This window comes from Hyperolius riggenbachi, chromosome 1, assembly GCF_040937935.1.
Source record: "Hyperolius riggenbachi isolate aHypRig1 chromosome 1, aHypRig1.pri, whole genome shotgun sequence".
Lineage (NCBI taxonomy): Eukaryota > Metazoa > Chordata > Amphibia > Anura > Hyperoliidae > Hyperolius > Hyperolius riggenbachi.
Window position 1 is genome coordinate 417,761,651 of NC_090646.1, and position 132,139 is coordinate 417,893,789.

General features: G+C 44.6%; 2 protein-coding genes across 3 annotated transcripts in view; both read left to right on the plus strand.

Moving 5' to 3' along the window:
• LOC137518509 (annexin A1-like) overlaps window positions 1-4,534 on the plus strand; it is a 51,343-nt gene extending 46,809 nt beyond the window's left edge. The window contains 3 exon segments of the mRNA XM_068236471.1: window positions 1,555-1,613; window positions 2,214-2,336; window positions 4,311-4,534. Coding sequence (XP_068092572.1) covers window positions 1,555-1,613; window positions 2,214-2,336; window positions 4,311-4,373 — 245 coding nt within the window. The 3' untranslated portion in view covers window positions 4,374-4,534.
• Window positions 4,535-20,359: 15,825 nt separating this feature from the next.
• On the plus strand, window positions 20,360-118,018 carry LOC137518513 (annexin A1-like). Of its 2 annotated transcripts, XM_068236485.1 has the most exons (14): window positions 20,360-20,448; window positions 36,919-37,013; window positions 53,021-53,100; window positions 66,871-66,958; window positions 72,712-72,806; window positions 80,602-80,715; window positions 80,834-80,924; window positions 93,741-93,820; window positions 96,166-96,222; window positions 97,859-97,952; window positions 103,301-103,396; window positions 111,533-111,591; window positions 114,802-114,924; window positions 117,722-118,018. In XM_068236485.1, exons 1-14 carry the CDS (start codon window positions 20,375-20,377, stop codon window positions 117,776-117,778), a joined length of 1,203 nt encoding a protein of 400 aa, XP_068092586.1. In that variant the 5' UTR covers window positions 20,360-20,374; the 3' UTR covers window positions 117,779-118,018. The 2 variants fall into 2 exon arrangements, with proteins under 2 accessions (XP_068092586.1, XP_068092595.1); XM_068236494.1 differs by lacking the exon at window positions 36,919-37,013 and having other exon boundaries at window positions 20,430-20,448.
• The last annotated feature ends 14,121 nt before the right edge of the window (window positions 118,019-132,139 follow it).

A 132,139-nucleotide genomic window follows, 5' to 3' on the forward strand; every position in this document is an offset into this window, starting at 1 on the left:
TAGCATACATTGTACACTAATTGAATTTTTGCTCAGTAGGGACATCTTGTGGCCAAATGGCAAAACGCACCTACTGACTTTGTGGAATACAAATGATTTATGTCAAGAGGGCATATAATTAATAATGGGCTAAAAATTAGTGATGGATGTAAAACTTAAAAAATGCACCTTATTTCCGAATAAAATATTGTCCCCATACATTACACTAGGGGTATAATTTTAACATTGCATTAACTGGGCCAAATGTGTGGATTTTATGGTGGCATGAATTATAAACTGTAATGACTGAAAACTGAATTTTTTTTTTTTCCATTTTTATTATTCCCATTATAATGCATTTAGAATAAAATAATTCTTAGCATAATTTACCACCCAAAGAAAGCCTAATTGGTGGTGGGAAAAGTATAGATCATTCTGCTGTGATAGTTGTTGGTGAATGAAAGGGAGAAGCGCTGACAGGTGAAAATTCCTCTCGTCCATAAGGTGAAAAATCCCCGCGGGCTGAAATGGTGAATGAATAGATTGTATTTGTTTCCAGGTGAAAGGGTTCACTTCCTGACTTGACATCAGGAAGAAAACACAACCACTCTGCAAAAGCCCTTAGAAATGCGCTTTATACAAAATTGAAGCGCGCAGGGAGGGGAAAAAAATTGTGCAGAACCCTGGAAATCTATGCTGCAAAAGGGCAGCACGGCTCAATTCTGCATTCAGTTTTTGAAAACCGGAGCATGGACCACAGATTGCGATCTGCAATCATATGTAGTGTGGACCGAGCCTAAATCCCTGTGCTGCAGTCATCAAGGATACCTTGCAGGCATCGGGCTCTCCGTGTTTTTTTTTTTTTTTTTTTTTAAAGTTGTTTCCCGCTATCCAGATAGAGCAGTGGCGAGCAGCTTCCTGCTTCGGGAAGGAGGGAGGGGGGTTTTCACCTGACCAGTCTGTGTGATCACGCTGGAAGAGATTGTTGGCGCAACACATTAGTGCGCGCAACTCACCGGTCAGGTGACCCGCGACCAGGAAGCTGCTCTGGCTACTCACGAGCGACTGGTCGCAAAAAGCTACAAGGAAAATACTGCAAGCTTTGCCAGCACAGTGCAATATCCCCGGATGACTGCAGCACATGGTAAAGCCAGTAGCCACTACAGTACCAATATTTTATACAATGTTCTGTTTTGTCTCATACCTGTGCAAAGGGGTTGGTATACAGGTGTGGGCCAGGTGGATGGAGGAGGCATGTTTTGTGGAGGTGGTGGGAATTTGTATTTGATGTGCATAGAAAAAGGGGTAGTCTTATACAGAGTATATCCCAAACTTGTTGGGGGGGGGGGGGTCATCTTATACACAAATATACCGTACTGAAATTTTTAGTTTGGAGGGTAGTCCTCGTGGGATTATGCTCACATAGATCATACAATTGAATGTACCTGACTGTAAACTTAAATTCAGAACGTGACCAAAGTAACAAACCCATGCATGTTTGTTTTTGTTTTTTTTTAGTTAATTACCTGTAGACTATACATTTTCAAAAGCTAATTTAAAAATTTCATATTGCAGTGAAGGTTGCATCGTGCAAACCAGCTTATTTTGCTGAAAGATTCTACTTGGCAATGAAGGTATGTTTCATTCCTTATTGTAGCAGTTACTAGATATTGAGGTAAAGCTTTAAATCATACACATACGATCAGTCCTCAAGTATACTTGTCAAAGGCATTTGCACTGGCAAAAGGAAAGCTAGTTTAAAAAGAAAAATGGGGAGAAGTTTCCATGTTTGTCGGAGAGCTGCTTTATTTTGGGCATACGTGAACAGCTGACAGACATGGATAAAACTTTAACATTTTATTTGGCACTAGTCTACTTTACAGGACCCAGCAGGAAACCTAGAACTGTCCAATCGCAGCAACCTCTTACAGTGAAAAATGACGTGATTGGCCAATTGGTGTGGGCATAGTTAACCAAAACCTATTGGAAACCTAGCTGTTTGGAAGGGGGCTAGCCACTCAATAATGTTGGCTGAATTTCCCTATGAGGTTTCCTGCTTGGTCCCCTAAAGTAGACTGTGTCAAATTCATAAAAAGGTGCTAATCTTTTAATTTCACTTTTGGTGAGAGTTTGATAACTTCTGGGCAATTGGTCACATATTGGGAGGGCACCACCAACTTTAGTCTTATGGCAATCTATGTACAATATAGCTGATGTAAAAAATGCATTTCTAGGGATCTGGGACCAGACATAAGGACCTGATCAGACTTCTTGTATCTCGTTGTGAAAAGGACCTCAACGAAATAAAGTTTCATTACAAAAGATTGTATGGAAAATCCCTACGCCAAGCAATTATGGTTGGTATATCTTGCTGTGTCTTTAATAATGTGCTGTTCTCTTGGATGGTCTAGTTCAAGGGCTTAGAGGAACTTCAGCCTAAACTAACATGCTGTCAGTAAGTTTAGTTATGTTAACTAAAATAGATAGGTAATCTCTTACCCACCCTGTTTTTTAAAAAAGGCAAATGTTTGCTTTCATGAGGGTACCCATCTTTTTGGTTGAAAGGTGACTGAGCATGAGACACAGCTCCAACTGTCCTGTCATGTTCACCCCTCCCAGCTGCGTGCCCTAGGCAACAAGAACATTTCAAATCCCACAAATCCCATGCACAGCATCAGGGGAATAATGCCCAGGCAGATTTCTTTGATGGGGCAGAGCTTAGCTTCTGTGCAGCTAAAAATGAGGCTTGGGTAAAACCATTCTGATGCTGTGAAACTGTTAAACTCCAAGCCTTTTCAGTGCTGCCGGGTAGATTTTTGGTCTGGAGGTTCACTTTAAGTGGAATACAATGTACAACTTTTTTGGCTTACACTTTCTGTAATATATCTAATAAACTAGGGAATTTCTGGTTATCGGTTGTAAAAACTCACCCCTAGTGCCTGCAATGTGGGGGGAGGGGAGGTAGAGGTATGCAAGCAATGTTTTCATATCCCTGTACTAGTGAAGAGAAAGGCATGTCCCATAGTGCCTGTTACTGAAGCATTAGAGAATCAGGTGACTTGTGTTTGTGAAGAGACGATACTACTAATGGTTAGGCAGAGTAAGCATGCACCCAACCAGGGCCGGCCATGGGTGGCTCTACACTTGGGCACGGGTGGGCCTGGGTCCCACACTCCTCCAGCACTCACACTTTCTGTATCTCCAGAATGTAGGCATAGTCTGGGCTGCGTCATGCTCTACCCTCCCAGCACCATAGAATCCACTCGCCCACTGCCTGCTTTGTCATTCAGAAGGCAGACAAGTCTCTACAAGTCTGTTCTAGGCTCTGCTCCCTGTGCTGTAGCCATGCCATTGTTGCGCTCAGTCCCCTAGTACCATAGCTCTGTAAAGGAGCTGCTGCTGGAGCCCTGATCCCTCCCACCTACCAATCGGCACACTGATTCTTCTGTGCAAGTCTGTGCTGATTGGTCAGAACAAGACTAGTTTGCAAAAGCATTCATACGCACTGGCTCTCTAGTCTTGAGCTCAGCATTATGTTGAGGAATTGAGCACAGGAAAAGATCAGTTGTAACCTTTAGGTAAGATCTGCTTGTTGCAATGTCATTTTATTTTGAGAATACTGTAAAAAGCTCTGTTAGTGTGCAATCGCCAAGTTGCGCGCATGTGTTGACCCAAAGACATATCTCCTTGATGGTGCTCCCAGTTTCATGTAGTGTGCAAAAGAGTGCTTCCAGCTATGGGAGCGAGGTCAAGGAGGCACGCTGCTGGGACAGCACATGCGTAGCTGTGTGTGACTTGGCTGACTGGCACACTAATGGGGCTTTTTACAGGTTAGTAGGGAGGTGGCAGTGCACGGGGGACACAGAGCATGAGTATTTATGGGGCATGAGGACATCTGTAGATGCAAATGCTGATCTACAGGGGCTGCTCTTTAGACCCAGTCTATACATGCGCCTCCATCTTTGTGCCACAGATGAAAGCAGTTTAAAGAAGCCGCAGGGATGTCAGAGTTCCTGGCTGATGCAGTGTGTGCCAGAAGATGTTATTTAATGGGCTAAATCTCCTGACATGCACTGCAGTGGCCGGGGATGCGCCACATCAGTGCGGCTGCTTCAAAGGGCAACATCTGCAGCACATGATGATGCATAATAGACTTACATGCATGGATGCAGGCAATTTAATCCCTGTAACTAAACACCATTTACCAATGTCCCTTAGGGCCCTTTCACACTGTCTTGCTGTCAGTTATGACACACCACACAAGTATAGCTGTACATTGCGATGTAGAGGCAAGTACTATCAAAACAGCTAACCCATAACTTTATTTGCAGGAAGAGAAATTAAAAGGGGATTATGAAACTATTATGCTCTGCCTCTGTGGACCTGACAACTGATCAACTTCATTCACAACGCTACAGGAGACTGCAATATACTTGTTTAGTGGAAAGTTCTACATTTTTTAGACTTGCTACTATAGAAGATCGATTTCCAACCTACCATAAATGTGTGTGCAACTATAAAAATGATGCATCCAATAAATGAAATTTGTATATAACCCCTTGGAGCGCTCTTCTGTTGTGTTTTTTCCCTGTTGCAAGTGCACTTGTAACATGTAAACTAAGTTCTTGATGAGCTGCTTACAAATTGCATTAGATTTGCATGCAATCCAGATTATATGTGTATTAAAGATAGACAAATCCTGAGTTGGGCCCAATTCCAAACTACAAACATTTGAAGTAATTTTGTATGCATAGCCGAATTTCTAGCATTTCATTGACTATCTTACTTAGGACAATGGATTCTAACCTCAAATCTGACTTAAAGGATACCTTACATAGTTACATAGTTATTTTGGTTGAGAAGACATACGTCCATGGAGTTCAACCAGAGAACAAAGTACAACACCAGCCTGCTCACTCGCATATCCCTGTTGATCCAGAGGAAGGCGAAAAACCCTTACAAGGCATGGTCTAATTAGCCCCAAAAGGGAAAAAAAAAATTCCTTCCCGACTCCAGATGGCAATCAGATAAAATCACTGGATCAACATCATTAGGCATTACCTAGTAATTGTAGCCATGGATGTCTTTCAACACAAGGAAAGCATCTAAGCCCCTTTAAATGCAATAGTTACATAGTTAAATGCAATAGTTACATGGAGCTGACAAATGTAAAAAAAAATTGGGGGGGGAGAGGAAGGGAAGGCATTTGTAGTATGTTCTCAGCTCCCCTGTTGTCAGTTTTTAACCTCCCTAGCAGTATGGACAAGCCTGGCTTGTCCAGCAAAAAGATGCTGAAAATGGTATGGGCGAGTCGGGCTCCTCCATGCAGCCGGGGAGCTTTCTAGCTGAAGGTTATATTTTTAAGATTTTCGTGACAGTTTCTCTTTAAGAATGAACTTATCCAATAACAGTTGCTTTTACCTACTTTTTTTGTTTTTAAATCTTTGTGGCAAGATAGTAAAACAGCCTGTTACAAGATCACATCTTTACAAATACAGCCACTTTTTATAAAACAGCACTGTCTACACATCAGTCCTTTGCAACAAACAGGGGCGTAGGAATAGGCCCTGCAGCCCCTGCGCCCGCGGGGGGGCCCGCCCCCCCCCTGGGGCCCGCTTGGGGCCGTTTTGTGGGTGCTGGAGGGGTGGCAGCATGAGGGGAAAGCCTTGCCCACAGTCGGCGGGGAGAGGGGTAGTTCCCCCCTCTCCCTCACCTCGGGGCTCTCCCCTCTATGCTCCCCTCCAGCTCGTAAGTGTCTGTGGGGCTGTGGTGGGCAGCGAGCGGCGGGCAGATACATACCTGCTTCCGTGCGTTCCATCGGAGACTTCTCCCTCTAGCGGCTGACGTCACTTCCGGAAGTGACGTCAGCCGCTAGAGGGAGAAGTCTCCAATGGAACGCACGGAAGCAGGTATGTATCTGCCCGCCGCTCGCTGCCCACCACAGCCCCACATTACTGCTGCCCTCATTACGATTTTCAGGTGTCTGCTGCCCTCATTACGATTTTCAGGTGTCTGCTGCCCACATTACGATTTTCAGGTGTCTGCTGCCCTCATTACGATTTTCTGGTGTCTGCTGCCCTCATTACGATTTTCAGGTGTCTGCTGCCCACATTACGATTTTCAGGTGTCTGCTGCCCTCATTACGATTTTCAGGTGTCTGCTGCCCACATTACGATTTTCAGGTGTCTGCTGCCCACATTACGATTTTCAGGTGTCTGCTGCCCACATTACGATTTTCAGGTGTCTGCTGCCCACATTACGATTTTCAGGTGTCTGCTGCCCTCATTACGATTTTCAGGTGTCTGCTGCCCTCATTACGATTTTCAGGTGTCTGCTGCCCTCATTACGATTTTCAGGTGTCTGCTGCCCACATTGTGATTTTCAGGTGTCTGCTGCCCACATTACGATTTTCTGGTGTCTGCTGCCCTCATTACGATTTTCTGGTGTCTGCTGCCCTCATTACGATTTTCTGGTGTCTGCTGCCCACATTACGATTTTCAGGTGTCTGCTGCCCACATTACGATTTTCAGGTGTCTGCTGCCCTCATTACGATTTTCAGGTGTCTGCTGCCCACATTGTGATTTTCAGGTGTCTGCTGCCCACATTACGATTTTCTGGTGTCTGCTGCCCTCATTACGATTTTCAGGTGTCTGCTGCCCACATTACGATTTTCAGGTGTCTGCTGCCCACATTACGATTTTCAGGTGTCTGCTGCCCACATTACGATTTTCAGGTGTCTGCTGCCCTCATTACGATTTTCTGGTGTCTGCTGCCCTCATTACGATTTTCAGGTGTCTGCTGCCCACATTACGATTTTCAGGTGTCTGCTGCCCTCATTACGATTTTCAGGTGTCTGCTGCCCACATTACGATTTTCAGGTGTCTGCTGCCCACATTACGATTTTCAGGTGTCTGCTGCCCTCATTACGATTTTCAGGTGTCTGCTGCCCTCATTACGATTTTCAGGTGTCTGCTGCCCACATTGTGATTTTCAGGTGTCTGCTGCCCACATTACGATTTTCTGGTGTCTGCTGCCCTCATTACGATTTTCTGGTGTCTGCTGCCCTCATTACGATTTTCTGGTGTCTGCTGCCCTCATTACGATTTTCTGGTGTCTGCTGCCCACATTACGATTTTCAGGTGTCTGCTGCCCACATTACGATTTTCAGGTGTCTGCTGCCCTCATTACGATTTTCAGGTGTCTGCTGCCCACATTGTGATTTTCAGGTGTCTGCTGCCCACATTACGATTTTCTGGTGTCTGCTGCCCTCATTACGATTTTCTGGTGTCTGCTGCCCACATTACGATTTTCAGGTGTCTGCTGCCCACATTACGATTTTCAGGTGTCTGCTGCCCTCATTACGATTTTCAGGTGTCTGCTGCCCACATTGTGATTTTCAGGTGTCTGCTGCCCACATTACGATTTTCTGGTGTCTGCTGCCCTCATTACGATTTTCAGGTGTCTGCTGCCCACATTACGATTTTCAGGTGTCTGCTGCCCACATTACGATTTTCAGGTGTCTGCTGCCCTCATTACGATTTTCTGGTGTCTGCTGCCCTCATTACGATTTTCAGGTGTCTGCTGCCCACATTACGATTTTCAGGTGTCTGCTGCCCTCATTACGATTTTCAGGTGTCTGCTGCCCACATTACGATTTTCAGGTGTCTGCTGCCCACATTACGATTTTCAGGTGTCTGCTGCCCTCATTACGATTTTCAGGTGTCTGCTGCCCTCATTACGATTTTCAGGTGTCTGCTGCCCACATTGTGATTTTCAGGTGTCTGCTGCCCACATTACGATTTTCTGGTGTCTGCTGCCCTCATTACGATTTTCTGGTGTCTGCTGCCCTCATTACGATTTTCTGGTGTCTGCTGCCCACATTACGATTTTCTGGTGTCTGCTGCCCACATTACGATTTTCAGGTGTCTGCTGCCCTCATTACGATTTTCAGGTGTCTGCTGCCCACATTGTGATTTTCAGGTGTCTGCTGCCCACATTACGATTTTCTGGTGTCTGCTGCCCTCATTACGATTTTCAGGTGTCTGCTGCCCACATTACGATTTTCAGGTGTCTGCTGCCCTCATTACGATTTTCAGGTGTCTGCTGCCCTCATTACGATTTTCAGGTGTCTGCTGCCCACATTGTGATTTTCAGGTGTCTGCTGCCCACATTACGATTTTCTGGTGTCTGCTGCCCTCATTACGATTTTCTGGTGTCTGCTGCCCTCATTACGATTTTCTGGTGTCTGCTGCCCACATTACGATTTTCAGGTGTCTGCTGCCCACATTACGATTTTCAGGTGTCTGCTGCCCTCATTACGATTTTCAGGTGTCTGCTGCCCTCATTACGATTTTCAGGTGTCTGCTGCCCACATTGTGATTTTCAGGTGTCTGCTGCCCACATTACGATTTTCTGGTGTCTGCTGCCCTCATTACGATTTTCTGGTGTCTGCTGCCCTCATTATGATTTTCTGGTGTCTGCTGCCCACATTACGATTTTCAGGTGTCTGCTGCCCACATTACGATTTTCAGGTGTCTGCTGCCCTCATTACGATTTTCAGGTGTCTGCTGCCCTCATTACGATTTTCAGGTGTCTGCTGCCCACATTACGATTTTCAGGTGTCTGCTGCCCACATTGCGATTTTCAGGTGTCTGCTGCCCACATTGCGATTTTCTGGTGTCTGCTGCCCACATTACGATTTTCTGGTGTATGCTGCCCACATTAGGATTTTCTGGTGACTGCTGCCCACATTGCGATTTTCTGGTGACTGCTGCCCACATTGCGATTTTCTGGTGACTGCTGCCCACATTGCGATTTTCTGGTGACTGCTGCCCACATTAGGATTTTCTGGTGTCTGCTGCCCACATTACGACATTCTGGTGACTGACTGCTGCCCACATTAGGATTTTCTGGTGACTGCTGCCCACATTACGATATTCTGGTGACTGCTGCCCACATTAGGATTTTCTGGTGACTGATGCCCACATTGCAATTTTCTGGTGACTGCTGCCCAGATGGCGATTTTCTGGTGACTGCTGCCCACATTGCGATTTTCTGGCCCACATTACGATTTTCTGGTGAACACTGCCCAAGTTACGATTGTCTGGTGAATGCTGTCCATGTTACAATTTTCTGGTGAACTCTGCCCACATTACGATTTTCTGTCCCACATTACGATATTCTGGTGAACGCTGCCCACATTACGATTGTCTGGTAAATGCTGCCCACATTACGATTGTCTGGTAAATGCTGCCCACGTTACAATTTTCTGGTGACTGCTGCTCACGTTACTATTTTCTGGTGACTGGTGCCCACATTACGATTTTCTGGTGAACTCTGCCCACATTATGATTTTCTAAAGGCCCACATTACGATTTTCTGGTGAACTCTGCCCACATTACGATTTTCTGGCCCACATTACGATTGTCTGGTAAAATGCTGCCCACTTTACAATTAATTTACAGTGAAACGCTGCCCCATTACGATTATTTGGCACCTATGGGGGGGGCCCCATCCAAATATTCGCAGGGGGGCCCAGTGATTTCTAGTTACGCCCCTGGCAACAAAGTATAGCTAACATTTTAAACCATGGTCATGAAACTTGTGCTGCAAGAATAAAGAAGAAAAGTAGAATAGTATTAAAATCAAAATCAAACTTGCCATATATGATTGTACAGTATCACACTCCACTGCCTTCACTACTCTTCCCAGACCTCCAGCTGGTTGTCTAGAGAAGTTATAATAGAGTGCCCTGTAAACGTGTGATTTCTTGTATCCTATGTGGGTCACATTCCCAACCCCATTTAAAATGCACAGAACATTTTATATCTCCTATTTTATTTTCTCCTGGCGGACTCAAAGCGCCAGAGCTGCAACCACTAGGATGCGCTCTTTAGGCAATAGCAGTGTTAGGGAGACTTGCCCAAGATCTACTGAATAGGTGCAGGCTTACTGAACAGGCAGAGCCGAGATTTGAACCCAGGTCGCCTGTGTCAGAGGCAGAGCCCTTAACCATTACACTTTCCAGCCAGCCTTTAGGGTTTTCGGTTTGGCCAGGAGTTAGCGTACGTAACTTCATATTTAACCACCCTGGCGTTAAAATCACCAGGGTGGCGTGCAGACATTTTTTTTTTTTTCTCTGAATCACTGTAGCTAACAAAGTTAACTACATGATTCACCACTAGAGGGCGCATCTGCCAATCTAGTCTAAACGCCTCCGGGTTTTACAGCAAGCAGAAAATCCTGTTGTAAATGGGATTTTCTGCTTGGCTTCCCTCGTCGCCATGGTGACGATTGGGATGACAGCATAGTCATCCACGTCGGGGTGTCCGATCCAGCCCCATAGAGCAGCCTGGCACTGATTGGCCAGGCTGTGCAAGGGGTCTGGGTGGGATCGTACCCCACACGCCAAGTGCTAGCTGCGTGTATTAAAAAAAATTATCAAAATCGGCCCACAGGGGCCGGAGATGTCCACTGCGGCGGTAATGGACGAGCTGAGCTCATTACCGCTAAGGTGGTTAAAGTTCACATTCACTATCTGAATTTCTGGTAAAGTGGGACAGTGAGTCTTTCCAATGCCTTGATATAGCGATCTTTGTGGCCAGTAAAATATTGGCAATCAGTACTCTGTACTGGGCAGGTATAATGTCCAGGCCTAAATTCAAGAGCTAGGCCTGGGTCCATAGCAGGCATGGGCAAACTTGGCCCTCCAGCTGTTAAGGAACTACAAGTCCCTCAATGCATTGCAGGAGTCTGACAGCCAGTCATGACTCATAAAGGCAAATGCATTGTGGAACTTGTAGTTCCGTAACAGCTGGAGGGCCGAGTTTGCCCATGCCTGGTCCATAGTGATCCTTATACCCAGTGAGTCTTATAAACTTATTAAAAAGCTTTGGGCACAATGTTTTCAAAGGACAGCTCCACGACACATGTAACAATGTTCCTGCTTTGAAGCAATTCCTCCAGCATCTATCAGCATGAGGCAGATATTAATGCGTTTCCTTAGGGTGAGATACCATCTCATCAAGTTTTTGAAAGAGTTCTCTATGGTTAACACAATATGACAACCTGAGAAGATGTATTGATTGCGACCATTGATTTTGTAAGATCTTGATTATTTTGCTGGTGACAGGAAATGTGGGCGCATGAGGCAAGTGGACAAAAAGGGCGCCTCCATTCACTCCCATAATTAGCGTTTGATGGGCACCGATCTGGAAAAAAGGGCGTCCGGAGATTTAACATTTTCAAACTGCGTTGTGGGGATTTAAAGAGAACCAGAGACGAAGCACCCTCATGTATGTTATTACATTTATCAGTGGGAACATGACAGTAAACACCTACCCTGCTTTTAGTTTCATTGTTATCTGCTTAATTAGTCTATTAGCAGCTGTGATAAGAATCCACCGACTATTCAGTCGAGGTTTGACCTGGAATCATTATAGCTGAGTCACTCTTCTGTGAAGTGTTTTCAAGCCCAAGCCTTCCCCTCTCCTGGCTTAGATTTCCTGCTTTGCATACTGAGAGCTGTGATGACTGGGAGGGGCTGCTCTGCTGAGAGAGAAGCTCTGTGGCTGCAATATGATCCCTGTGTGCTCTGTGTGCACTAGATACTGATAATAACGGCAGTTTCATTCCTATGAGACAGTTCCTACAGACAGTACATCATACCAAAATGAAAGCACACAGCAGCCTTTCTCATATAGCCTAGATAGCAGCCTAGTCTCATATAGCCTAGACAGCACATCCAGAACAACTCATATAACCCGGAAGGAGAAGGGATATGAGCTGGCGGCCATATTTGATTTTTCCTGGAGCAATAATGGATAAAAAACACTAAAGGCACACGAGCGGCAAAATTATCAGGTAGAGCATTTATTCTTTACAAGCTATCAACTGATATGTTTATTTTGTGTGAAACGTTCATCTCTGGTTCCCTTTAAGTTTACAATATGTGCCTGTGACGACTAACGTTTACAGAAAAACTACTAAACCTATTTATTGTATTTAACTAAAACGTTGTTTAAAATCTTATCACTTACTGGTACTGATCACTTTATTATGTGAATAAGGTTTTACAAAGGGTTTTTTTTTTTTTTTTAGTTAGGCACCACTGGGGGGAGGGGGGGGATTTGGGGTCTTGGGGTTAGGGATAGGAAGGGTTCTGTGTGAGAATAGGGTTAGGTTTAGTTGTAGTAAAAGGTTAGTGATATTTACTAATGTTTTACAACAGTTATTACGAACATACTCATATATTTTTTTTCATCATTAACAATATTTTCAGGTTTTATTACATGAAGAAACAATAAATGGTTATTGACAATATTATACAATTAGAATTGTACATACACTAAAGTTTGTTAAAAAAAATTATTATAAGTTTCACTTTTAAAACGGAGACTATTATCATTTTCACAATTTGCGATTTTAATACACCTTAAAGAGAACCCGAGGTGGGATTTAATTATGCTAGTGGGGCACAGAGGCTGGTTGTGCACACTAACACCAGCCTCTGTTGCCCCATGGTGTGCCTCCAAGACCCCCCTGCACGCCGCTATACCCCTCACAGTGCTGGCGACACGCAGCGTGTCGCCAGCACAATGTTTACCTCTGCCTGTCTGTTACCACCGCTCCTCCGTATCAGCGCTACCTGCCCGCGTCCCTTCCGCTGATTGGAGGGAAGTGACGTGGGCGGGTAGCGCCGATACAGAGGAGGCGGGGGAGTGGCGCTAACAGAAAGGCAGAGGTAAACATTGTGCTGGCAACACGCTGCGTGTCGCCAGCACTGCGAGGGGTATAGCGGCGTGCAGGGGGGTCTTGGAGGCACACCATGGGGCAACAGAGGCTGGTGTTAGTGTGCACAACCAGCCTCTGTGCCCCACTAGCATAATTAAATCCCACCTCGGGTTCTCTACAATAAGGTTTTACAAATTAAACATTTAAAAACGAAATACACTATTTTTATAAACGCTATTACCGCTTACCTCTTATCACGCGCTTTTTTTTCCCCTGCCCCCACCCCGCCCCAACGCCCTTTTTGCCTACTTTTTGAGGGTTTCATGGAGTGTATGGACAGTACAAAGGAAGACATGCCATTGGCTCAGTTGTAATGTGACAGACATGCCATATATATTCTTGCTTGTGTATCGATGTTACTTGTATTTCCGGTCAAAATTTAAATGTTTGCTTGTCTTGCAAAGTGTTCTTAAAGGATAAATGAGGCAAAAGTGTAATTGCATCTTTACTTGGGGCTGCTTCAAGCCCCTAGCACATGTGGAACTTCAGGCCTGGCCAGATCCATGCCAGTGTTTAGGATGGACTGAAAAAGAGGAATGTTCTACCTGATGGACCACACCTTTCCTGATTCAGACCCATCAATTTGAGCTGTAGCAATTTGTGAGGACCTTGGCCCTCGTGGGACCGGTTTGACATCCTTGCCCTAGAAGTATGTGTCCTTTGCAGCACTTCCACAAGCACAGTTTCCTGGTTCCCCCTCCATAGCGCCTGCGCAGAACTGTCTTGTGAACCCAAGTGGCAATTACAGGAATAGCTGGAGACTCGGTGACTATGGAACTGCAGTGTGACAGATAAATGCAAGAAGCCCCAGGTAAGTAAAGCTGTATTTATACTTTGACCTCATGTATCCTGTAAACAAAGTTACACTCAATCCAAGGTTTTACTGTCCTTATCCATCATTTGAATCCAGATGAGGAAAACTGGGTTGCATTTTGCCTCCACCATTGTGCTGTCGAGTCTATAATCCTGTCGCTATCCTTGGCATTTTCCTCTTGTACTTCTTGATCAGTCCTGCTGGTATTAACCATAGTGGATTTAACTTTAAAGGATACCTGAAGTGAGAGGAGCAGGGAGCCTATCATATTTTTCTTTTCAACAGAAAAGTATGATTTCATTTTTCAGCATGACCTGACACCTGTTCACAGTGCCAAAACCACTGGTAAATGGTTTACTGACCATGGTATTACTGTGCTCAATTGGCCTGCCAACTCTCCTGACCTGAACCCCATAGAGCAAAGCTACCCAACCCTGTCCTCAAGGCCCACCAACAGTACATGTTTTGCAGAAAACCACAAACATGCACAGGTAGGGTAATTAGTGTCTCAGCAGAGCTGATTATCTACCTCTGTGGATTGCCACAAAACATGCACTGTTGGTGGGCCTTAAGGACAGGGTTGGGGAACACTGAGAATCTGTGGGATATTGTGAAGAGAAAGTTGAGACGCAAGACCCAACACTCTGGATGAGCTTAAGGCCGCTATCGAAGCATCCTGAGCCTCCATAACACCTGAGCAGTGCCACAGGCTGATTGCCTCCATGCCACGCTGCATTGAAGCAGTCATTTCTGCAAAAGGACCGACCAAGTATTGAGTGCATAACTGAACATAATTATTTGAAGGTTTACTTTTTGTTTTAAAAACCCTTTTCTTTTATTGGTTGGATGAAATATACTAATTTTTTGAGATAGGAATGTTGGGTTTTCATGAGCTGTATGGCAAAATTATCAATATTAAAACAATAAAATGCTTGAACTACTTCAGTTGTGTGTAATGAATTTAAAATATATAAGTCTAATGTTTATCAGTACATTACAGAAAATAATGAACTTTATCACAATATGCTAATTTTTTGAGAAGATCCTGTATATACCCCCAGCTCAGCTGAGATCTTTTGGTGTGAGGCAGCCATTTGTCACTGTAGATGGGAAAGCAGACTGTTGTTTGTACAAATATTCTATTGGTCTTCATTTAATCCCAGCTCTGTCAATATTTGGTCAGATCACTTACCGCTCACACCATTGGCAGTACATCTGCCAAGAATGCACACTGTTGCACATATACCTATACTCATTGCTCTAGGTTTGAGGGCCAGCTACACCCCACTCACTGCGCGCAGCTACCAGTGGTGGGTGGGGGGGGGGGGGGGGGTGAGCAATGACACCTGCCTAGACAATGAAAAAACTATTAGGTTGTTTACATTTTTATTTTTAATTGATTAACCACTTCACCACTGAGGGGTTTTACCCCCTGACCACCAGAGCAATTTTCACCTTTCAGTGCTCCTTCCATTCATTCGTCTATAACTTTCTTATTACTTATCGCAATGAAATGAACTATATCTTGTTTTTTTCGCCACCAATTAGGCTTTCTTTAGGTGGGACATTATGCCAAGAATTATTTTTTTCTAAATGTGTTTTAATGGGAAAATAGGAAAAATGTGGGGAAAAAAATAATTATTTTTCAGTTTTCGGCCATTATAGTTTTTAAATAATGCATGCTACTGTAATTAAAACCCATGAAACGTATTTGCCCTTTTGTCCCGGTTATAAAACCATTTAAATTATGTTCCTATCACAATGTTTGGCGCCAATATTTTATTTGGAAATAAAGGTGCATTTCAGTTTTGCGTCCATCCCTAATTACAAGCCCATAGTTTATAAAGTAACAGTGTTATACCCTCTTGACATAAATATTTAAAAAGTTCAGTCCCTAAGGTAACTATTTATTTATGTATTTTTTTTAATTGTAAATTTTTTAATTTTTTTTTAATTACAAAAAAAAAAAAATGGGGAGTGTGGGAGGTAATGAGTTAATTTTATGTGTAAAAGTCATTTATTTGTATGTGAAAAATGTGTAGGGTGTAGTTTACTATTTGGCCACAAGATGGCCACAGTAACTTTTTGTTTTAATGCGACCTCCAAGCTTCCTTCCGGAAGCTTGGAGGAAGAATAAGGAGGCTGGACACGTGAGTTTTTTCTCACAATGATCGCGCTGCCCATAGGAGAGCAGCTGATCATTGCGGGGCTTAGATCAACGAACGGGAATGGATTTTCTCGTTCATTGATCTCTGGGCGAGCGGGCGGCGGCGTGTTTACTAGCGGCGGGCGGCGTGTTTACGAGCGGGAGCGCGGGCAGCGTCGGGAACGCGGAAAGTACGTGTTTCTCCGTCCCTGGTTTTTAAAGGATGGAAAAAGGGGCGGAGAAATACGTACGCGCGGGGGTAAAGTGGTTAAAGTATACAGTCTACACTTACCACCACTCCTGTACCATTTAGGAACCTTGAGCCAATATTGACTTCTGTGTGGCACATCCCAAGAATACACTAGTTAGTAAGTTGGTTTCCCCCAAAACAAGCACATAGTGAAAACAGATTGACAAAAGAAATACAGAGAGCCCAATATAGTGTAGTATGCAAAACAAGGGGTTGGGAATGAGGTATATACATTATATACTCACAAACTTGGGTTACCGCCTAGGTAACCACTATATAGGCAGGTGAGGAGATTATACCTGTCCTCACTTAAAAGTTGCTCTCTGTAGATGAGGAAAGATGGGGCTCAACCCCTCCACCAGGGGTGGATATTGATAATGTAAGAGTGAGCAGAGGTGCCAGCAGGATAAAAGGTTCTAAAAGGCTTAAAATCCCTCAGGAGGTGGTGGTGGACTCTCCTCCCCGAAGCAGACAAGATACCGTCAGTTTTGACAACAGGTTTATTAATATACTCCAAAACAAAAAGTGCAGCGCGCTTCATGGGTATGTTTCCGCTTCCTCAGGCAATAAACATAGGAGTACACTGTAAAGACAGACAGATAGCGTGTCCTTAGACCAATGTATATGTGTGCTGAAGATTTTTGGTGTATAGTTATGTTAATGTGAATAATGGGTAAACAATGCTGTGGTTAGAGGTATATTGGGAGAGGGGGTGAGGGGCTGTGCGGGGATTGTTATAAGAGTAAAAATCGTAGTGAAAAGAAGTGGGGTTTGGGGAGAAAATAAGGGTGGCAAAACACAATTCAATCAAATGTAGTCAAATGCAGTAAACCAGACTCACCAGTATAGTCTCAAGGTCACGAATAGTACCGGTGAGTCTGGAGATCAAGGTTTATATACCGAAGAGTATATGGGTGGACCAATTGCATGGTTCATAAGGGGTGGGGGTTGTGTGATGGGCAGGTAATGTGTTTCTATGGGTGGGGAGGAGGCAAGCTGGGGGGCGTGTTTGTGGGCCAATAGGAGCAGGGGACAGGTTATGTAACCTATCTTTGGCTAATAGCAAGAGGGGATGTGGTTGTATAACTTCGGGGAACAGAAAATAAATGTGTACAAAGTGTATCTATTCAGAGGCTGAAAAGAGTACTGGTTAAGGGCACTGCATTTGGCACAGGAGACCAGGGTTTGAATCCTGGCTAGGGTCAGTACCTATTTAGTAAGGAGTTTAAGGCAAGACTCCCTAATATTGCTGGGTGGCCTCCTGAGCACGTCCCAGTGGCTGCAGTTCCTGAGCACTTTGAGTCCAAAAGGAAAAAGCGCTGTACAAATGTTCGGATTATTAGATGTACAGGATACATGTTGCTGCCCCAAGTGGTTATTTTTTAGACTTTTTGGGGAAAGAAAGTATAGATAACAAATCATTCATTCTAACAGACATTTAGGCCTGGTGCACACCAGAGGAGTTTTTCTGAGCGTTTTGAGTTTTTAAATCTGCTGCTAATGTTATCCTATGTGTCTGTGCACACTGGAGCAATGAGGTTTTGTAAAAAACCCCATAGCATTACATTGGGAAGAGCTTTTAGAGGTTTCAAAAGCTCTTCCCAATGTAATGCTATGGTTTTTTTTTTTTACAAAACCTCATTGCTCCAGTGTGCACAGACACATAGGATAACATTAGCAGCAGATTTAAAAACTCAAAACGCTCAGAAAAACTCCTCTGGTGTGCACCAGGCCAAAGTGCATATTGGTGCAACTTTGCGCCCTAAAAGACTGTAGGCATAAAGGACATAATTAATCGTTGACATACAAAGATATAATAGTCTACATATAAAAAATATGGTATAGTATAATATAGGACATATGAAATCGTTGTAAAAGTATGTACAAGTATAAAAAGAAAATATATATGGTTTCAATGAGGGTTATCCAGCATAGGTCTGGATTGCTATTGTGTATCGTAGCGAAGTGTCGTGATACCCTGTGCAGTGGGTATTTATTGAGGATGTTGCGTTTATGTTGACCGATTCTGCATCTTGCTAATTGGGCGGTTCTGCCCACATACTAAAGTTGGCAGGGGCAGGTGATGATGTAAATGACAAATTTCGATTCACAGGTGATGGTGTTCTTTATTAGATAGGTTAATTCTGTAATTTTAGATCGAAAAGTGTTGGTAGGGGTAATAAACTTGCAGGCTTGGCATCTTCAGTGGTTGCAGGCCGAGAAACCTGGTGAGTCGGTTGATGGACTGGGGTTGATGTAGTGGGTGTCGGAGCGTAAACGACTGGGGGCCAGAATGTTGCGAAGGTTGGGTGCTCGTCGGTAAGTGATGGCTGGTGTGGTGGGAATAATGGAACGGAGGTGTGGATCCTGTAGGAGGATTTCCAATCTATTGAGGATTTTTTGTATATTCTGGTGTTGCGCACTGTATTTTGTAATTGATCTTGGTACGGGTTCTGTGTTCTTGGTATTAATCGTATTCGTGGGATTTTTTTATTGCTTTGGCTTTGACTAGCATCTTTAAGTAGTTTCTTGGGGTATTTACGATCGAGAAATTTTTAGGTTAGGATATTGGACTGGCTGTGGTAAACTTGGGTATTGGTGCAGTTTCTGTAAATTCTTCTATATTGGCTGTAAGGTGTATTTTTGGTCCAAGGGCGGTGGTGGAAACTGTGGTAGTGGATGTAATTGTTGGCATCAACGGGTTTGAAATAGGTTTAGGTTTTGATTTGACCTGTGTCTATGAATGTTAGGTCTAGAAATTCTATGGAGGTGGGATCATGGTGTGATGTAAATTGTAGACCCGCTGGGTTGGCGTTGAGGAAATCTATGAAACTGGGGATGGTGGTTATGTCTCCTTTCCAAATGAAAATCAAATCCTCTATGTAACGTTTGTAAAAGAGAATGTTATGGGAGAATGGATTTTGAGTTGTTCAAGATAACCCATGGCCAAATTTGGTTAGGAGGGGGAGAACGAGCTTCCCATCGAAACTCCGCTCGTCTGACGATAGATATGGTCTTGGAAGGTGAAAATGTTATTGAGTATAAATTCTGTGCATTGTGTAATAAAGGTTTGTTGTAATGGTGGCATGGGGGATTGGACACTGAGGAAATGTTGTAAAGCAGTAAGACCAAAGGTGTGTGGGATGTTTGTGTAAAGAGATGTGACGTCGCATGTGAGCCAGAAGTAGTCTGGCTGCCAGGTAATGGGCTGTAGGAGATCTATGAGGTGTTTGGAGTCTTTGAGAAATGAAGGCAATGCTTGTACGTGTGTTTGTAAGTGTGTGTCAACAAACCGGGATAGGTTACTAGTGACTGAGTCGATACCAGAAATTATGGGTCTACCTGGTGGTTTACTGATGTTTTTATGAATTTTGGGAAGATAATAAAAATGGGGTTTTCGGATGGTGATTAATTTTAAAATTCCTTTTATTTTTTTGTGATGATGTTGAGGTAGGCGGTGTTAATAAAACTCTTGAGTCACCCAAAAGGCGATAGGCTTCATCGATGTAGTCTGATTTGTTGAGAATGACAATCCCTCACCCTTTATCGGCTGATTTTGTAACTATTTCTGTTTTTTTTTGTAGGCCCTTCAATGCAGTTTTTTCTATTTTTGTAAGGTTGGTGGTGGTATTACCCCTACCAACACTTTTCGATCTAAAATTACAGAATTAACCTATCCAATAAAGAACACCATCACCTTTGAATCTAAATTTGTAATTTACATCCCCTGCCCCTGCCAACTTTAGTATGTGGGCAGAACCACCTAATTGGCAAGATGCAGAATCGGTCAACATAAACGCAACATCCTCAATAAATACCCACTGCACAGCGTATCACGACACTTCGCTACGATACACAATAGCAATCCAGACCTATGCTGGATAACCCTCATTGAAACCATACCACAAAACTGTTCGAATTCCTTTGACCTGCTAAAAAAAAAGTGAGATGTTCTGCATACAGATGTTGAGAACCCTAGCTCCAGAAGGTCTCAACCAGTGGCGTATTTTGAGGGGTGCAGGCATGGCTGGTGCCATGGACGCCATTGCACCCATGGGCGCCATGCCTGCCCCCGTTCTGTGCAGCCCGCAATCTCCTTATTGCCGCCTCAGATCAGCAGCGCTGTCCCCGCTGCCTTCCTGTCAGACACTGAGACGCATCATTGGTGTGCGTTGGGAGCAGGGGACGCACCACTTTTACCTGCAGAGAGGGGGGAAGTAGTAACAAGCTGCTACTTGATAAATTAAATATACTCTTAGATCAGGCTGGAGCCTGATCTACATTTCCTCCTGCCCGGAATAACAGCTTTAGCTCTGCACACTGCTGAGCTGTTTACACAGACAGAGGAACTGGAGGAATGTGAGCCCGTCCAGCTCCCCCCTCCCTCGGGAAAATGAGGACGTCGGGAGAAGTGGAGAGAGAGAAACAAACACACGTGCACAGGAGACAGCGTGCTGTGAGATGGAGGTGCTTATTTTATGTATGCATTGTGTGTGGAAATGGTTGCTTGTATGTGTGTGCTGATGCATTGATCTGGCTGCTTGTGTGTGCCGATGCATGGATCCGTGTGTGAAAGGCTGCTTGTATATGTATGTGCTGATGCATGGATCTGGCTGCTTGTATGTGTGTGCTGATGCATGGATCTGGCTGCTTGTATGTGTGTGCCGATGCATGGATCTGGCTGCTTGTATGTGTGTGCCGATGCATGGATCTGGCTGCTTGTATGTGTGTGCCGATGCATGGATCTGGCCGCTTGTATGTGTGTGCCGATGCATGGATCTGGCTGCTTGTATGTGTGTGCCGATGCATGGATCTGGCTGCTTGTATATGTGTGCTGATGCATTGATCTGGCTGCTTGTATGTGTGTGCTGATGCATGGATCCGGCTGCTTGTATGTGTGTGCTGATGCATGGATCCATGTGTGAATGGCTGCTTGTATGTGTGTGCTGATGCATGGATCCCTGTGTGAATGGCTGCTTGTATGTGTGTGCATGTATATGGATCCGTGCATAAATTGCTTCTTGTATGTGTGTGCTGTATGTGTGGTGTATCTGACTATGCGTAGTATAAATGTATGGTGTGTGTATGTATGTATGTGTGTAAATGTATGTGTGTCTTTGTGATGTGCATGCACACAAATTATATATATTTACATAGGTATATAAATATATATAATTTGTGTACATGCACATCACAAAACTAATATACATAGTCTGTATATAGAGATGTTTCCCCCTTTATGGGGCCCTTCCCTCCTCCCTTGTATCCAGTGTTGCATCCCTCCTTTACCCCCATATAGCATGGCTAATAACCCCCATCCTCCCCTACAGTAGAAAAGTTTGGTTAATATACAGTAATCACAGAGGTGGGCTCCCATGTGCCTGTATTGATAGCAACCTGGCTGCAGTGTGTGCTGATCTCTGCAACCCCAGTATGTACTGTATAAGCTGTTACTATTTACCTGTATTGATCGTAAATGAGCTGCAGTGTCTGCTGATCTCTGCTACCCCCAGTGTGTACAGTATAAGGTATAACTTAAACAGACAACCATGAATGTGAGAAAGAATGCTGCTTTTACTGGGGAAGGGGGCTCTGACCATGTGTGTGTGTGTGTGTGGGGGGGGGGGGGGGGGGCGCAATTTCAGTGTTTGCCACAGGTGTGTGCTGATGCATGGATCCGTGTGTGAATGGCTGCTTGTATATGTATGTGCTGATGCATGGCTCTGGCTGCTTGTATGTGTGTGCTGATGCATGGATCTGGCTGCTTGTATGTGTGTGCCGATGCATGGATCTGGCTGCTTGTATGTGTGTGCCGATGCATGGATCTGGCTGCTTGTATGTGTGTGCCGATGCATGGATCTGGCTGCTTGTATGTGTGTGCCGATGCATGGATCTGGCTGCTTGTATGTGTGTGCCGATGCATGGATCTGGCTGCTTGTATGTGTGTGCCGATGCATGGATCTGGCTGCTTGTATGTGTGTGCCGAAGCATGGATCTGGCTGCTTGTATGTGTGTGCCGATGCATGGATCTGGCTGTTTGTATGTGTGTGCCGATGCATGGATCTGGCTGCTTGTATGTGTGTGCCGATGCATGGATCTGGCTGCTTGTATGTGTGTGCCGATGCATGGATCTGGCTGCTTGTATGTGTGTGCCGATGCATGGATCTGGCTGCTTGTATGTGTGTGCCGATGCATGGATCTGGCTGCTTGTATGTGTGTGCCGATGCATGGATCTGGCTGCTTGTATGTGTGTGCCGATGCATGGATCTGGCTGCTTGTATGTGTGTGCCGATGCATGGATCTGGCTGCTTGTATGTGTGTGCCGATGCATGGATCTGGCTGCTTGTATGTGTGTGCCGATGCATGGATCTGGCTGCTTGTATGTGTGTGCTGATGCATGGATCTGGCTGCTTGTATATGTGTGCTGATGCATTGATCTGGCTGCTTGTATGTGTGTGCCGATGCATGGATCTGGCTGCTTGTATGTGTGTGCTGATGCATGGATCTGGCTGCTTGTATGTGTGTGCTGATGCATGGATCCGTGTGTGAATGACTGCTTGTATGTGTGTGCTGATGCATTGATCTGGCTGCTTGTATGTGTGTGCCGATGCATGGATCCGTGTGTGAATGGCTGCTTGTATGTGTGTGCTGATGCATGGATCTGGCTGCTTGTATGTGTGTGCTGATGCATGGATCTGGCTGCTTGTATGTGTGTGCTGATGCATGGATCTGGCTGCTTGTATGTGTGTGCTGATGCATGGATCTGGCTGCTTGTATGTGTGTGCTGATGCATGGATCCATGTGTGAATGGCTGCTTGTATGTGTGTGCTGATGCATTGATCTGGCTGCTTGTATGTGTGTGCTGATGCATGGATCCGTGTGTGAATGGCTGCTTGTATATGTATGTGCTGATGCATGGATCTGGCTGCTTGTATGTGTGTGCTGATGCATGGATCTGGCTGCTTGTATGTGTGTGCTGATGCATGGATCTGGCTGCTTGTATGTGTGTGCTGATGCATGGATCCGTGTGTGAATGGCTGCTTGTATATGTATGTGCTGATGCATGGATCTAGCTGCTTGTATGTGTGTGCTGATGCATGGATCTGGCTGCTTGTATGTGTGTGCCGATGCATGGATCTGGCTGCTTGTATGTGTGTGCCGATGCATGGATCTGGCTGCTTGTATGTGTGTGCCGATGCATGGATCTGGCTGCTTGTATGTGTGTGCCGATGCATGGATATGGCTGCTTGTATGTGTGTGCCGATGCATGGATCTGGATGCTTGTATGTGTGTGCCGATGCATGGATCTGGCTGCTTGTATGTGTGTGCTGATGCATGGATCTGGCTGCTTGTATGTGTGTGCCGATGCATGGATCTGGCTGCTTGTATGTGTGTGCTGATGCATGGATCTGGCTGCTTGTATGTGTGTGCTGATGCATGGATCTGGCTGCTTGTATGTGTGTGCTGATGCATGGATCTGGCTGCTTGTATGTGTGTGCCGATGCATGGATCTGGCTGCTTGTATGTGTGTGCCGATGCATGGATCTGGCTGCTTGTATGTGTGTGCTGATGCATGGATCTGGCTGCTTGTATGTGTGCTAATGCATTGATCTGGCTGCTTGTATGTGTGTGCTGATGCATGGATCCGGCTGCTTGTATGTGTGTGCTGATGCATGGATTCGGCTGCTTGTATGTGTGTGCTGATGCATGGATCCGGCTGCTTGTATGTGTGTGCTGATGCATGGATCCGTGTGTGAATGGCTGCTTGTATGTGTGTGCTGATGCATGGATCCCTGTGTGAATGGCTGCTTGTATGTGTGTGCATGTATATGGATCCGTGCATAAATTGCTTCTTGTATGTGTGTGCTGTATGTGTGGTGTATCTGACTATGCGTAGTATAAATGTATGGTGTGTGTATGTATGTATGTATGTGTGTAAATGTATGTGTGTCTTTGTGATGTGCATGCACACAAATTATATATATTTACATAAGTATATAAATATATATAATTTGTGTACATGCACATCACAAAACTAATATACATAGTCTGTATATAGAGATGTTTCCCCCTTTATGGGGCCCTTCCCTCCTCCCTTGTATCCAGTGTTGCATCCCTCCTTTACCCCCATATAGCATGGCTAATAACCCCCATCCTCCCCTACAGTAGAAAAGTTTGGTTAATATACAGTAATCACAGAGGTGGGCTCCCATGTGCCTGTATTGATAGCAACCTGGCTGCAGTGTGTGCTGATCTCTGCTACCTCCAGTATGTACTGTGTACGTTGTTACTTTGTGCCTGTACTGATAGTAAACTAGCTGCAGTGTGTACTGATCTCTGCAACCCCAGTATGTACTGTATAAGCTGTTACTATTTACCTGTATTGATCATAAACGAGCTGCAGTGTCTGCTGATCTCTGCTACCCCCAGTGTGTACAGTATAAGGTATAACTTAACCAGACAACCATGAATGTGAGAAAGAATGCTGCTTTTACTGGGGAAGGGGGCTCTGACCGTGTGTGTGTGTGTGTGTGTGTGTGTGTGTGTGTGTGGGGGGGGGCGCAATTTCAGTGTTTGCCATAGGTGTGTGCTAATGCATGGATCTGGCTGCTTGTATGTATGTGCTGATGCATAGATCTGGCTGCTTGTATGTGTGTGCTGATGCATGGATCTGGCTGCTTGTATGTGTGTGCCGATGCATGGATCGGCGTCTTGCAGAGCGGTTACCCGGGGACCACATCTGTGTTATACGCTAGTTAACCACCTATACTTGTGAGTGCAATACTTTTTTCTTATTAAAACATAGTTGGTTTTACACTATATCGGCGCTCTCTAGTTTCAGTGACTGTTGTTTGGAGGATATCAAGCTGAACCTGCTACATGAGTATTAACCCCCTAAGCTGATACACCTACCTCCGGGATACAGGAGGTTGCTAGGGTGAGTGCGGGCACGTGGGGGGGGGGGGGTGTCCTGGCACCTGTGAGTGGGCTGAGGTGACGGAGTTTTAAACACTGGGATGTGGTGTTGGAATTGACAACAGTGTATGCAGATTTACGCTATGTCCTTTCTTTTTATGCTTTTTACATGCACCTGACGTGAAAGTTTCTGACTGCAAGGAGTAAAGGCTTCAGTACACGGTGGACTCCAGCGCAGGACTTTTTGGACTTGTTTGGGTTTGTCCCATTTTTGAGGTCATTTAACCCCTATGTAGTTCTTTTAACTGTGAGTGCGGACATTTGAAAATAACCTTGTTTATATTGTCTATCACAGCAATAGTGTGTACGCGACCCACGTTATTGTGTGGATGTTCTTATAGTCCTAAGCGCAGTTTTATCTGTTTTATATATTTCTACTGATTGTGTGTTTAATTGCAGCTATGGATCTGTTTGATGGTGCTAGGAGGAGAGCCATCAATATTGATGAGATTTTTAAAGAGACAGCCCCTGGGTCTGTAGATATAGAGGGTGATTTTAGATCCCTCCATACCACATTAGGACGGGAACAACAAACATGGTGGGATGTTGCAACCCTTAGAAAATACCATAAGGAGGGGATCATTCCCAAAAAATTGAGGTGGGATTTAACACCGGATGACGGGGAGGATACGGAGGAAAACAATGTGGAATGGGAGGAATATTTTAATAAATGTGGTTTGGGTCTGATAGAGGTGTTGATAAAAAGGAAAACTGTTAGGCTTGAAAGATTAGGGGATGAAATAGAATCATTGAAAATTAAATTAGAGCCTCATAAGAGTACGAAACACTATGGAGCGAGGAGTAAAAAAATCCAGGAACAACTGGCTATTAGTGAGAAAAATATTATTGTGGATAAACAAAGAAAATTTGCAAGAGATTTTGATGCCCATAAAAGGAAGATTGCATATAAATGGCAACCAATTGTGGAAAAAAGAATTAAGGATAAAAAAGATAAAATCAGTGCTAATCAAGGTAGTAGTACCGATGCGAGTCAGGCTGCAGCACAGTCGGTGCTGACCCCTATGGTTCCAAAGCCACAGATTTATTCTGGGGGCACTGTCCCGAGACCTACGGGACCAGGTGAGTATAATAGGGGGGCAGCTGGGGGTAGGGGAGGCAATAGGGGGCACCCACAGTGGAATAATAATAGAACAGACCAGCTCCCATATAACCCACTGATTCAGATGTATAATCGGTTCCAGCCACTGTCAGGGGATATGAACAACCTCCTTTTTTAGCCCCGCGCCCGAGGTTTTGGAAGGAAGATTGGAGGGGAGGAGAATTTGGGGGAGAGCAATATCCAAGCCCAAGAAAAAGGTGTAGAAGGGGGTGTAGAGCCGGCAGGAGGGAACAAACGAAGAAAGCAGTGGTAGGAGCTGGGGTATTTAATCTGAGTGGGGTGGAATTGGATAGGAAGGAATTGAAATTGTTGGATCATGGCCTAAAATTTGCCCCCAAAAAGCACTTAAACAAATTTGATGCTTTTATTGACATACAGAAGTATACGAGACAACTTAATGTAAAGAAATATTTTCTTCAAAAAGAAGGCCCTAATAATAGGGCTAATAATGTCGGAACTGTAACAAAGTTTAGAAATGCATCCACTTTTAACCCCCCTGACTTGTCAAACCACAATACGGTTGAAATTTTTAAGGACAGAGTACTAAAGGATGTGAGAAAATTAGAAATTGGTAAATATGATAACGTGCAGGACACGGTGGAAGGACTCCTGAAAGAAAAGGGCTTAGTTGTGAGATCTGCGGATAAAGGTGGGGGGGCGGTGGTCTTGAGTAAAGAACAGTATTGTAAAGAACTTGATAAACTTATTTATGATGAACAAACATATGAAAAACTAGCTGGTAACCCAGTTGTGAAGTATAAAAGGGAACTTGCTCTGCTCCTGGATGAGGGCTTAATGGCGGGCCTTCTAGATAAGAGGGAATGTGATTTCTTGGTCCCTTCCGCTCCGAGGGTCCCTGTGCTTTATCAGCTCCCTAAGATCCACAAGAGTCTTGTGGAGCCCCCCGGCAGACCGATTCTGAGTGGGGTAGGCTCACTAACCCATAGATTGGGACAGTATGTAGATAGCTTTCTCCAGCCCCTGGTGGGTGGTCTCCCAAGGGTTCTAATTGATACTAAACATGTTTTACAGATCTTGGACTCTATTTGTGTTGAGGGGGATATCCTACTGGCCACAGCAGATGTTGGTTCTTTATATACCAACATCCCCCATGAGGGGGGGGGGGGGGGGGGGGTTGGGTAGAGGCAGTGAGAACTTTTTTGTCCACCAATAGTGGGACCCCTATGGTCCAAATAAATTTTATTGTTGACCTTCTAGATTTTGCCTTGAAGAGGAATTATTTCTGGCACAATGGAGATTATTTCACACAGGTATATGGATGCGCCATGGGGGCATCTTTTGCCCCCTCTCTGGCAAATCTCTATATGGCCTTATGGGAGGAAGAGGCCATTGCCCTAGGAGGTGAGCGTTTGGTGCTTTGGAAAAGGTATATAGATGACCTCCTCATCTTCTGGAAGGGAGATGAGGAGGGTTTTAAACAGTTCATTGCCTCGGTCAATGGCCTAAGGCCCAATATTCAGCTGACGTCTGAGCAAAGTAAGGTGAGTATACACTTTTTGGATCTAGAAATCACTAGAGAAGGTACTGGCTTCAAAACCAAATGTTTCTTCAAGCCGACCGATCGGAACGGCTTTATTGAAACAACGAGTTGCCATCATCCTAATTGGTTACGAGGGGTCCCAAAGGGACAGTTTACCAGGATAAGGAGGAATTGTTCCGACCTTAGGGATTATTTTTCACAAACTGATGTCCTGAAGGATAGATTTAAGGAGAAAGGCTACAATGGGGACTGGTTGGAGGGATTGCAACAAGAAGTAGCAACCACTAATAGGAATGACCTGGTTCACTCTGGAAAGAAGGTAAGTATGAATACTGTGAACCCTTTTACCTTTTTTTCCCAATTTTTCTGCACAGTATAGACAAATGGAGCATATTTTTAAAAAAACACTGGGATGTGTTACAGGGAGATCACATCTTGGGGGATGTCCTGCCCCCAAGACCCTCGTTTGTGTACAGAAAAGCCCCTAATTTAAAGAACCAACTGGCCCCCAGTTGTATCTCACCCCCTATACATTCACGTTTTGTTGGTTGGCAATCAGAGGTTTTTTTTCCTTGTAAGGGTTGTAGATGCTGTAGGGAGGCAAATGGAGTTAAATTGAATAGAGTGGTATCTGGAGTAAATGGACGTTCGTTTAAAATAAAGAACTTTATTACCTGTTCAAGTTCCTTTGTGGTCTATATGATTTGGTGTCCCTGCGGCCTACAATACGTGGGCCGCACCACAAGACCACTAAAGGAACGGATAGGGGAACATATAGTTAATATAAAGAAGGGGTTTGAGTTGCATAGCGTCCCATTGCATTTTAAAAAGGAACACCAGTGCAATCCAAAACTGATGTCTTTCTGTGGTATAGATAAGCTGGTTCCAGCCTGGAGAGGATGTAATAAAGTACGTGAGATCTCCAAGAAGGAGACTCGTTGGATATACGATTTAGATTCCCTGACCCCTAATGGCCTTAATGTTGATTTAGACATCAATTGCTTTATTAGTAATACATGAGCGGATTATGACACTTGTACATTGCCTAATAGGTTTACTGAATATTGTCTGCAGGGGGGCGATGTTTGGGTTCAATTGTACGTGTATGGGGAGGGTTGTTTGTATGCTGAGATTAGGTATGGTCCTGTATTAGATTAGGAATCTTCTATATGGGGAGGGTATGGGGAGGGTGGTCCGTACGTTCAGATTAGGTATGGTCCTGTATTAGACTAGGAGTCTTTTTATGTAAGGGTAATAGCTCTGGGAGACGGCCGCCGAAGGTTGTTCGGTTTTATATTAAAGATATTTTCTAGCGTAGCTGTACTCCTTGAATGGAGGTGGAGTAGGGTTTTCCATTTTTATTTTTATTATTATTTTTATTTCCATTTCTATTCCCTTGCTGATGGGAGAGGGAGGAGCGAGGGTGCGCTTTTTAGATGCCAGTCAAACGTACGCCGGCAGCCCCTGATAAGTCATTGTATGACGAAATGCATAGGGCGGAGCTACGGCGTACGTGACTGGTGAGCCGGAGGACGGAACAGGATAGTGTGGCTAACGCGGATCCGAGACGGCGTCTTGCAGAGCGGTTACCCGGGGACCACATCTGTGTTATACGCTAGTTAACCACCTATACTTGTGAGTGCAATACTTTTTACTTATTAAAACATAGTTGGTTTTACACTATATTGGCGCTCTCTAGTTTCAGTGACTGTTTGGAGGATATCAAGCTGAACCTGCTACATGAGTATTAACCCCCTAAGCTGGTACACCTACCTCCGGGATACAGGAGGTTGCTAGGGTGAGTGCGGGCACGTGGGGGGGGGGGGGTGTCCTGGCACCTGTGAGTGGGCTGAGGTGACAGAGTTTTAAACACTGGGATGTGGTGTTGGAATTGACAACAGTGTATGCAGATTTACGCTATGTCCTTTCTTTTTATGCTTTTTACATGCACCTGACGTGAAAGTTTCTGACTGCAAGGAGTAAAGGCTTCAGTACACGGTGGACTCCAGCGCAGGACTTTTTGGACTGGTTTGGGTTTGTCCCATTTTTGAGGTCATTTAACCCCTATGTAGTTCTTTTAACTGTGAGCGCGGACATTTGAAAATAACCTTGTTTATATTGTCTATCACAGCAATAGTGTGTACGCGACCCACGTTATTGTGTGGATGTTCTTATAGTCCTAAGCGCAGTTTTATCTGTTTTATATATTTCTGCTTGTATGTGTGTGCCGATGCATGGATCTGGCTGCTTGTATGTGTGTGCTGATGCATGGATCTGGCTGCTTGTATGTGTGTGCCGATGCATGGATCTGGCTGCTTGTATGTGTGTGCCGATGCATGGATCTGGCTGCTTGTATGTGTGTGCCGATGCATGGATCTGGCTGCTTGTATGTGTGTGCCGATGCATGGATCTGGCTGCTTGTATGTGTGTGCCGATGCATGGATCTGGCTGCTTGTATGTGTGTGGCGATGCATGGATCTGGCTGTTTGTATGTGTGTGCCGATGCATGGATCTGGCTGCTTGTATGTGTGTTTTTACCGATGCATGGATCTGGCTGCTTGTATGTGTGTGCTGATGCATGGATCTGGCTGCTTGTATGTGTGTGCTGATGCATGGATCTGGCTGCTTGTATGTGTGTGCTGATGCATGGATCTGGCTGCTTGTATGTGTGTGCTGATGCATGGATCTGGCTGCTTGTATGTGTGTGCTGATGCATGGATCTGGCTGCTTGTATGTGTGTGCTGATGCATGGATCTGGCTGCTTGTATGTGTGTGCTGATGCATGGATCTGGCTGCTTGTATGTGTGTGCTGATGCATGGATCTGGCTGCTTGTATGTGTGTGCTGATGCATGGATCCCTGTGTGAATGGCTGCTTGTATGTGTGTGCATGTATATGGATCCGTGCATAAATTGCTTCTTGTATGTGTGTGCTGTATGTGTGGTGTATCTGACTATGCGTAGTATAAATGTATGGTGTGTGTATGTATGTATGTGTGTAAATGTATGTGTGTCTTTGTGATGTGCATGCACACAAATTATATATATTTACATAAGTATATAAATATATATAATTTGTGTACATGCACATCACAAAACTAATATACATAGTCTGTATATAGAGATGTTTCCCCCTTTATGGGGACCTTCCCTCCTCCCTTGTATCCAGTGTTGCATCCCTCCTTTACCCCCATATAGCATGGCTAATAACCCCCATCCTCCCCTACAGTAGAAAAGTTTGGTTAATATACAGTAATCACAGAGGTGGGCTCCCATGTGCCTGTATTGATAGCAACCTGGCTGCAGTGTGTGCTGATCTCTGCTACCTCCAGTATGTACTGTATACATTGTTACTTTGTGCCTGTGCTGATAGTAAACTAGCTGCAGTGTGTCCTGATCTCTGCAACCCCAGTATGTACTGTATAAGCTGTTACTATTTACCTGTATTGATCGTAAATGAGCTGCAGTGTCTGCTGATCTCTGCTACCCCCAGTGTGTACAGTATAAGGTATAACTTAACCAGACAACCATGAATGTGAGAAAGAATACTGCTTTTACTGGGGAAGGGGGCTCTGACCGTGTGTGTGTGTGTGTGTGTGGGGGGGGGGGGGGGGGGGCGCAATTTTAGTGTTTGCCATAGGTGTGTGCTGATGCATGGATCTGGCTGCTTGTATGTATGTGCTGATGCATAGATCTGGCTGCTTGTATGTGTGTGCTGATGCATGGATCCGTGTGTGAATGGCTGCTTGTATATGTATGTGCTGATGCATGGATCTGGCTGCTTGTATGTGTGTGCTGATGCATGGATCTGGCTGCTTGTATGTGTGTGCCGATGCATGGATCTGGCTGCTTGTATGTGTGTGCCGATGCATGGATCTGGCTGCTTGTATGTGTGTGCCGATGCATGGATCTGGCTGCTTGTATGTGTGTGCCGATGCATGGATCTGGCTGCTTGTATGTGTGGGCCGATGCATGGATCTGGCTGCTTGTATGTGTGTGCCGATGCATGGATCTGGCTGCTTGTATGTGTGTGCCGATGCATGGATCTGGCTGCTTGTATATGTGTGCCGATGCATTGATCTGGCTGCTTGTATGTGTGTGCCGATGCATGGATCCGGCTGCTTGTATGTGTGTGCTGATGCATGGATCCGGCTGCTTGTATTTGTGTGCTGATGCATGGATCCGGCTGCTTGTATGTGTGTGCTGATGCATGGATCCGTGTGTGAATGGCTGCTTGTATGTGTGTGCATGTATATGGATCCGTGCATAAATTGCTTCTTGTATGTGTGTGCTGTATGTGTGGTGTATCTGACTATGCGTAGTATAAATGTATGGTGTGTGTATGTATGTATGTGTGTAAATGTATGTGTGTCTTTGTGATGTGCATGCACACAAATTATATATATTTACATAAGCATATAAATATATATAATTTGTGTACATGCACATCACAAAACTAATATACATAGTCTGTATATAGAGATGTTTCCCGTTTTATGGGGACCTTCCCTCCTCCCTTGTATCCAGTGTTGCATCCCTCCTTTACCCCCATATAGCATGGCTAATAACCCCCATCCTCCCCTACAGTAGAAAAGTTTGGTTAATATACAGTAATCACAGAGGTGGGCTCCCATGTGCCTGTATTGATAGCAACCTGGCTGCAGTGTGTGCTGATCTCTGCTACCTCCAGTATGTACTGTATACGTTGTTACTTTGTGCCTGTGCTGATAGTAAACTAGCTGCAGTGTGTACTGATCTCTGCAACCCCAGTATGTACTGTATAAGCTGTTACTATTTACCTGTATTGATCGTAAATGAGCTGCAGTGTCTGCTGATCTCTGCTACCCCCAATGTGTACAGTATAAGGTATAACTTAACCAGACAACCATGAATGTGAGAAAGAATGCTGCTTTTACTGGGGAAGGGGGCTCTGACCATGTGTGTGTGTGGGGGGGGGGTGGGCGCAATTTCAGTGTTTGCCATAAGTGCTATTTTGCCCAGATACGCTTCTGGTCTCAACGAACTGGAAAAAATTAATTAATACTCATCCAATACTAGTTTCTTTTAATGGTCCTCTCTTTTAAATTAAACTTCATCTTATACACTTTTTTATATATATTATTTTCTATTTATACTTGTACATTTTTTTACTACAATTTCATATGTCCTATATTATATTTATTTTTTTATATGTAGACTTTTATTATATCTTTGTATGTCAACGATTAATTGTCCTTTATGCCTCCAGTGTTTTACGGTGCAAAGATGCACCAATATGCACTTTGTCTGTTAGAATGAATATTTGTTATCTAAACTTTATTTCCCCAAGCAGTCTAAAAAAATAACCACTTGGGGGCAGCAACATGCATCCTATACAGCTAATAATCCGAACATTTGTACAGCACTTTGCCCCTGTTGGACTCAAACCGCTCAGGAACTGCAGCCACTGGGATGTGCTCAGGCCACCCAGCAATATTAGGGAGTCTTGCCTTAAACTCCTTACTAAATAGGTACTGACCCTAGCCAGGATTCGAATCCTGGTCTCCTGTGCCAAAGGCAGTGCCCTTAACCAGTACACCCTTATTTTCTCTCTAAACCCTGACCCAGCCCCCCCCCCCCCCCCAGCCCTAATAGTCCCCACCCCTTTTTTTCCTCCCTTCTCCCCCACCCCTCTTTTTTCACTACGATTTTTACTCTTATAACAATAGCCTCACAGCCCCTCACCGCCTATCCCAATATACCTCTAACCACAGCATTGTTTACCCATTATTCACATTAACATAACTATACACTAAAAATCATCAGCACACATATACATTGGTCTAAGGACACGCTATCTGTCTCTGTCTTTACAGTGTACTCCTATCTGTTTATTGCCTGAGGAAGCGGGAACATACCTGTGAAACAGGTTGCACTGTTTGTTTTGGAGTATATTAATAAACTTGTTGTCATAAAACTGACGGTATCTTGTCTGCTTCAGGGAGGCGAGTCCACCACCACCTCCTGAGGGATTTTAAGCCTTTTACAACCTTTTATTCTGCTGGCGCCTCTGTTCACTCTTACATGAAAACAGATTATGGCTATGGTAGGATTAGATTGTAAACCCCTCTGAGGACAGCCAGTGACATGACTGTGTACTCTGTAAAGTGTTGCAGAACATGTCAGCGCTATATAAATATAGAACATGGTATAACATTAGACTATCACTGTTAGTATTTGATTGTGAGCTTCTCCGAGGACAGTCAGTGACATGGCTATGTATTCTGTAAAGTGCAGCAGAAGATGTCAGTGCTATATAAACACATAATATGGTAGGACATTAGACTACGACTATGGTAGGTTTAGATTGTGAGCTCCTCTGAGAACAATCAATCAGTGGCATGACTATGTACTCTGTAAAGTGCTGCAGAAGATATGAGAAAGAGGGAGAGAACGAGAATAAATAATTGAATAAATGGAAACTTTGTGGGAGAGACGGAGAAAATGCATAAAAATTAGACGAGGGAAGTGGGATAGAGAAATGGCGTACATAAGAAAGGTGGGGGGGGGCACGGTGGGGGAGATTGAGAGGTAGGGAGGATAAGGAGATCTCACTAGGACTGCTGGCTTTCTCTGCCCTGTTTGGGAAGAATATGCTGAGAAAAGAAGCCATTCGGTTTCAGATGAAGGAGATGGCAGTGGAAGAGGGGGGGGGGGGGGGGGTGCTGGGAAGAGACACGTACACTTGAAAGACAAGAGGTAAGAGAGATCAGAAACTCCAGCTGGCAATCAAGCTAATTTTAATTGTCCGGAGTTTAGAGCTTATGCTGGGAACACACTTTTTGTATTTGCGGTAGAATCGTTCCGATAGATGCATTCGATTGATAAATTCCGTCAGAAAAACGAGCGGAAGATAAGAGAATCGAGTAGAGGATCGAATGGTAAATCTATTGCATGGAGAATCGACTGAATTTTTTTTTTTTTGTGTTCCCAGCATTAGAGAGGATGTACTGTGCAGGTCCTGCTTCCTCTCCCTTTCATGTGTCCCATAGAATCTCCCAGCCGAACAGCCATTCTATTTCTATTCATCTCTGAAGATTCAGGCACTGCTGGCCGGAAACACTTTGAAATTGCCGGTAAGATAGGGGAAGGGGCGCCTCATCTATCTATACATCATTGTCTGAATTAGGCTACGGGAATTAATTTTAGTAATAAACCACCTACTTCTTAGTTTGGAGCAGCTGAGCTTTTCAATTCTAATAAACAAGGTAAGTAATTTGAAATGGTGAAATGGGGTGAAGAGAACATTTTCCCATGCAACTGCTGAGGAGGGTTGTGGGTACATATGGGCCCGGTCCTGCCAAAGTAGGTTGATAAGTGGTGTTACCTGGAGTATGCAGACTACCCATAGCCAGGCTGAAGTAGAGAAAGGCAGGAGTGGTTCTTACCCCCTGAGTTGCCTCCCTATTCTCTGCCCCTCAACTGTTTGATTCCACCCTCCTCTCCTCATTGGCTACTGTCACTCCAGTTTCTAAAAAGCTGTGATGGCATGTTGTAGCTCTGCTGTGTCCCACCCCATGTTTGGGATTTTCCTGCAGCACTGTGGTAGTTGAGGAGAGCAGGGTCATGATTGCCTGTAGAGAAATTATTATGGGGACAGCTAGGAAATTTGCATTGTAGAAAAGGAAATAATTATGGCAGCCTCTGGTTCCCTTTATTCCTAACATTCTCATTGCACATTCTCATTCCACTTATGCCTGACCCTAACCTTAAAGGAGAAGATAGACTCTTGAGATCTCTCAAAGACAAAATATGAGCCACTTTTAGTGTAGTAATTTTGATTAAAGGTTGAGCAAAAATATTCAATTGGGGGGGTCACCTGTAGGCAACCAGCCCGACAACTTGTGGATCACAAAATCTTATAACCCCTGGATATTCCTCTTGGTAGTAGCTCTCCAAAAGCGACACAGATGGAAGAAAACTACCATCCAACCAAGGTGGACCACTTAACATTGCTCAGAGGTGCCAGTTAAAATAATAATAATAAAAAATGTTTAAGAGAAAAGCGCCCAGCCTAAGTAGAAGTTTATTATGTATGATGCATTTTGCGGGTTGGACCACTTCTTAAGGTCAATATGCACAATTGTCAGTAAACAAGCTGTGGTGGAGCACCAGTCAAATACATACTACTTTCTTCTTATGGGAAACCCAGCAAAAGCATCTTTCAATTGTATGCCAGAGACTCCTGTTATTACTGGGTAAAACAGGTGATAAGTTGCTTTGTTTTGTTTTTTTGTGTGTGTTTTTGTTCTAATCTGCCCTGCATTTTTCCAGGGAGACCTCCATTCTCCATAACTAAATGCACTATTTGAATTTCTCAGATTAACCTTCTCTCTGCACCACTTGTCACTTGACTGCAGAATGCAGTTAACTGTTTGTTCCTCAGCATTCACATGAAATCGTCACCCCCTCTCAATCAAATTATCCTACCCATGGGCCAGGAGTAGGATGCTATTACAATCAATCCTTAAGACCTGATATAATGCATGCTTAAATAAAACCTGAACTGAAAATTAAAAGTCAAAATAAGCATACACAGGCCATACTTACCTTGCATGTAGTCTACTCCTCAGTGTCTTTCTCCTGTCCCGCGTCCTGTTTGTTCACTGTGATCAAGGAAATTTTCCGTCCTCCATTTTGAAAATGGCCATTACCCATAACCGCTTTCTGATCAGCACACAGTTAAACTGTAACATCGCCCACTTGAGCCATAGGGAAACATCGGCATTACCTGGTACATCAGTTTTCCTCTCAGCTATAACTGACAGCAACTGATATTTTACTGACAGCAACTGATATATTTCAGATCTGACAAAATATTGTCAGAACTGGACGGGATTATTGCCAGAAGAAAATGGTGAGCTTCTGAGAGGAACCGATGGCAAGGTAACTATGTAATGTTCATTTGAAGTTACCTCATGTGTTTATTTTAAATATTTTTACTCAGTACAGGTTCTCTTTAAGTAAAGGAGGCGATTGTGTGGAATAAGATAGTGTAAATAAAATGTTTTTTTTAATTGAACACAGCTGTTACTTTCTGAATAACCCTCGAACATCGAACATTCTCTGCTCCAGGTAGCATTTTCTAATCATACCTTTCTATAAACTCCTTCCTGCTGTATATTTTATAGTAAGAACAGCAGTTATAGCAATATATTACCAGGTATATGCAGGAATTCATTTACAATAGGAATCATGAGATGAGGAACTAGATTTGGCAATACTTCCCTGGGAGTTGTAGATGTCTTCATCAAAATTGAACAGCCAATGAAAGCACTGAAGAAACGCTCCCTCTGTTGCTAGGTGTGGCTTAGCACCTACTTGTAAAATCATAAGCCCAAAGCTGCATTCTTCGGCTCAGCATTTCTTCCCACAGATCAGAGGCCAACCTCATACCCGTAAGTAAAATGTCACTGTATTTTGCTTTTTAGAAATAAGTAGCATCTGTAGTTGCAGCCTCCGCACCCTTTAGAAACTTTGCTTGAGCTAACTGTATAATCAGATGTGGACTTACAGTACAGTGTGTGGACTTTGTTAGATATTGTCAATGGTAAATTGCAAGAACGAAAGGCAGTGTTAGACACAGACAAAAACAGTACTAACCGCTACATTAAATAAGCACGAAGTTCAAAATTGGTATAAGTTCATACATTTCTGTGGTTTCCTCCCATGGAAACTTTTTAGCAGTATGCCAAAGAGCGTGTGTCATACTAAACTAAACACACCCATTCACTGAGCTTATGAAACTATTGTGAAAAAGTATTTCCACAGTATCCCAGTAAATACTCTAATCTTTATAATCCGCAGGGACAAAATAAAGACGATTTTGTAAATTGGTAAAATAATGTTCTCTTCAGCTTTTGTTTGGTGAAATCTGCTGTGCACTTTGTTAGACACATTGGCCCATATGCAATTCACCTTTTCTCCTGAGTTGTTTCCTAGGTGATATTTTCAAAGTTGTCAAATTTCTATTTAAACTACCAGCAAGCAAAAAAAAAAAAATACTCAAAATAATTTTGATAGCTTTTCACCTACTTTTTGGTAGTTTTTCCATTGCAAAGACCTAAAAGGGTATTTTAATGCAAAGATGAAATATGATCTCCTAGGTGAAAACTCAGGAGAAAAAGTGAATTGCATATGGGCCACTGGAATAATTATTGTTTGTCTACAAACTCTGTATTGCGTACTTATTACTTTTTTCCTTTGCACATCGTCAGAGGAAGATGGTGCTATATACAATAATATTGATAATTTCCTTTGCTGTTGCTGGTCTGTTTGGTTTCCCAGGCTCTGATCAGTCCTGTGTAAATCTTTAATTTTGTGAACACGGTTTCTTGCTTGGACTCTATTAACCCGTGGTCTCTGCAAGTTCTGGAAAATCAAGGCATCTGCTGTCTAATCTGTTTACTTTTACTGTGCTCAGACATGCAAGCTTGCCTCAGGGGAGGAGGGAGTGGAGAGAAATGGCAGCCTGTGTGCTACAGGAGAATACAAAACTCCATTGTGGCTGATCGCTTTTAAACCTAAGTAGGAAAGGCTCTGCAGGACAGGGGGTACCTTTCACAAGCGTTACTGTTACCTGACCAATATTATACATTTATTGGACACTGCCACCTTTTCTGCAGTGCTTCATAGAGCACAGTGAAGATCACTAATAGTTTTGTCAGTGAGGCATTTAATCTAATGTCCCTATTACATTCTAAAGGTGTCCATTAATGATTTGATATTTTTGGTAAGACTTTACACTCAAGATTGTGTCATAAGTGGGCACCTTAACCACTTGAGGACCACAGTGGTAAACCCCCCTAAAGACCAGGCTAATTTTACTAAAATGGCCACTGCAGCTTTAAGGCCAAGCTGCAGGGCCGCACACCACAGCACAGGAGTGATTCTCCCCTCCTTTTCCCCCCACCAACAGAGCTCTCTGTTGGTGGGGTCTGATCGCCACCCAGTTGTTTATTTTTTTTAAATAAATATTTGTGTGTGCTTTTGCTTTTTTCATTAATGTTTTTCTTTTCTTTTCTTTTTTTTTTACAGCAAACCCCAGCCCTCCCCCCAGCCGGCCAATCCTGGCGATCAGCTGTCATAGGCTTCTGACTATGAGAGCCGATCGCTCTCTTGTCCCCCAGGGCAGCGCTGATGCTGATTGCAGCGCTGCACTAAGTAAATAGACGGCGATCACGCCGTCTTAACAGTATCGCCGCTCGGAGACTGATGAGGGGGTGGAGCTCCACCCCCGAGAAGGAGATGTGCGCGCACCGTGTGCGATCTGCTTCAGTAGCTGGCTCCAGGACCTGACGCCAATTGGCGTTAGACTGTCCTGGGGCTGCTACCGCGGCCACGCCCATTGGCGTGGAGCGGTCTTAGAGTAGTTAAAGAGAACTCGAGGTGAGTTTTACAAATCCTAATTGCATACAGAGGCTGGGTCTGCATATAATGCCCAGCCTCTGTTGCTATATTATCTCCCCCCAGGCCCCCCTTGCGCTCTGCTGTGCCCCCCAAAGTAAACCGCCATGCTAGCAACACACAGCGTGTCGCCAGTAGGCTGTTTACATGTATACTGTCATTCTCGCCGCTCCCCGGCCTCTATGTCGCCACTACCCGCCCACGTCCCTTCCCTCCAATAAGCGGGGAGGGAAGGGAGGCGGGTGGGGAGCGGCGACATAGAGGCCGGGGAGCGGCGAGAATGACAGTATACATGTAAACAGCCTGCTGGCGACACGCTGTGTGTTGCTAGCATGGCGGTTTACTTTGGGGGGCACAGCAGAGCGCAAGGGGGGCCTGGGGGGAGATAATATAGCAACAGAGGCTGGGCATTATATGCAGACCCAGCCTCTGTATGCAATTAGGATTTGTAAAACCCACCTCGGGTTCTCTTTAAAGGAATTATCAGACAAAAAATAATTTCACTTACCTGGGGCTTCTACCAGCCCCATACAGCCATCCTGTGCCCTCATAGTCTCTCACTGCTGCTCCAGTCCCCCGCTGTCAGCTAGTTTCGTTTTTGCTGACCTCGAGGTCGGCGGGCCGCATTGCGTACATTTTTACGCATTACCGCTGGTGCAGGAACATTAGCACATACATTAGTGCAATGCGTGAATTTTTAGGCATTGCATCGCTAACGCATAAAAATGTATTGTTAATGTTCCTGCACCAGCAGGACTGCGTAAAAATGTACACAATGCGGCCCGCCGACCCCGAGGGCGGCAAAAAACTAGCTGGCGGCGGGGGACTGGAGCAGCAGTGAGTGACTATGAGGGCACAGGATGGCTGCATGGGGCTGGTAAAAGCCCCAGGTAAGTGAAACTCCATTTTTTTTTTGCCTGACCATTCCTTTAAGGCTAAGTTCACAGTGGTCCGTTGTATAACTCGCGTGTTATTACTATGAACTGCAATGGAGATTGACCAGGGCCTAAGAATAGTTTATTAGAAGTAGAAAGTGTTTTTGGGAACCTATTTACCTACCACTATGCTTTTTTTAGTGTTAAAGGAAAGCTGAGATGCCATAGGAAACTGATGCACAATCTGGAAGAACAAACAAACTCCATAGAGATGGTGTCCTGGCACCCTTGTGCCACAAAGGGGGAATGCTAACCATGTATCTAATTAGAAATCGTATTGGGTGACAATCAACAAACATTTGGTTAAGGCCTTAGATAAAGGAGCATAAAAGGTCTCTCCATATAGAAACACTTAGGGCCCGTTCAGATCAGAAATGCGGATGGCCATGCGTGCGGAACGCGTGCGGACCACAACGCGTACGAACGCATGGCCATCCGTGTTTGTGTGCGTTGCGTGGCTGATCCCATCACTGAAAAGTGAATGGGACAGCCACGCGTTTTTGCAAAATCTGCGTGCAGCATGCGTTCCCGGACCGCACAGGTCCGGAACGCATTCAGTGTGAACATCAGACATTGCACTCTATGCAATGTCTGATGTCGTGCGTTTTGGCCACCTGCACGCGTTTCCAAAACGCGGCTGGAAACGCGTGCAGTGTGAACGGGCCCTAAGAGGAAAAAAAATCGGCAAAGCCAGTTATATTCTGGCAAATCTTTTGTGGTTCTTTTTTAAGCTTTGCAAATCTGATGAGTGTTATAAAACAAGGCATAGTAGTAAACTGTATCCTAATCAGAAGTTAAAAAGAATCTGAAGTCTTTAAAAAATCCTCATTTTATAACAATCCCATATTAGCTCTACCTAAACCGCCGCATTCCCGCCGCTGTACACTATCTAAATCCCCCCAAACTCCCTGGGGGGCAATCCGGGCAGCGCTTCCGTGAGAGGCAGAGCTATGAGCCGCAGCTCTGCCTCTCAGTGCGTCTGTCAGCCCGGATCGCCGCCTCTCCCCCGCCCCTCTGTCTTCCTTCACTGAGAGGGGCGGGAGAGGTGGAGATCCGCCGCTGATAGACGTGCATGGAGGCAGAGCTGCAGCTCATAGCTCTGCATCCAACAGCAGCAAAATCCATGACCAAGAAAGTCGTGGATTTTGCAGGGGAGAGGGAGGGTGAGTTTGGGGGATTTAGATAGTGTACAGTGGCGGGGATGCGGCGGTTTAAAATAATTTGTTGTAGGATTTTTAAGAGACTTCAGTGTCACTTTAAAGGCCCTGAGCAAGTAAAATGCTTAGAGCACATGTTTTATATTAACTTTGAGTTACGCTTCCCTGACAATTTTTTTTTTTTTAAAGTTACAAAACAAAGTCCTGAGAAAGTGGAAGAAAACAACTCCCTCTTACCCCCCACACTGCCAACACACTTATACCTCATCTTCTCTTACTCCCCTTTATTTAGAAGCAACAATTGCTAAAGGGTTAAGAAAAAAACACTGGATTTACAACAGGCTAAAAAACAGGAGACCTAAAACAGGCATTTTACTTCTATTGGAGAATTCCGATACAGATACATGCTTCCTTTAATCACATAACCTCACTTGCCAAACCAGCATAACCACTTGTCTTATATTGAGTAGGTTCCCCATGAGACCACCAAAGCAGCTCTGACCTGTAGGGATGATCACAAATATGCAAATTCTTCTGAGTTGATACAAATTTATTAATTTAAACTTGGGTTTAAATTGATTGGTCCATTTTCAAACTGCATATATATTTGCATAAAAAGTAGCATAATTTCAGAAGAATTTGCATCTCATTGATCATCTCTACTCACCTGTGGAGGTATGGGCATGACAAGACTTCTGAGGCTGTATTTTGGTACCTGCCACCAAAATGTTGGACTAAAAATCTTCAATTCCTAAGTTGTAATGTAAGTCCTTCATGAACTCAATTTGTTTTGAGATCTGGGGAATTTGGAGAAAATGTACAGTAAATCAGGCCATCTTCTTTCCATATGGTTGTTGGAGGACGTCGACTAGTGTTCTTTCACTTTCAAACAGCAATGACTCCAAATTTTGATATGTTTTTATGTATGCCTACTAGACTGGAATATTATTCCTATGAAGTTGTATATCCTGTAGAGCCTCTGAGGAAGCCTCCATGAAACGTGTCGGCCACTGGTCGATGTTGCGCACAATGTTTGTATTGGTATTGTACGCCAAGCCCAATTCTGGGCACTACCCTGTTGTGCTTGGCAAAATAAAAGATTCTGATTCTGATATACCCATTGTTTTGAAGAAGACATCAGAAAAAAGAACTCATCTTGTTTCTATAACACTTAATAAACGTGAAATGTTTTTATTTGGGCATGACTCATGGAAAATGGATGTTACTGTAAATCCCTGATCTTTCTCGAACTGCTAGATATTTCTGCAGGGTTTTTTCTTAACGATCATGGCCTCAATTCACTAAGCTTATCTCCTGTCTTTAATAAAATTTCTGAGCTGTTTCTAGTGTTATCACCATGGTGATGAGGCATATAGTATTCACTAAACAATTTACCTCAGGCAAACCTAAAGTTAACTCTTCTGTCTTTAAGTTAAGGAGAGATCTCTAAAGTTAACGTTTCAATCTTTAAAATAACTACAGAATTCTAAAGTTAGGCCGTTAATTAACTGCACCTAAACTGAGAAGGATATAGATTTTTCCTTTTAAAATAATACCAGTTGCCTGGCTCTCCTGTTGATCCTGTGTGTCTAATACTTTTATCCACAGCCCCTCAACAAGCATGCAGATCATGTGCCCTGACTGGATTAGCTGCATGCTTGTTTCATGTGTGTGATTCAGCCACTACTGCAGCCAAAGAGATCAGGACTGCCAGGCAACTGGTATTGTTAAAAAAGGAGACATCCATATCCCTCTCAGTTAAAGCGGAACTGTAAACTTTATTTAGACACATAGTTTCCCTTACCTGGGGCTTCCCCAAGCCCCCAGCAGCCGCCCTGTCCCGCGCCAGTCCTGCCCGAGCCGCCGTTCTCCTGCCGCCAGCTCCGTTCCGTGCCGTAGACTTCTAAGTCGACGCCAGCGCAGCCCTGGCACGCGTATCCTTTCTTGGCGTCCCCGCTATTGCAGGGGGGAACGCGATGAAAAGATACGCGTGGCAGGGCTGCGCTTTAAGGTTCCCTTTAAGGACAGAAGTGATAAGATAACTCTCTCACTGTGAAAACTTATCTGTGAATTAACACTAGAAATACGGATTAATGTGTGGTACGTTTTTTTGGTTTTTTTTTTGTTTTCTTCTTGCCTTATTATCACCAGCATGATCTTAGTGAATTGAGGCTCATGTGTTTCTAAAGGCGCGTACACATGCCATACCGCCGCAAACTACTGGTCCGTCAGACCCTCCCGCTGGGCGGGCGCTCAGCCGACAGTACCATGTGTGTACGCGCTGTTGGCAGACTGATAAGGCTGTTTCTGAATGACCCATCGTTTGCGGCGGTATGGCGTGTGTACGCGCCTTAAGGGTCATTCATCAGTTTTTAACATCCAGTGTACATCAGCCATACTTATTTAGTTCTGAGGTATGGACTCCACAAAACCTGCAGTTTTCTGCACTACGCAGCCGAATCACTATAGCTATGCATGGCACGGCCTACCGAATCAGCAGAACATGGCTAAATTGAAACAACCCTGGCTTCTAATGGAAACCGGCCCTTAAAGAGACACTGAAGCGAAAAAAAAATGATATAATGAATTGGTTGTGTACTATGAATAATTACTAGAAGTTTAGCAGCAAAGAAAATATTCTCATATTTTTTATTTTCAGGTATATAGTGTTTTTTCTCACATTGCATCATTCTATAATATGTGCAGATTACACAACACTCAGCATTCAAAATGATTCTTTCAGAGCAGTCTGTGAACTAATGACCTCTCCTCTAGCAGAGAAAAAGTAAATAGTTCAATAACACTTGAGATAATAAAAGTCAGATAACAGCCCTCTCCACGACTTTTAATTGCTTTTTTGCATAGAGATAACAACTGGAGTTTCTTAACTCTTCCTGTACTGGAAACAATTAGACTGATGTATCTGATCTTAATGTTTTATTTCTTAGCTGTACTACACATACAAATCATATCATAATTTTTTTTTCACTTCAGTGTCTCTTTAAGCTACCAGCTTGTTTTAGGTATGACATATCGTCTCGCCTTCTTGTTTTAACATGTAGAAAGCATCAAAAGTGCTCCAGAAATAGCTGTGCGTAAATGTTGGTGCACCCAAGTTAATTTTGTAAGTGAGGAGTAATGACTGCTGTAGTAAAGTGTTACAAAAAATATATATTTGCAAATGTTAATTCACAACTGCTTTTAATTATAATGTGGAAAAACTGGAACTATGAAGTGAATGCAGTATTTAGTAATATCTCCTTTGTCACACATCTCAGCTTAAAAGTAACTTGTACCCATTTTTCATTCTTGTTGATGAGTTTTCAAAACATATACTATAGATACTACTTTTCTCACTATGTTACCATTTTTCCAGTTGGTGGGTGGTAAAAGGTATTGCAGTATATACATGAGGTGAGAAAGGAGTAAGACAAGAGAGCTAATGGTAAAAATGTTAAAAGGGGTTCTTTCGCGAATGAGGAAAAAAATAAAAAGTGGTTTATGCATAAACTATTAAACATCCTTCTAAAATAGTGTAAAAAGTTTTTAAAAAAAAAATGAATGGTTTCATCAATACAACATGTAATGTAAACAGTGACGTATGAAGGACTGGGAGGCTAATCCATTTGTTAGGGGTGGTTTTTTTTTAACTTTTTTTTACAACCATAACTGCTGCCTACATAGTTTTTAGTGGTATAACCCACTTCTAGCAGGAATCATCCCTAACAGCTATAATAGCTGAGCTGCTGAATATGTGTTTACATTGTTGCTAGGCAACCAGACCCCGGTGCAGAGACTCGATTGTGAAAAGTCATAAGCTGCTGAGAGAATCGGTCCCATCTACACCATATGATTCTTTGTCAGATTTGATTCAATTTGATTTGATTCATTGATTTGATTTGATTCAATCTGACATGTCCGATTCATGATTCGATTCAATTTATCGGACATGTCAGATTGAATCAAATCATATCAATGAATTGAATCAAATTGAATTGAATCTGCCAAAGAATCATATGGTGTAGATGGGACTGATTCTCTCAGCAGCTTATGACTCTTTTCACAATCGAGTCTCCCGGGGTCTGGTTGCCTAGCAACAATGTAAACACATATTGAGCAGCTCAGCGGAGCTCAGCTATTAGGGTTATAACGGCGATTCCTGCTAGAAGTGGGTTATACCACTGAAAACTACTGTAGGCAGCAGTTAGGGGTGGTTTTTATTTACTCTCTTTTCACAACCATAACAAATGGATTAGCCTCCCAGCCGTCATCTGTCACTATTTACAATACATGCTGTATTGATGATCATTTTAAAAAAAAAACTTGTTACACTATTTTAGAAGGATGTTTAATAGTTTATGCATAACCCACTTTTTCTTTTTTTTTTTTCCTCATTCGCGAAAGAACCCCTTTAAAGCTAGCTGGGCAGGCTGCATTCCGTTGGCTGCAATAAAGGGATTAGTCGCTGGTTCATTAAGGCTGCTTACACACCAAGACGTTACAGGCGCACGTTAGTGCGCCTGTAACGCTCCCCCAACGCACAGCAATGTAACACAAGTGGGCTGTTCACACAGCCCACGTTGCGTTACATGTAACGCTGCACGTTCTGTGCAAAGTGCAGCATGCTACGGTGTTGGAGCGGCTATAGCCGCGTTAGACTGTTTGCACATGCGCAGTGGGGGGCGGAGGAGGCGAGGAGAGCCAGCTACAGTAGCCGCGCACATGGCTACTTAATATTCACTGCACTGGCGGGCGCTGATTGGCCGGCGGGACCACGTGATGCGGAGTGTCTCGCTCCGCATCACGTGGTCCCGCTGGCCAATCAGCGCCACTCTGGGAGACATTATAGGACTCGAGCCACCTAACGGGGCTCACTCTACCGTCGGCTCTTGCAGCACCATACGTTGTGTTAGGTGCACGTTATGCGACCTTAACGTGCCACCTAATGCAACTTCTTGGTGTGCAAGAAGCCTTAAGGGGTTCTTTCGCGAATGAGGAAAAAAAAATAAAAAGTGGTTTATGCATAAACTATTAACCACTTTCCCCTCCACTACAGTATATCTACGTCAGCTGTGGCACCCTCCAAGCCACAGCCACGTAGATATACTGACCTGGCTGCAGCCCTGCTGTGCACGGTCGGGTGCTCTTTAGAGTGCACCCTCCGGCACTGTCAGCTGCAATACTAATTGGTGGAAGGGAACATGTTCCCTTTTGGCCAATTAGTATACCCTCCTCCCATGAATGATCGCTGCAGTAGTGAACTGCAGCGATCCTTCACCTGTCCCCCTCGGTGCACATAGAGTTAATAAAAATGCACAAGCAAGCAGCGACACTCACCTACCTCGGTCCTGCGACGAGCCTGAAGTCTGATCCTCCGATCCCCGCTCTGCAGTCAGCCGCATATTGCCGGAAACCCGGGTCCCGGCTTGATGACGTCATCAAGCCGGGACCCGGGTTACCGGCAATATGCGGCTGACTTGCAGAGCGGGGATCGGAGGATCAGACTTCAGGCTCGTCGCAGGACCGAGGTAGGTGAGTGTCGCTGCTTGCTTGTGCATTTTTATTAACTCTATGTGCACGGAGGGGGCTGCCTGATGGGGGGGGGGGGGACATCTGGCTATAGTTTCTTGGGGGGAGGGGAGGAAATATGCAAAGGGGGTATACATGTTTACTGGGGGGCATCTGAGGAACCAAGGGGAGGGGGGGTTACAAATTTTGCACATCTGGGCACCTGGGGGGGGCCCATAACTTAATACTGGGGGCATGTTTGGCTATAATGGGGGGCAGCGCTAATCCTGGGGGTACATCTGGCCATAATGGGGGTAATCCTGATCGGGGGACACATCTGGCTATAAAGAGGGGCACTATTCCAGGGGGTGCATCTGTTAATCTCTTCTGGGGGTGGCAAACACGGGACACATCTGGCTATGCTGGGGGGGCTAATATTGGGGACACATCTGGCTATACTGGGGGGGGGTGGGGCGATACTGGGGACACATCTGGATATCTATACTGGGGCGACTTTAACTGGTGGCACAGTTTTTATGTCAATCGCACTTTTTATTTTTAAACAGAAATTGGTCAAAATTGAGAAATAGTGAAATTTTTTTATTCCCCCCCCCCCCCCCCCTTTTTTCCCATTAACATGCATAGAGAGGAACATTTTACTTGGGACCAAATACCCCCCAATGAAAGCTTAGTTTGTCTTGAAAAAAAAGATATATAGATCATTTATGTGGCACGAGTACAGATGAAGTTATTGGTGATTAAACAGGGACACCGCAAAAGCGTCAAAACTGCTCTGGTCAATAAGGGGAAAACAAGGTCTGGATGCGAAGTGGTTAAACATCCTTCTAAAATAGTGTAAAAAGTGTTTTTTTTAAATGATCATCAATACAGCATGTATTGTAAATAGTGACAGATGACGGCTGGGAGGCTAATCCATTTGTTAGGGGTGGTTTTTATTTACTCTCTTTTCACAACCATAACTGCTGCCTACAGTAGTTTTCAGTGGTATAACCCACTCCTAGCAGTGTTTTGCATTGAAGCATAGCTGTAGTGCACTAGACTAGGAGACAGTAAAGGTGTGTCCTGAAAACCGCTGCTGAAATATATGAAAGAATGTGCCACACATCTTCATTTCCACCTACTGGAAACCCCACCTTCCACACAGATTAATTGTGCAAATTGAATGGCCTTGCCGATTTCAGTTCCCAATGATTCTTGCACTAGGCAGAGTTGCTTTTAATCTATAGACAGAGTAATGATTTCTGGTTACACACAATGCAATTAAAAAAATATTATTTGAAGTAGACCTAAAGTGAGAGATACAGGGGCTGCTATCTCCACTCCCTTATAATCAATGCCAGTTGGATGCCATGCTGAGCTTAGTTTTAGCCGTTTTTGAGTCTCACGTGCACAACAAGAATGCAACCTGTTGATTCAGACCAGAGTCAAAGCACCTGATTTGCATGCTTATTCTTGGCCAGTGACTTATGTTAGAGGTTGAGAATCAGCAGCATGGAAGTTGAGTAACTGGCATTGTTAGAGAATGAAGATGGCAGCATCCGTATTCCTCTCACTTTTGAGTCACTAACCGTTTATTCAGAATGGTCACACCACAATCAGCAGTGATGCATCACAGGAAATCTTTCTTGTTTACATTAAGTTGAATTGCAAATACCTTCTGTGTAAAGTAGGCTACTTTACACAGAAGGTATTTGCAATTCAACTTATGTATATTTAGCACAGCTTTTTAGCAAAGGGGTTTTCAGTCCCTTTAAAGGGAACCTTAACAGGGGATGGGTGGGGGGGGGGGCAGTTGCTCTTACCTGGGGCTTCTACCGACCCTTGCAGATGACCTGTGCCCACGCCAGGACAAACCAGTCTTCCGGTCTCTCACAGCAAGCTAGTTTCGTTTCTGGCCCGTCCTGCACATGCGCAGAAAGAGAAATCTAGTACTGCGTATGCACAGGACATTGACGTTGATGGAAGTGTTAATGCCTGAAACGAAACTGGCTCGCTGCGGGGGACCGAAGGATCGGTTTGTACTGCCGCGGGCACATGACGTCTGCAGGGGGCCAATAGAAGTCCCAGGTAAGTGTAATGCTTCCCCCTCCCTCAGTTAAGGTTCCCTTTAAGTCCTTTATAATATCCTAATGGCTTGGCTCACCATGAGCTTGCTGGCTACTTGGTCCAAGTACTACCTCATATAGTCATATTAATCCATGCCTTGCACTGAAAAGAGAAATCACTCTGAAACAGTTGTATATTGAGTTGAAATGACTCTGTAAATTGATAGGCACACTTTGCATTCCACTGGTTCTGGATGCATGTCTGGATTTTAGGGATATAGGGGGCTGATTTGCATATTCACCAGTAATGCATCATGGGAGATCTTTCTTGCTCACCTAAAGCTGAATAATTGCAAATGTCTTCTGTTTTAAGAAGGAAAATGTATAGTTAGCATAGTTTATTTAGTAAGAGAGCTTTTTGTCTTTAACTACTTGCCAACCACGTCACGCCGATGGGCGTGGCCGTGGCGGCAGCCCCAGGACTGCCTAACAGCGATCGGTGTAAGGTCTTGCGGGCCTGTTTTGCAGGCTGATGCGCGCGCATATCCGTTTGGTAGGCGGAGCTCCGCCCCGCCTTCAGTCTCCCAGTGGCGATCGCCGCTAGGAGACTGTTAGACGGTGAAACCGCTGTTTAATTACCCTGTACAGCGCTGCGATATAAGGTGAAAACAGCTGTCTAATAACCCTGTACAGCGCTGCGATCTAAGGCAGCGCTGTACTGGGGACAGCCATGTGACACGGCTGTCCCCTTCAGAGGCTCAGGGGTGATCGGCTGTGTGCTGACATGTGGGGCCCTGCAGTGAGGCCTTAAAGCTGCAGTGGCCTATTTCTTGAATTTGGGAGGTTTTACACTGCGGTACTCAAGTGGTTAAGCCCTTTAAAATATCCTAATTGTTATGGGTCACCATGAGCTAACAGGTTACTCTGTGCCACAGTCAGGGCTAGAACCCACTAGAGCTCTTTTTTGAGCGTTTAGGGAAATCGCTAGCGATTTAAAGTGATCTCTAAACACTCTGCCAATGTTAATAAATGTAACAAATTCCAAAGTAGCGATTGTGATTAGCAAAATCGCAATCGCAGGACATGCAGCATTTTGGGAGCGTATGCGCTTCAATGTAAGGTATTGACGTGCTGGCAATGTTTGTGTGATTTTAATTTACTGCAAACTAATATTTGATAATTAAAATTGCTAATTGCAAATCGCTGGCAAAAAGCTTACACTTTTTAAAATTGCTACCAAAATTGCCGGAAAACTCACATGAAATCGCTTTCAAAATGCTAAATAAAAACAATAGCGATTTGTGACTTGTAGTGGGTTCCAGGCTTTACAATGATTGTTGCCCCAAAATTAACAACTGGAAAACTGTTGAGACTATTTTTTTTTTTTTTTTACTGAAAATTCCTTCGCTAGTGAAGAGAAAATATGCATTTAAAATCACTATTAATCTGTTCATACTTTTGTTCTACGGACTATATTGCACTGCGTATGGTGACACTTTCAAGCAAGCAAACATGACAGCAGGCTGCTTTTAGGAAAGATTGCACCGCCATCTGCGCTAAATGATGTGAACGAGGCCTTACAACAGAGAAGATCAAGCTGCATGAGGACTGATAGGCTGGCAGGTTTCGCAGTGATGTGTTGGTTTGAGGGTAGGAACACCAGGGCCGGGCCGAGGCAGAGGCTGAAGAGGCTCCAGCCTCATGGCGCAGTGTAGGAGGGGGCGCACAATTCAGTCTGCTGCCATTCCCAATTGTGTTTAAAGCACAAAGAAATAAGAAAAGGGGATACATAGCAGTGACTGCAAGCCAGTTAACTAGAGATTAACGGGTTGGGGATTTTGGGGGCCCTAGGGTGCCTCTTAGGTTGATAGCAATCAGTGTGTGATGGCTGGAGTGGGAGGGATGGAGGGGCGCACTTTGCTGTCTTAGCCTTGTGTGCTGAAGGACCTTGTCCTGGCTCTGCCTCTGAGGAACACACAAGGCAGAATGGCATATGCGTTTCCACTGTGCTATGGAAAATGCCTATGCGATTCTGCCTAGTTTGTTCCTACCCTCAACCCAACACTTCACCAACACAATGTTTTCAATTAATGAACTCCCACCTCCACTGCTCAGCTGCAGTTTAAGCCTTTGAGCAGGTTGACTGCTGCTACGTGAATAGAAAAATGCTAGCATACAGATTTGGCTCTCTCTCCGCTGCTGCAGATACCTGAGCTATTGTGTAATTGTCCTTTCCCACCCACTCCATCCCGGACATTGCTTTTAACTCTCCACAGCAGAGTGGGGAATTGTGTGGAGCTCTAGATGGTGGAAAACTACACAGAGCATCACATGTTAGGACTGGTTCTAAAATCAAACTGGCTTTGGCCAAATATATAAACGTCTGGCGATTGATTGCATCATTCTGGCTGAAGGGAAGAGTTGGAGTGATGTGCAGATAGTAGATGGAAAGCAGTTTCTATTCGCCAGGCATGTGGGTGTGTTTATCAGTAAAATCAGATTCAAATACCAGTACTTCAAGGAAAGACAATATTGAATTGCAGCAAGATTTTGCTGGCAGGATCAACAGGAAGCTGTCAAAAGTATTTATAAATTAGGTGATACGTGATTTATGAGAGGTTTTGTGAGTAGAGCCCATTTTGTACAATATTTCTTCTAATTCCAGCTAATCAACTTTAAAAAAGTACTGTATAAACTATAACTTATTTAATAATGTTGCTTTACATGACACTTTTATAAAGAAAAAAAAACAACTAAAACGTGGGCAACCAGTGGCTTAGCGATGGAGGAATGGGCCTCAGTCAGTATACGTTTTTCATTAGGCACGCAAGCACATAACAATTGATACGACACACCAAAACCTGCCAACAACATCCACAGTGTCAGAGGTGCAAGAAAGGGATGGGGAACAGTTTAAATCTCTAGATGTCTTGAATAGTAGTAATCATTAATTATTACCAGCACACGAACAACAAAGAGGTTATACTGCGGTTGAGGGAGGCAGGGGCAAACCCAGGATTTTCAAGGGGGGGATTCCAGAAAGGTCTCCCTCAGCCACGCACAATACAGTATAATAATATGGTAGGACATCATGCTGGGTACACACAATGGAATTTCCCGTCCGACTGACAGGATCTGACAATTATTTCCTAAATGTCCGATCTGCTCCCGATCGATGAGGACAGCCAACATTGCTAATGAAGGGGAAAGTGAAACATTCACACAGCAGAGCACAGGGCTGTGCTCATACCTGACTCTGAAAGGGGGCAGTGCTGTGAGCTGCAGGATGCCTGCAGATATTCTGGTGTCTCAACTTGTGCCTCTCCCCAGACACTGCACCAGCCCTGGTCTGAGGGGGGATTCTGGGCAGCTGTAATCCCCCCCGTGTTTGCCTATGGGAGGGGCCTTTAGGGCCCTTCTGGCCTACGGGCCCAGGCTCAGTCACAGCCTCTGCTATGCTACTGTGGACTTGAATTTAGTCCATTGTTCTATCCAGTCCATAGGAATGGATCCATGCAGCTTACAACAAAGGGTGCAGGAAGTGAACACTGACACCCTCCCACCACCACATGTTTTTTAAGCATATAAAGTTGGGCTCTGGTATCCTTTAAGCACTTTGCCGAAATGACCCTTGCTAAAGTAACCAATAATTACCTACCCTCAATGGTTCTTTGCCAAAGTTTTCCCATCCCTAGGCATACAGGGTCATGCTTTGTTTTGGCTTAAAGGCTGTTCTCAACTGCAAAACGCAATTGCAAATGAAATGCGATTCTTTTGCGATTTTAAAATGACTTTTTTGTGATTGAGTTTCGTGATTTTCACTGAATGATAGGCGCAATATACAGGACATTAGTGTTCAGGGAAAGTGCATCACAACTTCTTAGTGCGGCTTCACACGTAGTGTGTGCGTGGCCTGGCCGCTCATGCGCAGAAGGCCGCGGCTGCCTGGATTACCGGGAGTCATATCATCTTAATGGAGGGGGCGAGGATGATGGCGAAGGACTCAGCGCTGCTAATGGGGCTGGAGGAAGCCCCGGGTAAGTATAAATTAAACTTAGTGAACCATCTCTGATCACTTTAAGGAGTGGTCATGGCTCCATTTTCTTTTTATTTATTTTTTTCATTTTTTCTTAAGCTGTCCAGTCCTCCTAAATTATATTTACTGTGCTGTTTGCTGTGTGTCATAATTGATGCCTCATTGTATTAATATATCGTTGTTTTGTCTTTGGTCATCCAAATTTACCACGTACAAAGTTGTTGAGCCTGACTTGACAAGGTGGCAGAAAGTATAAATGTGAATAATTGTTTTGTTGTTTTGCTTTTGTATCCACAGATCTACCATTTGCCATGGCTCTCATGCAGGAATTTCTGAGTCAAGCTCATTTCTTGGACAACCATTCGGACATAGCTGCTGTATGTATATCACAGAACTTTTAGAATACTTCTAATCTAGTGGATATGGATGGATAGATGGATGGATGGACGGACGGATAGATATACAAAGGGAATATGTAGTGGTTTAGCTCATTTTGGTAGTAGGGATCATAGCATAGAAAGGTCACAACATACCAGCCAGTGACTCTTTTAGGGTTAAAAATAAAACACAGCTTTATTTTGTTAGCCATATACAAAAAAACATGAGTTTTTAGTAGAGGATGCAGTCACACAATTTGACACTCCTTTCCAGATAATGTACTAAATGTGTGCCAAATCTCATTCAAATCCACTCAACCATTGTTGCATGATTGAGTAACAAACATCCAAACTTTCGCATTTATAATATTAGTGAGATCTATCTATCTATCTATCTATCTATCTATCTATCTATCTATCTATCTATCTATCAGTGTAATTATGTGATGCATGTACTTGTTATGTAGAATATGGTGCTGTTTATGCTTTTAGTGCTGTGTTTGCTTTACAACGGCATTCTATTCTGCCTCTGAAGGCTCATACACACATCAGACCATAGTCTTTGGAAAATGAAAGATCACAGACCAATTTTACCCCCTTCCATGTAGTATGAGAGCCATACTCTACACAGTCTTTTCTATGGAGCTGAACTCCACATCAGAAAAAAATCTTTGCAAGATGCTGCACACACAGATGCTGTACAGACACAAAAGATCAGTATCTGCAAAAGATCTGTTCCTGCCAAAAATCCATTCCTGCAAATTGCAATGATAGTCTATGAGATTTGCAGATCATCATACACACATGATTTAACTGACATTCATCTGCAGATCAGATCCACCAGGATGGATTTTCAGATCTGCGGATGATTGCTTGATCTGCAGATGAATGTCAGTTAAATCATGTGTGTATGATGATCTGCAGATCTCATAGACTATCATTGCAATTTGCAGGAATGGATTTTGCCAAGAAATGTGGGCATTTCAGGTGGTCTTACACAGCCATGGCACGCTTTGCGGACATTCAGCGGAGAAACAACTTGCTGGTGAGACACTTGATATGTGATAGCCCGACTCGCTGGAATTCGACCGTAGTCATGTTCTCTCGCCTGCTAGAACAGGAGAAAGCTGTTACCCAGTACCTATACAATTACAGTGAAAGGACACAATCTTGGGAGATGGGGATGTTGTGGCCCAACAACTGGACACTGATGCGAAATGCATGCAGGCTCATGCAGCCATTTGAGGAGGGGACCAACCTGGTGAGTCGCAGTGAAGGCACCATCAGCGACTTGATCCCGTATGCTTACTTCCTGGAGCGTGCTGTGTGTAGAGTGGTGGATCAAGCTGTGGAGGAGCATGAAGAGGAACAGTTATGGGAGAAACCATTTTGGGAGCAATTTTCATCAGAACCAGCTGTTTCCTCAACACCTGTGGCAGCACAGAGGGGGAGGAGGAGGAAGAGTAGTGTGGGGAAGAGGAGTCAGACTCGGATGATGAGGAAGGTGTTTCTTTGGAGGAGGAGGAGGCGGCGGCAGAAGAACAACCGCAGCAGGGGTCGCAGGGGGCTTGTGCTGCTCGACGTTCCCGGGGTATTGTTCGTGGCTCTGGGGGGAGGAGGAGGACTTACCTGACGTCACTGAGGAAGAGCAAGAGGAGATGGATAGTACGTCTGGATCCAACTTTGTGCAGATGGCGTCTTTCATGCCTTCCAGCCTTTTGAGGGACCACCGTATAAAAAACTCAAGGGAAATGGGCTGTACTGGGTGGCCACGCTACTAGACCCTCGGTATAGGCACAAAGTGGCAGAGATGTTTCCAAATCACCAGGAGGCAGAAAGGATGCAGCACATGCAGAACAAGCTGGCAACTATGCTTTACAAAGCGTTTAAGGGTGATGTCACACCACAACACAATAAAGGTACCACTGCCAGTAATCCTTTTCCCATGTCCACGCAGGCAAGGACAGGATGCTCCAGCGATCTCATGGTGATGTCGGACATGCGGACATTCTTCATTCCAACGCCTCGCCTTAGCCCTTCCGGATCCACCCTCCTTCAATGCCTGGACCGGCAGGTAGCCAACTACCTGGCCTTAAATGTGGATGTAGATACTGTGAGCAGTGATGAACCCTTGGTCTACATTAACCTGTGGCCAGAGCTGTCCCAATTTGCCATCCAACTTCTGTCTTGCCCGGCCTCAAGCGTCCTGTCAGAAAGGACCTTCAGCGCAGCTGGACGCATTGTCACTGAAAAGAGAAGTCGCCTCAGTCACAAAAGTGTTCAGTACCTCACCTTTATCAAAATGAATGAGGCATGGATCCCGGAGGGCTTCTGCCTGCCCGAAGACTAAGTCAGTCCCCACACACAGCATCTCTGCCTGCACGCCGTGTGACTGGCTGCCTGCCCCAAGACTAAGTCGCTCCCCACACAGCACCTCTGCCCGCAGACCGCTTGATTGCCTTCTCCGCCACCACCAACAGGGTCCAGGACTCCAGGCGGATTTCTGAATTTCTATAATAATTTTTCTGGTGCGTGTACATGCCTGCCTAATTTTTCTGGCTGCACTGCAGCTGCAACAACAAAACAAAAGGCATGTACATGTGCCCATTCTACTTCGTGATCATTACCTTGCCATGGTGAAGGGGCTTGCATATCATAATGAAGCAATGACCGCCGGCTATATGAGTGTCTCGGGGGGGGGGGGCACACCAAAGATAATAAGGGCGTTGCTTCATTGTGGACAGACCAAATTTGATCAGCTGGACAGTCACTGTTCTGTTATTCAGCTACCTCAGCCCGGCGACCATATGGGCTGGAAAGCTGCCATCACCTGCACTCTCGTCATGGTGCGCACCAGTCCAGCATGGCCATCACTACACAAACAGCTGTTTGCAGTCACTGCATACCTTTCACTGCATCTTTGACTGCACATTGTATTATACCTGGCAGTCAGTTCATACCTTTCACTTGAATGGATGGCAGACTTGCCCTTTATAACAGATTCTCGTTAAAGGTAGTAGTCTATCAGTGTCATATACAGCAGGGTCTCGAAAGTCCTCCTGTATTGTTATTTTTTGTCACTACCTCAGGACGTGCATGCCATGCCTGCTGCCTTCCTTGGATGTGTGGTAGTCGTTCCTGCTCCTTTGCCCACAGCGTGCCTGCTGCCTTCCTTGGATGTGTGGTGGTGGTAGCCGTTTCTTAGGCTCCCACTCTGGACCGGAATCGAACCAGGATTCCCCGGCCATTACCCGTGGTCTGCATGCTACTGAGAAAGTACCATCTAAAGTTTCACACAGTTGAATGAATGGGAGACTTGCCCTCCATAACACATTCTTGGCAAATGCTTTCGATTTGGTTCATCTTGGGCTGGGTCAAGGGTCCATCTGACCAGATGCCTGGTCTGCAAAGCACGGTCAGGGCAGGTACATTACTTATACAGCAAATGGGTCCTTACTTGCATGTGTGGTGGTGGTAGCCAGTTCTCAGGCTCCCATTCCAGACCGGAATCGAACCCTGATTCCCAGGCTATTACCCGTGGTCACTCACAATGGCAGACTTGCCCTCCATAAAAGATTCTCGTTGCAGGTACTGAACAGCAAGCAGAACACATATTTAAAAAAATAGATGTAAGCTTTAACAATGGTAGAGAAAGAACCATTGAAAGTTGATAAGGCAGTCAGACATTACCTGATATCACTGAGTGAGGAAGAGCAATCTCGCCATGGTGCACACCAGTCCAGCACGGCCGTCACTACGCAAACAGCTGTTTGCGGTGCGTTACACAGTGAGTTTGGTGTGTCAGTGTGAAGCAGTACTCTAATTACACTCCCTTATTGATGTATTCACATGCAAGATGTTTTAAAGCACTTTAGGCCTCCAATTTAGCATTCAATGTGATTTCTGCCCTTAAAACGCTGCTTTGCGTCAAATCCAGATTTTTCCCCGGGACTTTTGGCGTCTATCCCACTCATCCATGCAAAAACTCAGGTGTTAGACCCCTTGAAACATCTTTTCCATCACTTTTGTGGCCAGCATAAATGTTTCTAGTTTTCAAAGTTCGCCTCCCCATTGAAGTCTGTTGCGGTTCGCGAAAGTTCACGCAAATCAAACTTTTGGCAAAGGTTCGCGAACCTAAAATCGGAGGTTCGGGCTATCTCTAGCCACATACATACACAGCCCTGTTCCCGCGTGGACTCCTCTTGCTGGGCTCTCCTCCTCTCTCAGCGCTCTAGTCTTCTCACCACTTGACCTCCCACTACTTCCAGCGGCAACTCAGACGTCATGAAAGGCGCCACTGGGTAATCATGGAGAAAGGATGCAGCCAGATGGTGAGAAGACTAGAGCTTTGAGAGAGGAGGAGAGCCCAGCGAGAGTCCACATGGGGCTTTGTAAGTTACTGGGCCCCTCGTCGCGGACATAGCCTGCCACTTCTCTCTTAGGGGGCGGGATCTGCCATTTTGTCTGCGGCCCCTGAGGGACCCCTTGGCAGGTGCTAATGTACCCCTAGGGGTTTGCGGACCCCAGGTTGAGAAATACTGCCCTAAAAAATAAATAACAAATTTAAAGCACACCTGAAAAGATAGGGATATGGAGGCTGACATATTTATTTCTCTTTAAACAATGCACATTGCCTGGCTTTCCTACTAAGCTTTGGTTTCTAATACCCCATAGCCCAAGAAAAAGCATACAGATCAAGTGTTTCTGGCTGGATTAGCTGCATGCTTGTTTCAGGTGTGTGATGTAGACACTTCTTCAGGCAGAGAGATCAGTAGGGCTGCCTGGCAACTGGTATTGTTTAAAAGGAAATAACTGTCAGCCTTCACATCCCTCTTAGTTCATAGGACTACATAGGACATATTTCTCCAAGATCTTTTCTAATGTTTTAGTCATTTGCAGCTGATTCCAGTTTTTGGTATCTGAGGGAGAAATAAATGGAGGGGTATGCTCACCATTGCCATGTGCAAAATGTGCATGTGTTTATTTAAATGAAACAAATGATTAAAAAAAACTGATTGGTACATGATATCGGTGACATCATGTATATTATATCATCTACAGGATCTTCTAAAAAAATTAGCATATTGTGATAAAGTTCATTTTTTTCTGTAATGTACTTATAAACATTAGACTTTCATATATTTTAGATTCATTACACACAACTGAAGTAGTTCAAGCCTTTTATTGTTTTAATATTGATGATTTTGGCAAACAGCTCATGAAAACCCCAAATTCCTATCTCAAAAAATTAGCATATTTCATCCGACCAATAAAAGAAAAGTGTTTTTAAAACAAAAAAAAGTCAGCCTTCAAATAATTATGTTCAGTTATGCACTCAATACTTGGTCGGGAATCCTTTTGCAGAAATGACTGCTTCAATGTGGCGTGGCATGGAGGCAATCATCCTGTGGCACTGCTCAGGTGTTATGGAGGCCCAGGATGCTTCAATGGCGGCCTTAAGCTCATCCAGAGTGTTGGGTCTTGTGTCTCTCAACTTTCTCTTCACAATATCCCACAGATTCTCCATGGGGTTCAGGTGAGGAGAGTTGGCAGGTCAATTGAGCACAGTAATACCATGGTCAGTAAACCATTTACCAGTGGTTTTGGCACTGAGAGCAGGTGCCAGGTCGTGCTGAAAAATGAAATCTTCATCACCATAAAGCTTTTCAGCAGATGGAAGCATGAACCCACTTTTGAACCAGAAACAGAGGCAGAAGCGCCTGACCTGGGCTACAGAGAAGCAGCACTGGACTGTTGCTCAGTGGTCCAGTACAAAGTACTTTTTTTTGCATAAAAGCAACTTTTACATGTCATTTGGAAATCAAGGTGCCAGAGTCTGGAGGAAGACTGGGGAGAGGGAAATGCCAAAATGCCTGAAGTCCAGTGTCAAGTACCCACAGTCAGTGATGGTCTGGGGTGCCATGTCAGCTGCTGGTGTTGGTCCACTGTGTTTTATCAAGGGCAGGGTCAATGCAGCTAGCTATCAGGAGATTTTGGAGCACTTCATGCTTCCATCTGCTGAAAAGCTTTATGTAGATGAAGATTTCATTTTTCAGCATGACCTGGCACCTGCTCACAGTGCCAAAACCACTGGTAAATGGTTTACTGACCATGGTATTACTGTGCTCAATTGGCCTGCCAACTCTCCTCACCTAAACCCCATAGAGAATCTGTGGGATATTGTGAAGAGAAAGTTGAGAGACACAAGACCCAACACTCTGAATGAGCTTAAGGCCGCTATCGAAGCATCCTGGGCCTCCATAACACCTGAGCAGTGCCACAGGCTGATTGCCTCCATGCCACGCCGCATTGAAGCAGTCATTTCTGCAAAAGGATTCCCGACCAAGTATTGGGTGCATAACTGAACACAATTATTTGAAGGTTGACTTTTTTTTGTTTTAAAAACACTTTTCTTTTATTGGTCGGATGAAATATGCTAATTTTTTTAGATAGGAATTTGGGGTTTTCATGAGCTGTATGCCAAAATCATCAATATTAAACAATAAAAGGCTTGAACTACTTCAGCTGTGTGTATTTGTATCTAAAATATATGAAAGTCTAATGTTTATCAGTACATTACAGAAAATAATGAACTTTATCACAATATGCTAATTTTTTGAGAAGATCCTGTATATCGATAATCTTGTTGAAATAAGGATCAAATCTGACTATGCTGAAAAAGTCTGAACTCTCAATGGGAAGAACGTATCATGTGACTGCTGGCACGCACAGATGTTTGTACTGTATAATGGCATCATGGGGATTATTATTATTATTATTTATTAGATTTATATGGCGCCAACATATTACGCAGCGCTGTACAATAAATAGGCTTACAGACAATGATAACAGGGTTGACAGAACAATACAGGTAACAGACCATAGATACAACAATACAGGTAATAGCAATAAGATACACAACACAATGCAGATAATAGTACAATGCCAGATCATAAACTGGAATGGTAGTGGTAAAAAAATTACCAGTTCCAAATTCTGGGTAAAGTGCACACAGTCAAGTATGATACACAAGGGAAGAGGGCCCTGCCAAAGGCTTACAATCTAGAGGGAGGGGCTGGTGACACAAAAGGAGGGGGTGCATCAAGAAGTTATTGGCAGAAAGGATTAGGGTAGTGTTGAGTTGATGTAGGCCTCCTTGAAGAAGTGAGTTTTGAGTGCTTTTTTGAAGGTGGGAGCGAGCCTGATGGGCAGCGGGAGAGAGTTCCACAGGATAGGGGCAGCTCTAGTGAAGTCCTGCAGTCTGGCATGGGAGTGCGAGATGCGTGGGGTGGTTAAGAGGAGGTCGTTGGAGGAGCGAAGTGGGCGGCCAGTAGTGTTGGGCGAACATCTAGATGTTCGGGTTCGGGCCGAACAGGCCGAACATGGCCGCGATGTTCGGGTGTTCGACCCGAACTCCGAACATAATGGAAGTCAATGGGGACCCGAACTTTTGTGCTTTGTAAAGCCTCCTTACATGCTACATACCCCAAATTTACAGGGTATGTGCACCTTGGGAGTGGGTACAAGAGGAAAAAAAATTTAGCAAAAAGAGCTTATAGTTTTTGAGAAAATTGATTGTAAAGTTTCAAAGGAAAAATTGTCTTTTAAATGCTGAAAATGTCATGTTTCTTTGCACAGGTAACATGGTTTTTACCGCCAGGCAGTCATAAATGTAATAAAGATAAGAGGTTCAATAAACAGGGACCGGTAACGCTAACCCAGCAGCAGCAGCAGCACACGTGATGGAACAGGAGGAGGCGCAGGAGGAGAAGGCCACGCTTTTTGAGACACAACAACCCAGGCCTTGCATGAGGACAAGAAGCGTGCGGATAGCATGCTTTTTACCGCCATGCAGTCATAAATGTAATAAAGATAAGAGGTTCAATAAACAGGGACCGGTAACGCTAACCCAGCAGCAGCAGCAGCACACGTGATGGAACAGGAGGAGGCGCAGGAGGAGAAGGCCACGCTTTTTGAGACACAACAACCCAGGCCTTGCATGAGGACAAGAAGCGTGCGGATATAGCAGCAATGCTTTTTGCCGCCATGCAGTCATAAATGTAATAAAGAGAAGAGGTTCCATAAACAGGGACCGGTAACGCTAACCCAGCAGCAGCACAGAGCACACGTGATGGAACAGGAGGAGGCGCAGGAGGAGAAGGCCACGCTTTGAGACACAACAACCCAGGCCTTGCATGAGGACAAAAAGCGTGCGGATATAGCAATGCTTTTTGCCGCCATGCAGTCATAAATGTAATACAGATGAGAGGTTCAATAAACAGAGACTGGAAACGCTAACCCAGCAGCAGCACACATGATGGAACAGGAGGAGGCGCAGGAGGAGAAGGCCACGCTTTTTGAGACGCAACCCAGGCCTTGCATGAGGACAAAAAGCGTGCGGATATAGCAATGCTTTTTGCCGCCATGCAGTCATAAGTGTAATACAGATGAGAGGTTCAATAAACAGGGACCGGAAACGCTAAACCATCCCAGATGTTCATTGGTCATGTTACTTGGTTGGGGTCCTGGAGTGTTGCGTAGTCGTTTCCAATCCAGGATTGATTCATTTTAATTTGAGTCAGACGGTCTGCATTTTCTGTGGAGAATGCTATATAGTGTGGCTGAACGAGCGGTGTACTACTGTTCCCAGCAGACACAGAACAGTACACAGAATGCTATATAGTGTGGCTGAACGAGCGGTGTACTACTGTTCTCAGCAGACACAGAACAGTACACAGAATGCTATATAGTGTGGCTGAACGAGCGTTGTACCACTATTCCCAGCAGACACAGAACAGTACACAGAATGCTATATAGTGTGGCTGAACGAGCGGTGTACTACTGTTCCCAGCAGACACAGAACAGTACACAGAATGCTATATAGTGTGGCTGAACGAGCGGTGTACTACTGTTCCCAGCAGACACAGAACAGTACACAGAATGCTATATAGTGTGGCTGAACGAGCGGTGTACCACTATTCCCAGCAGACACAGAACAGTACACAGAATGCTATATAGTGTGGCTGAACGAGCGGTGTACTACTGTTCCCAGCAGACACAGAACAGTACACAGAATGCTATATAGTGTGGCTGAACGAGCGGTGTACTACTGTTCCCAGCAGACACAGAACAGTACACAGAATGCTATATAGTGTGGCTGAACGAGCGGTGTACCACTATTCCCAGCAGACACAGAACAGTACACAGAATGCTATATAGTGTGGCTGAACGAGCGGTGTACTACTGTTCCCAGCAGACACAGAACAGTACACAGAATGCTATATAGTGTGGCTGAACGAGCGGTGTACCACTATTCCCAGCAGACACAGAACAGTACACAGAATGCTATATAGTGTGGCTGAACGAGCGGTGTACTACTGTTCCCAGCTGCGACACACAATGACTGGGGGGGACCCTGGCTAGCGTGGCTGGAGCGCGAACTACCCTGCCTGCCTACCCAAAGCTAAACCCACAGACAAATGGCGGAGATATGACGTGGTTCGGGTATTTATTTACCCGAACCACGTGACCGTTCGGCCAATCAGAGCGCGTTCGGGTCCGAACCACGTGACCCGTTCGGCCAATCACAGCGCTAGCCGAACGTTCGGGGAACGTTCGGCCATGCGCTCTTAGTTCGGCCATGTGGCCGAACGGTTTGGCCGAGCACCGTCACGTGTTCGGCCGAACTCGAACATCACCCGAACAGGGTGATGTTCTGCAGAACCCGAACAGTGGCGAACACTGTTCGCCCAACAATAGCGGCCAGGTGTATATCTGCTGACCAGGTCAGAGATGTAGGTTGGGCAGGACTTGTGTAAGGATTTGTATGCCAAACATAGGATCTTGAAGCTGATTCTGAAGTGAATTGGAAGCCAATGAAGGGATTTGCGTAGGGGAGTTGTGGAGACAGAGCGGTGGGAGGAGTAGATGAGTCTGGCTGCTGCGTTCATGATGGATTTTAGGGGGGCGATGCGGTTTTGAGGAAGGCCTGACAAGAGGGAGTTGCAATAGTCCAGGCGGGAGATGATGAGGGCATGGACAAGGAGTTTGGTAGTGTCTGGGGTCAGGAAAGGCCGGATCTTGGAGATGTTGCGTAAGTGGAAATAGCAGGCTCTAGCTACGGTTTGGATGTGGGAGGTGAAGGAGAGGGCCGAGTCTAGGGTGACACCCAGGCAGCGGGCTTGTGTGGTTGGATGAATGATTGTGCCATTGACAGTGACATAGAGGTCAGTGGGGGGTGAAGCAGCACGGGGCAGGAAGATTAGGAGCTCAGTCTTATCCAGGTTTAATTTTAGGAACCTGGCAGACATCCACGATGAAATAGCTGAGAGACCAGAGGATACCTTCTCCATGGTGGTGGTGGAGAGGTCAGTGGTATGGAGGTAAATCTGGGTGTCATCTGCATATAGGTGATAGTTGAAACCCAGAGAGGAGATGAGTTTTCCGATGGAGGCGGTGTAAATGGAGAACAGCAGGGGACCAAGAACAGAGCCTTGGGGGACCCCAACTGAAAGTGGGAAGGAGGTTGAGGAGGAACCATTGAAGGAGGTCTTGAAGGAGCGATTTGAGAGGTAGGAGAAAAACCATGCTAGGGCACGGTCTTGGATACCCACAGATTGCAGTGACTGGAGTAGCAGGGAGTGATCAACAGTGTCGAATGCTGATGAGAGGTCTAGGAGGAGAAGGATAGTGTATTTTCCTTCGGCCTTGGCAAGCGTGAGGTCATTGACGACCTTGGTGAGGGCAGTCTCGGTGGAGTGGCCTGGACGAAATCCTGATTGTAGGGGATCAAATAGGGAGTTGGAGTCAAGGTAATGGGTCATGCGTTGGTGGACTAAACGCTCTAGGAGTTTAGATGCAAAAGGGAGTAAGGAGATAGGACGGTAGCTGGATGGAAGTGAGGGGTCTAGTGAGGGTTTTTTAAGTAGGGGAAGTACAGTGGCCTGTTTGAAGTCAGAGGGGAAGGTACCCGTGGAGAGGGAGAGGTTAAACAGAGTGGTGAGGACAGGAGCCAGAACAGGGAAGTGAGGACGGAGGCATTTGGATGGCACAGGGTCTAGGGGGCTGGAGGTGGCAGGAGAAGTGGCTAGGAGACGGCTGACTTGGTCCTCTGTGATAGGAGTAAAGGCAGTGAGTGGAGGGTGGGGTGGGGAATAGGTATTGGTGGGGGAGGAAGAGGTGGTGGAGTGGAGGCATGAGATTTCCCGTCGGATGCTGGCTATTTTGTCGGTAAAGTGGGTGGACAGATCAGTGGCTGAGAGGGCGGAGGTGGGGGGAGGAGTGGTGGGGTTAAGGAGGGAGTTGAAGGTGGCGAAAAGGCGCCGAGGGTTGGAGGCTTGGGATCCGATCAAGGCAGCAAAGTATTTTTGTTTAGCATCAGTTAATGCGGTATAGAACAGCTGCAGGTTGGCCTTGTACGCCAAGAAGTCGGAGTTGCTGCGGGATTTCCTCCATTTGCGTTCGTAGGTGCGTGTCTGTTTTTGGAGGTTGCGAGTGTGTGCATTGTGCCAGGGCTGGGGGTTGATGGGACGGCTGGGGCGGAATGTGGGGGGTGCAGCAATGTCTAGGGCTGCTGAAAGGGCCTGGTTGTATTTGGCCACGGCTTGGTTTGGGCAGGTAACGTTAGGGAGGGTGGATGAGAGGGAGTGGAGGGGGTTGGCTAGTGCAGTTGGGTCTAGGTTATGCAAATCTCTCTGCCAACGACCTGAGGGTGGAGGAGGGTTGGGGGAGGATGATGGGGAGATGGAGAAAGTGAGAAGGTGATGGTCGGAGAGGGGGAAGGGTGTGATGTCCAGGTTGGGGAGGGTGGCGGATTTTGAGAGAATCAGGTCGAGAGTGTGGCCAGCATGGTGGGTGGGGGAATTGGTGTGTTGGGAGAGGCCAAGGGAAGTAGTGAGGGAGAGCAGTTGAGAGGCTTCAGGGGAGTAAGGACTGTCCATGGGTATGTTGAAGTCCCCAAGTATGATTGTGGGGAGGTCAGAGGAGAGGATGTGTGGGAGCCAAGAGGCCAGGTTGTCCAGGAATTGTTTAATGGAGGTGGATGGGGGGCGGTAAAGGACTGCGATGACTGCTGGAAGGGGATGGTAGAGGCGGATAACATGTGTCTCAAAGGATGTGAAGTTTAAAGAAGGGGGTGGCGTGAGGACACGGAAAGTGCAGGACGGGGAGAGGAGCAGACCCACCCCTCCCCCAGACCTGTTTTCTGGTCTGGGGGTGTGACTGAGGTGAAGTCCCCCATAGGAGAGGGCCGCTGCTGCAGCAGAGTCGGAGGGGGTGAGCCATGTCTCTGTGAGGGCAAGGAGGGTGAGGGAGTTGGAGAGGAAAAGGTCATGGATTTCAGTGAGTTTGTTGCGGACTGATCTAGCATTCCAGAGGGCGCAGGAGAGAGGGGTGGTGTGCTTGTGAGAGGTCTGGATGGGAATGAGGGAGGAGAGGGAGTGAGTGGGGATAGCAGAATGCGGCTGGAAAAGGCACTGTTTGCAAATGCCCTTATTTGGGTGTTGATGTGTAAATAGATGTTAGTAAATGTCACACAAGTGGTAATTTATTAAATCAAACCAGATTTCTGTTAGTATTGTGAAATTAACTTACTATGAAAATGTTTTTCTTTTCATTTTTTTGGGGGGAGGACACATTTAAAGCCTAAATAACAATTTACAATACATTAAAGTACACCCGAAGTGAGAGGGATATGGAGGCTGCCATATTTACTTATTTTTAAACAATACCGGTTGCCTGGCAACCCTGCTGATCTTTTTGGCTGCATTACTGTCTGAATCACTTCTTCACACTTCAGTCAGAAGCATCTGATCTGCTTGCTTGTTCAGGGTCTATAGCTAAAAGTGGCCCCACACATTACAACCAACACACTTGATGTTACCACAATTCAATAAAAATGTTCGGTTGTATTAATTCACGGATCTTTTCCTCAGAAATTCTGAGAAAATGCAGGTAATCAGCTGGATTCTCATTTCTATGCTCTCTTATGCTGGGAATACACGGCTCTATTCTGAGCCATTTAATTGGCTTGATAGATAATTTCCGACATGTCCGATCTCCTGCCCACACAACGGAAAAATATAAGAAAAATGAACGGAAAATAAGAGAATCATCCCCAGAATCGAGCGGGAAATCGATCGGGCGGGAGAATCGAGCAGCAAAATCGAGCCCAGCATTGAGAGGCATATGAAAGACCTGGTCACTATTACTCATCCAATTCTTGCTTTACAATTCTTTGGGCTTTTTTGACTTATAGGGAAAACATAGAAAGCAAAAGCTATCCTCACACATTACAATGGCTTGATGCTGTGTGACCCCTTTTAATTAGTCCCAATGATGCATGCAAAAGACACCACTCTTTTCATATACACGTAATTTCCCATTGAGTCTAAAGAAATGTTTTCCTCTCATATCTTTTTTTCCAACCCAATTTTTATGTTTTATTCAATCTTTATTTCTCATAATTGTTTCAAAATCAACTACAAGTGTGTTATACATCAGTTCAATGAATCTACGGTAATTTTTCATCTGAGCGAAAAAAGATCAAAATTCTCTAATCGAAAAAAAAAATGTATAATGTGTGTGGCCGCCATAAGAGTGTTAGAAACAGAGGCTCAGCAGGATGCCAGGCAATTTGCATTGTTTAAAAGGTAATATGTCAGCCTCCCTTCAGATGTGCCTTAATTATGGAAGCATTTTATTCATGGCAATACATCCACCAACAAATGAATTACAGCTCAGCATAATACTTATTCTTTTTTTACTTCTTAGCAACAAGCCACTGGTGGTCTTCAAGCAGCTCAATCTTCTGAAGTTTCTGCAGATGTTGAAGCTTTACAGAGGGCCATTAAAACCAAAGGTATGTTTGCTACTTACTGCAAGAGGTGCTGTAAAAAGACTTCCTTTAGGCAAGCTGACACCCCAGTAGGTCTGAATGGCAGGCAGACTTATTTAGGTAGATAGTGATGCACCTGATTTATACTACAATAATATGTGTTCATTATGATTGCTTTAAAGGATACCCGAACTGAAATGTGACATAATGAGATAGACATGTGTATGTACAGTGCCTAGCACACAAATATCTATGCTGTGTTCCTTTTTTTCTTTCTCTGCCTGAAAGAGTTAAATATCAGGTATGTAAGTGGCTGACTCAGTCCTGACTCAGACAGGAAGTGACTACAGTGTGACCCTCACTGATAAGAAATTCCAACTATAAAACACTTTCCAAGCAGAAAATGGCTTCTGAGAGCAAGAAAGAGATAAAAATGGGAATTTCTTATCAGTGAGGGTCACACTGTAGTCACTGGAGTCAGAACTGAGTCAGCCACTTACATACCTGATATTTAACTCTTTCAGACAGAGAAAGAAAAAAAGGAACCCAGCATAGTTATCTGTGTGCTAGGCACTGTACATACACATGTCTATCTCATTATGTCACATTTCAGTTCGGGTATCCTTTAACCTCCCTGGCGGTTTATTTATTTTGCCAGGGAGGCTGCAATGTGGTTTTTTTTAAATAAAAAAAAAATATTTCATGCAGCCAACTTAGGGCGCTCCGGAAGCGTACTTTCGATCGCCTCCGGCAATCGAAAGTAACAAGATAGGCCGCAATGAGCGGCCTATCTTGTTTCGCTTTTCTAGTCGCCATGGCGACGAGCGGAGTGACGTCATGGACGTCAGTCGACGTCCTGACGTCAGAGCCGCCCGATCCAGCCCCTAGCGCCGGCCGGAACTGTTTGTTCCGGCTGTGCTGGGCTCGGGCGGCTGGGGGGACCCTCTTTCGCCGCTGCACGCGCCGGATCGCCGCGGAGCGGCGGCGATCGGGCAGCACACGCGGCTGGCAAAGTGCCAGCTGCGTGTGCTGCTTTTTTCAGAAACGAAATCGGCCCAGCAGGGCCTGAGCGGCGACCTCCGGCGGCATACCCCGAGCTCAGCTCGGGATTACCGCCAAGGAGGTTAAAGGGAAGGTCCAAGCAAAATAAAAAAATGAGTTTCACTTACCTGGGGCTTCTACCAGCCCCATGCAGCCATCCTGTGCCCTCGTAGTCACTCACTGCTGCTCCAGTCCCCCGCTGGCAGCTTGCCGACCTCGGAGGTCGGCTGGCCGCATTGCGTACGTTTTAACGCATTCCCGATAGTGCAGGAACATTAACACATACATTTTTACGCGTTAGTGGTTTAATGCGTAAAAATGTACGCATGGAACCAGTAACGCGTAAAATGTATGTGTTAATGTTCCTGCACTAGCGGGAATGCGTAAAAATGTACGCAATGCGGCCCGCCGACCTCCGAGGTCGTCATGCTGCCAGTGGGGGACTGGAGCAGCAGTGAGTGACTACGAGGGCACAGGATGGCTGCATGGGGCTGGTAGAAGCCCCAGGTAAGTGAAACTCATTTTTTTATTTTGCTTGGACCTTCCCTTTAAGCAAGTGAAACATAAAATGCAAATAGTTGTTTCAGGCAATTGAAGTTTGCTCATTATTGCTGTTTGATACATTGATTTCATTATTTTAGGAAAGATATATGTTACTATGACTATACACACCAACTTGTAAGTAAATGGCATATATGACACATAGCATAGGGATGTTTTCTTTTTATAGGCCTAAAAGACCACCATGTAGGGGGAATGGTGCATATTGCAGGAGCTGGGTGGGCATGAAAGGAGGAACTTCAAACAGAACAGGAACGATGCACATGGTAGAATGGAAGTGCAGTGCAAGTGGGTAGCGGGAGTGCCATGAGGGGATCTACACATGATGGAGGGAGGCTGCCATATACTGCGTAAAAAAAAAAAAAAGAGAATAGAAGAGAAAGTTGCACATGGAAGAGAGATCTGCTATAATTAAGGCAAGGGGGCAATTGGCCCCAGAGCCCAGCCCCCCCCCCCCCAAGCCTGTCCCATCTTCAGTCAATTCAAAATGTAATTTGTCCAGCCGGGCTGCCAGGGAACACGGCTGGGGCAAGCAACGGCAGGCATGGGAAGGAGAAACGGCCTCCCCGAGTGCCTTCTCCCCAATGCCTGTCCATATGCAGGGCGGAAGCAACAATAAACTCACCAGTCAGCGCCGTCAGACACTTCTCGTCTTCACACAGTTCCGTGTCTCCTCTCGTTACTGCACCATTGGAGTAGTAAGAGAGGAGCTACGGAACAGTTCGATAAGGAGAAGACTTGCAGAAGTTCCAGACGGCGCTGACAGGTGAGTTTTACTGTTGCCTCCGCTTGCATTGCTCTGCATATAAGGGGGGAAGGGGAGGTTACCTAAAACGGGGGACATCTGGCTATCTATACTAGGGGGAGACTACCGAATACTGGGGAGTACATTGCCAATTTATACCTGGGGGAGGTACCTAATCCTGGGGAGCACACCTGGCTATCTATACCTGGGGAGGCTACCTACAGCAATGCAGTGATGGAAGCAGAGCCGGGACAAGGTCCTCCAGCACCTAAGGCTGAGACACCAAAGTGCGCCCCTCCATCCCTCCACCCCAGCCGTCACACACTGATTGCTATTAGACTAAGAGGCACCCCAGGGCCCCCAACACCTTAATCTCTAGTTATCTGGCTTGTAGTCACTTCCATGTATCTCCTTTCTTTCTTATTTCTTTCTGCTTCAAACACAATTAGGAATGACAGCTGAATGAATTGTGCGCCCCCTCCTACACTGCACCCTGAGACTGGAGCCTCTCCAGCCTCTGCCTCGGCCCGGCCCTGGATGGAAGTAGGGGAGGGGTGGTCAGGAGGGCCCTTAAGTTACTTTTGCCCTAGGTCCCTATTGGAGCTAGAACTGGCCCTGTGCATGCTGAATATGAGAAAACGTTATGCACATGGAGGTCTGCACATAAAACTAGGAAGTTGTAGCCCTCTGAAAAGGGGTAATGACAGCAAAAGAAAGTTGTATTGGAAGAAAAGTATAAATACTCCTGATAACACATTTTTTTCCGAGAGCTGTGTTGGTCATTCCATGTAATCTCTGTTTTTTGGTGCGCTGAATCCGAAATTACCTCCATTTTTGTCATTCACGTTTCTCGACAATTTAGGTAACTGTGTTAAATAAGGCAATACCTCAAAATAAATGCAAATAAACGTATAAAATTAAAGTTTTATTGCAATTTTTTCCATGAAAATTCTTACTTGAACTGAAATGAGTTCACCTTCACACACTAAACTTGATTCTTCTTCCCTGTGAGGCTCCTCTTGGTGCATTTATGCTTGTGAGTAGCATCTGGAATGTTTCTCTGAAGCATCCAACAGTAGTCATCATTGTGCTCCCTGGTATCTCCTTTCCATCTCTTCAATGTCTGGGTGGAATTGTTCACCTTGTCCCTCACTCACAGCTCCCATATTTTCAGGAAAGTAGTCAAGGTGCAGTGTTCTCCCCAGGTCCTCCCCATCCTCTTCCTGTGCTGTAAACAGAGTTGCACTGAGAAGCACTGCCCCTGCAACTCCCCCTCCCCATCGCATCCGATCCAGCTACTTTTTTATGCCACCAGGCTGGAAAAAAATTCTGTGGAGAACACTGAGTTGGGACTGGAGGAGATGAACTGTCAAACTCATCAGGCAACCTAAAGCTTGAAATGCTTTCAGCATTTATCTGGTGATCTGTTTGTAGTGAGGATCTTTGTTATCACCTAAACATTTCTGTATGCCTTCTTCAAATGCAATCCACCCTTCTTCTTGAGGATCCATCATGGTAAAAACTTTTGATCAACTAGGAGTCTTCTATTGTCTGGTCCGATGAACACACCTTCCTTCAATTTTGCCTCCGATTGGTCTGTAAACTTGGTGACCAAGTATTTGAAGCATTCTCCATCTATTGGAAGTGATTTTACGAATTGCTTCATCAATCCCAATTTTATGTGGAATAATAAATAAAAAAAAAATTTGATGAATTTAAAGACTATTTTGCATTTTGTGGCAAAACATGACATCTGTTTTTTTTTTTAACATTTTATTTGTTTTCAGCACACCAAAGTACATGGAAATTTGATTAAAATAATCAAACAGCTTTTTAGTCGCAGACCTGTGTAATTCAACCTTTCTGTAAAGGCTGCACCTTTAACAGTTAACTAGTTTAACCAGTTAACCTTGGCTATATTGCAATTGCTGACTGCCCGTCATATAGTGCATGCCCACAAATGGCTGGATGTGTACCCAACACAGCTGGCTGCAGACAAGGGTACAAGCAGCATTAGCGCCAATAATATAGCTATACAGATGTCAATATTACTGGTGGTTTGTGCATCAGGCCCAGTGTTTTCTAAGGTTGCATGCACACTGAAGAGTTGCATTGCTCATCCTGGGAACACAGGATTGCAACCCAATGGAGGGCAAAAAACGTACATTGTGAAATGTATACAGTGAAGCATGTCATACATAAAAACAGGGCCGGTTCTAGCCAAACTGGGGCCCCGGGGCAAAAGTAATACAGGGCCCCGACACCAATACCCACTACAACCACCCCCCACCCCTGCGGCTGCTGCAGGATAGATCCCCCCCTTGCTTGCTTCTCCCCCCTTCCCCCTGCGCACTGCCCCCCCCCTCACACATTGTAATGAAGGCAGAGTACGAGAGACATTCTCACCTCCCGAACGATCCAGGCAGTGCAGCTCCCGTCTATCTCCCCTTAGTGATTGTCCTTCACTTCCTGCTAATCCATTCAGGCACTAGAGCCTAAACAGATTAGCAGGAAGTGAAGGACAATCACTACAGGGGAGACAGATGGGAGCTGCACTTCCTGGATCGTTCAGGAGGTGAGTGCGTCTCTCTCCCACTGCCTTTATTACACGGGGGGGGGGGCGCATGGGGGAGAAGTGAGCGATGGGTGAGATCTGGCCGGCGCCAGCCATGGGGGAGTGCGCAGGGGTATCTAGCCAGCCCAGCAACCATATGATTTGTGGCAAAATGGGGACACTTGGGGGCCCCTATGGATACAGGGGCCCTGGGGCAATTGCCCCCTTTGCCTCTGTGGAAGCACCAGCTCTGCATAAAAAGAATGCTTGTAAAGCATGCCTCAAGTTATTCTGGTGGAAATCGCTGCATCACACTGTAAATACCCCGATGTGAACATATCATTACAATATAATCGCATAGTGGTTGCAATACCATTATATTGTCCAACACAGGGAACATCTTAGTGTGAAAGTAGCCTTAGGTCGCATTCACCGTGCCACGTTGCGGAGCTGCGTTATGAAGTCTTACAACTCAGCCTACCGCACTGCAATGCTAATCCCTCCGGATGTTCACAGTGTGACGTTAAAGTTGCGTTGAAAAAAATGTTGTGTTGTGGTAACTCACTGCTTGCAGTGCATTACCTCTTAACGCAGACACGTTGCGACTATAACGTCGCATTAAACCGCAATGTCCCACTGCGAATGCGACCTTAATCATGTGAATCCTCTTCTGTTGTCCAGCCCTGGAGACTTTTAGTTAAAGGCATAATATGTAATTTTACTTTACGGTTAAGATTCACAGTTTGTCTTAATAAATAAATAAATAAAAAATATTATATATATATATATATATATATATATATATATATATATATATATATATATATATATATATGAGTAAAGGAAGCTGTTTTAATTTTATTTTTTTATTTCAAGGTGTCGATGAGGTAGCAATTACAAATATTTTGACCAAAAGGAGTAATGCTCAGCGCCAGGCCATTAAGGCTGCTTACCAAAGTACAACTGGAAAGGTAATGAACATTGAGCCAATAACCAAAATATGAGTATTTGAGTCTAAGGCTTAGTTATTGCTGTCCAGGGGTTTGGTACTGCCACCCACATGGTGTCATTGGAGCTACACAGCTGCTCACTTCTATCTGGCGGTCCGTTTTGCTGTAGATCTAGTTTATCTCAAACTAAACTAACGTCATTTTTTCTGCAATGCACCTGATTAGCTCACCTGACTGATGAGCACCATGGACCAATAAGCACGTAGGCACACTCACAGATAGAGATGGTCAATGAGATGAGAAGCAAAAGATTTTGCCTTACATTCTAATCGAATGCAAGCTGTATGCAGCTTTGAACTGAACTAATCAAATTTGATCTACTTCTCCATTGTACACCAGGCTTAATGTATTTCATTTGTGGTCAGTTCTAATCATATTAATTGGGCCCTGACCATCCTGGCATGGAGGTATTTATCTGCAGCAGGGACTGGCACTTGCTAGGACAGAGAGTAAAATGCCCAGGGTAAACGAAATGTCACATTTTGGAGGACATCCACAGCCCTCTGCAAGAAAGTTGTCATTGGGGACACGACAATGCTTCCAACTTCTAACATGACATGACCCAAAGGACACAGCAGAAATGACCACATGGTGACTTAGGCCTTACTTCAACTTGTCCAATTCTTGGCAACTCAACACAAACTGCAAGGACAACAGAAGTGCATAGTCTGCATTGTCTGTTTCCATCCATGCGTTGCAATTCACAATGCATGATTGAATGCATTTCTGCATGTTTGAAATGCAATTCCATTCGTTATAAATAAACGGAATCGCAACCACATCAGGGAAAATTGCGTAGCCATGCATGCATGCAGCGGGATTTTGGAAACAAGGCCTTTAAAAGGAGAAAAAAGGATAATATCCTTGCATGGCTTAGTCAGAGTCCACACTTAAAAATCTGGTGAATGATTTGAAGATTAAATCCATCATGGTCACCATTCAGTGAAACAGAGCTTGAACAATTGTGTAAAGCTGAGTTGGCAAATATTGTCTTAATGTGCAAAGCTGATAGTGAAGTATCCCAACACACTCAAGGCTGTAATGAAAAAAGGTGTGTGTGTATGTGCGCGTGTGTGCTTTTAGCCATCTCTAAGACAATCTTTTTTTTATTTTTTAAATTCTAAACTGTGGCTTTGATATCTTTTCACTTGGTGGTTACATTGTGCAAATATAGTTATTTTATGTGTGCTTTCATTTCAAGCTGTAAAGCTACAAAATGTGTATATTTTGAAGGGGTTGATATTTCTTTTTTATTTTCTTTTGTACTCAAGTGTATATAAAATATACTTTATTTTGTTTCCTAAAAAAAACCTGTCAAAATAATTAGTTTTCTGTCAGTCAGTGGATTTGTTCAGGGGTCAAAATGAACAACAAAAGCCTCCTGCCCTTAGAAGTAATTTGGGTTCTTCGTCGCAGCTGTGGTCCTCCCCGGTGTCCCGCTGGTTGCCTGTGAAGATTGCTGACAGTTCGGCAGTTCTGTGCAGGCCAGGCACATGCAAGTGCTCCCATGCTTATGTGCCCATGTCACCGGGTGCGTACTGTGCCTGCGCAATAGTACTGCATGCCTAGAAGCGCAGACCCGGCTGCAAGAAGCCCCAGGTCAGTAAAAATAGATTTGTTTCTTTGCCTTGGGAATCCCTTAAGATTTCTTTCACACAGGAGACTGGAGGCATTGAATTCACCCCACCTATCAGCTGCTCCCATGAACTGCCCGGGCACTTCCTACTGCTTGGCATGGACAGTGGAGAGGCTGGCATTGCATTAGGTTTTGTGGCCGTTTTCAGATGTGACATGATGCCGTTTTTTTGCTGCCTAGTAACCACTCTGCAAATGGCGACACATGGGTTTAGATATGCTGCATGAAATTGCAGCCAAAAGGCACTCAGTGGCCAGCAGATATAAGGCTGAATTGCCCTAAAAGTACGCACTTCAGCCTCCCTTGTGAAAGAGGCCATACAGCGGTGACAACACTCCGGAAAGGGTAGCGAGAGTATTGCTGTTGAATTGAAGTACAGTTTCTCCCTTTCAAAATTGAACAGTGGTTTCATTAATCAAATGGAGTGGCTGAAATGTCTAACAAGATGGAATGTACAGTCTTTTCGCAGGTAATACAGTTCAAATAAAGTTCAGCCTAGTATTTAACTGTTGGTCTGCAGTGTCGTTCTATTGCTGTATATATCTGGTGAAGCAGTGTTATTCTATTGATGTATGCACCTGGTGAAGCTGTGTTATTCTATTGTATGTACCTTGTGAAGCATTCTATTGCTGTATATACCTGGTGAAGCAGTGTTATTCTATTGTTGTATGCACCTGGAGAAGCAGTGTTATTCTATTGCTGTATATACCTGGAGAAGCAGTGTTATTCTATTGCAGTATATACCTGGTGAAGCAGTGTTATTCTATTGCTGTATATACCTGGAGAAGCAGTGTTATTCTATTGCTGTATATACCTGGAGAAGCAGTGTTATTCTATTGCAGTATATACCTGGTGAAGCAGTGTTATTCTATTGCTGTATATACCTGGAGAAGCAGTGTTATTCTATTGCTGTATGTACCTGGTGAAGTGCAAATTTGGACAGAGGCGCCAGGCAGGTTAAAATGATCTAAAAACAACTAAAAAGGAGGAATACAGGTGGACTTACCTCCTGAAATGATGGACAATCGAGATTGTTCAAATCGCAAATAACAATTTATTTTGGCACTCCGCAACGCGTTTCGCAGGTATAACCCGCTTCATCAGGCAAGGAGTGCAAGCTCAAAAAGGTCCAATAGTGGCAATGCGCCTCTGAGAGGCACATTGGACCTTTTTAAGCTTGCACTCCTTGCCTGATGAAGCGGGTTATACCTGCAAAACGCGTTGCGAAGTGCCAAAATAAATTATTTGCGATTTGAACAATCTCGATTGTCCATCATTTCAGGAGGTAAGTCCACCTGTACTCCTCCTTTTTAGTTGTTTTTAGATCATTTTAACCTGCCTGACGCCTCTGTCCAAATTTGCACAGTATATAGTCCACCTTGGGTGGAGGGGACTGTCCCCTTCTTTCTATCTACAGAGAGCGACTTCTTAAACCTGAGTGGGGTCAGGTTCTAATGCTCCCCATCTGCATTTCAAGTGGTTGCCTATGTGGTAACCCGTGTTTGTGAGTATATCCACATCTGTTAATTATTTCGCCAACAATTGTTAGACTTACTGCACTATATTGGGCTCTCGGTTTTTCTTTTTGTTTCAAGTGTACCTGGTGAAGCAGTGTTATTCTATTGCTGTATATACTTGGTGAAGCTGTGTTATTCGATTGTTGTATGTACCTGGTGAAGCATTCTATTGCTGTATTTACCTGGTGAAGTAGTGTTATTCTATTGCTGTATGCTCCTGAAAAAGCAGTGTTATTCTATTGCTGTATGCACCTGGAGAAGCAGTGTTATTCTATCGCTGTATATATCTGGTGAATTAGTGTTATTCTATTGCAATATTTACCTAGTGAAGCAGTGTTATTCTATTGCTGTATATACCTGGTGAAGCAGTGTTATTCTATTGCTGTATGTACCTGGTGAAGCAGTGTTATTCTATTGCTGTATATACCTGGCGAAGCAGTGTTATTTTATTGCTGTATATACCTGGTGAAGCAGTGTTATTCTATTGCAGTATATACCTAGTGAAGCAGTGTTGTTCTATTGCTGTATGTACCTGGTGAAGCAGTGTTTTTCTATTGCTGTATATACCTAGTGAAGCAGTGTTGTTCTATTGCTGTATGTACCTGGTGAAGCAGTGTTTTTCTATTGCTGTATATACATGATGAATCAGAGTTATTATATTGCTGTATGTACCTGGTGAAGCAGTGTTATTCTATTGCTGTATATACTTGGTGAAGCTGTGTTATTCCATTGTTGTATGTACCTGGTGAAGCATTCTATTGCTGTATATGCCTGGTGAAGCAGTGTTATTCTATTACTGTACGCTCCTGAAAAAGCAGTGTTATTCTATTGCTGTATGCACCTGGAGAAGCAGTGTTATTTTATTGCTGTATATATCTGGTGAAGTAGTGTTATTCTATTGCAGTATTTACCTAGTGAAGCAGTGTTATTCTATTGCTGTATATACCCGGTGAAGTAGTGTTATTCTATTGCTGTATATACCTGGTGAAGCAGTGTTATTCTATTGCTGTATATACCTGGTGAAGTACAGTAGTGTTCTATTGCTGTATATACCCGGTGAAGTAGTGTTATTCTATTGCTGTATATACCTGGTGAAGCAGTGTTAGTCTATTGCTGTATGTACCTGGTGAAGTAGTATTATTCTATTGCTGTATATACCTAGTGAAGTAGTGTTATTCTACTGCTGTATATACCTAGTGAAGTAGTGTTATTCTATTACTGTATGCACCTGGAGAAGCAGTGTTATTCTATTGCTGTATATACCTGGTGAATCAGTGTTATTCTATTGCTGTATATACCTGGTGAATCAGTGTTATTCTATTGCAGTGTATACCTAGTGAAGCAGTGTTATTATATTGCTGTATGTACCTGGTGAAGCAGTGTTATTCTATTGCTGTATATACCTGGTGAAGCAGTGTTATTCTATTGCTGTATATACCTGGTGAAGCAGTGTTATTCTATTGCTGTATATACCTGGTGAAGCAGTGTTATTCTATTGCTGTATGTACCTGGTGAAGCAGTGTTATTCTATTGCAGTGTATACCTAGTGAAGCAGTGTTATTATATTGCTGTATGTACCCGGTGAAGCTGTGTTATTCTATTGCTGTATATACCTGGTGAAGCAGTGTTATTCTATTGCTGTATATACCTGGTGAAGCAGTGTTATTCTATTGCTGTATGTACCTGGTGAAGCAGTGTTATTCTATTGCAGTGTATACCTAGTGAAGCAGTGTTATTCTATTGCAGTATGTACCCGGTGAAGCTGTGTTATTCTATTGCTGTATATACCTGGGGAAGCAGTGTTATTCTATTGCTGTATGTACCTGGTGAAGCAGTGTTATTCTATTGCTGTATATACCTGGTGAAGCAGTGTTATTCCATTGCTGTATGTAACTGGTGAAGTAGTATTATTCTATTGCTGTATATACCTAGTGAAGTAGTGTTATTCTATTGCTGTATATACCTGGTGAAGCTGTTTTATTCTATTGCTGTATGTACCTGGTGAAGTAGTGTTATTCTATTGCTGTATACAGTATATTTGGTGAAGCTGTGTTATTCTATTGCTTTATGTACCGGGTGAAGCAGTGTTATTCTGTTGCTGTACATACCTGGTGAAGCAGTGTTCTATTGCTGTATGTACCGGGTGAAGCAGTGTTATTCTATTGCTGTATACACCTGGTGAAGTACAGTAGTGTTCCATTGCTGTATATACCTGGTGAAGCAGTGTTATTCTATTGCTGTATACACCTGGTGAAGTACAGTAGTGTTCTATTGCTGTATATACCTGGTGAAGCAGTGTTATTCTATTGATGTATGCACCTGGTGAAGCTGTGTTATTCTATTGTATGTATATACTTGGTGAAGCTGTGTTATTCTATTGTTGTATGTACCTGGTGAAGCATTCTATTGCTGTATATACCTGGTGAAGTATGTTATTCTATTGTTGTATGCTCCTGAAAAAGCAGTGTTATTCTATTGCTGTATGCACCTGGAGAAGCAGTGTTATTCTATTGCTGTATACATCTGGTGAAGTAGTGTTATTCTATTGCAGTATATACGGTACCTAGTGAAGTAGTATTTTTCTATTGCTGTATATACCTGGTGAAGCTGTTTTATTCTATTGCTGTATATACCTGGTGAAGCTGTTTTATTCTATTGCTGTATGTACCTGGTGAAGCAGTGTTATTCTATTGCTGTACACAGTATATTTGGTGAAGCAGTGTTATTCTATTGCTGTATGTACCGGGTGAAGCAGTGTTATTCTGTTGCTGTAAATACCTGGTGAAGCAGTGTTCTATTGCTGTATATACCGGGTAAAGCAGTGTTATTCTATTGCTGTATGTACCTAGTGAAGCAGTGTTTTTCTATTGCTGTATATACCTGGTGATACAGTGTTATTCTATTGCTCTATATACCTGGCAAAGCAGTGTTATTCCTTCGCTGTACATACCTGGTGATACAGTGTTATTCTATTGCTGTATATACCTGGTGAAGCAGTGTTATTCTATTGCTGTATGTACCTAGTGAAGCAGTGTTTTTCTATTGCTGTATATACCTGGTGAAGTAGTGTTATTCTATTGCTGTATATACCTGGTGAAGCAGTGTTATTCTATTGCTGTACATACCTGGTGATACAGTGTTATTCTATTGCTGTATATACCTGGTAAAGCAGTGTTATTCTATTGCTGTATATACCTGGTGAAGCAGTGTTATTCCATTGCTGTATGTACCTGGTGAAGTAGTATTATTCTATTGCTGTATATACCTAGTGAAGTAGTGTTATTCTATTGCTGTATATACCTGGTGAAGCTGTTTTATTCTATTGCTGTATGTACCTGGTGAAGTAGTGTTATTCTATTGCTGTATACAGTATATTTGGTGAAGCTGTGTTATTCTATTGCTTTATGTACCGGGTGAAGCAGTGTTATTCTGTTGCTGTACATACCTATTGAAGCAGTGTTCTATTGCTGTATGTACCGGGTGAAGCAGTGTTATTCTACTGCTGTATACACCTGGTGAAGTACAGTAGTGTTCCATTGCTGTATATACCTGGTGAAGCAGTGTTATTCTATTGCTGTATACACCTGGTGAAGTACAGTAGTGTTCTATTGCTGTATATACCTGGTGAAGCAGTGTTATTCTATTGATGTATGCACCTGGTGAAGCTGTGTTATTCTATTGTATGTATATACTTGGTGAAGCTGTGTTATTCTATTGTTGTATGTACCTGGTGAAGCATTCTATTGCTGTATATACCTGGTGAAGTATGTTATTCTATTGTTGTATGCTCCTGAAAAAGCAGTGTTATTCTATTGCTGTATGCACCTGGAGAAGCAGTGTTATTCTATTGCTGTATATATCTGGTGAAGTAGTGTTATTCTATTGCAGTATATACGGTACCTAGTGAAGTAGTATTTTTCTATTGCTGTATATACCTAGTGAAGTAGTGTTATTCTATTACTGTATATACCTGGTGAAGCTGTTTTATTCTATTGCTGTATATACCTGGTGAAGCTGTTTTATTCTATTGCTGTATGTACCTGGTGAAGCAGTGTTATTCTATTGCTGTATACAGTATATTTGGTGAAGCAGTGTTATTCTATTGCTGTATGTACCGGGTGAAGCAGTGTTATTCTGTTGCTGTAAATACCTGGTGAAGCAGTGTTCTATTGCTTTATATACTGGGTAAAGCAGTGTTATTCTATTGCTGTATGTACCTAGTGAAGCAGTGTTTTTCTATTGCTGTATATACCTGGTGATACAGTGTTATTCTATTGCTGTATTTACCTGGCGAAGCAGTGTTATTCTATTGCTGTACATACCTGGTGATACAGTGTTATTCTATTGCTGTATATACCTGGTGAAGCAGTGTTATTCTATTGCTGTATGTACCTAGTGAAGCAGTGTTTTTCTATTGCTGTATATACCTGGTGAAGTAGTGTTATTCTATTGCTGTATATACCTGGTGAAGTAGTGTTATTCTATTGCTGTACATACCTGGTGATACAGTGTTATTCTATTGCTGTATATACCTGGTAAAGCAGTGTTATTCTATTGCTGTATATACCTGGTGAAGCAGTAACGATTATTCACATGTTTTCAGCCTTTGGATGAAGCGATGAAGAAAGCTCTCTCCGGCAACTATGAGGCGGTTGTTCTGGCCTTGTTGAAAACTCCAGCTGAATATGATGCAGAGCAGCTGAAGCTGGCCACAAAGGTAGAGCAAATACCAAAAGAACACATTTAACTCATAAAGTAAATAAAGATATTAACACTGTGTTAAAATGTATTTATTTATTGTGTTGCCTGGTTTGCTTACCACTACCTTTTCTAAGGGATTGGGAACTGATGAGGACACAGTAATTGAAATTCTGGCATCAAGAACAAACAAAGAAATCATCAATATAAAAGAAGCCTACAAAAATAGTAAGTAATAGAAAGCTCTAATATATTTTTAAGTTTGTTATTAACTTTGCCATAACACAAATATGATGTGAATTTTCCACAACTACTCTAAGGTGTTTTGTGCATGTCAATTACATGTTACGCCATCTAAAGACTAGCATACTGATTTCAGTGAGCTTGTTAAAGGGAACCTGAGGGGAGAGGCATTTGGAGGCTGACATTCCGTTTTAAAGGGACTCCGAGCACCTCTCATGGGTATGCCTTTAAGCACACCCACAAACAATTGAGTGTGTCAGCACACTTACCGGCCACTTGTTTTATCCAAACTCCCCCTGGTATTGCCGCTATAAAATGCATGGGGTAGACGACTTCATACAAAGTCGTGCTATGACCCCTTTGGAGGAGCCTCTTGCAATAGCCATGCATGTACAGTAACTTTCTCTTCCTGCTTCCTTCACTTGTTCAATGGCCATGCGTGTCACTCACTTCCTCTTCCTGCTTCATTCAGTGATGAACTTCTGCTAAACCCTATCATACACACGCTCAAAAGCGGTCTTTTATGCAGCACAATTATCAAACAACTTGTGTTGTAAAACAAGTTGAAACAACCAGTGATGCTCATCCGAGCTAGGATATCCGAGATACTCGGATATCCTAGCTCTTTTTTTTACTATTCGAGCTTGAATACCGAGCTCGAATAGTATTAGCTATCCGGGCTGTGCTATCTGAGCGCATTCGGATAGCAATCAGCTATCCGGAGATATCCGAGCTATCCGAGCTCAAATACGGAGCTCGGATAGCGTCATCAGCGGGTGACGTCACCTCAAGTCCTCACAAGCGAATCAGAGGGCTCCCAGCCCTCTGACTGCAGCCAATCACAGAGGGGGAGCCTGGCCAAGCCCCCCTCTATAAATAGCGGGCGCCATGTTGCCTCACTCGTCCTGCTTGTGACTTACTGACTGACTGTACTGAGAGACTGCTCCAGTGCTTTTTGTCTGTGCAAGTAGTGCATTTATTGTTCAATACACCAAGCGTTTTTACACTCCAACACTTGATATTCACCTGTATTGCTTTGTATTGTAGATTGATTGTATTTTAGGCAGTTCAGTTTGTGTAATTAGGGACTAGGGAGGGAGACTGTCACTGGTGCTGCTGAAGCTGCAGCAGCTAGGCCCTGTGCCTAGGCAAGGCAGCCTGCCCTGCTCTGTGCTCTAGTCTCTAGTTACCTGTGCTCTCACCTGTCCTACTCTACTGTACTACTTCTGTGTTAGATAGATTATTGTACTATTTTGTAGTTAGCAAGGCCCAGCTTTACTGCTATACCTGTCCTGTATCTGCTCTCTGTAATCTAGTCACACCTGTTCTATTGTTTAGCTAGATTCTTCTATTGTTTAGTTAGTACTGTAGTGTACTCTAGTCTGTGTATAGGGACCGTCCGTCACCGCGTTACCTAGGGTCTTTGTGTGCGCAGCGCTGTCCGCACCCTCTCGTTAGTGCTACACCCGTCCTATTGTTTATATTACTTGTATTGTGTACTCGCTGAATTGTACTGTACTGTAGTCTGTGTATAGGGACACCGTCAGTCAGCGTCAGCTAGGGTCTTTGTGTGCGCACTCTCTCGTTAGCGCTACACCGATCTCTGCTGTAGAGTACACCTGTCCGTCACCTCACACACCCACCACCACCAGTCCCACCCCATTAAAGTACCCCACTTGTCCCACCCGCCTTTACATACATAACTTTTTTCTTTCATTTGTATAATATTAAAAATATACGATGTCTGGCACTGGCAGCCGCGGTTTGGGCAGGGGCAGCAAGGGCATCGCCAAGAGAGGAGGTCGTGGGCGTGGCAGCCGCGCCACCACCACCATGCACAGTTCTGTGTCTGTACCAGTGGCTATTCCGCCATTAGCCACTGGCCGTGGACGCCTTGGCCGCCCAACAGCTGGGAGTCACGCTGCAGAGACACAGCAGCAGCGTGTGGCACAGATGTTCCTCCCACCACCAGGTCGTAGCCGTCCTATTGAGGAGAAGGACGCAGACGCTGTGGTGGAACTGATGGTGGATGAGCAGGCCACCATTAGCTCTGGAACCGAGTCCTCCACTCCCGCCACCACTCCTGTTCGCAAGAGCAGCAGCAGCCACCCAGCACTGCCTGGGGAGGAGGAGGAGGAGTGCAGTTCTCCAGCCCCAGCGGGCAACACCAGCACCCTGTCACTCAGCATCTTCTTATCCCCAAGCACAGCGAGGCTATGGAGTGCTGTTGCGGCAGAATTGGAGGAGGAAGAAATGCTGATGGGCACTTTGGGGGATGATGCTTTGGACAGTCAGACAGTGGTGAGTGTCCATCAGCCCATGCATGCAGAAGGGGAGTTTGTGGGGTCATGTTTTCGGAGGGGGAGGATGATGATGACAGGGTGAAGGACAGAGACTGGGTGGCAGATCCTGGGGATGTCATCAGATCTGAGGAGGAGGAGGAGGATGTGTCTGCGGGCCTTGCTAGAAGGATCAGCATCGCAGACATAGGCAGGATCAGAAGTGGGCGTGGTATGCAGGCCACACAGCGTGCTGATCCGGAGAGTTCTGCCAGTGCCACCAGCCGCACCAAGAAACACCCCCCCCCCCCCCCCAACCACCACAGGGAGACCAGCAGCAGCAGCACCTTCGAGTCGAAGGGGAAACTTCACCTCCCCAATTTGGAATTTTTTCACCCTGCCATATGTGGATTGCAAGTATGCCACCTGCAACCAGTGCCGCCAGCAGCTCAGCAGAGGGAAGGAGCCCTCTGCGTACGGCACCACCTCTCTGGTGAACCATCTGGCAGGGAAACACTTTCATGAGCATGAGGAGTTCATAAGGTTGAAGGAAGCTGGCAGTGGCAGACCCGCCACCACTGTGAAGCCATCGGCAGCAGCCACCCGCCCTCCTCCACCTCCTCCAGCAGCACCAGCAGGAGTGCGTCAGAAACGCACTGCTCCTCCTCCCTCTGCAACTCCTGCCGCCGACACTGAGGCCTGTTCTGGCAGCCAGTCCTCAGTGGCCTCCTCCGCTCGCTCCAGTGATTCCCGTGCCAGCAAAAGGTGTCGCCAGACCCTGCTCAGCGACACCTTCCAGGGGGTGGTCAGGGTTCTGCCTCCCAGCAAGCCGTCGCGTGCATCAGCTGAATGGCTTGCTGGCACGGGCCATGTGCTCCCAACTCCTGCCTTATTACCTTGTGCAGGAGGGGAGAGACATGCGTGCGCTCCTGATGTGTGCAGCCCCCGATTGGCCAATACCCAGCCGACATTTTTTTGCACGCATGGCCATCCCTGCACTTCACCGCTCTGTGATGGCCAATGTCGGGAGAGGGCTGGATCACGCAGTGGGTCAACAGGTCCACGTCACCATGGACTCGTGGAGCAGCCGGTTTGGGACAGGCCGCTATCTGTCCTTCACCGCGCATTGGGTCAGCTTGGTGGAAGGGGGTGAGGAGGGGGGAGCAGCATCAGGCACTGTCAGAGCAGCAGCAGCAACAACGCAGTGGGTGATGCCACCATGCAGTGTCAGCGGAATTGCAGCAGGTTCCTCTGATCCGCTTCCATCCTCCGGCACACCAGCCCAAACCCCCTGCCTCAGCAGCAGCGTGAAGCCCCGCCACTGCCAAGCGCTGCTGGAATTAGTCAGCCTGGGGAAGACCAAACTGACGGCGAACCACGTCCTGGCCAAACTCCGAGAGCAGGAGAGGAATTGGCTGACCCCCAGAGGCCTCAAAGTCGGAGAGGTGGTGTCCGACAATGGGGCAAACCTGGTTGCTGCAATCAGCAGGGGAGACCTGACCCACATCCCCTGCCTGGCGCACGTCCTGAACCTGGTAGTCCAAAAGTTCCTGCGGACCTACCAGGGGATGGACCGACTCCTTGAGGCGGCAAGGAAGGTTGTGCGTCATTTCCGGCACTCGGCTGCAGCCGTAGCGAGCCTGGAAGAGGTGCAGAAGGAGCTGCCCCTGCCACAGCATCGGCTCATGATCGATGTTCCAACTCGCTGGAACTCCACCCTGGTGATGTTGGCACGTCTGGTTGAACAAAGGCAGGCTGTCAGCCAGTACATTGCACGAGCAACAGTTGCCGCCATCACTGCAACTGGGCGTGCCGCCACCAACCTCCCGTCCATCATCTCCACGGAGGACTGGGGGCACATGCAGCAGGTGTGCTCAGTGCTTGCACCCTTCCTGCAGGCCACCAACATGGTAAGCAGGGACCATGCAATGGTGTGCGAGTGGGTACCCATGGTGTGTGTGCTGGACAGGGCCCTGTATGCACTGCTGGAAGAGGGAGCGGCAGCCTTGGACCAGCAGGAGCTGCAAGCAGCTTCACAGGCCACCTCTGAGGAGGAGGGCTTGGAGTTGGTGGAGGTCCTTGACCTTTGTGCTGATGAGGGGGAGCAGCAGAGCCCAGCTGGAGTGGTGCGGGGGTAGAGAGAGGATGAGGTGGAGGAGGCAGAGGATGAGGAGGACAGCACTGTCGGCTCTGGGGCTGCCGATGATGTGCCAGCAGACGTGGCCAGACTCTTCCCAATGGCAGCGCACATGCTGAGGTGCCTGCGCAAGGACCCAAGGGTCATCCAGATAAAGCAGAGGGAGGACATCTGGATCTGCATGATGCTGGACCCTTGTCTGAAGGGGAAGCTCAGCCAGTTCCTGCCTGCAGGAGGAGACCGTGCGCAACAAATGAGGAATTTTCAGCTGTCCCTTGTTGAGCGCTTGGAGGAAGCCTTCCCTCAGCCATCCACCCCCACTGTCCAGCCAGCACAGAGGCAGCAGCAGGTGCCTGCATCCACCAGCAGCAAGCGCACCACAGACCTGCTGTCTCTGACCAACGAGCTCTACATGAGTGTAGAGCTGCCAGGGACTAGAGAGGAGGTGCCTGCAGCAGCATCCTTCTCCAGTCACAGACAGCGCTTGACCCGCATGGTGGCTGACTACATGGGGTCCTTCAGCGGGCTTGACAGCATTGCCCCTGTTGATCCCATGGAGTATTGGGTTACGCACCTGCCGATCTGGAGCAAGCTTGCGCAGTACGCCCTGGAAGTGCTCTCCTGCCCCCCTTCCAGCGTACTGTCAGAGCGTTGCTTCAGTGCAGCCGGTGGAGTCGTCACTGAGAAGCGATCTCGTCTGTCTCACAAGTCTGTGGACAGACTGACGTTTCTCAAAATGAACCAGGCTTGGGTGGAAGGCGAATTCCTGGCCCCTGTTGTCGGCGAGAGGGGGACATGAAGTGGCACACACACAGTACACCTGCTGCTGCTGCTGTATTTCTTACTGCTGTCTGTGTCTCCACTGCCAGGGAACACATTAAAAGGTGCTGCTGCCCATGCGCCACCAGCTATTTACGCTCAAAAATAGCTGCATTATTTTGAAAAAAAAAAATTAAATTATTTTAGAGGTGTCCGTGTTGAAAACTGTGCTGTCCCAATTGTGTATTGGACACAATGTGGGCTTCACAACCGCTGTCTGGAACCTCATGGTGTTCATTTACGGCCCTGGTACCACCGCTAAGAACCAGGGCCTATTATGTCTCGCTGCCTGCCCTCCTGCTGCCAGTCTGCCACACACTCATCCTCCTCACGCTGCCTGCTGTTGTATTTCCTCCTGCTGTCTGTGTCTCCACTGCCAGGGAACACATTAAAAGGTGCTGCTGCCCATGCGCCACCAGCTATTTACGCTAAAAAATAGCTGCATTATTTTGAAATTTTTTTTTTACTTATTTTAGAGGTGTCCGGGTTGAAAACTGTGCTGTCCCAATTGTGTATTGGACACAATGTGGGCTTCACGACCGCTGTCTGGAACCTCATGGTGTTTATTTACGGCCCTGGAACCACCGCTAGGACCCAGGGCCTATTATGTCTCGCTGCCTGCCCTCCTGCCTGCTGCCTGCTGCCAATCTGCCACACACTCAACCTCCTCACGCTGCCTGCTGTTGTATTTCCTCCTGCTGTCTGTATGTTTCCACTGCCAGAGAACACATTACAAGGTGCTGCTGCCCATGCACCACCAGCTATTTACGCTCACAAATAGCTGCATTATTTAAAAAAAACAACAACAATAATTTAATTATTTTAGAGTTGTCCGGTTTGAAAACTGTGCTGTCCCAATTGTGTATTGGACACAATGTGGGCTTCACGACCGCTGTCTGGAACCTCATGGTGTTTATTTACAGCCCTGGAACCACCGCTAGGACCCAGGGCCTATTATGTCTCGCTGCCTGCCCTCCTGCCTGCTGCCAGTCTGCCACACACTCAACCTCCTCACACTGCCTGCTGCTGTATTTCCTCCTGCTGTCTGTATGTTTCAACTGCCAGGAAACACATTACAAGGTGCTGCTGCCCATGCGCCACCAGCTATTTACGCTCACAAATAGCTGCATTATTTTGAAAAAAAAACAATAATTAAATTATTTTAGAGGTGTCCGGGTTGAAAACTGTGCTGTCCCAATTGTGTATTGGACACAATGTGGGCTTCATGACCGCTGTCTGGAACCTCATGGTGTTTATTTACGGCCCTGGAACCACCGCTGGGACCCAGGGCTTATTATGTCTCGCTGCCTGCCCTCCTGCCTGCTGCCAGTCTGCCACACACTCAACCTCCTTACACTGCCTGCTGCTGTATTTCCTCCTGCTGTATTTCCACTGCCAGGGAACACATTACAAGGTGCTGCTGCCAATGCGCCACCAGCTATTTACGCTCACAAATAGCTGCATTATTTTGAAAAAAAAAATAAAATAAATTATTTTAGAGGTGTCCGGGTTGAAAACTGTGCTGTCCCAATTGTGTATTGGACACAATGTGGGCTTCATGCCCGCTGTCTGGAACCTCATGATGTTCATTTACGGCCCTGGTACCACCGCTAGGAACCAGGGCCTATTATGTCAGTCACATCACACTGCCTGACACACACTACTCCTCCTCCTGTAGCTGCATTGAGCTTCCGCTGTCTGTGTGCTGCTACCACTGCCAGGGAGAACAGAAGAAGAACTATTTTCTGCTGCCACACACTCTCCTACCAGCTATTACCACACTACAATAGCTGCAACCACTTCCTCCTCCTGCTGATGTCTGTGCTTTACCACCGCCAGGGTACACAGAAAAAGGCACTGTGGCTTGCAATGTACCACTTGTACCTATTATGCCATCAACACAAATATAACTATGGTGTTATTAAAATAAAATATTTCCACAAATGAATTAAAAAAAATATTACAAAAGAAAGGAAAACCAAGACACATAATATAAGTATAGAGAAGAAGAGGAAGAAGAAGAAGAAAAAGATATAGAAGAAGAAGACATAGAAGAAGAAGATATAGAAGTAGAAGACGAAGAAGATATAGAAGAAGAAGAAGATATAGAAGAAGAAGAAGATATAGAAGAAGAAGACGAAGAAGAAGAAGATATAGAAGAAGAAGACAAAGAAGAAGAAGATATAGAAGAAGAAGACAAAGAAGAAGAAGATATAGAAGAAGAAGAAGATATAGAAGAAGATATAAAAGAAGAAAAAGATAATTGAAGATCATACAAGAAGTAGAAGATGAAGAAGATTTGAGTAGAAGAAGATATAGAAGAAGAAGATATAGAAGAAGAAGATGAAGACGACGTAAATGAAGACTTCCAACTTACAACCATTTTGGACACACCTTCTCATGCAAACACTTTTCATGAAGTTAATTTACTATTTTTGATACCTTTTTTATAACTACTACATCACCACTTAATCACTTGATGTTTTTCTTCATAAAAAGGGTGGTTTCATGCATCATTGACCTCCAATACAAGTTTTAAAAGCTATTTAAGGCAAGCTCGAATATTTTACTCGAATACAGACTCGGATAGTGACGTCGGATATCCGAGTTCGAATTGGATATTCGATTAACTCGAATATCGAACTTCGAGTGAATTCGGATAGTTTACTATCCGAATTCGACCAAACTCGAATAGGATAATGAGGTATCCGATCAACACTGGAAACAGCCAAAAACCAAAAAAAGTTGTTTGCTATTGTTCACACAGCTGATAAGACTGATCCAACAGGTAAACTATTTTTTTGGGTTGTTTCAACTTGTTTCACGAGAAAAGTTGTTTGATAATTGTGCTGCATAAAAGACCGCTGTTGAGCCTGTGTATGGGGCTTTATAGAAGATTACTCCTCTGGACAGGGGTGACCCATAACATAGCCAAGATGGCAGCCACAATATTTAAATTGAAAACGAACAAAAACTATTTGGTGTAGAACGGCAATACAGGCATCAAATGAAAGAGGAAAGCACAAGCTACAGAACGGTCTTTAAAGGGAACCTGAACTGAGTAAAATTATTTAAAATAAATTATTTAAAATAAACCCATGAATTAGCTGCAAATGAATATTAAATACTTACCTCACCGTCAGTTCCTCTCAGAAGCGCATTATTTTCTTGTTGCTGTCAGTTATATCAGCAGCTGTCAGTTATAACTGAATGTGCAAGGTAATGTCCAGGTTTCCCTATGGCTCAAGTTGGCGATATTACAGTTTAACAGTGTGCTGACCAAGAAGCTATTATAGGGTAATGGCCATTTTCAATACGGAGGATAGAGAAATCCATTGATCACAGTGGACAAACGGGACGCAGGAGAGGAGAAAGGAATTGATGAGGGGTCTACACAGGAGGTAAGTTTGACGTTTGTATGTATGTTTTGATGTTTAATTTTCACTTCAGGTTCTCTTTAAGTACTTTGCAGTACTGGTCGGAGTCCCCTTAACTATACAAATTGCCTGGCTGTCCTGCTGATCCTCTGCCTCTATTACTTTTAGCCATAGACCCTGAAGAAGTTGGTGTTCTGACTGAAGTCTGACTGGAGTGGCCATATGCTTGTTTCAGGTGTATTATCCAGACACTACTGAGGCCAGAAAGATAAACAGAAAAGCCAGGGAAACTGGTATTCTTTAAAAGGAACTGAATATGGCAGCCTCTTTATCTCATGACAGATTCCCTTAACCATTTTTGCCACCCAGACGTAAAGCTCACTTCCGGGCGGCTGCTCTGCTGCGGTGCCGCGCTTCGGCGCGCCCCCGCGTGCAATCGCGGACGCGCCCCCGTGGTGTCCCCCGGTAGCCCTGAGATCAATGAACGGGAAAATGGGTCCCGATCATAGATCCGTGTCCCCTGCCGAAAAACCGAAGCGCTCTTACAAGAGGCTTCAGTCTTTCTGCGCGACAAAATTTCCACATCCCCCTTAAGCTTCCGCTTAGCGAGAAGCACAAGGAGGGGAAAAAAACTGAAGGTGGCCATCTTGTGGCCAAATAGTAAAAGAACATTTTTTACATTACAATTTACACATATAACAACATTAAAAATTAACTGTTTATTTCCCACACCAAAATATTACCCAAATTAAATGTTTAATGGAAAAAAAAAAAACAATAAAAAAAAAAAGACATAAATAGTTACCTAAGGGTCTGAACTTTTTAAATATGCATTTGAAGGGGGTATACTACGAACATTTTTTAAATTATAAGCTTGTAAATAGTGATGGACGCAAAACGGAAACAATGCACCTTTATTTCCAAATAAAATATTGGCGCCATACGTTGTAATAGGGTCAAAATTTAAATGGTATAATAACCGAGACATACGGACAAAAAAAATACATAGGTTTTAATTATAGTAGCGTGGATTATTTTAAAGCTATAATGGCCGAAAACAGAAAAATAATGAATTTTTTCCATTTTCTTCTTATTAATCCTGTTAAAATGCATTTTTTAAAAAAAATAATTCTTAGCAAAATGTACCACCCAAAGAAAGCCTAGTTAGTGGCGGAAAAAACAAGATATAGATCAATAAATTGTGATAAGTAGTGATAAAGTTATTAGTGAATGAATGGGAGGTGAAAATTGCTCTGATGCATAAGGTGAAAAATCCCCGCGGGCTGAAATGGTTAAAGTGTTCTAGAAAAAAATGTAAAAACAATCATACTTTGCTGACAACAAAATATAAGTATGTGAATCTGGTGGTGCACCTCTATAAACACCAAAAAGAGTTCTAATAAAAAAAAAACAGATGGGCCACAATTATCAGCACACAATCAATGTGGATGACAGTTAGAGATGGTCCGAACCTCCGATTTTTCCGACTTCCGCAAAAGTTCGGTTCGCGTGAACTTTCGCGATCCGCAATAGACTTCAATTGGGAGGCGAACTTTGAAAACTAGAAACACTTATGCTGACCACAAAAGTGATGGAAAAGATGTTTCAAGGGGTCTAATATCTGAGTTTTTGCATGGATGAGTGGGATAGACGCCAAAAGTCCCGGGGAAAAATCTGGATTTGATGCAAAGCAGCGTTTTAAGGGCAGAAATCACATTGAATGCTAAATTGCAGGCCTAAAGTGCTTTAAAACATCTTGCATGTGTATACATCAATCAGGGAGTGTAATTAGAGTACTGCTTCACACTGACACACCAAACTCACTGTGTAACGCACCGCAAACAACTGTTTGTGTAGTGACGGCCATGCTGGACTGGTGCGCACCATGGCGAGAGTGCAGGCTGTGGCGGTTTTTAAGCCCATATGGTCGCCGGGCTGTGGTAGCTCAATGACAGAACAACAGTGACTGTACAGCTGATCAAATTTGGTCTGTCCACAATGAAGCAATGACCTTATTATCTTGGGTGCCCCCCCTAGACACTCATATAGCTGGCGGTCATTGCTTCATTGTGATACGCAAGCCCCTTCACCACGGCAAGGTAACGATCACGAAGGGGAATTGACACATGTACATGCCTTTTGTGTCGTTGTTGCAGCTGCGATGCAGCCAGAAAAATTACGCAGCCATATACACGCACCAGAAAAATTATTATAGTGGCCGCTGCTAGCAGCGGCCTTAAAAATTCAGGTATCCGCCTGGAGTCCTGGACCCTGTTGGTGGTGGCGGAGAAGGCAGTCAAGCGGCCTGCAGGCAGAGATGCTGTGTGGGGAGCGACTTAGTCTTGGGGCAGGCAGTCACACGGCGTGCAGGCAGAGATGCTGTGTGTGGGAACTGACTTAGTCTTCGAACGGGCAGTAGCCTTCCGGGATCCATGCCTCATTCATTTTAATAAAGACGAGGCACTGAACACTTTTGTGACTTAGGCGACTTCTCTTCTCAGTGACAATGCCTCCAGCTGCGTGAAGGTCCTTTCTGACAGGACGCTTGAGGTAGGGCAAGACAGAAGTTGGGTGGCAAATTGTGACAGCTCTAGCCACAGGTCAAGCCTGCGCACCCAGTAGTCCATCGCTGCTCATACTGTCGATGGTTCTTTCTCTACCATTGTTAAAGAAAGCGTACGGCCGGGGAGTCAGGGTGCGGTTCTGGTCTGGAGTTGGAGCCTGAGAAACGGCTACCACCACACATCCGAGGAAGGCAGCAGGCATAGCATGCAAGTCCCGAGGTAGTGACAAAAAATAACAATACAGGAGGACTTTCGAGGCCCTGCTGTATATGAGATGAATCAATTTTAAATCCTTTAACGAGAATCTGTTAGGGAGGGCTAGTCTGCCATCCATTCAAGTGAAAGGTATGCACTGACTGCCAGGTATAATACAATGTGCAGTCACAGATGCAGTGAAAGGTATGCATTGACTGGTATTACAATACAATGTGCAGCTGTCACACAGGCGCAGTTAACATGTATGCTCATAGTGGTATTACACAGCGTATTACAAATGTGCACCTGTCACACACACACACACACACACACACACACAGGTACCGGACAGGCACAGTGACACTGCGTGCGCTCACGTAGGTAGGTGGGTGCACTGAAGTGAACAACAGGTAGGTATTTGCAGTGATAGGTATTATATTGTGCACATGTCACACACAGACAGGTAGCGGACAGGCACAGTGACACTGCGTGCGCTCATGTAGGTAGGTGGGTGCACTGAAGTGAACAACAGGTAGGTATATGCAGTGATGGGTATTACAATGTGCACCTGTCATACACAGACAGGTACCGGACAGGCACAGTGACACTATGTGTGCTCACGTAGGTAGGTGAGTGCACTGTGAATAACAGGTAGTTATATGCAGTGCTGGGTATTACAAATCTGCACCTGGCACAGTAGTAATTACCACCAAGGGGCCAAAGTCCAGCTGCGACTGACTGACAGGGCTGTATATAATGCAAGTGGGCCACACACAAAAAAAAATAGATCACAAGAACAAGATTAGCTCTCAAAAGAGCTGTTGAGGGGTGCTTTTTTGCAATAAGAATCAGCAAGGAGCAAGCTAACAAGCCTACAAGAGCCTAACTAAGCTTTCCCTATGAGTCTGCAGCAGCTGTCCCTTCTCTAATTACTGCAGGCACACGAGTGAGTCCAATGCCTGACGCTGCCTGCCTTTTATATATTAAACTTCCGGAAAAGTTTGCGGTTCTCTGCGAACGTGAACCACGGAAGTTCGCCGGGAACCATTAGCCGGTGAACCATTCGGGCCATCTCTTTGTCTCACTGATTCCCATGCTTAGAGCAGCCTGGACACTGCAATTGAAATAATGAGTCTTTATCCAGAAAACGTTTTGCAGGCAGTGAACCTCCACCACACCCCGTAAATAGGGCACTCACTACTTGATTAGGACCCCATGTTAGATAGGTCAACAAGTGCATCTGGGATACTCAAGGAGTTATCCCAACCTTTATCCCGGACTCTCCTTCCCCTCTTTCAAACTCCACTAGATGTCATCTGACAAATCAACTAAAGGAAAATGATCTGGTGCTACCATAGCATAACACAGTTTTTATTATCATTAATAGAATGTTAAAACCCTATGCTGAGTTTTCATTTTTTATGTTGCAGTGTATAAAAATGAGCTGGCAAAGGATATAGCTTCAGATACATCTGGTCATTTCCAAAAAGCTTTGCTTTCAATTATAGAGGTATGTTGGAATATGTTTAATTAGCCTGTACTGTACAGCTGAAGTCCTGGCAAACATCATCTCTTCAAATCTGACTACTTTCAAGCTTTTTTTTTTTGCTTTCAGGCTAGTTACACATTTTATACAGTGTGATCATCCTGCAGCAGAAGAGCTCAAAGAAAGACGATCGCACCACACCATTCCCTCATGCATATTACTCTTCGGCAGAGTGTGCTGACAGGGTAATATGCGCATGTGTAATATGAATATGCATAGTTCTGACCCCCCTCCCGCTCTGTTGGACAGGAAGTACATCACTGACATTTCATCTCTCTGCACCTGCGCGCTGGCCAATAGCTCGATAGGGCATTTACACTTACTGCATCGCCACAGACAGGCATAATCTGTACAGAATGCATGAATCATGTGGCAACACACTGCAAAGTTTGCTGCAGCCTAGTGTTGATTAGCTACTTCCGTCGCCATAGTGTGTTAGGCCCCATATACTCGTTACACTGAGCTGCGGCGGGGGAGAGTACTGGGATGTGTTGTAATGCAACAGCCTTTGGGCCTTATTTAATTCCCTTTCCCTTTTATCGATCTTTTTTCAACTTCTGTTTCACCATGCGAATCTGACGGCTCTTTAAGACCAGAGCCATTAGTGCCCTTTTAAGAGCAGCGATTGCTGTGATTGGCTCACAGCAATCATGGGGTCAGGAGCCAATGAGATTGAAATAATAGAATAAATGACATAAGAAAGGAATTGATAACTTTACAGTGACTTTGTGAATTGACCATTAATACATACTGTATTATCTTTCCATTCCAAGTTGCAGGCAGCTATGGATTTCAAACTGACTGTAAGCTTACAATGCACTTTTATGAAATTATAGCTACAAAACTCCCAGAGAAACTAATCACCTGCATGAACAATAAGCTGTCCTGAGCAGATACATTTTTTTTTTTTTGTCCGCTTGGCCAAACAAGTGATTGTAGTAGATGGTGACCAATTCATTTAGCATTTTCTGTTAGAAATGTATGGAAGGAACATATAGTGCGGTCAAGCTTATATTGTACACAAAACAAGATAAATATACATATATATTACATATGTGTATTTATGTGTGTAAATGAGTTTGCAAGCCTTGCAATGCATAGAATTTTCCTTTTTTTTTGTAAACTGACACAATGTTACCCTTTAAACATACTGGTGTAGGAGTATTTAACTTTCTCTGTTGTTTGGATTGTTGCCTGGAATTCAAATTTAACACAGACCTTCCTCATAAATCATATACGTTGATATTTTTGTCTACGTTGAAAAAGAAGCAGAAAGAGGCACTGTGCACTCAAGTTAATAGCCGATGGAATGATGATGGCAACCAACCATCTCACAAGGGTTAATAGTCTTGGACTCGCTGAACAAGTTCCTTAAAGGGAACCTTAACTGAGAGGGATATGGATGTTTCCTTTAAAACAATACCTTAGATAAATTAGTGCTGGAGCTTTGTTTCCAAGTGTGGACTTGCTCATTCCATCAGCTATTAACTGTTCAGTGCTGGATGCAACAGTTTGGAACTGTTTAGTTTGATAACAGTGGTGCAATTACCTGGATCACACTCATTTGAGTCCCTATGAACTGCAATAATCTAGGAGAGCAATCCAAGTTTTTGCTAGTGTGAATGTGTTGTTTGGATGGAATATCAACTGATATCAAGACAATGCACGGCCTTATCACTTTTTTATGGAAGGGTAAGGTTATTGTATGTGGTTGTTTGTAAGGTCCTTCAATAAATGTTGATATCTAAGTAGGCCTCTTGTTTTTTTGTTTTGCAAACTGGTGGGTACTCCAAGAGGTGGCTCCTCTAAGCAGGATGACAGTTCATATGCACATCTTCTAGTGCTCCTCAATGGTCTATACTGGGGGCATCCCATTTAGCAGGTTCAAGTGGGGGTAGGTCACTGGACTGACAGCCATTTCGCGTATTACCGCATCATCAAAAGCACATCAGAGGTTAGTGCCTCTAATGATATGTTAATACACAAAATGGCTGTCAGGCCAGCCATCTAACCCCCACTTGAAGCTGCTGTATGTGCTGCCCGACTGAATAAATAAGGTGTTTGAGGGCATAGTGCCTCTTTCTGCTTCTTCTTTAACATTTGCATATGACTTTAAGCAGCACATGACCCGGATAAGCACCATCAGTCTGACCATATGCTGCCTGCATCTAGTGCCAAGCTTTGTTCTCCTTGTTACGTTTATATTTTTGTTTATTTGCCTAGGAATGGGACATAGTTTTGTCATGTCCTCTAAATATGATTTGTAGTATTCTGGCAAATACTAAATCATTTCTTTTAATATCTCATAGGCTAAAAGGAGTGAAGATACTCAATTAAACGTTGATCTTGTGGATAATGATGCAAGGGTAAGGCAATCGTTAAACAATGTGACATAGGTTATTTGGCATTCATTTATCTGGTGATGCAGAACTGAGACCAAGACTGCAGTCTTTTTTTCATTTTATAAAAGTTTTCAATTTTAGCCAGTAAAGCTCTGAGTCTAATGCTGGGAATACATGGGTCGATTCTGGCGCTCGATTCTGCGCCCGATCGTTTTTGCCACTTGAATTTGCGGGCGATTCTCTTCTGCTCATTTTCTTATCTTTTTCCATTGTCCCCAATACAGAATCGAGCACAGAATCGATCGGGCGGGAGATCGGACCTGTCCGAAATGATCTATCGAACCACCTAAATGACTCAGAATCCAGCCGTGTATTTCCAGCATAAGTCTTATTTAGGAGATTGCAAGAAATCCTGAATGGCCAACAGCTGTCACAGCAAAGCTTGCAGTTGTTCCCTCAGCACTCTCAGAGACTGAGGATAATAAGCTACATTTCCAGCACTGACGGGGATTGGCTGATACTAGATAAATGTGCTTTCTGGTTGCTAAGACTCAATATTAAAAATAGGCTTAGATAATACAGTACCCTACCCAACTCTATGTTCATACCATAAACTCAGTATTAAATGTTGAAATACAGTAATTGTAAGTATATTAACCTTGGGGGAGCCTTCACCACTGTGAGTATTGCTGGCAATTTGTGCTGGTCGGTTGAGACTGCTGGTTGAGGGTAACTCTACTGAACCTTCATGAAAATGAGTCATTTTTGCCATGCAAATTGACAATTATTTCCATTGTAGTTACAAAACCAATAAGCATGCCACTGTTACCAAAATTATTGTAGAGGTCAGGGACACATTTGAAAGATTACAACCCAAAATACAATGTAAAAAATTAAGTGTTTGCAAGAACTGGTGAGAAAACTCATACAATGCAGGACAGTTTGGAATTATGGCAGTTTTTTGTTTGCTCATCACCATCCTCTTGCTTCAAGGGATACTGTAGGGGGGTCGGGGGAAAATGAGCTGAACTTACCCGGGGCTTCAAATGGTCCCCCGCAGACATCCTGTGTTGGCGCAGCGACTCACCGATGCTCCGGCCCCGCCTCCAGTTCACTTCTGGAATTTCTGACTTTAAAGTCAGAAAACCACTGCGCCTGCACGCCCGTGTCCTCGCTCCCGCTGATGTCACCAGGAGTGTACTGCGCAGACACAGACCATACTGGGCCTGCACTGTGCGCTCTTGATGACATCAGCGGGATCGAGGACACGGCAACGCAGGCGCTGTGGTTTTCAGACTTTAAAGTCTGAAATTCCAGAAGTGAACCGGAGGCGGGGCCGGAGCATCAGTGAGTGGCTGCGCCAACACAGGATGTCTGCGGGGGACCGTTAGAAGCCCCGGGTAAGTTCAACTCATTTTCCCCTGACCCCCCTACAGTATCCCTTTCAATCTACAAGAGATATTTTGTATTGGTGAACATTTTGAAAATTAAAGTGAAAGTATACATAAAAACAATATGCCACCCCCTGTCCACTTTTAATCTCTTGTCATCCATGTAAGCTGGTGTTGTATATTGAATTCCGAGCCCAATCAGTATGGGTTTCTAACCCTGAGCAATAATGGTCCAGATGCTCCATAACATTTTTACCCTTTTGTCCTAGGATCTCTATGAAGCTGGTGAAAAGAGGAAGGGTACAGACGTATCTGTCTTCATCAATATCCTGACCAGTCGAAGCTGTGCTCATCTCCAAAGAGGTGAGGATGAGTTAGTCTGAGGCCTCGTTTACACCGGGTCCAAACCGTTGCCCACTCTTAAAAATGACAGCCTCCCGAAATTGTGCCCTCATCAATTTTTTGAACATTGCATCCGAATCCCCATTGCCTTGCCAAAACAAATACGGCACTCTATTGGAAACGGGGCCTAACTTACAAAAGATGTAAGAGATCTCTAAAGAGATGACTGTTATACTGTTGACCAAATAAAATCAAATACTTACATACATCAAAAAGACAGCATTTTCAAATAATTTCACGATGGTGTAGCTAACAATTCACAATCATTTTTGAACCGCATACAAAATCTTTGGTCTCTTCAAATAAATTCTCACCTAGAAAATCTCTCATACACATTTGTGGCTATGTCAGGTCATTTTAGCACCCCATAGAGGATAATTACATGGCAGCACCAGCTGTATAATCATGGCACATGGTACTTAGCAGCAGGATTTATCAGCAGACCAGATTAGCAGTTTCATTTAGCAGTGTACAGGGGAGGGTTAGTTTTAGGCATTGGTGGGGTAGGCAGGTGGGTGTTCATGTGAGAGTTGGTTTACAGTAGGCAATAGTAGAATATCAGTAACATTACCAATATTTTATTATATATGTAGGTTGAGTATATCTTAGGGCTGCATAGCCAGGCTGGACAAACTTCTGGTACAGTATGCAGCAGTGACTGACTCGCTTTCTGTGACTGGCTCAGATACCTCTGTGGGCGGGACTTGCAGCATGTGTCCTGCATAACTCTCTGCTCGCACTTGAGCCAATCATGAAGCCTCTTTTCAAAATGCAGTCATTTATCATAAGCCATTCGCATCTGTAATACGAATGGCTCTGATACCTCCAAGGGCTGGACTTAGCATTTTCCTCTCCACTCTCCTTAGTTTTGCAGTGAGTAGGCCTGCTCTGATCTGCAGTACAAGTGAATGTAGCCTGTACTGTGCTCCACACGCTACCAGGAGCATCATCGCTAACAAGAGAATAGATCCACGGGAGTGCATACAATACAGTGGGAAGACTGGGACAATACTTTTATTGGTGACTGTCACACTTTCCCTAGTGGACAGGCTGCACAATGCCCTCCAATCGGTTTCAGCACACAGACCATGCAATCTCGTGGACACAATCGATGAGCTGAAACCGCTGGAATTATGGCAGCAGACAGACCAGAGGGGGGCGTGCGATCTATTAAACACAAAATACTAGGCTGCCACAATCTCTGTTAACATGGGACAGAGAAGCCCACTGACTGGCTGACTCTAGACCTGCAAATAAAAACAGTTAAAATACACCCTGTTCTGAGTAATAACAATTCTCAGTAGTGATCTTCAGAAGCTAGAATTCGGTTTGTGCGGCTGAATAGCAGGGGTAGCTGAACAAATAAATGACTTTTAGAAGTCTTTTATTATAAATGCAATATTAATAATTAATATATACAGAAAATCAACAATTATAGAGACAATAATAGCGCAGTATGAAAATAAAAATAAGGGAAGGAATAAACAGATACTTAAGCTCAGGTGAAAGTGTCCTTTTGGAAAAGAAATGCTAAGTCCTTGGTTTCAGAATCAGGCAACTCACCGTCAAAGTCCAAACAAGCCGAATGCCAGCATGCCCTCAAGCTGGCAAGGATGTGATTGGGATGATGTTTCAAAGTTGAGGACATTGATTTTGGGTCCTCTGCCATTTTTATACCTCTGACACAGTAAGAGGGAGTGAGGCGGGAACCACAGACCCCCTTAGAACATGAGATGAGCCCTCCCCCTTCTCCTGGTGACCAAAACCATATCTAACCATATATGGGCTCTATCTCACAGAACTGTACAGGTCAAGGTAAATTTAATAAAATTTTCAGGTCATTCCGGATTTATCCAGCACAATGATACCAAACACGAGGGGTATGACCCCGTTGTATCACCAGGTTATTTTGTAACTGCCTAACGGACAGTCCATAACTCAGAATGTTCTGGAATCTTCTCAGTGCCAGGCAAGGTCCGACACACTCTGCGAGTTTGTAGGGCCTGGCAGCTTTGCAACACAAGAAATATGACAAATATAGCAGTTTATGGATTATTATAGACATCTAAGAGTTACAGCAGGTCAGTTCTAGGTAAAGGACTCAGCTGGGAGTCTTTGAAGCTAAAACAGCAGAGCCAAGTGTCAGCTTCCCTGCTGAGATCGGGGCAGAGGAGTCCTGCTCTCTCTCCTTTAAATTGGTTTGGTCAAGCTCCTACCTGGCTTTATCTGATGGATAGGCCCTTAACACAGCTGGGTGCCTGGGACACTTCCCTGCTGAAGGCTTCCTGCCATTTGGTGAAAGGAAAACAAGCTGTCTTTTAAAAGAAGAAATGTCATTCTGATCGCTGCAATGACTGGGCAAATCTAACCGGGAAGCGATCAGAAAATCGGCTGCGCCAATCTTCCCGATTCGCCTGCGTTTCTCACAGCTGTTCCGTGACAGTGATTGCAAAGTGGTAACGCTGCACCCTCTTTTGCTAACATTTACATTATTATGCAATGCAAGACAACCACACCTCACCACACCACCTTTACAGGTCTCTAACTCCAGACCCGGAAGCCGGTGCAGGTACACCACTCCTGCAGACCACTGCAATAGAAAAAACTTGGAGACTGCACACAAGGGGCTATTAACAGCATACAGAGCAAGCAGAGGCACACAACATGTTTCTGGCATAGCCCTTCCTAGGTTGTGACACCTGAGGAAGGGCTACGCCCGAAACATGTTGTGTGCCTCTGCTTGCTCTGTATGCTGTTAATACAGTCACTTTAAGAAGCCCCTTGTGTGCGGTCTCCAAATTTGTTTTATAGCGTTCACATTATTCCTCATTTTCCCCAGGCTGCTTATTTGTACAGTACTCTATATCCAGTGCCGGTGCCGTTATTCTTGTCTTACAAATGTTATCAGGCATGATCAACTCACTTGCAACCAGCCTGAAGCGAACAGCAGACCTTGGGTTTCACACTGACATATGACACATGCACCGCCCACTTTTTATTATCTCCGATTTTACTATACCAGGCATTGCTCCCATAGACTTATAATGGAGAATGACCGAGACCTGGAGAGGTAGTTTACTATACCCGGGTTTATTATAACAATATTATACTGTAATTACATAGTTTTCTCTATGCCCAAAAGTGCCCAGTACAAATACAAATTCATAAATATACAGTATAAATACAATTAAATCCAAATCCAGTTGCAAATATAAATATTAAATAATAAGGTGCCACCAGTGCAATCATTAAGTAACCAAACAAACAAGTATTATGAATTGAGTGCTAACAGTACATGGATTTATTGCAACAATAGAAATGGCTGGATAATGTACTGGTTAAGGGCTCTGCCTTTGATGAGGTCAGTACCTATTCAGTAAGAAAGTCCTTGGGCAAGACTTCCTAACACTGCAGGATGGGCCCCTTTAGCTAAGGGCGCCTAACACTGCAGGATGGCCCCTTTAGCTAAGGGCGCCTTATTTGCTGCAGCTCTTGAGCGCTTTGAGTTCAACAGGATAAAAGCGTTATAGAAATGTTAGGAATATTAACAATGCAATAGAATTGGAGGACTTAAAGAGACTCTGAAGCGAGAATAAATCTCGCTTCAGAGCTCAAAGTTAGCAGGGGCACGTGTGCCCCTGCTAAACCGCCGCTATCGCGCCGCACAAAGGGGGTCCTTTCACCCCCACACCCACCCCAGCACGATTTGGTCGTGCATTTGGTCGCTCCTGGAGGCAGGGCTAACGGCTGCAGCCCTGCCTCCAGTCACGTCTATCAGCGGCGCATCGCCGCCTCTCCCCCGCCCCTCTCAGTGAAGGAAGACTGAGAGGGGCGGGGGAGAGGCGGAGATACGCGCTGACAGACGCGCGTGGGGCAAGGCTGCGGCGGTTAGCCCTGCCCCAATGCGGAAGCGCTCCCCCGCATTACGGAGGGGATTTGGGGGGACAGGGACCCTCGTGCAGCCGCAGGATAGCGGCATTTTAGCAGGGGCACAAATGCCCCTGCTATTTAGGAGGTCTGAAGCGAGATTTATTCTCGCTTCAGACTCTCTTTAAGAATGATGTTACTTTATGGTTTCCTGGCCACTCGCTGATGCAGGGTGATTAGAATCAAAGTAAATAACACCTATTGCTATTGTCATTACAACAATGGTGGACAAACTAATTACCTTCAGCCTGACATCTAAAGGCGCATACACACACCATAGTTCCGCCAAGCGGGAGTATGGTGTGTGTACTCGTCTTAAGGTTGAGCTAGCATCGCTTCCAGTAATTTTACACCAGTAAATTACTTTTTTTTCCCCTAGAAGATGTTATGCTGCATTTTTGAGTTTTTTTTACTACCACTTTAAAGGGAACCTTAACTCTACAAAAAAAAAAATGAGTTTCACTTACCTGGGGCATCTACTAGCCCCCTGCAGCCATCCTGTAACCTGCACCTGCAATGCGCAAAAATGTACGTGTTAATGTCCGCGATAGCTTCCTGCACCAGTGGCAATGCGTACAAAGGTACGCGTGGCGGCCCTCCGAGTCAGCAAAAACTAAACTAGCTGGTGGTGGGGACCGGAGGAGCCATGAGTGACTGCAAGGGCACAGGATAGCTGCAGGGGGCTGGTAAATGCCCCCGGTATTTTTAGAGTTAAGGTTCCCTTTAAACCGGAACTGTAAGTAGGTTAAAAACAAACTGTTTCACTTACCTGGGGCTACTGCAAGCCCCCAGCAGCCATCCTGCCCCACGCCGGTCCTCCACGAGCCTCCGTTCTCCCGCCACCGCTCCATTCCTCGACTTGTGTAAGTCGAGGCCAGCGCAGCTTTGCCACGTGTATCCTTTCTACGCGTTTCCGTCTACAAATGCGCTATTGCAGACTGGAACGCGCAGATAGGATATGCGTGGCCAGAGCCGCGCAGGCGCAGTGGCCAGGAGGCAAAACCGAAAGTAGCTGGCGCCGGGAGAACGGAGGCTGGTGGAGGACCGTGGCAGGACAGGATGGCTGCTGGGGGCTTGCAGAAACCCCAGGTAAGTGAAACAGTTTGTTTTTAATCTATTTACAGTTCCGCTTTAAGTATAAGGGTTTAGATAGTGATAGCGCAAGGGTAGTGCAATTGTGCAGGTTTTAATCCATCAGAAATTGAACAGATAAATGTTGGAGTTATAGGAATATTACTATGGTGCAAACAAATCTAGGGATAATACAGCATAAAAACAGTACTGCATGAAACTTGAATTGGTGGTCTTATTAATGATTTACAGATTACATTATGTACAATGTACAGAATCATCAAAAAATAAAATACATTTTCTCTTTGTAGTTTTTCAGAGGTACAAAGTATACAGTAAGAATGACGTCAACAAAGCACTGGATCTGGAACTTAAAGGAGACATTGAAAAACTTTTAACAGCCATTGGTATGTAGCTTATAGATTTTGTATGGAAAAATATTCTAGAAAAAGTTATGATTTAGGGAAAAAAATGTAAATTCTTCTAAATCTTGTAAATTTTTCTAAACTAAAATGCTATAAAAAGTGTTCACTCAGATATACAGCCTACGTGAAAATTATAAGATTGGTGCTATGCTTCAATTTAACTTTTAAGATGTTTAGTTAATGTTTAGTAATGTATTATTATTAGAGTCAGGGCTAGTTGGGGTAAAGGCTACTGTTGCTGATAACAGTGATTGCTGTTATACTCAATTTTGGTTTTTTTGCACATTGTTTTCTATAACATCTGTGCCAAACTTACTCCTCAAAATGCAGGCACTTCAAATTAGCGTTTGTTTTTTTCCCCTAACAGAGACAGAAACTACATGTAGTTTGTTTGTTCATTTCTATGGGTACAGAAATCTCCTTCCATAATCCGTACTGCGTATCATTAGATTTCCTTTTCACTTGCTAGGTGATTTGTTCTAACTTAAAATTGTTCATTTAAACAATCATGTCTACGGTAACTAATTTGTTTTATGATTAAGAAAACCAATCAGTCAGTGTAAGGTCACTTTAGGATGCTGGCTATCACATTATAAATTGGGGCATTACCTACTTTATGCTTTTTAGATAAGCACTCTAGAAATGAGGACAGTGTTGCATTCAGCAGCACTACCTCCCTATTTTTTATAAACAATTGGGGAAACTGATAAACGGGCACCATCACGGAACCTAGCCCAATAAGGGGATTGCATGCAAGAAAATACAAGTTCCCTTATATTATTTCAGTTTTTGGCGGACTCTTCTAGATATAATTTGTGATTTGCAAAATGTGTGCTACCATTACAATACGCTTTACTTGTATAAAAATCTTAATAATCTTAATCTTAATAAACAGCACTGGCAACCATATGGGGGTGGGGAATAGGCAGGGTCACTGCTACCATAGCAGTTTGTACTAAATATACCAGTCTTGCTAAAGGTAAAAATTAATTTGAGGGCCTCACGGTCATCGCTATCGTTCTATTGCACCCGTTAGGGGTACAGATAACATCAGTTAGGGATGCATGTGTCCCTCTAGTCAGTACTGATAAGCAGTAAAATACATTTTATAAAAAATCTGAGCAGTAAGGGCAGTGAAAAGGTGGGAGGGCTGTTGTGGGCATTATGTCTTCTCTCCATCCACAGGAAAAGAAATTAGGCTTCATATGCATTGTAGATTGCTCTGTCAGGGCCACCATAGGTATGCAAGCTGCTCTGCAGAGGTGGAATGATGGATCATAATGCCTTTAACAGTCCTCCAACCCCTTCACTGTCCTCACGGCCCTGATTTTTATAAAATGTATTCTGTTGTTTACCTATACTATGAGTGCACGATCATCTTGTCTGAGTGCAGGCCAAGGCTATCATCCTCCTCCTTTCCCCTTCCGTTCCAGCATGTGCTGTGCTGTTGTCCCTCCATCCCCTCCATAGCAACAGAACACTTCACTAACCTGCAAACTAGAGACATGACTACACAGCACATTGGGCCTGTCTCCACTGCACGTGGATTCTGGATGCAAATTTCTGCATCCAAACTGACTCCAGTGAATGCCTATGGGCCCGTTTTCACTAAACGCGATTTTTTTCCCACGCAATGCAGAAAAATGATGGATGGCATGTTGCAGATTTCTGCAGTATGCATCTTTTTCCCATACAATGATTGATAGCCTCGTCCAAATTCCCGTGGGCCACTAGCATGTTGAATTCTGCATCTGTTTTTCTGGATCCAGGTTTCCGAATTGTTTCCGCGAATGTTAACACGGACATCTGGATGTGGCAATCAATCGTATGGGGAACGGATACATGCTGCAGAAATCTGTAACATGCCATCCATAACTTTTCTGCATCACATCCTATTGTAAAAATCACATTTCGTGGAAACGGGCCCATAGGCATTTCGTTGGAGTCAGTCTGTAAATTGGTGCCCAAAATTTGCGTGTTTCGCGGAAACAATGCGGAAATCTGGATCCAGAAAAACGGATACAGTATGCAACATGCTAGTGGGAATAGGCACTTAGCCCTGAACTGTCACCCGAGAGATCGAGTCCTGAGCCCTGCGAGTGGCAGTCTTTGCACATGTGTACAACTATACATACCTCCAACAAAACCTAGCATAACCTTCCTTGCGCTAGAATTATCTCCACCTAAAAATGTAGCATATCCCCCATGATGCCAGACACTCTCTCTTCCACCAAACCTAACAAAACTTTATTTCTCTAGCCGTCATACGGGACACTGGAGATGTGGCTCCGCCCATCCAATTAGTGGAAACCACCTGAAAGAGTAAAAAGAGTATTAATAGCCCCCACCCTCCCCTGGCTCCCCAGTTTAATTTGGTTTCCGTCCCGGAAACACCGAAGAGGAGTAGCTCCCTTAGTTTTTATTATTTTTTAGCTTCACTAGGTGGTGAGGCCAAGAGAAGACCGGGTGGCTTGGGTGTGAACGCCAAGTGGCGTCTCTTTATGCACCCGGTTTTCTGCCGAACGCGGTGTTCGGATGTCGATCCCTCTGCCCTCCGTATGCATTTGTGCGGGCAAGGATCGTGGGACTCTCCCCCAGCTGCTTGGCATCCTCTTGGCAGCACTGCGCATGCAGGAAATCCCTGGGCCACAAGCGATGGTTGGGAAGCTGGCGCTGGTGGGGGAGTCTAATATAGGAGAACTAGGCAGCATAAGAAATGGAACTGCTCCTGTTGTTCTACCCCATGCTGGAAAGATGGGATCACAGGCAAGAGGCTTCCCAGTCTGTTCCAGCAGCAGAGGTGACTGCATTGACCATACTGGAGAGATGGGATCACAGGCAAGAGGCTTCCCAGTCTGTCCAGCAGCAGAGGTGAGTGCATTAACCATGCTGGAGAGATGGGATCACAGGCAAGAGGCTTCCCAGTCTGTTCCAGCAGCAGAGGTGAGTGCATTGACCATGCTGGAGAGATGGGATAACAGGCATGAGGCTTCCTAGTCTGTTCCAGCAGATGAGGTGTGTGCACTGATAGTGTTTTTTTGCAGGGATATACACTCATATTATGCAGTTTAGAGTGTGATTTCACCTGTGTTTTATCCTTTCCCGCTGTCTATATCATAGCAAGCTGAAAGTAAAAGCGGGGGAGGTATAGGATAATGTTTGGAGAAGCCAAAAACTAAAAAGGTTGCTATTGCAACATTAAGCTTCCCCAGTATTATAACGAGATGATTTGTCAAGCCTGCACTAGATCTATGAGTGCTGTAGTGATTGACAATTTATACAAAGAGGTAATGGAGTCTTTCAGGGTAAGGAAAGCCCTGAGCAGTCTTAAGGAATCATTTGTTTCCTATGCTAGATGCAGAAACTAACATTTTGCAGGGATGTGCACTCATATGTTTAACCACCCTGGCGTTCTGATTAAATCGCCAGGGTGGCTGCGGGAGGGTTTTTTTTAAATAAAAAAAAAACTATTTCATGCAGCCAACTGAAAGTTGGCTGCATGAAAGCCCACTAGAGGGCGCTCCGGAGGCGTTCTTCCGATCGCCTCCGGCGCCCAGAATAAACAAGGAAGGCCGCAATGAGCGGCCTTCCTTGTTTTGCTTAGATCGTCGCCATAGCGACGAGCGGAGTGACGTCATGGACGTCAGCCGACGTCCTGACGTCTGCCGCCTCCGATCCAGCCCTTAGCGCTGGCCGGAACTTTTTGTTCCGGCTACGCTGGGCTCAGGCGGCTGGGGGGACCCTCTTTCGCCGCTGCTCGCGGCGGATCGCCGCAGAGCGGCGGCGATCGGGCAGCACACGCAGCTGGCAAAGTGCCGGCTGCGTGTGCTGCTCTTTATTTCATGAAAATCGGCCCAGCAGGGCCTGAGCGGCAGCCTCCGGCGGTGATGGACGAGCTGAGCTCGTCCATACCGCCCAGCTGGTTAAGATTAGAGAGTGATTTTCCCTGTATCTATTTTTTTCTTTTCTCCTATCCTCTGTGTCCATGTGATCTAGCTGTGAATGTTAAGCAGCAGGTGGGGTGAAGGTGAATTGTTGCCATTGCAGCAATTGGCTTCCCCAATATTAGAACATGATGATTTGTCAAACCTGCACTGAAGCGATGGTGATTGACAATTAAGAGGTAATGGAAACTTTCAAGAAATGAATCTCTGGTTAGTTTTCAGGGAGTCCCTTGTTTCGAATTTGACTTCGAATCTGTTTCGATTACGACTTTCAGTCTTTCGATTATGACTTTGTCTGTTGCGATTATGACTTTGTCTGTTGCGATTATGACTTTGTCTCTTTCGATTATGACTTTGTCTCTTTCGATTATGACTTTGTCTCTTTCGATTATGACTTCGAGTCTTTCGATTATGACTTTGAGTCTGTTTCGATTATGACTTCGAGTCTGTTTCGATTATGACTTCGAGTCTATTTCGATTATGACTTTGAGTCTGTTTCGATTATGACTTCGAGTCTGTTTCGATTATGACTTCGAGTCTTTCGATTATGACTTCGAGTCTTTCGATTATGACTTCGAGTCTTTCGATTATGACTTCGAGTCTTTCGATTATGACTTCGAGTCTTTCGATTATGACTTCGAGTCTTTCGATTATGACTTCGAGTCTTTCGATTATGACTTTAAGTCTTTCGATTTTGACTTTCAGTCTTTCGATTTTGACTTTCAGTCTTTCGATTTTGACTTCGAGTCTGTTTCGATTTTGACTTTCAGTCTTTCGATTATGACTTTCAGTCTTTCGATTTTGACTTCGAGTCTTTCGATTATGACTTCGAGTCTGTTTCGATTTTGACTTTCAGTCTTTCGATTTTGACTTTCAGTCTTTCGATTTTGACTTCGAGTCTTTCGATTATGACTTCGAGTCTTTCGATTATGACTTCGAGTCTTTCGATTATGACTTCGAGTCTTTCGATTATGACTTCGAGTCTTTCGATTATGACTTCGAGTCTTTTGATTATGACTTCGAGTCTGTTTCGATTTTGACTTTCAGTCTTTCGATTTTGACTTTCAGTCTTTCGATTTTGACTTTCTTTCGATTTTGACTTTCAGTCTTTCGATTTTGACTTTCAGTCTTTCGATTTTGACTTTCAGTCTTTCGATTATGACTTTCAGTCTTTCGATTTTGACTTCGAGTCTTTCGATTATGACTTCGAGTCTTTCGATTATGACTTCGAGTCTTTCGATTATGACTTCGAGTCTTTCGATTATGACTTTCAGTCTTTCGATTATGACTTTCAGTCTTTCGATTATGACTTTCAGTCTTTCGATTATGACTTTCAGTCTTTCGATTATGACTTTCAGTCTTTCGATTTTGACTTTCAGTCTTTCGGTTATGACTTTCAGTCTTTCGGTTATGACTTTCGGTTATGACTTTGAGTCTTTCGGTTACGACTTTGAGTCTTGCGATTACGACTTTGAGTCTTGCGATTACGACTTTGAGTCTTGCGATTACGACTTTGAGTCTTGCGATTACGACTTTCAGTCTTGCGATTATGACTTTCTATCGGTTTTGACTTTGTCTGTTTTGATTTTGACTTCGAGCCTCTTTCGAATTGGTCTGCAAACCTGTTTCGAATTGGTCTGATATACAGGCCGGCACTTTACCTATGCTGGCTGTGGAGATTGAAAATCTTGTAGAGAGGATATAAGTGGATGCAGAGCAGAGGGTTTCGAGATGCTGAAATCTTAGAAATGTATGCTGTAGGATTATAATGGATATTGACAATCCTGCTCTGAGGGCCAGTGCGGTTGTGTGGCAGAATTGTTCTGCATGGGAATTTACTGCCCATACGGTTCTGTGGACCTATGCATAGTACGGTGTCGTTTTGGCAGAGTAGTGCTCCAGGGTTGTGGCCCTCCCTAGTTATGTCTTTTCAGACTACTTGTTTATCTCTCCAGTGTCCCTAATGACGGCTAGAGAATGTTACAGTTAGACTTACCGGTAACTGTATTTCTAGACGTCATACGGGACACCGACCCACCTCTATTCCTGTCGCACTCTCTTACGGCTATTGGATTGGGGGTTTATGGGTTACACTTCTTTTGAGGTGTCTTTTATTTCCTCTCCTCTTCTCTGTGTTTTAGTTGGAAGTTACTTTCATTACACTGAGGAGCCAGGGGAGGGTGGGGGCTATTAATACTCTTTTTACTCTTTCAGGTGGTTTCCACTAATTGGATGGGCGGAGCCACATCTCCAGTGTCCCGTATGACGTCTAGAAATACAGTTACCGGTAAGTCTAACTGTAACATTTCGAAAGTCTGACTATGCAGCTAATAGGAGCTTTGCACCGAAAGGAAATGATCGGAAAAGCAAAACTGCACAGCTGCATGTGTAATCTATGGGTAGGCCACTGGGTGGTGGTGTGCATGTGCTTCTCTCGCTCATCTCAGCATTAGGGCCTTTTTCCACTAGCCTGCGATTTGCGATTTGCTTCTGATCGCAAATCGCAAGGTACATTAAACTAATGGAAACTGCAGCAGCAATTTCCATTAGTGCGATCCGATTGTGATGCGATTTTGGTCAAAGCGCAATCGTCGTCCTGACACGTTTTGTATGCGATTGAGCTGGACTATAATGAGTATAATAGCTCAATTGCAATCGCAATCGCATGGTGGAAATTAAAACGCGATTGTGATCGCGATCGGAATCGCGATCGCAATCGCATTTCATAGTGGAAAAGAGCCCTTAGAGTGTTTCCATGCTGCAGTGTCCTCCATTCACTGTTATAGGACACCTGAAGTGAGATGAATATGGAGGCTGTCATATTTATTTCTTTTTAAACAATACCAGTTGCATGGCAGCCCTGCTGATCAATTTGGCTGCAACAGTGTCTGAATAACACCAGAAACAAGTATGCAGCTAATCTTGTCAGATCTGACAATAATGTCAGAAACACCTGATCTGCATATGCTTGTTCAGGGTCTATGGCTAAAGTATTAAAGGCAGAGGATTTACAGGACAGTCAAGCAACTTGGATTGCTTAAAAGTAGGGATAGTCGGAAATGCCAATTTCCGATTCCGCGGTAAATCCGCATTCCGCCATTGCCAAATACCGATTCCGCTTTCCGCTACCAACTTCCGCATTCCAATGCGGAATTTCCGCCGGAAATCGCGGAAATTCCGCCCGACTTTAACATTGATTTTCTCAAAAACTATAAGGTCTTTTTGAAAACTTTTTTTTGCAACCCTGAAAATTTGGTGTTTCTAGGACTTATGGGGGCTTTGCTATTAACCGCTAAAGTCGGCGGATTTTTACTGTAATGTAAATGCAGAAAATAGGCAGATGCGGATTTTCTGCATTTTACATTACCGTAAAAAGTAAAACTCCGCCGACTTTAGTGGCTAATAGCAAAGCCCCCATAAGTCCTAGAAACACCAAATTTTCAGGGTTTATTAAGCAGAATCTCCTGAACAAGATGCAAAAAAAAAGTTTTCAAAAAGACCTTATAGTTTTTGAGAAAATCAATGTTAAAGTCGGGCAGAATTTCCGCGATTTCCGGCGGAAATTTCCGCGATTTCCGGCGGAAATCCGCCTAACGCACTTGCATTACCGATTTCCGCATTCCGATGCGGAAATGCAATTTCCGATCGGAATTTCGGAAATTGCATTTCCGTGGAATCCGAATGAGCATCCCTACTTAAAAGGCAATAAATATGGCAGCCTACATATATCCCTCCCACTTCAGTTGTCCTTTAAAGGGAGAGGGGTGATTGTGGCAAAGGTATCCACTGCAGACCTGTGGCTATTCAGTCAGGGTTTGTTTGTCTTACTTAGTGTTCGTCTGCAGTACAGTACTGAGGTAAAACATTCTTACATTGTCTGTGGTAGGCCAGCTTGTGTAATACGGCCTTGGTCAACCTGATTTCTGTAACAAGTGTGGCTATTTTTTGTTCTTTTATTTTTTTTTTGGGGGGGGGGGGGGGGGGGGGTGTCTGCAACTGAAAGCTGAAATTGATGGATTGATGGATCATCTTGCTGCTGTTAGTTTGGCTAATGGTTTGGTTTGTTGTTTCATTTATTATTATACTTTAAAAGTAACCTCTGTACAGCATCGTAGTGGTGTGTTTTTGTGTATATGAGTAGCATGCTTAACTGTTTTTTTTCTCTTTTCTGTAGTGAAATGTGCTGTTTGCAAGCCTGCTTACTTTGCAGAAAGACTTAACCTGTCGATGAAGGTATGCATTAATATTTGGGAGCCTCATTTTTACCCTCAAATAAATTAAAAGCATAACAAAAACTATTAAACTATGTTAAATATACAGTAGAAATCATTGAGAACAGCAATTGCTGAGCACCTTCCAATACTGACCAGTCTTCAATGAAGCCATAGCTCACTTTAGCAGTTTAGAAGTACTCTTATACAAGTCCCACCAAATTTTGGGTGATAGAGGTCCAGTTTTGCTCCTTATCTTCTAGCACACCCTCTGCTTTGCTTCTCCAGGCACCACACGCCTACTGTTCTCAATTCCCTTTGCTCTCTACCCACTGTGCGTGGTAAGCCTACACTCCTCCCTCTGGCTTGGGGCATTCCTTCACCATGTAATGTCTTACTACTTTTGCTCCTCCACCCTATCCTTAATACACCACTCCATCAATAGGGATGCTAGAAGTGCCCTTAGGGCTAGCTACTCAAGTAGTTGCACTCTCACAAAGAGCTACAGCTAGGCAGAGGGTATGGCTTTTGCAAGTGGAAACAGGTGAGAGCACTATAATCCTTGTGGCCAGGTTTCAATCCAGTGCCTTCTCTCACTGTCCTGTTACCACTGTTAGCATTTATGTAGTTCATGCTGTTGTTTTTATGTTATGTATGGATGTACTGTATATTTGTGTGCCCTTGCAAGGTTAGTATGAAGCACTATCTGTCACAAGAGAAGACTTTAGGATATGTGTTCCTAATATTTTGAAAGGTTGATGCACTGTATGCTTGCATGTTGCATTATGTATGTAATGCAATGTATACTGCTGGGAGCATGGTACACCATAAGCTGTGTATGTAGCTATGTGGAAACAGCGGAAGCCAAACAAAGCCTGTCAGGTGCAGCATGCCAACATTATGCAATACAAGAAGACTTGATGCGCATTACATAAAGATAACTCATAGTCACCACTTGATGAGGTAGCGTTGTGCAGTCTAATTGTCCATGTCCAATGATTCCATATATGGGTCTTAGTCCAGGGTAGGTCCAGCACAACAGCCTCCAACACCCCCTGACGCTTATAGCAGGAGAGTCCATGTGCTGCAGGCCACCACGCTGCCTATCACTCCCAGGTGTACAGCATAATTTTGAACGTCCCATGCTCAATTCACCAGCCATGCAGGCATGGATCAATACACGAGGCGGTGGGAGCACACGTTTTGTTCACTGGTCATTTAGGGCCAAGCTTTCATTCAGAAAAACTGTTCCAGTGCAGTCAGTGGTCAGGTGTTTTGGCTTCTGTTTATTTTTTAAAAGAGACTGCTATTCTGACTACCTCATATATATATTTATAAAAACTAGTTTTTTAACCATTGCAATAAATTAAAAAAGGGAACACAGACAAGTTCTTTGTAGGGTTGGAGAATGCCAATCCTGTAATCCTGCTGTGCGCCAATACAGGCAGGAGATGACCTGCGTTAGATCTTCGATATATAGTTGCAATGTACTTCAAGGGGAGCAAGCAAAAAGGCAACATAGTCCATAACAATAAAACATAGCACACACCCTATGTGCAAAGCCACAAAAAAATGATGAGGTGACATCACCATAGTATAGTTGGATTATCGCAACATCTCCCCTCTAAAGTGTGTGCTTACCCACACGATTCTTTAAATAAAGCTCGTCAGCCAGTCCAAAATCTCTGATGACCTGAAAGAAGCAATTTCCATCTCCACAGCATAATCCCCCCCCCCCCCCCTATTAAAATTACATGCAAGATACATACAGCTGGTGCTTCTGGGTGAATATAAGTTACAAATGTTAATGATTAGTGAGTCAAAGGACAACTGAAGTGAGAGGTATATGGAGGCTGCCATATTTCTTTCCTTTTAAGCAATACCAGTTGCTCCTGCTGATCCACTGCCTCTTGAGCAGAAATCTGATACTTACTATGAAGGAGGGAAACCTCAGGATCCTAATGAGGCTCCTCTCAGTTGTCGCAACCCCCCTGTTGCTGAGCTTGGCCCTATTGCTCAGTGCGGCCCACCTTCACATCGGTACCTTGCAGCTCCTCTTCCTGGATAAAGTGTGCGAAATGGCTCTGTGAACCCACCTGCCCATGCGTAGTAGCACAGAGCCTGTGGCTCCATGTTACTGCGCATGCACGGGCAGGCTAAGTCGACTATTGCATGCATTTGATCCAGGAAGAGGAGCTGCGTGGCCCGATATGATTAGCGACAATGCATTGTCACTAATCTCTCGAGGGCTGCACTCAGGAATGTGGGACCAATGAGTAGCAAGGGACACCTCAATAGGATTCTGAGGCTTCCCTCTCTTAAGGAGGAACTTCAGCCTAAACAAACATACTGTCATTAAGTTACATTAGTTATATTAATTAAAATAGATAGGTAATATAATCTCTTACCCACCCTGTTTTAAAAGAACAGGAAAATGTTTGATTTCATGAGGGCAGCGATCTTTTTGGTTGAAAGGAGGTGACAGGGAGCATGAGACACAGTTCCAACTGTCCTGTGTGCTGATCACCCCTCCCAGTTGCTAGGCAATGTGAATAACATAGGAAATCCCATCATGCTTTGCACAGCATCAGGGAAAAAAAGCCCGGGCAGTTTTCTTTGATGGGTGGAGCTTAGCTAAAAATGCAACTAAAAATGATGCTTTGGTAAGAAAAACAAAGTTCCGATGCTGTGAAACTGTTAAAGGGGGACTGAAGTAAGAGGTATACGGAGGCTGCCATATTTATTTCCTTTTAATCAATACCTGTTGCCTGGCAGCCCTGCTGGTCTATTTCTCTGCAGTAGGATCTGAATAACACCAGAAACAAGCTTGCAGCTAGCCTTGTCAGATCTGACTTTAAAGTCTGAAACAGCTGATCTGCTGCATGCTTCTTCAGGGGCTATGACTAATAGTATTAGAGGCAGAGGATCAGCAGGGCTGCCAGGCAACTGGTATTGCTTTAAAGGAAATAAACATGGCAGCCTCCATATACCTCTCTCTTCAGTTCCCCTTTAAAGAAACACCAAGCCTTTTCAGTTCTGCTGAGTAGATTTTTAGTCCAGAGGTTCACTTTAAGGTAAGTATCTGATTTTGCACTCTAGCTTCGGCTCAGGTACACTTTACGTAGCTAAAGGTGAAGACAGGAGCAGTAAATTTCAGTAAGGAGACCAGAGATATTGCTGAAACACATTTGTGCTATTCTATCATTAACACAATGCCTTGTTATATTTACAGGGATCCGGGACCAAAGACAAAATCTTGATTAGAAATATTGTGTCCCGTTCGGAAATAGACATGAATGAAATCAGGGAAAGTTACAAGAGAATGCATGGAAGGTCCCTCCGCCAGGATATTTTGGTATGGATAGCATTTTCAATCTTTTTAAGTGTTGACTGGTTTCTAATGTAGTTGTTGTCATCCATGCAATATGAGCAGCGTCCGATAACGAAAATTTAGGAAAATCTCTCCACCCGCTTTTCCTATGATTGTGTTCTTTTCTTTAGTAGAGATAATTTTACTATTGTCTCCCTATTCTTGAGCAACTGCGAACTAAAGGAAAACTGGTCGCCTGTAAATATGAATAAGGAGAGGGTCCAAAATATACTATTTTGCACCATTATGGAGCTTCCTATGCTATACACCAAGCACAGGCTCCACCTATCTCCCTATGACTTCCAGCCACCTCCAGAATCTCAGATTGACCTTTTTTTATATTGATATAATGGAGATTTTTTTTGCCCTAGCAGATCACAGTGAACACCTACTATGGTATCTGTTGACCTATGATCAAAACTCAGCCTTGGAAGTTGCTTTTTGATGAATGGAACTAGCTATATATATTTTTTTTTTTAATTTTGCCTCCCCTTTCTATTCACATGAACCTGTGAGATCTGCTTTCTCATAAATGTTTATGCTCTGCAGAGCTCAATATACGCTAACATGATTTTCCGTTTTGGAGACCATTTATAGGCAACTGTCCATGTTTATAGGCATTTTAACAGAAATATGAAGACCACAGATGAGCGGGAAATTCAGGTTTTGCAAGAACTGGAATTTGTGAGAGCTGATTTAGAACTTTGCAGAGGTTGTTTACAGTTGGTAGCTACTGATTAATCATCTTGATTTATTGATCTGTTTGCTGGTAAATTGATCATTGGTTTACAAATTGAATTGGGTTCAGCCCACACAAATTCTGGTTCCTGCGGAACCTGAATTTTCACATTAGTTAAAATGTATGATCAGCTCTAGCAAAGACATGTCCATGCCTTAAAAGATTTGCTTATTTTTAATGTGGACAAAAAATGTTTTCATAAATAAGGGTCAGAAGTGTAAACCAGGAATTCTTGACCAAGAAGGTAGAAATGACAGCTCATACATGTGCACATTATTTATTTCCATGAGAGGTAGGGTGTTTTTAATGAAAAAGACATGGAAGCATAAAGAACATTGTGATAAGGCAGTTATATACATACTTGTGTGGGGCATCCATGGACACAGACTGCTGTTGTGGACACACAGGTTAAAGTAGTGTTCTAACTTTAACTTGACTTCTCGACCTAATCAGCTGCAGCTTGAAGTTTGCTGTTAATTATGTCTTTTCGGAATCCTCTGCACAACAATCCAGATCTTGTAGAAAATAGAGAAGAAGAAGATTGCAGAAAGCTACATTAAGCATGGGGGAAGCCCAATGATCAGGATTGTCAAGGAGGGGATTCCTGAAAGGTCCCCCTCAGCCACGCACAATACTGTATAATAATATGGTAGGACATCATGCTGGGTACACACAATGCAATTTACTTTCCCACTGACAGGATCTGATGATTATTTCCTACATGTCCGATCTGCTCCCGATCGACAAGGGGATAGATCAGGAGCAGTTTAGATACAGATAATAATGAGGACAACCGATATTGCTAATAAAGGGTAAAGTGAAGCATTCACCCAGCAGGGGCACAGTGCTGTGCTCATACCTGGCTCTCTGCTCTGTTAGTTCCCCAGAGCTGCTCCATGCTATGCACAGTGTGGCTGGATAGTGTAATGGTTAAGGGCTCTGCCTCTGACACAGGAGACCAGGGTTCGAATCTCGGCTCTGCCTGTTCAGTAAGCCAGCACCTATTCAGTAGGAGACCTTGGGCAAGACTCCCTAACACTGCTACTGCCTATAGAGTGCGTCCTAGTGGCTGCAGCTCTGGCGCTTTGAGTCTGCCAGGAGAAAAGCGCAATATAAATGTTCTGTGTCTGTCTGTGTTTGTACACACTCTGTACACACTGCTGCTCCATCCAGGGTTTCCACCTCATTCTTTTGAATACCAGCACATATGAATTTTACATGCCTTGTGGCTAATTAGATGCAGTTTAAGCACTGATTATGTGTGAGCAGCCCTAGAACCTGTATAACTTAGATGTGTTTAAAGGGATGAGGTGGAAACCCTGGCTACATCTAAACTCAACTGTAGCAAGGAAAGAAAGCGGGCAGTGCTATGGTCTGCAGGATACCTGCACATATTCTGGTGTCTCAACTTGTGCCTATCCCCAGACACTGCACTGGCCCTGGTTTAAGGTAGGATTCTGTGCCCCCCTCCTGCTTTTGCCTACGATGATCACCATCAAAGGACCTTGTCAGACATGTACTGTATATGGCAGGGAAAAACTAATCAAACTAGTTGAGCAAGAGGTATGACTTACAGACATCAGTTGCAATGTAAAGTTCAGAGAGCGTGTAGTGAGAAATTTACTTTTAATAACCTGACAAGCCCATCACAAGCAACACATTGATATTTGGGTTTTATATTGCATTTGTCATATGCCAAATAGACACTAGCTGAACGCAGAATCATGGCCACCTTGTTATAGTGGTTTTGTAGACACCAAACATCATTATTTTAACACTTAGGCTAACTGAATATCTATCGATCAATCTACTGTATCTATCAATCATAGGTTTGCAATTAAGTCTTTCATCCCACTGAAAACTCTGAATTTCTTTTCTACCAGGGAGATGTAATATAAAAACATATTACTCTGAACCATGAATTAATAGGATCTTTGTATGCTGAAGCATGGATTAAATACTCGTGCACAAACTTAGTATAATTTGTATTTTTTAACAATTATTTTGTGGTTTTCTAGTAATATGTAATTATTTATTTTATAGGATGATACCAAAGGAGACTACCAGAACATCTTGCTGGAACTATGCGGAGGAGCATAATCTGGAAATACAGCAATTTTTTTAAATAAATGTTAAAACCTTTGATAATTATTTTTTAAATTGCACTGTGTCTGCATCAGGGATAGGCCTGCCACTGTCTCTTTCTGGTGAAAATCAAAATCTGAAAGCTGTTCTAACTTCTTATTTCTACCATAATGCTGAAAAATATGCCGAAATGCTGAAAATATTTTTTCCTCAATATTTCAAAGGACATTCAGAATAAAATGGTCTCACATGTGATCTTATGGTTGTTTCATTTTATGGTATATAAATGTAGTAGCACACTAGAGTAACTGTTAGGCATTAAATACAAAATCAGTTTTCAAATTCAGGGTGTTACATAACTAAAAAGGAAGCTAACAAGGCAATTCAAATATTTAACCTCCTTAGCGGTATGCCCGACACTGTGTCGGGCATACTGCTGTCTGTCCTCAGGAGTGCCCCAGACTGAATAAATGTGCAGTAGTAGCTGCAAAACCTTCTTCTAGCACTAGGCTAGCTAGTAAGAGTGTTCGGCACCCCTGGATCCCCTGCGATCCCTCCGTTTATACATTACCCCCCCCCCCCCCCGGATCCAGTGATTGCGCTGCCTCCCTGCACAGCTCCGGTTTTTATATGGGGAGGATCGGGTTTGCGCATGACGTCATGTGCGAGCCTCCCCATAGTGAAGACTGGAGCTGTCCGGGGAGGCTGCGCTGACCGCTGGAGCCAGGCTGGGTAATGTATAAACTGGCTGGATCGGGGGGTGCCGGATACTTTTACTAGCTAGCCTAGTGCTAGCAGAAGGTTTTGCAGCTATTACTGCACATTTATTCACCCTGGGGGACAAAGTTACATAACCTCCTGAGCGGCGTAACGCTATCGATCTTACTTTTTTCCCTAAGCGGTTTTCTCTCCCCATGCCCCCAAGCTCTAACTTGGTACGCAGACCCAAAAGAGAAGTGACAGGTCTGCTGAATCAGCCTGATTGGCTGAAGCCTCTGTCACTCACCTCTCTACGATGTGATTGGCCGCCAGGTCTCCCCTTCACTGCTGTGGTCTCAGCCGCTATTAGAGCGCAGGGAGGGGGAGCAGAGGTCATCCTATCACTATCCTCGGCCCCCCTCCTCCAGTGGCATGTCCGCCCCCTTCTCTGCCCGCCTGCCTCATCTCCCGCAGCCGCATTCCCCAACTTCCCTGTGCTCACCATTGGGGAAGGATGAAGGCGGCGCACACAGACTCACCTACTAATGGTTCCAGGTGCTGCAGTTCCCTTCTATACTCTCTGCATTACCGCCAGCGGTAGTACAGAGAATAGATGGAAACGGCAGCACTTGGATCCATTATTAGGTGAGTCTGTGCCTGCCGCATTTATCCTCCCCGCTGTGCTCATAACCAGGGATGGTCGTAGTCAGCCAACTTCGCTACGCTGGAACTACACGTAGTTTTACGCAATTACACTTCGCTAAACTACGGCTTTGATATTAAATATTAGCTTTGTATGCATTTAGTAGACTACGTGTTAAAATACGCAATTACGTGTAGTGTGAAGCGTAGTGTATGCGGACGCTTATGCCATTATGCGTAAAAATGTCCGCATTAATTCCCCTTTATGCTTATACAGGGAACACTTCTATGCGTACATTCCCCGTTCCAATGCATAATTTTGTAAGCATACAATCGTACGCGGAAAAATAGACGCGCGTAACGCACTCGTAGTTCACTTCGCAATACATATGTTAACTACGCATAGTGGGCGTAAACTACGCGTAGCATTACTTCGCTATGCGAAACTTCACCTACAAACTATGATGCGTAGATGCGAACTACGATGCGTAAATTCGCAATGGTGTAGTTTCTACTCATCCCTGCTCATAACTAGTGCGGAGGGGGGGATCTACCCAGAGGACGCAAGATGGCCCCTACCATCAAGAGAATGCTCCTTATTTACAATATAAAATTAAATGGAAGGAAATGTGCAATACGTCCGTTATGTAAGTAGAGCAATATTTATCTACTTACATATGTGTGTTTTTTTTTTTTGGGGGGGGGGGCATATTATTGCTAATAGTTTCTCTTTAATTGATTATACTGCAGACTTTTTATTTTAGAAAAGATATAAAACGTAATATTACTAAAGCCCTATGGTAGTGATTGCGCTATGACTGTAACAAGCGCGGAGCTAGGGGGGGTCGGGGTAGGACAAGTGCCCCGGGGCGCCTGGTCCCCAAGGGCGCCCAGCTGAGCTTCGGGGTTTTTTGTTGTTGTTTTTTGCGGGGGGTGAGGGGAGCAGCGCAGAGAAGAGGGAGAGCTGTGCGGACGGTGGGGAAGGGGGGCCATCTCCCCCCTCCTTCCCTCACCTTAGGTGCTCTCTCTCCCTCGCTGTCCCCTCCAATGTCCGGGTGGCTGGCAGCGGCGTGCGGAACTCACCTCCGTCTCGCTCCAGCGCCGGCCGGAAGTTCGGGTGCGCAGCCGCTGCTCTGGTCTGGACCAGACCAGAGTAGTGGCAGATCCATCCGGCGCTGCGACGAGACGGAGGTAAGTTCCGCCCGCTGCTGCCAGCCACCCGGACATTGGAGGGGAGAGCGAGGAAGGGAGAGCAGCTCTTCCTCTTCTCTGCGCTGCTCCCCTCCTGCTGGGGAGGGGGACACCTGACCTGGCTACCTACTCTGGGCACATATACCCCTGGCTACCTACTCTGGGCACATATACCCCTAACTACATATACTGGGCATATACCCCTGGCTACCTACTCTGGACACATATACCCCTGGCTACCTACTCTGGGCACATATACCCCTACCTACATATATTGGGCACATATACCCCTAACTACATATACTGGGCATATACCCCTGGCTACCTACTCTGGGCACATATACCCCTGGCTACCTACTCTGGGCATATACCCCTGGCTACCTACTCTGGGCACATATACCCCTGCCTACATATATTGGGCACATATACCCCTAACTACATATGCTGGGCATATACCCCTGGCTACCTACTCTGGGCACATATACCCCTGGCTACCTACTCTGAGCACATATACCCCTGCCTACATATATTGGGCACATATACCCCTAACTACATATACTGGGCATATACCCCTGGCTACCTACTCTGGGCACATATACCCCTAGCTACCTACTCTGGGCACATATACCTCTGGCTACCTACTCTGGGCACATATACCCCTGCCTACATATATTGGGCACATATACCCCTAACTACATATACTGGGCATATACCCCTGGCTACCTACTCTGGGCACATATACCCCTGGCTACCTACTCTGGGCACATATACCCCTGCCTACATATATTGGGCACATATACCCCTAACTACATATACTGGGCATATACCCCTGGCTACCTACTCTGGACACATATACCCCTGGCTACCTACTCTGGGCACATATACCCCTGGCTACCTACTCTGGGCACATATACCCCTGCCTACATATATTGGGCACATATACCCCTAACTACATATACTGGGCATATACCCCTGGCTACCTACTCTGGGCACATATACCACTGGCTACCTACTCTGGGTACATATACCCCTGCCTACATATATTGGGCACATATACCCCTAACTACATATACTGGGCATATACCCCTGGCTACCTACTCTGGGCACATATACCCCTGGCTACCTACTCTGGGCACATATACCCCTGGCTACCTACTCTGGGCACATATACCCCTGCCTACATATATTGGGCACATATACCCCTAACTACATATACTGGGCATATACCCCTGGCTACCTACTCTGGGCACATATACCACTGGCTACCTACTCTGGGTACATATACCCCTGGCTACCTACTCTGGGCACATATACCCCTGCCTACATATATTTGGCACATATACCCCTAACTACATATACTGGGCACATATACCCCTGGCTACCTACTCTGGGCACATATACCCCTACCTACATATATTGGGCACATATACCCCTAACTACATATACTGGGCATATACCCCTGGCTACCTACTCTGGGCACATATACCCCTGGCTACCTACTCTGGGCATATACCCCTGGCTACCTACTCTGGGCACATATACCCCTGCCTACATATATTGGGCACATATACCCCTAACTACATATGCTGGGCATATACCCCTGGCTACCTACTCTGGGCACATATACCCCTGGCTACCTACTCTGAGCACATATACCCCTGCCTACATATATTGGGCACATATACCCCTAACTACATATACTGGGCATATACCCCTGGCTACCTACTCTGGGCACATATACCCCTAGCTACCTACTCTGGGCACATATACCTCTGGCTACCTACTCTGGGCACATATACCCCTGCCTACATATATTGGGCACATATACCCCTAACTACATATACTGGGCATATACCCCTGGCTACCTACTCTGGGCACATATACCCCTGGCTACCTACTCTGGGCACATATACCCCTGCCTACATATATTGGGCACATATACCCCTAACTACATATACTGGGCATATACCCCTGGCTACCTACTCTGGACACATATACCCCTGGCTACCTACTCTGGGCACATATACCCCTGGCTACCTACTCTGGGCACATATACCCCTGCCTACATATATTGGGCACATATACCCCTAACTACATATACTGGGCATATACCCCTGGCTACCTACTCTGGGCACATATACCACTGGCTACCTACTCTGGGTACATATACCCCTGCCTACATATATTGGGCACATATACCCCTAACTACATATACTGGGCATATACCCCTGGCTACCTACTCTGGGCACATATACCCCTGGCTACCTACTCTGGGCACATATACCCCTGGCTACCTACTCTGGGCACATATACCCCTGCCTACATATATTGGGCACATATACCCCTAACTACATATACTGGGCATATACCCCTGGCTACCTACTCTGGGCACATATACCACTGGCTACCTACTCTGGGTACATATACCCCTGGCTACCTACTCTGGGCACATATACCCCTGCCTACATATATTTGGCACATATACCCCTAACTACATATACTGGGCACATATACCCCTGGCTACCTACTCTGGGCACATATACCCCTGCCTACATATACTGGGCACATATACTCCTAACTACATATACTGGGCATATACCCCTGGCTACCTACTCTGGGCACATATACCCCTGGCTACCTACTCTGGGCACATATACCCCTGCCTACATATACTGGGCACATATACCCCTAACTTCATATACTGGGTACATATACCCCTGGCTACATATACTGGGCATATATACCCCTGGCTACATATACCCCTGGCTACATATACTGGGCATATATACCCCTGGCTACATATACTGGGCACATATACCCCTGACTATATATACTGGGCACATATTATACCCCTGGCTACATATACTGGGCACATATAACCCTGACTACATATACTGGGCACATATACCCCTGGCTACATATACTGGGCACATATACCCCTTGCTATATATACTGGGCACATATACCCCTGACTATATATACTGGGCACATATACCCCTGGCTACATATACTGGGCACATATACCTCTGGCTACATATACTGGGGACACATACCCCTGCCTACATATACTGGGCACATATACCCCTGGCTACCTGTTCTGTGGACATCTCTACCCCTGGCTACCTGTTCTGGGGACATCGATACTGCTGGCCACCTATTCTGGGGACACCTATAGACCTGGGGCTCCCTTTTTTTGGGGAAGCACTGCTGTCAGATTGAGTGTATTTTGGGGAACTGCTGCCAGGTGAGAGGTGTCTACCATATTAAGGGGGCATTCTGCCTATTTATGTGAAATGCTGTCTATTTATGTGCCTCATGACTGCTGAATTTGTCTTGTTGGGGGCCTCATGGTTACTGAATTTGTCTTGTTGGGGGCCTCATGATTTGTTGGGGGCCTCAAGATCGCTGAATTTGTCTTGTTAGGGGCCTCATGATTGCTGAATTTGTCTTGTTAGGGGCCTCATGATTGCTGAATTTGTCTTGTTGGGGGCCTCAGGATTGCTAAATTTGTCTTGTTGGGGGCCTCATGATTGCTGAGTTGGTCATGTTGGGGGCCTCATGTTTGCTCATGATTGCGGAATTTGTCTTGATGGGGGGGGGCTCATGATTGCTGAATTTGTCTTGGAACATGCTGGAAGGTGCATACTAAGGGAGGGTGGGTGAGTGTGAGCCTGCTAACCTCCATGTACATTTGAAGGGGCGTGACCAAATGTGGAGCACCCATAACCACGCCCACATTTGGTCACGACCCTTCACCTTAGGGGGCGCATTAATAGTCTTTGTCCTCGGGCGCTGAAAACCCTAGCTACGCCTCTGGACTGTAAAACCAATGAAAAACTTGTTAAACTCTTTAACTCCATAGAGGTAGTAAAATATATCATTTTTGTGTTTTCTCATTTCTTCTATACATACATTTAAGCATGTATCAAATTTAGAATATTCAAAACAAACCAATAGGGGGTAGAAGTGGCCAATTTGGGTATCCACCACATTGGAGGGAAGCTTCTGGATGATCCAGAGGCTTCCCCCGTCCTTTTCCACAGGGCCATTCCAGAGCTGTCCCCTCCACAAAACTGCTTCTTGACCCTTGTCGACAGCTCACGCATGTGCAGTAGCATTGACCCAATTGGGGCTTCTGTGGAAAAAACAAGTGTGAGCCCTTTGCATGATTTATTTATTAATTGAACATCCACAAAGAAATGCTACAAGTGACCTTAATCTGGTCTCATTTATGAATGTTGGACCAATTCCAAGTAGCATACAACTTGTATCAAATGGCTTCTTTTATCCTGCAAATTGCAATTCCGATTTGTGAGTTTTGCTGGATGCTAGCAACGCATAAAGAAAAACACAGGGAAAAACGCAGAATGCAGGACTTTTTTTTTTAATCGCATCAAAAATGAGAATCACATGCAAAAAATCATCAAAATCGGAATTGCATGTAGTGTAAAACAGCCCTGAGAGGTGGAATTATTAGCATCTTATGCATCCGGCTGGAGGAGAAGATCCCCCCTGTGATTGGAGGCCCTAGGCATTATGGGGAAACCCTTCTGGGTCACTGGGGAATATGGGAGTGGCGTTAAAAAAGCCCTGGCAAACATCACCGTTTTTCAGGTTGGCAAAGCCCAAATTCAAACAGCTCAGAATTATCTAAGAGTATACTTAGGATAAAAGTGAATTGAATAGGGAACCTGGGGCCTGATGCACAAAAGTGTGAAAAGGCACCACAAGGACCAGCCCTGGAAGACAGTCAAGTTGGATCTTTATTCACATGAATTGTGAACAAAACTCGTCCAACATCCATCTACACATGTAGATTCAATTCTAGCTCATAGAATTTAAAGCTCAAGAGATGCCAAGCAATGGAGCAGTGATCGAGTCCTGCGTGAACACGGGTGGACGACGTCCACCTACTTTTTTTAGAAAGTGGACGTCCTCCACCCTAGCAGGACACATGCTTGCCAGTGAGGAGGGGTGGCAGCGCAGTGAAGGGGGAGCGGTGGGCACAGCGGGGGGGAAGGGGGGATGTTTCCCCCCCCTTCCTTCACCTGGGGCTCCCCCTTCCTCGTTCCCATCCTCCAGAACTAAGTGTTGTGCGCGGCTGGCAGCGGGCGGGGACTTCATTAAAGTGCCGGAGGAAGTTCTGCGTGCCGCTGCTCCGGTCTAGACCAGACCAGACTAGCAACATGCAGAGCTTCCTTTCACACTGGAACAAGGAAGAGGTAAGTCATTCTCTGCCCGCTGCCAGCTGCCCACAAAACTTAGTTCTGGAGGGGGGAGCGAGGAAGGGGGAGCCCCAGGTGAGAGAGGGGGGGGGGGTAGACATCCCTGATTCCCCGCCGTTGTGCCCACTGCTCCCCCTTCACTGCGCTACCACCCCTCCTCACTGGCAAAAATGTGTCCTGCTAGGGTGTAGGACGTCCACTTTCTAAAAAAAGTAGGTGGACGTCGTCAACCCTCGTTCACGCAGGACTGTCCGGAGGACAGTGTGAGTAACCCGCAGTTTTCTATTGCTCTCTTAGCAGCATGTAAGATGTGCTATATGGCAAATATTTTTGAACAGAGATAACAGTTCACATATCAGTGCAAGGAGCCATATGAACTTGGGCTATGCAATCCTTCCTTTGGGAATAGACTGTGCCTTACTCACCTCTCACCTCTCTTTTCCCAGGACTAGACCCCTGCAATAGAGTGACACAATTCATGTGAATAAAGATCCAACTTGACGGTCTTCCAGTGCTGGTCCTTGTTGCACCTTTTGAAGATATTGAATTTGCCAGTGTCGGGCAGATTGTACAGTGCACGGATTGAAAATAGAGTACCCTCCAACACGAATATTGCTATGCACAAAAACGTGGTAATATCGCATGTCTGTCGTTAGTAACACATTACCATCGCAATGGTTACGCTATTCGGGTGCCATGGGTCATGCTAATAGTGTAACTCGCGGTACATGCTGCCATTTGAAATGGTAATACTGTCATGCATGGTCAGTGCATGACAATATTACCATGCTTTTGTGCATCAGGCCTCTGGGCCCATATGCAATTCACTTTTTCTCCTGAGTTTTCACCTAGGTGATATTTTGACAGCATTTCATAAAATGCCATTTAAGCCACCAGCAAGCAAGAAAATACTCAAAAAGAAGTATCTCCTAGGAGATAACTCAGGTGGAAAAGTTAATTGCATTTGGGCTCTGGTCTCTTATTGCACTCTAGCTCCTCTAACATGAAAAGATATAGCAAAAGTGTCAGCAGGAGTAGCTGAGCAGTTTCATGAAGGTATTCCCTCTTGTTTGCAAAGACCATTCCAGACTGCACTTATAGTCCCTTTCTTCACAGGTAGCACTTGATGTTAATGGTGATTGATTATTTGTAATCCAGGATTGGTGCAGATAACATGCAGACTGAGGACCTCTTGGAGTACTGGATGGACAAGCTGGAGCAGTGTCCCGAGGATGCCCTCCCACCATTTTAATCTCAAAAAGTCTTCAGTGCTGAAGGCTGAGTTGTGACTGATAAACCTCATCAATACTGGATATATTTTAAATTGCAGACCTCCATTTTTTTTCTTTATAACCCACATGATACTTAACATTACACATATGTACACATATACCTAATTGGTCATACAGGTCCTATGAGCAGTACTAGTCTAAATAACTAGCAGTTGGCCTCACCACAGCCTATAGGCAAGCATCTGCCACACTAACATTTTGTATCTAAATTGGGAATGACTGAGGTAGATACATCCAGCCAAGCACTACAATTATTTTTTATTTATATAGCGCTAACATCTTCCATCTTTATATATAACTAGTGACCTTAGCCCGTTTAAAAACAGACTAGGTCTGTCAGTAATCCACTGTGCGCGCTCACGCCGCCAGCCGCACGCGTGTACGCTGCCCCGCGCGCACCTGCCGCGCACAAACACGACCACCCCTTCTGGCCCCATCCTCCTCCTCTGCGACTTGTCCCTGCACATGCGCAGTGCTAAAAAGTACTGACACACGGACAGACACAGGGACACTTGCCTATTATTAGGTAGGATATACAAATAGTGGGGAACATAGATACATGAGAGGTTCAAAATTCTGTATAATCAGGACATCCAGCAGCAATACATATACAGACAATGTTGATGAGTGGTTGAGTGAGTACGGAGGATGGGGCAGCGGGGGAAGGGGCTTTCGGAGGGGTTCACAAGATGTCAGCTGGGGCTTGAGTCCGGGTAAGCCCCAGCGTGGAGCCGCCACTGAATATTGGTGCATGTTCATATGATAAATTACATCAGAATAAAAAAATAAAAAAATCAGGAGAAGGTCCCTGTGGCCTTGCAAACTTACAATTTAGAGCACAGATGTCAAACACAAGACCTGCAGTGTTTTTTGACATTTCCATGGAGATGGCAAGCCACTACAGATGTATGTACGGTCCCATAATTTTTTGCCTTGTGCTGATGTACCATTTCACTTTTTTTTCATCCATTTTCCGGAGTGACAGAGCCCATCCTTTTTTTTTGTTTGTTTGTTTGTTTTTTCCTCTAAATACATGCAGCCTTCCCCATCTGTTGTATAAGTCTACTGTTTGCACACTTTGGCGTTGCACATTTAAAAGCATGGTGTCTTTGCCCTTCCTGCCCATACTACCAAAGGCTGAAAGCAAGCATTCTTTTTAAATAAGGCAGCTGTTTGGAGCTGCCACCCCCTCCATTCCAACCCCATCCACTAGCCTGGGTATCCCACAATACAAATGTAACTAGTTTGCTGTGAGCCGAGTTGCGGAATACAGCATATGGCACATGTTGCAGCCCTCCATTGCCACCTTTATTTTACTGCAGATTGCAGTATGCTGCCTTCCCAATCAGAGATGCACACCAGTGCAGGGGCCACATTCAGGTATTGCATCTGATGTTTCTAGGGTGCCCACCAGAGACCCCCCTCTCCCCAGTTTAAATTTTACTCTGAGTGGAATATTTAAAAAGACACCTTATGCTGTATCGGTGGGTTGCACTAGGTTCTGGAAAGTCTCTGGATGGTCCTGGTTCCCTTATTAAGAGTGTTACCAGTTAGCAACATGAGAGGTCCCATACTATTACTTCTGGCACAAAACTGTATAGCTAGACAAGGGGTAGCAATTTCAATGCAATGCAATGATCATCATGTCCATATGTGTGATTGAGTATTGAAAAATGTGCTCACTGTTTACTGCATTGCATGGATGTAGCACACTTTTTTGTTTGTTAATCGTAAAAGGGGCTTGATCTTGGTGCAGTGTGACTCCTTCCAATACATAGGGAAACCGAAATCCCTGTACATTTCAGCAGACTCAATCGGGATTTCTGTTCTCTGCACATTACGTTTGCCTGTAAACATTTCTACCTTATAGCCGTATAGAATGTAGTTGATTCCACTTACCCTAAGGCTGCTTTTAAGGCTCTTACACACACTTGACTAAAGTCAGCTGAGATTTATGATGTTCACACATCACACACCTTCAAGACCTAACCTTAGACCTTAATGCCGGTGCTGGATTCCTGCAGGTACACCATTCCTGCAAGCCCAATATACTGTAGTAACAGAATTGAGACGGCACACAAATGGCTTCAGCAATTCAACTGTATTGAAAACATACAGAGGTACACGACATGAAACATGCCGTGTGCCTCTGTATGCTTTCAATACAGTTGAACTGCTGAAGCTATTTGTGTGCCGTCTCCATTCTGTTACTAAAGTCAGCTGAGGCAGGCAATATTACCGCCTCAGCCGACAATCAAGGGTGTATGGCAGCACCCAACTGCTGACCCCCAACGCCTAAACAATCTGCCTGGCGGATCTACTCACTTGACCCTCGGCCAACTTGTTTGAAGATGCTGCTCCCCTGCCCACGTGATGTCACACTCAGATGACACGTATCGGTACTGGTCAGCCCAGTGATGTCACCCAAGATGATCAGGTCTGGATCTTCGATGGGCAACATCAATCACAGATGTGTATGCACCTTTACACTGACATGGTGCGTTGGACAATATTATCCATTAGCAAACATGATGCCATTATATTGTAATGGTAAGTACACATTGGCAGAACCCACTGAAACAGTGCAAAGCATGCTGTGTGGTACCAGCAGAGCCACTCAGCCACTCAGCCAGATCTACAAGGCAAACCTAGGCAGTTGCCTAGGGCTTGGAGAAAGTCTGGGGCCTAGCAGATGTTAGCCACCACTAAATCCTACTAAAAAGGCCATCAGTGGTGGGCAAAAACTGCTATTTTGCCTAGGGCCCTATTTCATCTTAGTCCTTTTCTGGGTACCAGACAATGTATGCATACATTTTATGTACTGTATGCTTCACTGCATAAGTCACATCACACATATAACGCACAACACAACTTTTTCCCTATTTTTACAGAATGTGCAATGCAACACCGCAGTGTGAAACTATTTGCACTGATTAGATGCTCTTTTACTGTTTCTATTGTTTCTCACATCCAAATAAATTGTAAGTCTTTTTTTAACAATTGTTTCCAATATACGGTAGTTTTAAACATTAATTAGGGACAGCATTTATGCATATCTTCAATGTGAGAGTCTCTGCATGTCTGTGTATGTTTGTGCGCCACCGTTCAGATTCAACCCTGTAACCCCACCCATCTGTAACTGAGCTTGTGACACGCTATCAAATGATGATAGCTAGACCGGAGCAAACAAAACAGCGTGTGACCTACTCTTAAAATATGTAAAGCAGGAAAATGTCCTGTTTGAAATTCCTGATTGAAATACAGTTAATAAAACCTGATTGTTTCTCCAGTGTACTCTTATACTTATGGCTAAAGTAGGTGATATACCGCTCTAAACCTCAGTCCTACTGACAGTGCAGGAACCGGGCTGCTCTGGCCCACTATAGCAGAAAGTGAAGATGTAGTCTGCACAATATCGGATAAGGATAAAAAATGCTTTATTCAATCAGACATTAGACAAGCTAAATTCCAGAGACACCACATCCTGACATGTTTCCAACGTTCCCCGTCCTTAATCATAGCATAGCAATGTTGGAAACATGTCAGCATTTACTCTACTGAGGTAAGTGTCTAACTTATGTTTTGGACAGGTCTCCCATACATGCATTAGATTCTCACCCATGGCAGTCCATAATGGCTACCATCACTGAGTTTAATCCAGAGTATGTATGTAGCTTAAAGAGACACTGAAACGAAAAAAAAAATTATGATATTATGATTTGTATGTGTAGTACAGCTAAGAAATAAAACATTAAGATCGGATACATCAGTCTAATTGTTTCCAGTACAGGAAGAGTTAAGAAACTCCAGTTGTTATCTCTATGCAAAAAAGCAATTAAGCTCTGCGACTTTCAAAGTCGTGGAGAGGGCTGTTATCTGACTTTTATTATCTGAAGTGTGATTGAACTATTTACTGTTTCTCTACCAGAGGAGAGGTCATTAGTTCACAGACTGCTCTGAAAGAATCATTTTGAATGCTGAGTGTTGTGTAATCTGCACATAATATAGAATGATGCAATGTTAGAAAAAACACTATATACCTGAAAATAAAAATATGAGAATATTTTCTTTGCTGCTAAACTTCTAGTGAATATTCATAGTACACAACCAATTCATTATATCATATATTTTTTTTGCTTCAGTGTCTCTTTAAGCCTTTCCTACTTCTGTATTACTCCCTATACACTGCAAGCATTCTTCAACTTTTTTTCTGTTGCTTCTGGAAAATTCCTTTACGTTGGATTCATTTTACTTAAATATTGACCAGTGTTAATATTAATGCATATCTTTTTGAGACCAGTGGCGCAGCAATAGGGGATGCAGAGGTTGTGACCACACCAAGGCCCTTGGACCTGAGGGGCCCACCCTCAACCCCAGTATTGGCTCTCTATTTGTCCTGTGCTGGTAATAATCACTTCTATAGATACTGTTAATAGTAGTAATCATTAACAAACTGTTCCCCATTCCATTCTTTCACCTCTGACTCTGTGGTTGTCCTTGACAGGTTTTGGTGTGTTGAATCAATTACATATAGAGACCTTGGGGAGGGGCAATGTAAAACTTGTACTGGAGCCCATAGCTCCTTAGCTATGCCACTTTATGAAACATAATGGACTTCAAATTTTACACTACAGCCATTTATGATGAATCACATACCACAAAAGGAAATGTATTTCACAATAAATAGACAAGCTTCTTACAGTATATCACTGATTTAGTTCATAGTTTAGTATCTGAGGGCAGAGTTGCCTTCTTTTGAAATGAACTTTTGAGTGCAGTTTTTCTCATGAACATGCTACAGCCTGACTAAAAATGTTTTAAAAGGCCTCATACTTCTGTAGGGTGTGCCGTTACCATGTTAACAGACAGCTCAATGACTCTGTCCTAGTCTGTAAATGGCAACAGGGTCAGAAGCTAATCACTCACTTTTTCTTCACTATCTACTGTTAAGATACATTTAGTTAGGCTTAGCTTGTTCCTGGCTGCATACCTGTTCTGTGAACCCACCACTGCATACCTGTACTGTGAACCCACCACTGCATACCTGTTCAGTGAACCTGCCACTGCATACCTGTTCTGTGAACCCACCACTGCATACCTGTTCTGTGAACTCACCACTACATACCTGTTCAGTGAACCTGCCACTGCATACCTGTACTGTGAACTCACCACTGCATACCTGTTCAGTGAACCTGCCACTGCATACCTGTTCTGTAAACCCACCACTGCATACCTGTTCTGTGAACCCACCACTACATACCTGTTCAGTGAACCTGCCACTGCATACCTGTACTGTGAACCCACCACTGCATACCTGTTCAGTGAAC

Coding starts and splice junctions, on each gene's coding strand:
- LOC137518513 (XM_068236485.1), top strand. CDS start 20,375: ATGAGGACGTCGGGAGAAGTGGAGAGAGAGAAACAAACACACGTGCAC. Junction 93,821..96,165: donor CTTTGCTTTCAATTATAGAG/GTATGTTGGAAT, acceptor AATATCTCATAG/GCTAAAAGGAGTGAAGATAC. Junction 111,592..114,801: donor GACTTAACCTGTCGATGAAG/GTATGCATTAAT, acceptor TTATATTTACAG/GGATCCGGGACCAAAGACAA.